This window comes from Lepidochelys kempii, chromosome 4 (genome assembly GCF_965140285.1).
Source record: "Lepidochelys kempii isolate rLepKem1 chromosome 4, rLepKem1.hap1, whole genome shotgun sequence".
NCBI lineage: Eukaryota > Metazoa > Chordata > Testudines > Cheloniidae > Lepidochelys > Lepidochelys kempii.
Genome location: NC_136383.1, coordinates 32,799,167 through 32,943,345, shown reverse-complemented (window position 1 = coordinate 32,943,345; position 144,179 = coordinate 32,799,167). Strand labels below are relative to the sequence as shown.

Below are 144,179 nucleotides of genomic sequence, written 5' to 3'. Positions count from 1 at the left end.
GATCTGGAGCTTTACAGGATCTACGAGGCCTGCACCGACAGGTTGGTGGGTTATTATTGTAATAATACCTATTTTATTAATTCCAAGACAGAGGCTTAAAGCAAAGAAAGCAATTTGTGTGGGAGGTGTGTGATCTAGTGGATTCAGCATTGGCCCTGTGACCTGCATATGATTCCAATACTGACTGACCAAAAGTGAGAGTCATTTAAATCTCTGGAGTTTAAATAGAGAGAATATGAAACTCCACCATATGCTTATCTAGAAAACCCTGGGGGGAGCCTCTCCTCCAGACAGGTTTGTCACATTGTACAAGAAAATGTTTTTGACTGGGAGTGGCTTCTTCAGTCCTTACAACCATCATAATAGTGAAATATTTTGTTTGAATTTCTATAAAAGTTAAAAAATAAATAAAAAATAGGCAAATTTAATGAGTTATATGCATGGAATAACTTGCCCTGCTCTAATTATAAGATTTGGGCCATGTGTTGTCCTTTTATTGTTATTCCCCTTTTAGCTTCATACACTAAGGACTGGTTCTTAAAGCAAACCGGAAATGCTGGTTGCAGTGATCCAGAACTGGATAGTCCTGCACTGTTACAGTGTGCACACATTTTGGGATCTTCTTTAGTCTTCTATCTACTGAGATAAGTTATCATGCCCAGTGTATCAGACTATTTCTTTTAATGGTATGCAAGTGAAGTGTTCCACAGAGCCCTTTGTGCCAGGTAGGATGAGAGTCTGTCTAGACTCAGGAGGGAGGAGGAAAAGAAAGTAAAGAGCAAAAGGAGACAACAATTACCATAAACATTGTTTTTAATTCAACCACTATAGGCGCTGTGCACATGCGTCAGCTAGTCCCATAATCTTGTTGCTGTAAACATCATTCTTTGTCCTAGCCACTCCCTATGGTATCTCATGGTTATCCCCACTCATCGCACTGTGTCTAAAGTTAGCTGGCAAGCTCCTTGGTGTAGGCACTCTGGCCCCACTCCTAGGCAGACTCATGGTGTGCCTGCTAGAGGCCAGGGGTGGAATTTTAAATATGGCATAAAAAACACCCTCCTTCCCTCAGTTCGTGGCTCACCGAGGATTGGGCTGGTTCCTGGCATGGTAATTTATACTCAACTGAGTACGGACCAAAGAGACCATTCTGGCAGCCAAAGTAACCAGGCCATCAACATGCTCTGACCAAGTCCCCTTCACTCAAGGAATGTCCCCTACACTGGATGGGAAGCAAAGTGTGTGTTTAGATAGTTTAGGAGCTATTCTGGTGGCCTTATGCCACCTGGAGATTCAGTCAGAAAGGAGGAATCCTCCACCAATGGGTTAAGCCAACATTACAGCTACTTCGTGCTACAGGAACAGCACAAAGGGCGATCTGTCTCCTTGTCTCTCTATTAACTTTCTAAAGTGCCCTACATACTGAAAATAATAAATATGAGGCTTTTCAACCCACCAAAACATGGTATGTTTTTATCAGCAACACATGCTACAGCCATTCTAACCACGGATATGATATGTTGACACAGATATAATAACTTGCAGTAGGAGTGCAAATCTGCCTAGCCCTCCCGCAGGTATCCTACAAGCTTTTCACAGCCAGATTTGCAGTCACTGGACACATATGGCAGGTGCAGGAGGATTTAGGATTGCTCCTGCATCCCTGCTGCTGCACAGAGATTTGCTGGCTTTACTTCAGGCATTTAACAATCACTACATGCTCTTTCTGGACTGGAAAAGGATAGCTGTTGGATCTTAAGCAATAAGTGTGATGCTCATTGGATCTGACTTCAATGGGAGCTGTTTGTGCCCAGAATTTTGAAAATCTGCTATTTTGGTGTCTAAAATTAGGTTTTTAAATCCAAATGTAGACACCCTTTTTTGCCAATGTTGTTCATTTTACACTGATCTCAGATTATTTATAGGTGTGTGTGTGTGTATACATTATATCAACTGAAATGGTATGTTATCATACAACTGCTGTATATGATGGACAAAATATTTTGTTCAAGTTAAAAATATTTTTTTTGCAATGGAATGATGAACTTTAAAAAATTGGATATTTGCATTCTGGTTTCCCACAACAGAGTAGAACAAGATTTCCCATAAATCACAATTTTACATAAACTGATTGAATATATCTTTTAAACTAGTCAGAACTGATGCAATATGCCATAAAAGGAATGAAGAAAAAAATTAAAGCGTTCTGAATACATTTATGTTTATCCAATAGACCAGAGGTGGGCAAACTACAGCCCGCGGGCCACATCCTGCCACATCCGCGGGACCGTCCTGCCTGGCCGCTGAGCTCCCGGCCAGGGAGGCTAGCCCCTGGCCCCTTCCCTGCTGTACCCCCTCCTCCCGCAGCTACATGGGCAGCTTTCTAATAAGCCTGTCCTGATGCTCTGAGCGGCGTGGTAAGGGGGCGGGGGGGAGGGTTGGATAAGGGGCAGGGGTCCCGGGGAGCAGTCAGGGGACAGGGGGCAGTCAGATGGGGTAGAGGTTCAGTGAGGGGGGTGGTCAGGAGACAGGGAGCGGGAGGGGTTGGACAGGGGTTGCGGGCCTGGGGGGCCTGGGGGTCCCAGGGAATGGGGCGGGGGAGGGAGCAGTCAGGGCACAAGGAGTGGAGGGGGTGGCTGGATGGGTCGGGGGTCCTGAGGGGCCTGTCAGGGGGTGGGGGTGTGGATAGGGGTTGGGGCAGTCAAGGGATAGGAAGTGGGAGGGGGTAGATAGGGCACAGGGGCCAGGCTGTTTGCGGAGGCACAGCCCTCCCTACCCGGCCCTCCATATCGTTTCGCAACTCCGATATGGCCTTTGGGCCAAAAAAAGTTTGCCCACACCTGCAGTAGTCTAATAGCTCTGAATGTGAAATTCAGACAGCCTAGTAAATATTACATATTACCATCTCACTTTATTTGGAGCATCACATATTGGGGGTTTTTTTTAAAAAAAAAATCAAGAATAAAATGGATCCAAAGCATATTTTCAGTTTACTTAGGATAGTGATTTTTCTTTTTAAACACAATGAAACAAACAAATACAATGAGCATTTTGCTCAAACAGTTAGAAGTCTGGATCAGTAGATTTAGTTTCCAAATTAACATGAGAGATGCAAATTAACATTTGAGATAGACTGATTCTGAGCTCAGCATCATTATGAGAGAATTCCAGTATAGAATTATCACAGTTTTTCTTCATGAGTTATCACAATGAAATTTACCCAAGAACCTGCAGTCTCAGCTGGAGAGAATGTGGGCAGATTGACCTCCCTCCAAATATTTTCTGCCTTACGATCCAAATTTTTTGCCCACCCATACACAGTATCTTAGAAAAAAACCTTCAACATTCTGCTTGATTAGGGCCACATTTTTGTATTATGGGAGATACCCATCAAAACCTTTAGGACACCAGAGAATGACACTTATTCAAAATATTGCAGCTGCAACTAAAACTTGCATTACAATATTATGGCTTGCAAAATAATTTCCTGCATAGATGGCATACCTAAATAAATGGCAAGAAATCATCAATTTGTAACAGTCAGGATATTAAACAAACCTAGCTAGAATCAGACAGTTGCAGGATTACTTCAAGGACAGCTGGTGGGCTCTAGCATACCTATTACTCACTGCTTGAGAAAACAGTGGGCAAATAACTTAGGCCATGAACTAAATCATCTTCACAATTCAACCCCAACCTTCACAGGACCCACGCATAGATGAAAATGATATTCCATGCACTAAGTAGGTAGCTTTCCTCAACTAACACTACCCACTCTTTATCAACTGATAATTAACAACTTTACAGTGATGGTAAGTCGGTACCACTTCGCCTAGCTATTCCAAATGTGTTCTGAGCTGTATAGTAACATTAACAATTCCGTACTTTAAATCTACAGAACTACTTGAGTAGAATAGTCATGTGAATAACTACCTGCCCATACCTATTTACGTATCCACCTATATTTCCAGTTGTAGACTTGATCTTGTCCCCATCGACCTGTAACTACTCCTCAGGTGCAGCTTTTTTCTTTGACATTTGCAGATCAGATTATTCTGAAATTTAACAACTTTCTACACCCCCAAAATGGATCAGTTACAAACAGCTGGATTTTGGACAATATCCAAAATCTGAACTGCACTGCAGTGGGAAGAAAGTGGCTATGGGACTAACTTAGGACTCAAGAGATTTGGATTCAGTTCCTGTTCCAGAGATCTTAGACAAATCACTTAATTGGTTTGCCTTTATTATCTATAAAATTGGGATGTAAGGATAATAAATTCAGCAGTTTGTGAGGCACTCTGATAATACAGTGATGGGAGACATAGAAGTACCCAGACAGTTCTTATTGGTCTGATTGGTCACATACATCACATGGTATATTTTCTGTTCGAATATAGGATTAGTATATCTCTAATAGGGACTGATCCTGCAAACACATAAGAATGGGGGTATTTTACTCACTTGAACATTCTTCAAGTAAGATCACAGTGAAATTCTGGCCCCACTGGTCAATGAGAGCATTTTGCCATTTACTTCAGTGGGACCAACACTTTACCCCAACTGTTTGAAGGATGATGTCCATAGTCAGGAGGAGAATTTGAGGAAATCAGTGGAGCTTTGAGACAGAGGCTAAGGAAGAATTTTAAGAAAGTGTCCAGCTTTTTACTGTCTCTCCCACACAGTCCCTCCTTAGAAAAGCTAGGCTGCTGTGATTTATTGACTGAATAAGGAGTTTAGATTTTATCATTTACAAAGAGTAATTGAAAATGCACATAGATCACAGAAAACACCACATTTGTCAATTCTATATATATATATATATATATATATATATTACATATATATATTACAGTCAATATTAAGTGGACAATTTTATTTACTTTACTGATGAATTTACTCTAACCATCCTCCTACATCATGTTATGTTTAATGAAAGAGCAAAAGTGCAGAGAAAGGCAAAGCAAAAGAAGGAGGAGCTAGAAGGTCTTTCATTCCTTTCTTCTCTAACTGTGGAGAAGAAATTACACAGCCCATTAACAGTCACTGATTTCCTCCCTTCCTTATACTCCCAAGCTAACCTTTTACAAAAGGAAGATAACTCCTTCAGTCTTTGCATACCTGCTCTGCTGTTAAAGTGGTGATCTAACCACACTTGTTGCAATCTTCTTCCTAATTTGGCAAATGATTAATTGCCAGTAAGAATGATGATAATGCTGTCTTTTCAGGAGATTATGTTATCACTGCCATATTTTTACACATTTTGTACTGCCGAAGTCATGTGTGGTTCAACTCTCTTAAGTATACAGCTAATGAGTGTTCCCCCTCCCCCAATACCCTACTTACTGTACGAGTGGCCTTTCCAAACTCACTGAGGCCACTATGACTGGCTATCCAGCAAAGCATGTGGTTCTTTTAACATTACACATTTTAGCAGTTATTTTCTGAGACTAGACTATCACGAAACTCCTTACAATTGAGGCCCATTACTCTCCAGTTTGCTCAGCCTTCCCAATGCTACTTTTCTTTGATATGCAGTGTCTATAAAGCAGACGCACATGCCAAAGCTGTAAGTATGGCTGAATATCCAGTGCAGTGGAACCACCAGGTGGTAATGCCATTGTTCATGGGCAGGAACATCTGTATTATCAGTGCACAGCAAGCTAAGCTATATCCAGTGACAGACGTTAGCCAGGTAGCTTAATGCTCTGTTGGAAGACACTCAGGCACTATGCTGATGGCATAAAGTATAAGAACATATAAAACAGAGTAAAATCCATGTGTCCCAGGGTGGCTGCCATCTAGCAGCATGTGGAACTGCAAAGTTATACCTGATGGGCAGTCTCGGTCACTGTACTGCCCTCTGAGGATGCAACTCAGGTGGAGATCCATGATGATGCAGGCATCATTCAAGTGGGATCATACATGCATCTGCAGAGAACTACTTTGGTGCACAGCATGTAGCAGACAATGCGGAGGGACCCGCAGGTCACTGAAGAACAGCAAGCACAGCAGTATACCTTGTCCACCTTCTTGAATCCTATCGAAAAGTTCTTTTATTGCCCTAGCAGAGAGGACCTTGATCGCTACAAGACATCCTAACAACATAGACTGGATCACTAGAAGCCAGCACGACATGGAGAAGGAGACATTATTATTCCTCATCAGATGGAATGCTCATCCTTAACAACTAATTGCTATCACTAGCTTCAGATGGAACATACAAACCAGCTGGCAAAGGACTTGGACTTACTTCTCTTCCACTGGAGCAGAACCTGGGGCTTTCCACTGGGGCCATGGCAGGTGAGCATCTCCACTAAACTCTAGTACTGTGAGGGTGCTCTTCCTGGCTGATCATGTGGAAGGATGATATTTCCTATGTCCTTTTCTACCATATGCACCAGCATGCCGGGTTTAGTCCATGAGGTTATTTAAGAGATACCATATACGGATGAAAATACAATTCAAAATAATTGATTAAATTTTGCTGCAGCTAATAGAAAAAGCAAAACTTTTTTCTTTGTTACTTTAAACACAGTCTATAGTCTACTGAGGACCATTGTGGTAGCCAGCGTGACCACAGTTGGTTGCATCACACTAGGCATGCAATGCAACTTTGAATATAATGAGCAATTGAAGGAAGGCCAGATCTCTGCGAGATTATGATATTCCATACACAGTCAAACCACTTAATGCTCAGGATTTGGTGCTGACGGTGCATATGGAATGCCTCTAGTTGATCCAAGTCTGCCTGTAAGAGGGTCCAGGTTATTATGATCCTTGTTACAAGACTCAGTTTTAAGCGGTCCCAAATGCATGGCTTGAATACTTTCCATGTTAAATATTTAGAATTGTTATTCCACATACCATTTTTATATAAAAATTTAGTTTATGAGATATTTTAAAATATATAGCGTATGATAACTCTATTGTAAAAGTAAAAAGAGCATTTTAGTAATAGTGTTGTTGAATATTGGAATGTAAATCTCTCAGCTTCTTGTCTTATGAAGTAAGTCTTTTTCAATGTTAAGTATTTTCTACAAAACTGAGGACAAATTCCAGTGTAATCTTTATACAAAGTTATTTTAGATGTCTAATGCCTGTAAAATTATAGCTGTGCTTTGTCCTGAAGTTGAGGGTCTTTCAACATTTCCATTATAAACCCAGTTTTTCATGGGTTTATAACAACCATAAAAATTTGATTCAGTATGAATCTTGGTGTAAAAACTTCAGTCTAAAATATATTTATAAACTGTGCCGATAGATACGAGTATATTTTCAGCTGGGATGAGGCTCAGCCTCTGGTTTGTGGGTTCAAGGGAGGGTTAACTGATGAGCAGCCACCCTTATGAGGGCTTCATGCTGCTCTCAGGCAAAGGAATATGGTAAATTGTTGCATGGCCAGATCTGATCCTAGAGCTCTACTGAATCCCATGTGTCTCTGGCAAGAGCCAAGGGACAGGCTGGATTGTTATTTTAGCCAACTGTGCATGTGTGCTACTGCTTGCAGCTCACAGCTGCTGAATTAGGCAGTGGGCAGAGGGAATAGGCAGACAAATGGGCAGGTATCTTTACAGTAAAGGGTACAAGCTGCAGCAACTGGATTCAAATTTCAAACACTCAAAATTCAGGTGTAGTCAGATTCAGGATTTTGGTTTAGGCACATCTCTGCTTTTACTGCTCCCAGACTCAGCAAATCAATCAAATAGCCCTTTCCAGCATAGCAGCCTTTAACTTGATTGCCATTAGGCATTGATGAAGGCTGCCACTCTCTCTGCAAGTTCACTGGATGAGACAGAGCCTGAAATCTAGAGAGCTGGTTTCAGACAAATTCAAGTTTCTGGTCTCTTCTGATGCCTGTGAAACACAGTACAAGTTGCCTGCCAGAGCTTTTGTATTGCAAGAAGTTACCATCACCATTGTGCTTAGGTTCTATACAAGCATATACAAACAGTCTGTCTGTCACTTACAGTCTAATTTAAGAGAAAAGAGGCAACAAATAAGTCCAGTAGGAGAAAAGGAGGCAAGACAGGCACCGCATGACAGGCTGCACAACTTGAACAGTCAAACCATATTAAAACAGACAACAATCTTTGTTGCCAGAAAACTGCTCATTTCTATTTAATTTATGACACTTTTTTTTGTTCTTTTTTTAGACCCCCCCCCACACCTATTTCTGTATTTTTAAGAACCCATTTCTATTATTTTCATGGGTTTTGTTTGGGGGAGGGGGAAAGGGCTTTGATGGGGAGAGAAACACTGATCAAAATTCTTTTCTATGTGCCAAATGCAAGTCACTAGCAAGATATTGTTTCCATTGTTTTCGGGGCCATGCCCTTGTCAGCAACATTTCCCCAAGCAAATCAGATGTGATGCTATTCTTCCCCCCCTGCTGTGCCTGTTGGGAGGCTTCCATACACTGTGGTGTACTGGGGACATTGCCATTTGGCTCGTGTCCTACTCTTTGTGACTTGCAAAGGCATTTTAATAAAATGTACAGACTCTCTACCACTCACATCTGACATTTGGATCTCCACCTTGTTCATAACAATAGACAGGCACCTACCAAGTCAGGAATTCTTAATCCCCTTCCAGAATTTGGGATTCTGTCAAACAAGTTATCAAAGGGATGAGGGGATCAATATTTTGACAACTCAGTACAGATTTTGGGACTAGAGGCAGATCCAAACCAAACCCAGATGATGGGTGGCTTGGGAATTGTCTAAAGTCAGTCAAAGAACCAAGTCTGATTGTTCTTTAAAAAGCTCACTTGTACTTAGCACCAGACTGTAACCTGATGATTAATGCATTGGTTTCCTCCATTTTCTTTTGGGTTTTTCCCCTTTGTGCCATTGCTCTTTTAAATTCCTTATTTGTTATGTTATTTGTATCGCTTACTTAATGTCATTTCTCATGTTGCAGTGAGAGATAAATGGACAAGACCTCTGTAGCATCACCTAAATTTCATATTAATTATTAGTTTTAAAAATAGATGAACTGATAGTCTACATTACTGATATTTGTACAATGTTTTTAAAATTATAATTCCTTCACACTGAATGTTATGATGATACATTGCGAGATAGTGTCAGTTAACCTTCTCAGGTGATCTTGGGACTGAAGGATCCATATGTTTAAAGGATATGTTTTAATCACATATTGTAATTGTTAATATGCATTCATATTCACATTTTGTCTATATTACAGTATTGTTAAAATCTAGTAATAAAGGGTTTCTGAAGCCACAAATATCTAATAAATCAAAGACCTAGAATTATAAGATACACTTACAAAGACTCTATAGGGTGTTCTTATCAGATAGAGTAAAACATTAGCATAACAGAAAAGGAGTACTTGTGGCACCTTAGAGACTAACGGTAACACCTAGAGACCTCACCAGGTATCAGAGTGTCAACATTCTATGCATTAGATAAATAGTAAGAAACTGTAAGCTCTCTGGGGCAGGGACTATCTATAAGACAAAGGATAAAGGGTATTTAGTCCATATAGGGAGTATTTTAAAGGGTTCATAAAGAGGATGCCAAATATTGAATTGTTTGAAAATTCTGTAATCATATTTACAGGTTGAAATGTAACAGACCCGTTTTCAGTAGGAAAATAATGCAGACTTTACAGAGCATCTACATACATATGTACATGTATCTGTATATTTATATGATTAATCATAGCAGTCTAATGTGTCTAATCATAAGGCTAAATTCTCCATTCTGATTCAGTACTTATTCTGAGCACAGAACTTACTGATGTCAGTGGATGTTGCACACATGATACAAGAACAAAATACATAACAGAGGTCTGCTGTGTGGATTAGAGAGAAGAATTTTAACCATAATCTTTCATGAGTGAGGTGTGGAGGGTTTTTTTTCCATTTTTAAAAATAGCATAATAAAATATAAAATATTGGGGGTGGAAGGCAAGAGGAAATACATATTCAGACAGGGCTGGATTGTGCAACTCTCACCACACACTGACTTACTCAAGCAAGTAGTCCCATTGTCTCACACAAATAAGTGCTACTCACTGGGAGTAACAGTTTCACAATAGTGCCCATAATGCTGAACTTCCGACTTAAAACTCATGAACTCAAGGAACATCAGTTAGGAAACTTCATACATTATTTTTTGTATAGAAATGGGTAAACATGCAATTCTATACAGCACATTCTCCATTGACTTCAATGGGAGTTTTGCCCAAGTAAGGACAAAAGTTTGGGTCCTGTGTATGCTGCTATGCTAAAGGACGATAGGGTGAAGTAAGGGTACGGACTGAGTCTTAAGCAGGGCTAGAGTCATGCTGGAATGTTCTGGAGCACCATTCTGGCACTCCTTTTGGGAGCTAAAATGGCATTCTGGTATTATCACTCACCTGAAGTACCCCAGAAGTGTGTTCTGGCACTTCTTTATTTAGGGCTGGCACACTGTTCTTAAGTTATATTCAAAAAAGTGAAGAATTGATTCTGAGACCCCTGACTTTATGAAGAGGCAGTAGCTTTTCCATAGTTAAAGGTTGTCACTGCCTTTCAATTATAAAAGGAAACCATGATCACTCTAAAATCCTTAGATCGTATCTTTAGGCCTAGTCTGTTCAGAACAAGTCTAATCAATATAGTGCTTTAAATGATTTTGGGAACTAGTAGACTGTTTACACTAGGGTTCCCAATCTCAATACAGGAGTCACTGGGTGAAATTCTATGGCCTTTGATTTGCAGGAGGTCAGACTAGATGATCTAATTATCCCTTCTGGCCTTAAATGCCATTAATCTAATTGTGCTAACACCAATTCAAGTGAAGTGACGTTAACATCCTATGGGGATGACAAAATAAAAGAGAAGAAAAAGGGAGAGGATGATTGAAAAGAGGAGAAAAAATTAAATTGAAGAAAGAGAGAGATGAGAACAAATGAGAATATGAGAAATGGTAAATAAGATTTTCACATATAGATACCATGAAGATAGCGGTCTTAAAAATATTGAAAATATACAATTTTATGGTATCTGCCTTGGAGGCTGCTATATGTAGGTATGCCAGCTCCAAGTCTAATAACCTGGAGCATATGCAGCTTTTCGTTGCAACTCTTGAGAGCCTTACTTTACTTAAATTTTTTTTTTAAGTTAACTCATTTCAGCCCATGGGAGCTTGAGCTGAGTGAGGAATAAGTAAAAAGTGAGTCAGGAGCTCAGGCCTTGGCCTATAGTGAACAGGTAGCATGATTGCCTTGTTTATACCATTTTTCAGTTCATTAATTGGTAGAATAAGTCTTTCAGTAGCCAATTGTCATTTACCATATGTTTGTGCACAGTTTACTACAATGGGGCTCAGACCCAGTTGTCTCTAGGAGCTGCTGCTATATAAGTGCTTAAAAATAAATATAGGGAAAGCAGTAGCCTTCATAATCAGTGTCTAAGAGTAAGATATTCTTACTTAAGAGCAATGGGCGACATAAGTATGGCTTTATAACACTATCCATTTGGCTATATGCTGGGTAGTGCAATGGGGTAGAGTTAAGATTGTTTGGGGTATCTTAATTGTGCATTTCCACACTCTATTAACTGAAACATACATTTAAGTGGAGGGTTTTGTTTGGTTTTGGGGGGGATTGTTTTGTTTTTTGGTCAGGGTGCGGGGGTTTTGAGTGGGGAGTGGAGTTGGATTTTATTTTAAGTAAAAACTTCAGTATTTTAATATTTCCCTTAAATTGTCAGTGTATCAATAACTTTAGCTTAAAAATAGTCTGGGAATTGGTTCAGTGCTGTTGTGGTTTAACAATATATCAGAAATGTTCATTTGTTATGGACTGTAACATCAGTTGTCCTTCATTTTATACAGGCCATGTACCTACCACAAAACCTCAAAATAAATAGAGCATGAAAAATATTTCATGCTTTGACAGGCTTTTGCATAAAGCACGTCTATTCATTCTAAAGCTCAATTTTGTTCTAAGGATTAAAAGGTGGCGGGTTATCAAAAGCACCTAAATTAGGTGTCGAACTCCTACTGAAAGCTTTAGGGAGGTGGGTACCTAACTCCCTGAGGTACTTTTGAAAGATCTCTCCCAAAATGTTTAACAGTGTCCATTTAGCCTCTGTATAATTTTAAAATAAAAATATAACTACTTTTAATAATTTACAGGAATTTTTCTTACTGTAAATTATTATATTTATTTATATTATTGTATATTTCTTGCTGTAAATTATATTTACCTAATTATTTACAGTAAATAAGCTTGGGTACTATCTCTGAGAAGTGTTGATCCTTATCTAAGTAAGAAGAAGAGGTTTGAAATAGTTTGGTTTGAAGGTCCACACACACACACCCCTTCTATAACTGGTATGTAATTTAGTTTACCTATGCCACTGTGTTACATTAAGGGCAGATACACCACTCTATAAAATAATGCCAAGAATAAACCAAACTAAGATGAAGGTTGAAAGTAACAAGAGATTAAACTGCAAAGTCAGGCCAAAACTTCCCTTCTAAATTGCAGTAAGATTGCTGGGTGATGAAACTTCTGCAAACAAAGAGATTTTCCAGTAAAGCTACAGTAATTTAATTAGAAAAATATTCCCAGTACTCATGGCCATGAAATCTTTTTGGCTAAAAGACTGAATGTAAGAACAACAGGAAAGTGATTACTGATATGTTTGATTTGTAGCCAGATTAAAAAAGGTACTGCATTGCATTTTGGTATAAGGTGCATCATGCAGCACCCATTTTATAATAAAATCCGGACCCCTACACTAACATAATTGTAAACCATTATTCTCAGTCAGAGCACAAACACATTTTAAACAGATGTATTCAACCTCTAGTTTATTACATGCCAATCTGTTTATCATTAAAATGAAAAATCAATATGTCCGATTCATATATAAACAGAGGTTGACTGTTCTAGCAGTCATTGAGGATGACATAATTATAGAATAATGATTTACTAAGTACAAATCACATTTCCTGTGAACAGTGGCAATATAAACTTTTCATAACACCACACTACAGTGCCACTTGTAGCCAAAAACTTAAGTCCACGAATGCAAACGAACACCTACACCGCTGAACAGAGTACTAAACAATCATTGTTAAATATACTTTTCATGTTTGGGTATGGCTCAATGTTCAGCTAACGAAAGAACATGCAACTTTATATGTTCCTGGGCAGCATCCAGGTTTTTATTTAAAACAGGAATGCTGCAAATAATAACTTCAAAAAAATGTTACATGGTTTCTCTTCTGGACCATTAATTTTTCAGTCAAATTGAACTATCATTTAAGTGGATCCTGATGCTAAAACTTGGATTCCACATTAAAAGCTTGAAACTGAAGAATATAGAATAATTTGTTATGCTGAGCTATTCATCCCAAGATGTCAAGAGAAAATAAGCCAGTCTCAAAATAAAATTAGCCTACCTTCTGTGATGACATCAAATTAATAATACAAAGAAATAAATGTGTGTTTGCCAAGAAACAAAACCATTAGCATTTCAATACTAAATAACTGTCTTCTAATTCATGTTTAATTTAAATACATACTTACAAAATGACCTGGGACTGCTGTCCAGCAGGAATGTAGCACCCCTAAGAGCTAACTATAAGGACTGCACAAGAAAGCCAAGATTTTCAAAATCAATTAGCAATTTTAGGTGTCCAACTTCAAACACCACAAAGAGGCCTGATTTCCAAAGACTGAGAACTCTTCAATTTCCAAAAACCAAGCCCCTTTCAAGATGTCTCAAGTTGTGCACCTAAAATTACGAGCAGTTTCTGAAGATCTTGGTGGACACATCCACAATTTGGCAATCATAAGAGAATTTCACTTCTGAGGAAAGGATATTTTCTTATTTTCTGATGTTGAAATCACCCTGCTAATCTCCTGCTTTCATCTCTCAACTCACAAAAAGCCTCAGAACCACAGCTACAATGCACCATCTCTGAAGTCTTAATTAGTACCTTGTGGATTTGCTTTGCATTGTGTGAGGTAAAGTTCAGAACAATGTCACTGGGCCATGTCCTCCTCATTTACTCCAGTGAAACCTCACTAAAGCCAACGACACCCACATAATAAAGAGAGGTTATTCAATGTTTATTAGCAGTAATAAATTTTCAGAACAGCAGTAGAGTTTCTTAATAGAAAATAAATGCAAAAAAAAAAAAAAAAAAAGACAGAATCAGGATGCTGAAAGCCTCCTGGATACACTTGCTGGTATCGCCGGTGGTTTTTGAGTAACCCAAGAGAAGCAGGGACAGAAGGATGGTGAAGAAATTTGGCAGCATATGATCTCCAGAAGAAAGGGGAGCATCCATGTACCAGCAATGCAGATACAGGTAAGCAACTGTTTTCATGTTCTCTTCACAGGTACTAATGCGGAGAGTGGATTAGATGATACATCTGAGGGAAGGGAACAGAAGGAGACTCTGCCAATGGGAAGGCATGTGATGCACTGTCCTAGGGATGGGGGTTCCACGACCACCACTCCCAAGAGAAGGAGGGGGGTGGTGGTGGTTGGGGACTCCCTCCTCAGGGGGACTGAGTCATCTATCTGCCGCCCAGACCGGCAAGTCTGCTGCTTGCCAGGAGCTAGGATTCACGATGTGACAGAGAGACTGCTGAGACTCATCAAGCCCTTGAATCGCTACCCCTTCCTGCTTCTCCACGTGGGCACCAATGATACTGCCAAGAATGACCCTGAGCGGACCACTGCAAACTACGTGGCTCTGGGAAGAAAGATAAAGGAGTTTGAGGCGCAAGTGGTGTTCTCATCCATTGTCCCCGTGGAAGGAAAAGGCCCGGGTAGAGACAGTTGAATCATGGAAGTCAATGAATGGCTACGCAGGTGGTGTCGGAGAGAAGGCTTTGGATTCTCTGACCATGGGATGGTGTTCCAAGAAGGAGGAGTGCTAGGCAGAGATGGGCTCCACCTAACAAAGAGAGGGAAGAGCATCTTCGCAAGCACGCTGGCTAACCTAGTGAGGAGGGCTTTAAACTAGCTTCACCAGGGGAAGGAGACCAAAGCCCTGAGGTAAGTGGGGAAGTGGGATACTGGGAGGAAGCACGAGCTGGAGACTGTGAGAGGGGAGGGCTCCTCCCTCATACTGAGAAAGAGGGACGATCAGCGAGTTATCTTAAGTGCCGATACACAAATGCAAGAAGCCTGGGAAACAAGCAGGGAGAACTGAAAGTCCTGGCACAGTCAAGGAATTATGATGTGTTTGGAATAACAGAGACTTGGTGGGATAACTCACATGACTGGAATACTGTCATGGATGGATATAAACTGTTCAGGAAGGACAGGCAGGACAGAAAAGGTGGGGGGAGTTGCATTGTATGTAAGAGAGCAGTATGACTGCTCAGAGCTCCGGTATGAGCCTGCAGAAAAACCTGAGAGTCTCTGGATTAAGTTTATAAATGTGAGCAACAAGGGTGATGTCATGGTGGGAGTCTGCTATAGACCACCGGATCAGGGGGATGAGGTGGACGAGGCTTTCTTCTGGCAACTCACGGAAGTTACTAGATCGCACGCCCTGGCTCTCATGGGAGACTTCGATCACCCCGATATCTGCTGGGAGAGCAATACAGTGGTGCACAAACAATCCAGGAAGTTTTTGGAAAGTGTAGGGGACAATTTCTTGGTGCAAGTGCTGGAGGAACCAACTAGGGTCAGAGCTCTTCTTGACCTGCTGCTCACAAACTGGGAAGAATTAGTCGGGGAAGCAAAAGTGGATGGGAACCTGGGAGGCAGTGACCATGAGATGATCTAGTTCAGGATCCTGACACAAGGAAGAAAGGAGAGCAGCAGAATACGGACCCTGGACTTCAGAAAAGCAGACTTTGACTCCCTCAGGGAACGGATGGGCAGGATCCCCTGGGAGAACAACACAAGGGGGAAAGGAGTCCAGGAGAGCTGGCTGTATTTTAAAGAATCCTTATTGAGGTTACAGGGACAAACCATCCCGATGCATAGAAAGAATAGTAAATATGGCAGGTGACCAGCTTGGCTGAACAGTGAAATCCTTCTTGATCTTAAACACAAAAAAGAAGCTTACAAGAAGTGGAAGATTGGACAAATGACCAGGGAAGAGGATAAAAATATTTCTCAGGCATGCAGAAGTGAAATCAGGAAGGCCAAATCACACCTGGAGTTGCAACTAGCAAGAGATGTTAAGAGTAACAAGAAGGGTTTCTTCAGGTATGTTAGCAACAAGAAGAAAGTCAAGGAAAGTGTGTGCCCCTTACTGAATGAGGGAGGCAACCTAGTGACAGAGGATGTGGAAAAAGCTAATGTACTCAATGCTTTTTTTGCCTCTGTCTTCACGAGCAAGGTCAGCTCCCAGACTACTGCACTGGGCAGCAGAGCACAGGGAAGAGGTGACCAGCCCTCTGTGGAGAAAGAAGTGGTTCGGGACTATTTAGAAAAGCTGGACAAGCACGAGTCCATGGGGCCGATGCGCTGCATCCGAGAGTGCTAAAGGAGTTGGCAGATGTGATTGCAGAACCATTGGCCATTATCTTTGAAAACTCATGGTGATCGGGGGAGGTCCCGGACAACTGGAAAAAGGCTAATGTAATGCCCATCTTTAAAAAAGGGAAGAAGGAGGATCCTGGGACCTACAAGCCAGTCAGCCTCACCTCAGTCCCTGGAAAAAAATCATGGAGCAGGTCCTCAAGGAATCAATTCTGAAGCACTTAGAGGAGAGGAAAGTGATCAGGAACAGTCAGCATGGATTCACCAAGGGCAAGTCATGCCTGACTAATCTAATTGCCTTCTGTGACGAGATAACTGGCTCTGTGGATGAGGGGAAAGCAGTGGATGTGTTGTTCCTTGACTTTAGCAAAGCTTTTGACATGGTATCCCACAGTATTCTTGCCACAAGTTAAAGTAGTATGGGCTGTATGAATGGACTATAAGGTGGATAGAAAGCTGGCTAGACCATCGGGCTCCACGGGTAGTGATCAATGACTCCATGTCTAGTTGGTAGCCGGTATCAAGCAGAGTGCACCGAGGATCAGTCCTGGGGCCGGTTTTGTTCAATATCTTCATTAGTGATCTGGAGGATGGCATGGACTGCACCATCAGCATGTTTGCAGGTTACACTAAACTGGGAGGAGTGGTAGATATGCTGGAGGGTAGGGATAGGATACAGAGGGACCTAGACAAATTAGAGGATTGGGCCAAAAGAAATCTGATGAGGTTCAACAAGGACAAGTGCAGAGTCCTGCACTTAGGAAGGAAGAATCCCATGCACTGCTACAGACTAGGGACCGAATGACTAGGCAGCAGTTCTCCAGAAAAGGACCTAGGGGTTACTGTGGACATGAAGCTGGATATGAGTCAACAGTTGCTAAGAAGGCCAATGTCATTTTGAGCTGTAGAAGTAGGAGCATTGCCAGCAGATCGAGGGACGTGATCTTTCTCCTCTATTCAACATTGGTGAGGCCTCATCTGGAGTACTGTGTCCAGTTTTGGGCCCCACACTACAAGAAGGATGTGAAAAAATTGAAAAGCATCCAGTGGAGAGCAACAAAAATTATTAGGGGACTGGAACACATGACTTATGAGGAGAGGCTGAGGGAACTGGGATTGTTTAGTTTGCAGAAGAGAAGAATGAGGGGGGATTTGATAGCTGCTTTCAACTACCTGAAGGGGGGTTCCAAGGAGGATGGACCTAGACTATTCTCAGTGGTAGCAGTTGACAGAACAAGAAGTAATGGTCTCAAGTTGCAGTGGGGAGGTTTAGGTTGGATGTTAGGAAAAACTTTTTCACGAGGAGGGTGGTGAAGCACTGGAATGCGTTACCTAGGGAGGTGGTGGAATCTCCTTCCTTAGAAGTTTTTAAGGTCAGGCTTGACAAAGCCCTGACAGGGATGATTTAGTTGGGGATTGGTCCTGCTTTGAGCAGGGGGTTGGACTAGATGACCTCCTGAGGCCCCTTCCAACCCTGATATTCTATGATTCTAAGAGACCACTGATATTATTTTAAAGGCAATATATCAGGAACCATTCAGGATAAAGACGAACAGTATACATGTTGGAAGCCTGGAAATCCCTGTTTCTAATGGGAAATCCCTCTTGAGAATCCCAGTACAATAGTTCTTTCTAGTCTTGGTCAGGTCATCTGTAAAACCAGGAGACGTGCGGGAGGGAATCACATAATTCTGATTACCCTCTTGCTTTCCTCTCTCTCAATTACTTCAAATTCAGTCTGTCTGATTGTAGTGACCTTCATATAAAAACTTTAGAATCAATGCTGTATTCTACCAAAAGTTTGTAATTCTACCTGGCAAATAGTATAGAGCATTAATCTCTAATTTTAGCAATTCATACTGAGAATATTGGCTGTTAAAAATCATGCAGGAATGGAAAGAGAATGTAGAATGAAGAAGAAAGCAAGATAGTGATCATAATCATCTGATTTTCATGTATAGGTGGCATAATTTATTCATCCCTCACCTCCATGTTTTTGATGTTATTGAAGCCAATAGGAGCTATGAGCACTTAGCATCTTTGAAAAAAATCACATCACTTATTGAGGTGCCAAAATATGGATTTAAATTGCCAAAAGTTAGGCACCTACATCTGAAAATTTTGGTTATAATTTCTATTTTGCACAGCATTTCATGTGGAAGACTAAAAGATAGACTTATTGCTACTTTTCATTCCTTCCTGTCATGTCACAGGTTACACATAGAACTGGAGAAGAATATATTTCAATATCTGCATAACAGGTGATCTTAACAAACCTACCTCAAAGATGCAGCAGCCCTCATATACCCAATTGATATTCTAGCCCACACTTTAAACAAGAAGATTTTCAACCATATGTGTTAAATTAGCACAATCAGTTTCTTTTATTCCAGCAAGAATATGCAGACATGCTTTAGCCTCAAAAACATTTGTAAAATACTTAAAATTGAATCAAAAGTATACCTCTAATAAATATTAGAGAGCAATTATTTAAAATTCCTAGTTAAAGGGAAGATTTTTTTAAAAAATCTGAATGCTATCCTGGTACTATAACTTAAAATTCAATTATATACTAAAATTGAGAGTTACATTGCATAGAAACAATATTTCTTCACATTAGTGCAAAAACTAAAATGCTTTAGCCTCGAAGGGAGAAGAGATTTGGGAGGAACTTAACTGAGGTATTTAAGAGAAGGGTATAATATGAATTTATGAGGATGACATACCACATTAAATTTCCAGTTCCTCACTTCTGTCATAAACATAGGCCCTGATCCACCACCACTTTGTATGCTGTGTAGTCATTTACACCTGTGCAAATGCTATTAAATCAGAATGGTAGCATTTTGCAGCCACTTTGCACTCAGTTTTTACAATTTTAGGGCCCCTTATGATAAAGGTACAAAAAGATTATTCAGCTGTACTCTACTTTGTTATTTTCATGGTGGATACTGAAGAGTTTTTTGTTTTGTTTTTTAAATAAATCCACATTGTAAACTCAGGTCTGTCTTCCCTTGAAGGCCCTGTAGCAACTGGAGATCTATGAAATGATCACATTACAAGAGACTGACAGCTGAGCAGTGGAGACCTTATTTTCAGTTGCTTATGACTTTGCCACACTTTTACCATTCAGACTACGATTTTCAATGCCATATGCCCAGCTCAGGTTAAATTTTTCTGGAAAGCTTCAGCTGAAATGATTGAACTATTTCTCAGAATGAGGTAAGGGTAACACTTTTTTTGCCCATGCTAAAAAATTGTTTTAACTATTTCATTGAGACGCTCTGGTGCCTCCATGCTTTGGAACAGAGACTTGAACCCTGGTATTGGGTCACCCGGGCATCAGGGATGTGCCTTTTTTAGTCCCTGTGAAAATTCACCTAAACTTCACCTAGATATAAGCCTCAAAAGGACTTTGAAGGGATCTCACTTTAAGAAAGAGAATCATTATGAGCAGAAACGGAGCATGGAAAAACCTACAGCCCCAGATTATAGTCTTTCAAAAAGTTATTAGCATGTTAAAAAAAGAGAGTTATAATTGAAATTATTTCTCAGCCCTAACTATGGGACACATTAACAAGTACCCAAAAACCTAAAGGACTAGAATAAGTCCTTCATAGCCATTCTAGCCTATTAGACAATTAAGTAATTAGAGTCAAAAAAGAAAATCCTGCATTAAGTATCTGATAGACTAGGAGTGCCCTTTCAAAACATAGTAGGTCATTTTTAAGGCAGAATATCGTCAAGCCCATCTGAATTATATTTTAATGCCAGAAGTAATTGCATTTCATGATGGGATTTTTTTTTCTAAACTTTGTTTTGTTCTAAAAAAACACAACAAAATGTGCGGCCTGATCCTGCAACATTCCATTGGAGCAAAGGCGGGTGAGAGATGTGAAGACTGAGCAAATATATATCTTTTTCACTGTAGTTCAAAAGCCTCTGTACTGTATTTCCATCAAAAAGCAAATGGCTGTGCTATGTAAATCCCTAATCATTCATACATGGACATAAAACTCAGTTCTTGTAATCAGAGTTGTGTTAAGCTGGTTTTAAATTTTCACTGACATAGAGCGGTAACTTTGTGAATGCGGATAAAGCATGATATCAGCTATTTTAACACAGGCTTGAGTAGTTACTTCATAACTTGACAATCCACTGGTCACAAAAGTCTAAATTCACAAGGGGCATGTAGGCACATGAGTCCAACTGAGGGGTAACTGAGAGACCCACCTCAGACCTTTCCTGTTGAAGCTGTTCCACTTTTTATTAAATGCTTCAATATTCATTGGGCCAGAGAGAGTGCAAGATTGACTGTATAGGTCAGTGGCTAGGGACTCCTCTAGGAGGTGCAAGACGTGGGTTCAAGTTTTGTTGGCAAAGGAAGAATTTGAATCCTGGTCTCATACTTCCTGCAGTAGTGCTCTCACCACCACGCTATTGGATAAAAGAGCAGAAACTCTTCCTCCTTGCTTTAGCTGTTTGCGAGAGGGTTCCTGGTTGTGAATCCCAAGTGGAAAGAGGTGCTTCTCTCTGCCAAGTTAGGGGCCTAACTACCTTTGAGGGATGGGACCTAACCCCACTCCTTTCCTTGGCATTTCCAGCTGGCTACCATAGGCAGCTCCCTACTCAGCATACCAGCTTCTGTAAATTCTTCTTTTAGGTGCCTAACTCACCTCATGCATTGTATAGGAAGCCTGGGAGCCTAATTCAGGGTGGTGAATTCTACTGGGTAGCTAGGTGCTTAAAGGTTAGGCAATACATCACTCAAGCCTACCTTGTGTATCTAGCCCAAATATATATGGCCCCTTGTGATATATCAGAGTACAATCAGAGCTCTGTAACTTGTGGTGCCCTTTACAACACTTTTCTGCTGTAACTTCCAACCTGAACTGCTCACAGACTTCTGTATGTAAATTACTCACAACTTTGTGTGAGCTGCAGCCAGCGAGCTACACCTTGGCTCTTACAAGCCTTGAAGACTACCACAGGGTGACTTCACCACACTCCCAGTCCCATATTTTTCCCAGAAATGTATGTCCAGTACTGCCCAGCCTTCTCCCAGGCAGTATGAATATATTAAATCACTTATTCCTTTAAGGGGATAATATTCACACAACTCCAAATGGAGTTAGACGACTTGAACACACTGGAGTAGATAAAACAATAAAACAACTTTAAAAATCTCTCTTCGTGACTAATAAATGAGAATTAGTAATGAGGCATAAAAGTCAGAAATGGTTATGAGAAAAATAAAGGTAAAATGTTTACTGGTGCCTAACTTAAACTACATTAAATTCAAAGCAAAATTTTCTCACCACATGCTCTCAGCAGTCTTACTGACCAAACTCTTTAGGCCAGGACTCCTCCCCCAGAGTCCAGCAGTTGCTTCCTTTCTCTCTTCGGGTGCAGTAAATGCAATGGGGAGAGAGAGAGGGTGCCTTGGAGTGTTTCTCCCTCCTTTTATAGTTTCAGTCCCCCTTTCGAAAAACATTTCCAGCTGAGACCCAAGAGACAAAGGGCACGTCCTCACTGGCCAAGTTAGAGCGCTGCCGTGGCATAGCACTGGGAGAGAGCTCCCCCAGCACTCTAAAAAACCCACCTCCACGAGGGGAATAGCTCCCAGCACTGTGTGCACTGTCTACACTGACACTTTACCGCCCTGAACTTTCAGCGCTCAGGGGGGTGTTTTTTCAGCCCCGTAAAGTGCCAGTGTAGACAAGCCCAAAGAGTCTATGTGAAAGGACGTTCCCTGCGGGTTTTTTTCACCTGTTTGAACTTCCTTTATCTTCCCTTCCTGCTTGATGACTCTGTTTACTGCTTAAATGCAAATTAAGCAGAGCACACATTCCTTCCTTTGTTTAGGACAAACCTGACTTCTGCCTGGGCAAGACTGCTGGATTTGGAACATGTATTAACAACATCATAGAGGGGAATCTTATAACTTCACATACAACATTAACATACATATGATTACCAGGACAATACTTCAATACTCCATGATTTACCAGGACAATACTTCCCAGCAAAGTATGAGTTTTCAAATGATACCTGAAAAGCCATGCTCTGTACAAATATTACTACAATAGTATGTACGGTGTGAATACAGGGGTCTAGTCCATCGATATATTCCTATCCTACATCCCTATATTTCTTCTGCTGTGAGACAAAGAAGAAAGAAAAAGAAAGTAAAATGGGGTTTGTGAGAATATTCGCTCTCAGGAACCAGAAAGAGGAAAAACAACCATAGTCAGCAATACTTACCAGCTAGCAGAGAGAGACATAGCCACCAGTTGCAAAATAGCCACTTTAGCTCTCTGCCAAATGTGAAAGGCCAGGCTCCCTTACCCCAAAAGGTATGTTGGGAAAACATGTTTCTTTAAGAGGGAAACATCAGGAGGAGGTGGTCAGTAGCCTCAACACAGTCTGGGGCGGGGAGAGGCTGTGTTTCTGTGTGTTGTCACTATGACACACAGTGAGAAAAGCCACAAAAGCATTAGAAGGGGGAAGGAAATAGGGTCACACCCAATGTAAAATGGGTTCAGATATTACACTGATGAGTGCAGTATAAAAGCTGATTCTGTAGACAAATAGATACATTCTCCACTGTAGCCCAGAGAAAACTCTGTTTTGTCAGGGATGTATGGCTCAGGGATGGGTGAGTGGAGAAACAACAATTGCTTTAATTGGCATGGTAGTCTCACAAGCTGTTGTCAATAAGGAGTTAATTCTGCTCTGAGTGGCACAAACTCCCACCCAGAGAAAGAGTATAAAATTAGCATGATTAATGGCAGTATAGTTCTTTGGGAATTTCACTTCTCAGAAAGAAATGAGTAATGGAAAGCAATGTAGAAGAGAATCTTGAAGCTTTCATTCCCCCATGATCCTTGGAGGTATCAAACCCTGCCTTCTCCATGATTTCCATGAGAATCCCCATGATTTCCTGCCTTCTCCATGATTTCCCCTAGTTGAAGCATGCACTGAGAACTCCAAGAGTAGAACCTCTGCCTTAAGTTTGACCTTAGGCCTGTATCTCTTCTGCCCATGGAAATTAAGGCCATCTCAACATCCATTCCTAGTACAGCGTGTTTGTGTTTTAAGTTTATCTCATTTTGGCAAGTGTTTCCCCCCTCCCCCCCTTTTTCTAACCTATTAATTGTTTCAACTTGATACTGTGTTTTACTATACCACATTCAATTTCTAAATGCTTTCTAATAGATAGTCCAAGCAAGTCAAAAATACTGCTTTATTAGATTGCCACCATGTCATTGAGCGCTGTTTTATCTATCATATTACATTAAACCTGTCATAAGTATGAACAGCAGATCACATCATAAATTCAGTCACAATAAATATTTTCTAAAAACATTTAGTATTTTCTCTGATGCATGATGCCAAAACTGATTCATGTAAAAGTAGCAAAATGTGCAAAGCAGTATTCAACTGGTGAAGTAAATTTACCATTAGGGTTCCAAGTAAAACACACTTTTTAAAAACGCTGTATAATAGAAAGCCAGCTCTTTGACATGGTATATTATAGCAAGTAAGAGAGCTTGGCTAAGCTCCCAGACAAAAAACAAACTATTGGATGCTATTGAATTTGCCCTCAAATGAGTGCTCTCCCAAATTGTCACTCAATGTTTTAACCTTTTCAAAGTACCTTTAAAAGAGCTGGGCAAGGGAGGGGGAAATTACAGCACTGACACTCCCATCTTCTCAGTTCAGTGTCATCGGTTTTAAAAATAATCTACGTAACTTGGTCCAAATTCTGCTCACGTCAGTCAAACAAGTCCCATAGAATTTAACAGAATACTCACAGTAAGGCAAGCAGAATTCAATCTGTTAGCCTGTTGATATCAATAAGATGCACAAGATATGTCCTTTGGACCCAGATCCACAAAGAGACAGAAGCATTGTGATGGTGAGCAGTTGCAGCACCTAACTTTTTAAGTGCCAAGAAAATCACAGGAACAACACTGCAATCACCAAAGCCTGAGTTAGCAGAGAGGCTGTTGTACAATGCATGGGAGAGACAGGCTCCTCAATCCACAAAGCCAGCATGCCAGGTGAGGAGCCATTAAAGGTAGCCAATGGGAGACACCAACCAAAGGTGTGTGTACTAAGCCCTGCCCCACTCACAGAGCTAGGAGCGTAAGCCTGAGGGGCAGAGAAGCACTTATCTCTGCTTGCAATCCACAAACTGGGGGAAGATAAAAGATAGAGGAGTACTTGTGTCACCTTAAAGACTAAAGAAGAGGAGTACTTGTGGCACCTTAGAGACTAACCAATTTATTTGAAAAAAGAAAAGTGAGCTCTAGCTCACGAAAGCTTATGCTCAAATAAATTGGTTAGTCTCTAAGGTGCCACAAGTACTCCTTTTCTTTTTGTGAATACAGACTAACACGGCTGTTACTCTGAAATTTATTTGAGCATAAGCTTTCGTGAGCTACAGCTCACTTTTCGGATGCATTCAGTGGAAAATACAGTGGGGAGATTTATATACACAGAGAACATGAAACAATGGGTGTTACCATACACACTGTAACGAGAGTGATCACTTAAGGTGAGCTATTACCAGTAGGAGAGCGGGGGAGGCGGGTGGATCTTTTGTAGTGGTAATCAAGGTGGGCCATTTCCAGCAGTTGACAAGAACATCTGAGGAATAGTGCGGGAGTGGAAAGGGGGAATAAACATGGGGAAATAGTTTTACTTTGTGTAATGACCCATCCACTCCCAGTCTCTATTCAAGCCTAAGTTAATTGTATCCAGTTTGCAAATTAATTTCAGTTCAGCAGTCTCTCGTTGGAGTCTGTTTTTGAAGTTTTTTTGTTGAAGAATTGCCACTTTAGGTCTGTAATCAAGTGACCAGAGAGATTGAAGTGTTCTCCGACTGGTTTTTGAATGTTATAATTCTTGACATCTGATTTGTGTCCATTTATTCTTTTACATAGAGACTGTCCAGTTTGACCAATGTACATGGCAGAGGGGCATTGCTGGCACATGATCACATTGGTAGATGTGCAGGTGAAAGGACCTCTGATATTGTGGCTGATGTGATTAGGCTCTATGATGGTGTCCCCTGAATAGATATGTGGGCACAGTTGGCAACAGGCTTTGTTGCAAGGATAGGTTCCTGGATTAGTGGTTCTGTTGTGTTGTGTGTGGTTGCTGGTGAGTATTTGCTTCAGGTTGCAGGGCTGTCTGTAAGCAAGGACTGGCCTGTCTCCCAAGATCTGTGAGAGTGGTGGGTCATACTTCAGGATAGGTTGTAGATCCTTGATGATGTGTTGGAGAGGTTTTAGTTGGGGGCTGCAGGTGATGGCTAGTGGCGTTCTGTTACTTTCTTTGTTGGGCCTGTCCTGTATTAGGTGACTGCTGGGTACTCTTCTGGCTCTGTCAATCTGTGTCTTCACTTCAGCAGGTGGGTATTGTAGTTGTAAGAATGCTTGATAGAGATCTTGTAGGTATTTGTCTCTGTCTGAGGGGTTGGAGCAAATGCGGTTGTATCGCAGAGCTTGGCTGTAGACGACGGATCGTGTGGTGTGGTCTGGGTGAAAGCTGGAGGCATGTAGGTAGGAATAGCGGTCAGTAGGTTTCCGGTATAGGGTGGTGTTTATGTGACCATCCAATGAAGTGAGCTGTAGCTCACGAAAGCTAATAAATTTGTTAGTCTCTAAGGTGCCACAAGTACTCCTTTTCTTGTTGCAAATACAGACTAACACGGCTGCTACTCTGAAACCTTAGAGACTAACCATTTTTTGGGAGCATAAGCTTTTGTGGGCTAAAACCCACTTCATCCAATGCATTCTGTGGAAAATACAGTAGGAAGATAGATAGATAGATAGATACAGAGAACATGAAAAAATGGGTGTTGATAAGATAGACATTCAGCCACCCTAACTTGCATGTGGGGCCCAATTTGGTAGGTGTGCTCAGAAGCCACCTAACTCACAAAACAGCTAGAGGAGGAGGATAACCTTTAGCCTAGTGATTAGGATACTTGCCCATGGTGTAAAACTTCTCCACTTCAAGTTCCTCCTCCTCCTCAGGGAGAAGAAGGGATTTTAACAGGGATCTGCCACCTCTCAGATGAGTACCCTGAGCACTGGGATAATCTGAAGTGGGTTTCCCTCAATCTCTCCTATTAAAGTTGTTCTATTTTAATTAAATAATTGAATATTAACTGGGCCAGGGAAAGTAGTAGAATGACTTTATAGGTTAACTGGGGCACTAACCTGACAGGTGGCTGACACTTGCTCAAGTCTTCTCTCCTGCTCAGGAGGATGGGGGATTTGAACTAGGAGTGGTGACTGGCATCCTGAGTGAGTACTCTATCCACTGGACTAAAATTACAGGGGTGTGCATCCTCTTTCCCCACCCACCTCTTAGCTGTTGTGTGTGAATTTGCCTGAGGGTCCAATTGGTGGCCCTTGAGCACACCTACCAAATCAGTCCCCCACATGCAACTCTAAGGCAGTCAAATGCCTATCTTCCCCAATTTTTGAATCACTCTCAAGCTTAGGCAAGAGATGGGAATCCAGCTGCCTACAATGAGGCTGCAGCATGCACGCCCAGAAGCAAAAACTTAGGCACCTACAAGGTTAGGTAGAAGCTGAGTGGGAGTTTTCTGGCTCCCAGTGGTGCCCAAAAACAGGACTTAGGGGCCTAAGTAGCTTTGTGGATCACACCCTTTGTAATTATGAGTGACTACCATGAAGGCATTGTTGGGAAAACTCTTATTCTGACTCATTGCCCTACTGAGAATCTTGCCAAATGAACTTGATTCCCAGGGAATGTAAACCTGTATTTTGTCTATGTTGTTCTTCTATGTTTGTACAGCCCTGAGCACAGTGGAATCCTAGAGTTCTAGATGCTTTGGTAGTACAAATAAGAATTCCAATAATAATAAATAATTAATAAAATTAGCAGTTGGTCCTTTATGGTTACAATAGATGGTGAGATTTTATTAGTTAAATCACTTCTCTGAATCAAGAGAATGTATCCAAGATGTTAGAAGTGGGTCATTGACTCCTTTCCAATCAATTGAGTACTTTAGGAATCTCATACACAGTAAAGGACTTGTTTTCATAGTGACAAGTGTCCAGAATTAAACAGCCATTCCATTTTTAAGCTAGTAGATATCTTCACCCTTCAATTCAACCCATTCTTAAGACACCAGGAGCCTTGCTTTTCTGCAGACAGGCTCCTTTCACTCTTTCCCATTCAGACCATTTATAATCCTTCCCTGAGCATGGGTATGGGACAGTTGTCCTGAGGTTAACCCCTTGTTCACAGAAAGCCAGGTAAGTGCTCTTCCATCTGGTCAGAAATAAGATTTCCAGAAATCAGTTGTTTATCCAATATCTCTTATGGTCTGTTTTCAGAGTAGCAGCCGTGTTAGTCTGTATTCGCAAAAAGAAAAAGAGTACTTGTGGCACCTTAGAGACTAACCAATTTATTTGAGCATAAGCTTTCGTGAGCTACAGCTTAATTCATCAGATGCTTATGGTCTGGAGAGTAGGTACATTATTTACCACACTAAATCATGAACAGGAAAGAATTGTCCTTAAAACTATATTTTGAATTTTAACTTCTAATTCCCCCCTTTTATATTCCTCACATGTGTTGTGTTTCCATATCTATGGACAGAGTTCACAATGTTCATCAATTATTTTAAAAAATATGGATTGAGACATATAATTTATCAAGATATTTTAAAGGATTAGGGGATTTTATGAACATTAATAACATTTCCATCTATGTGATCTAATACAAAAAAAAACACAAGGGAAACAACCTCATGCAGCAGTGAGTAAGCTAATCAACTGCAATGGTTGGAAAGGAATTAAAAAGGGGGGGGCTGGGGCAAGAAAAGTTCATGAGATTCTCCTCAAATGTTTCCTTCAACGGGGTTGCGTATCCCCCCCACACACACCCATGAGTGGGAAGTGCTGCCCTGGAATTCACAGTCTACTGAATGCACAGGATTTCAAGAGATCCACCAGAGACACAAAGCTCATCTGCATGCAAGCTCTGTACTTCTGCACTGACTCCCCAACCCCAGCACCTTGGGAACATGGATTCAATGGAGACTCTTCACACCTGCTAACATTCTTAGCATCCCATCTCCTCACCACAGGAGGGTTTCCCCCCAAAATTAAAGAAGCTTTAGGCATGAACTTTTCTACAGATTCTCCATAAGGATGGTAGGGGAATAGTTAGTGTCTGTTGATAACAAAAAGCTCCCACTGTATTTTAGAGTAATGGTTCAAAAGGCAGCTTTGTTATTGCAGATCACTGGAAACTACTGTAGAATATTTCATATAGACTCACATTGGGATTGGTTTTTTGGAGTGAGGAAAAAGTATCTCCCATTTAATTAGTGTATTCTTTATAGAGGACTCTATTTTCCCCACATTTGCATGAATTCAACTCCCCTTTCTATGGGAGTTGCACTCATGAAACCGAGTGGAGAACTGAGCCAAGAGATAGAAAAAATTTTGACTTCATATTCCCCTACCCTGAATCATTGTTCACAACAGCCATGAACTAGTGGCAACTTTATGATCTTCAGAATTCAGATGGTCTAAGACAGAGGTGGGCAAACTACACCCCACGGGACCGTCCTGCCCGGCCCCTGAGCTCCCGGCCAGGGAGGCTTGTTCCCGGCCCCTCTCCTGCTATGCCCCCTCCCCCGCAGCCTCAGCTCGCAGCACCACCAGTGCTCTGGCCCGCCGCTCCTGCTGGGCAGCGCGGTGGCATGGCTGTGAGTTGGACAGGGGGTGAGGTCCCAGGAGGCAGTTAGGAATGGGGGTCCCAGGAGGGGGCAGTCAAGAGACAAGGAGAAGGGAGCCTTGGATGGGTCAGGGGTTCTCAGGAGGGCGGGAAGTGGGAGGGGGCATATATGGGGTGGGGAGAGAGATTTGCCACCACAAGGCGTGCTGTGAAGGCAGTAGCTAAAACTTGTTACCCAGACAGATATACCCTTCCCAATGACAGCAGCAGCAGAGAGTAGGTCAGCAAAGACATAGAAAAAACTAACAGGCCCAAAATACTTCACAACAAATACACAATGCTCTTAGTTAATTGCATTTTGGGAAAGGACAATTTTTGGAGAGAAGGCCTCTTCTTCCTCATAGCAAACAAACATATCTCAGTCTGTTCTTTGAGGGTTGTGGAAATTTTGTTTGTACTTTTTGGTCTGAAAAGTCACCAAAAGTAGGTATAAGGGAGAAGCACCCACAGACATCAAAAAATCAAAACACAGTTGTTTCTGGGTCATTCTAGTATAAAACTCTTTCTTCCCCCTTTCCTTCAGGAAATGTTCAGAGAATCACAGCTTGTGTTTGGGCTTGGGAATCTTACACCAAATATTTTTGTGTCTGGTAAAATGGATTTGCACAAAAAAGGCAAGCAAGATACAGGAGAAGCAGTTAATTGACAGAAGCTCCCTGAAGAGTGTGAGCACAAATACTGCAAGTACTCATAGCATGAGGAATGATTCCACACACACCCATGACAGATAGAAGGTGTGACCTGCATGTTTTCCACACATGAGTGATAGACAAGGCTGTAAGCTGCATCTCTCTAGCATTAGCCGCACTGTTTTGCTATTCCTGTTTGAAAACATATCCCTTTCAGCCCACAGTTGTAGCACTCGCTATCATTTTGATAACCATTTATCAAGAGACTAGAAAGAGAGAACACCTCCAGGTTCTGAACACTTAGCAAAAGGGGATCAAAGTAATATGAAACAGGAAAATCAGAAGGGCTCTTTGGTGCCTGTCCTAGGGCTTCTGTGCTAATCTTTCACTTCCAAAAATCTGGGTTCAACTACTATGAGATAATAAGGGGTGGTTTCATCCTTTTTGCCATTTGGCCACAGCACCACACTACTCTGGAGGACCAGGAATTAAAGTACTGCAAAGAATTAGATGGGTAGAGAGAAGAGATGTTGCTGACCAGATTGTGTTTGAAATGGGATATAAAACAACCTATCCTGGACCAGGATGTAGGCAGTCAGACCTAGTGGGGGGTCAGACCTAGTGATAAGAACAGGAGTCAGAGTCAGGAATCAAGCCAAGGATCAGAGCCAGAGTCAGTAGCCAGGCATGGAGCAAAGAAACAGGTATCTGGAACAAGGCAGGAGGGCTGGAACAGGACAGGAAGGCAGGCACCATGAGTCAGGCAAACAGGCATAGTCCAATATAGCAGCCAGCCAGGGATTCACTTAACTGCTCATAAAACTTCCTGAGGCACCTTCTGTCTTAAATAGTGAGTCTGAGCCAATCAGAGAAGCTAGAGGTCTCCTCCAATCCGGAAATTCTGGGCCATGCCTCTGGTGAGCTAGGGTCCACCAGGCAAACCTCTTTATTGGTACCAGCAAGCTGCCAGGTGGTGTCTGCAGGCTGCAGACTCTCACACAACCTAGGGCTGGAAAACTTGAGATAATTAACTACAGTGATGCAAAGAGGGCTGAAGAATACTGCAGGTTCATCAGTGCTTTAGAGAGAAGTACCACTCTTTTAAAAACAGAGTGTTGGAGAACTGGAAGTCAATACAGAGTATAATGCAGATGAGGTGTGATCAGACAATTCAGATAAGTCACAGCCATGAGTCTGTCTGGGGTTTGGCTCTGCAGAAATGTGTAAAATACATTCATAGGGAAAGACAGTTATGGACAGCAAGGAAATTACCCAGCCTGTTTACAATGAAGGCATGAACTGATGACTCAGCATTGGTAAGAGAGGCCTGGCAAAGTTTCTAAGATGCTAAAAAGCTGAACAAGGGATGTTGAAATGCGAGAAAAAGCAAGATTACCACTCAGATTCTGCACAGCCATAACTAACAAGAGAATGGAGAAACTCAAACTGCAAAAGGTAGTGTCTGTGTAGTTAGTGGGTCTTTCAGGCCCACTAACTACACAGGCTCATGAGAGGTAGGTACCAACCCAGTTTTTCTCCATATTCGGCTGAACTGCCATGCTGACACCATAATAAACACTCCTCTCTCAGAATCAAAGGATCTGAGAATAGTTTGCTATACAGTTAAAAGAGAGCGATTAGATGATGGTTATTTATCCACACTACCAAGATGAAAAACAATACTCATAAAAGGAAGATCCAGGTTTTTGTGTGTGTTTTAATCTACCAAGTGAGACAAAGGAATTTTGTTTCCCTTTAGTCAAAAGTGATGCTGTCATTTTTCAATTTTGTCTCCTTCAGTGTACTGAAACTGATGTAAAAGAGATATAATTTGCATTCTCGTTGCTGGCTTTGATAATAGATTTTCCATGTTGATTTTTCTGTACGAATTTTCCTTTTTATCTCTGTTCAAACTGTATATATCTAATTTTGATTATATTCAGACAAAGCTGTCAGTTGAAGTGGCGGGTTTGAATTTCTGATACAGTGTAACATGCAGCTGCCCCCTGTTCTTTCTCCCCTCCCCCTCCTTATTTACAATTTGACAAATAATGTGTTTGTTTGAAATGTTTAAATGTACATTTGCACTCATGTATTCCGAAATCCAGAGAGAGAGCAGAGCGCTTGCAATCATCAGAGATTCCATTACAGAGAAAGAAAGAAAGAAAGAAAGAAAGAAAGAAAGAAAGAAAGAAAGAAAGAAAGAAAGAAAGAAAGAAAGAAAGAAAGAAAGAAAGAAAGAAAGAAAGAAAGAAAGAAAGAAAGAAAGAAAAGCTTTATTTTCACTAGGTTAAAACATGTTTTCATATTCACTGTCCTTTGCAGAAATTCTGGCTTGTTTTTATTTTATTAGAAGTGTCACAAGATCTAAAGGTATCAGAAGGTTAGTGATATACACACCACAAATCAGACTGATCGATAAACAGGCCTACTAGTGGAGAGGGAAAATTTAATATGAAATTGCACATATAGTAATGGGAGCAAGAGACAAAAGAGTTTCTGAATAATTTAAAAAGTTCAGAATAAGCAAACTCTTGCTGTCAAAGTGTTTTTTTTTCCCCCAAGCAGTTGATGTGGTAATTAAGAATTTGGTGAGAGCCCGGTCAGGTTACCTCGTTCCTGAGATCAGAGCCCCATCAGAAATTCTTTCAAGTGTCCTTCTGCGTCGCCAAAGATGACAATAGCAAATCAATAAGTGCTTGAAATGAAAGGGGTTGTTGGCCAGCCCCCGAGGCTACAGATTTTCACACCGCCAGCCTGTTTCTGAACTTCTAGCATTCCTTGGCACTGTCTCTCATAAGAAGAGAGACCTTATTCCTATTCTCATGCGAAGGTAAGTGCTCAGTTAGCATATCTATTACATTATGGTCTCCACATGCTTTGCTTTGCTTCCCTGCTCCTGGCTCTGACTTGGGCTTTCTTTCTAGGAAGGTGAAAGTCTAACGCAGTCTCTGCTAAGGACATTCTGCTTAAAGAGCTGCTGCTGTACTTTCGCCTGTGAAAACTACAGATAGGTCGCTCTGGATATTAGAAATACTAGAACAAACTGGGCAATATTTGCACTTCCTCTTCTTTTCTTCTTTTTTTTTCCCCAAGAATTAATAGAAGGGGGTAAGAGCTCAAAGCACAGAAAAATAAATACAGGAATCATTGTGTGAAGCTTAGATTACTTTGTGTTAACAGAGATTGCTCTGCACTGATTCACACTGTCATCCTTACCCCTAATGTGCCCTGATTTAACAATCTTTCTAACGACCAACATCCTCGGGACGTTTTAATTAGGTAATTCATTAGTGAGTCAATACAGACATTTATATATTCTTTTAGCTCAAGTGGTTAAGCACTAATTTCGCAATGATTATAAACCACTGGAATATGCAAGGCACAGTCATTTTAATTTATATGCAAATCAATTGGTCCATTTGAAATGCTTATTTTTTTTAAACAATTATTGTATTGTAGCATCGGGATCAACGGCCTGAATGAACAATTTGGACACAAGATCTGGATAGGAAAGAAAATTTCGAGCCGCCAACAAATCAATAATGTTTGAGGCTGTCAAACACAGCTAGCCATTGGTATTTACATACTCGCTTGTTGTCAGATGGGCGGTGGGGGGGGGGGGGGGGCGGAAGACGCTGGGAGGGGGCGATTGCTTGCGAGAGTTGAGATCATAATCCAAGAGAGAGGAAAGTGGATGGTAGTGAATAGCCCTATCACCACGCTGTCTCAAATAATAATACTGTACCTCTCTCAAGCCCCGCACTGGTGGGGATTGGCGCAGGGCACAGAACGTTTGCCTTGGGTGTTGTTCTCTATTTGATCATGGGTTGGGTTGGGTTGGATTTTCCTGTCCGTGGGAGAAGCTCTATCAGTTTGACAGTATCAAAGCATCTTAATTCCAGTTTTGGTTTGTCCAACAGCTGACTTCAAGAATTAAAAAATACTACCACTAGCAATCCTCGAACACTTTTTAACCGACATGCCCTCACTACTCGCTATGCCAGGTGCCTGGAAGTGGATCCTATTAATAATAACGTTTTAAAACGGCTTTTCTGCATGTTGGAAGATGAATACGTTTAGGCGTTTTCAAATCATTGCAAAGGGAAAATGTATGTCTGTGGGACTGTTGTGAGGCTAGAGGCGTTATCGATCCGGAATTATGGAGTAATCCGAGCCAAAGGTGTTTATGTCAAACTGTGCCAGTCTTGAAATGCAGAATTAGGATCATGTCAGACTCCTGCTGCAAAACTGCAGTAGCCCAAGTATTCAGAACTGGTCCCGCGGATGGTGAAATGTTGCTTATAGCTACCGTTCCTTTGTTTGTTTCTTTAAATTGTTGACATTGTCTGAGGCAAATTGGAATACAAATACAATCACCAAGGCCTTTACCTAGTCCAGAATTCTAATAATACATTTACTGGCTTGGCAGAAAGGGGGGAAAAATGGAAATCCATGTATTAAGTCAGCTCCACAGTTTCCAGACACCCTGGAACCCCTATTCCACAGCAGCATGTCTAATGTATTCCCTGGTGATTCTGGGCATTAATTAGTTGTTTAATAGGAGTATGACTAAAAATGTAAAAGAAGGATTAGGAGCGTGAAACGTATGTCCAGCTCCTTCCACACACTCGAGGAGGGAATGAAAATCACCCTGTATCTTATGTTTCTCTAGGAGCCATTTGCATTTCCCACCAGCTGCTCACTTCAGCTGTACCGATTCTGGGCCAGTAAAAGTGCCCAGCTCATCTCCTGATCCTGCTGCAGCCCCGACATGGGGGCAGCAACAGCACACGGCCGGGCGAGAGCCCAGACAGAAACGGGACAGCTTCAGCAAGCGGCTGCTGCTTTAAAACCTCTGAATCGGGAAAGTGGGGGGACTTGCGCACGCACAGCTGCGTATGTCTCTCTGCACAGAGTTCTCTCGCGCATTCTTCGGAGGCTTCAAAGCAAACCCAGTCACAACCCTGGGTATTTATTTACCTTCGTTATTATCTCCAGTGCCTATATGAATTAAGACACACAAATGCGCATTTATTTCACCGACAAAAGCGACTGAAGATTGTGAGGACCGATCCGAGTATTTTTCATCGACCGCACAATTTTAGGTGAACTCTGAAGGATTTTCCTCTCTTCTGTTTCTTCTTCAGATTTGTTGAAAAAAATTGTCTTAACTTAGCATACCAGTCCCATGGACAGAAATCCAGAGTGCCAAGAACAGTTTTTTGTTTTTTGTTTTTTTTTAAAGAAAACTCATACGCATGCATTTTGATTTCTTTCAAGTAAATCAATTTGTTTGCGGGCGTGTTTAAATGGACAACACTTAGTGTTTAAATAGATTTTCTACTCACGTCATCAATTCTTGATGATGTTTGAATGCAGTTCAGTTTCCTTCATAGCTAAAGAGGATAACACTTTCCATACAATTACTTTGTCAGCTCTTAGCCATTTTCAGAGTAATTTGCTTTCATCCTCAAAAATTACTACCACATTTACTACTAACTAAAACTAATTCAAAACATAAAATACTTCAAGACAAACATATTATATGCCTCATCAGAAGTAATGAAAAAAATAGGTATATTTTTCAAGTAGAGCAGCTATATACCCGAAGTCACTAAAAAAATTTCAGCAGGAAAGTAAATCATTTGTTTGGTTTAAATATATACTTTTCGCGTGGTGCTTTTTTACAATACAGAACATTTAATAAAATCGAATTTCAGTGGATGGTAATACAAATTCAATTTAATGGTTTGGATATTATATTGTTTCCTTAAACGATGTATTAGGAATATCAAAGATTAGCGGGAGAATTCAAATAACGTCGGTTGTTTCTCATAAATTTATCTGTGTGTGTGCAAAAAACCTAGGGCTTTAAAAAATATCGCACACGATGTTTGTTTGTAATCACCTTTCACACCTAGTAGTAAATATGTCCGAATTTATAGCACTCTACTAGCGAGCCTATAAAAATAAATCGCGATAAAGTTTACAAATACCTATGTTCTTTCCTAACGATAAACAAAACATAATATTTAAATGGTCAGGCAGTAGTTCGTGCCCTATATCTATAGCTTCCTACAGGAGCACACATTTTCAGAAGCAAATGTAAATATATAGATAAGCCCAATATTGCGGGGGTAATGCCCTTCTTGCAGAACCCTTAACCTCGTCATTTTAAAAAATGAGTTATCAGCGACCCTATGTGAACTTGGGTCCATCTACAGCAAAGGAAATTCTAGACTTAAATAAGCTTCTGAGTCTTGTACATCGCAGTCCCTTCATTGAAACTGGCCAGTGCCTCCCCTTCCCAGCTGCACACTGGGATCTGCAGTGTATTTTTCAGTCTGGACCGAGTTGACTTTGAACTAGTGAAGCAGTGCTGAGCGGGAGCAAAGTGACCTGGCCCTTTGCACAGACTTCACCAGCGCTGCGTTTATCGCCCCGTCTCTCTCTTTCTGGAGCAGGCACACGCAGACCACTCTGCCTCTCTCACCTCGGTTCTCGTCTTTACCTCTATCTATTCTTCTTCCTTTGCTTGTTTCTTCTTCCCCTTTTCTGGTTTTTCTTTTCTTTTTCCCACTCCCCCAAACACAGACACACACAGACACACACACTCGTTCAGGTTTTTTTTTTTTTATCAGAATTTCTATTGCTCTTCATCCTTTCCTGCCTCATCATTCCGATTTTCGCGCGCGTGTGTGTGTAACATACTCATGCTAATATACCATAGAGGTAATGTAGATCCTACTCTTAATTGCCCTGCCTTCACTCTGGTTTCTTATTCGGTGTCTGCCTCTGTTCTGCTGCCTGAGTCTATTTTATTATCTCCCTTCTTCCCCGCTTCTCTTGTCTATGTGTCCCTCTGCCTGGCTCTTTCTTTGCAGATTTTACGCCCCCCCCCCCTTTCCCCGCGCCGCTCGCCTCTGTCTATCGCTGTCTCTGCCTCCCCTTCCCCAGCAAATCCACTGCCCCCTGCACTCCCCCTCTGCTCTGCTCCTCGCTGGAGTTAGTTTGGTGGAATCTCTGCTGACGTCACGTCGCTCCCAATGCAGAGAGGGGGCGAGAGAGAGGGAGCCGGAGAGTAAAAGAAAGAGCGAGTCAGACACAGGAAGATCTCCGATCCCACAGCGAATACACTAGCCCCCCGCTTCCCCCCCTCCCAGCCCCAACCACCTCCACGGAACCCTGCGCTCTTGTTTGGATCCTTTATTACTTCTGCCCCTGAGTTGCTGGCGCTGCAGTCAAGCCAGCCCCCAGGATTTGCTAAATCTCGAGGAGGAGAAGAAAGAATAACGGGGTGGAAAGCTCAACGAGTAGCCGGTAAGTGGAGGCCCATCCTTCCCCGGGATGTGAGATAATGCGAGTCTGAGAATTGGTTCCACTTTGCAGGGATCTTCCCGCTAGGTGATTTGTGTGACTCTCTGATGTCTCTTTTCGCTAGCGAGGGCCGTTCCAAACAGACGTGAGTCGAGCCGTTCTGGGGACTTTACACTGTTTTTCAGTCCTGGCAATAATGATCTATGGGGGCAGTTCAATGGCAATCGAGAAGATCGTGAGTTGTCTCGGAAAACGGTGCATCTCCCTGAACCCTCCTCTACCTACTTCACGTTAATACGTCTGGAGGGATTGGCGTTCGAGAGATAAAAGGAGTCAAGTCACTGAGGGTGGGGTTTGTTTTTTTTTTTTTTTTTAAGGCTTCTAATGTTTTGCCTAAGAAAAAAATCCAGCTATTAAATGAGGCCTTGAGAATACTACCTGGGAGACAGGCCCTTTTGCAGAAGAGAGTTTTATTATTTAGGTCAGCTCGGATTGGTCACAATTTTAAAATTGTGTCTTTCTAAAAATGCTTTAAAGTTAGTGCGATTTGTTAATTTATTTTACTGTTAATTGTATTATTAATTGTACGTTATTTGTGGAGGGAAAATATTGTCTCGATTACATTCCTTACAGTGCTTTTTTTCCTCTCCCCCTCCAAAATAAAAGGAAAATGGTGTGGATCGCTTCCTCTCTAACTATGCGTACCTTAATTTCTTTCCTAAAGGCAGCATTACAGAACATAATTTTTTAAATTAAGGACATCATTTACTGTAGGGAAACTTAAATTAAGTTAGGGAAAGAAGTCACCTAAAGCTTTAAGATTTTTACCTAGTTTCAGACAATTGCATATCTGGGAAGTAAAAGAGTGTTATGCACAAAGGAATTGCATATGCTTTACATGAGAAAGTGTAATGTGTGTGCCGATAAATGAATAGCCTTACGTGTAGCCTCCAAGAAATATTAATACAATAGAATTAATCTAAATCGTTGTCCTGTGTTCACTAGATTGTAACTAGCAAGGCTTGTTTGTATTTTCAGTATAAGGAAACATCCTTTATTTACTCAAGTAACCCTTACTCACGAGAGCAGTCACTGGGACTAACTACGGATTACTCGGATGAATAAAGATTACAGCATTAGGCCTTAAATTAAGCACCGATTTCGTTTATGAACCACCTACAATAACACCTACCATATTACAAAAACTACTAACTCCAAATTATGACCGGTGGTTCTGTGATACTAAAATGTTTTGCAAGATATTTGCCAGGGCCTCGGATTAATTTGTTTCTAAAATGACATCAATGTGTACAACTCACCTGATACTGCTTATTACTAGGTCAGCTATAGTTTATGTGCTTGGAGCAGAGTATTAATTAACTGAATTTCCTCAGCAATCCAAGAAAAAGAAAATACTTCAACAGTCTATGAGTTTGCTATTTGTTTTCATTTATAAAAATAATTAAATAGTTTGAAAGTGACAAAGTGGACAGGAGAAATTAAAACAAAAAACAAAGGGGAGAGCAACCCCCTTACTAAATGATTCGGCATTGTCATTTCTGTAGTCAACAGAAAATTGCCTCTTCTTTTATGCCCATTCCCCTGTTGAGATGTTTTTATAAAAATTAAAAGAGAGAAAATAAAGATCAGTGGTGTAATTGGGATCTGAGCGGCTGAAACCAGGAGAGTAATAATCCTGTCTAACAAGATATATTCATCCCAGGACAGCAGCATTTGAGGGGAGAGAAAAACTTCCCATTCGGGGGAAAAAAAAGTTGTGCATCTCAATTTGTTAGATAAATTAGCCGTCAAGGAAAGCGAAGAGGCAAGGCAAGTGAATTTGTCATGCAAGGCTTGTCTTGACAGAGCCGGTTTAAGGACTATCAGAGAGGAATTAAGGTTTTCTTAATTGCCTTCCCCAAAAATTTAGCCACAGCTCATATAGTAGGCCCAGTTATAGGAAGGAGCATTTAATACAGATCAGAGTTCTTCCTAAGTCCTTCTTTGGCTTTGAATATCAATTCCGATGTCGTAATACGACTCAGAAATGTCCTGAGAAACATACCTTGACCTTTTTTTTTTTTTTTTTTTTTTTTAATTCTCACTTCCTAGGAGAAAATCCGTGTTATTTACAGAGCTGCAGACTGCATTGGAAAATGTGACTGTTGGTTGGTTCAGCCATACTCATGTCGATTATTAATTATCAGTATTATTAATTATTATTTTGTTATTTTATTATTATTTATTTCATCAAAAATGTTTGTAAACTCCAGTCTGCGGCATTTTAGGCACTAGCTAATACTGCATCCAGTTCAGACACTAAAAAAAGAAAGAAGAAGAAGAAACGAAAGAAAAGATTACCGAAATGATGATGACATGCAAATTTCCCCAGAAATTATCATAAGTAAACATTTGAAGCCTGGACTAATAAAATCCCATCTGTGTTACTTCATATCGAGTTAGCAGAGAGCTGTGATAATGAATTTTGTAATATCTCACGAACAGACATCTCAATCAGGCACTAATCCTGTGATTTTACTGCAGAATCACTAAATCTGGCGCAGTCAAACTGCTGCTCTTTGGCACAGGGATAGCGAAGGCGCACCTCCTGCCGCGACCAGCGAGGGCTCCCAGGCTGGCGATCCTAAACTGTCACAGACCGGGTTCCCACTGCCTGGCCAGCTAGATTAGAAAGAGGACGCTCCGGGCTCGCATTGTCAGGTTTCCCCAGAACAGGGAAGCAGCACGTGTAATCAGCGGCGTTATCCTTAATGAATACAAACGATGTTCTCCCTAGGATACACTTCTGCAATCCGCTTGTGCTACTATTTTATCTGCTCTGAACTACAACTATTCCATTGGTGCGTGGTTTACTATTTGAACCTCGCTGGACAGACAGCAGAGCACAATGGGGTACGAGGCTTTCCTAGACCAAAGGGGGTCGTGGTAGCCTTTAGAAGGTAATACAGAAAAAGATACAATGAAATGAAATCGAACCTAGTTCAGGGTTGTATTACCCCCTAGTAACCTTAACGTGATTTTAAAGTCGATGATTACTTAAAAGTGCGAAGTGTAGGAAGCCCCTTTTGTACTAATTATAGGAAAGCTAAATCTACTGCATCAAATGTAATGACAGTCTCATTTAAACTCAGCTTGTACAAAAGACAAATGACATGTATTCTATCATCTGAGAAAATTATGAATCCATAAACAACAGGATTAAAATGTGCTAAGGACAAGTTTGGTTGCAAAGTTTTAAAATATTAGCTAAGTGCCTACAAAAGTCCGTTCGCCATTCACAAATAAACAATGCGATTCTTCAAAGGGAGTAAAGGCAGAAATGTTTGATCGCCTTGATCACTGTGATCATTATTACTGCCTTTTAATACCAGCGTGTCCCTTTCTGAGCGACAAGTAGGTGAACTTGATTCTGATTTTTTTTAAATGTATTTTGTAAAAATCGTTACGAAAATATGTTAGCAACGTGCTGCACACTGACTACTACAGCACGTCTCCTTTGACGTTTAATTTTTCTTAAGTAAGCATTTTTAAAATAAAATCCAATACATTTGATGTTTTACAGATAACGGGTGATGGAGTCCAACTGTCGTAAGCTAGTATCGGCTTGTGTTCAATTAGGTAAGACAAATATTTCCGATCGATTCATATGAAATTCTTTATGTGTGGAGAAGAGTAGTTTATTCGAATGTAAGTGGCTGTGTATTATCCGTGAGAGAGAGAGAGAGAGAGATGCACTTATATTTTTATAATCACATATTACATTTACAAATACTGATGTGCCGATTGATCAAATACTATTTTCTCTCTACGCAGAGAGCTGATACTTTAATGGTCAACAAAATTGAAGATCAATATTTTCTAGACTTTTAAATTATTTGAACTGCGGTGAAATTCACGCGGACTGTAATGTTCACAATGATGGTGATTTGGCAGAGTTCTACGTTTGACAGCCTCTCCTCTCTGTCTGTCTCTCTCTCTCGTCCTCTCTCTAGTAGGGGTGCAACCTTCTACAGTTGAATGTCTTTTCTCCAAAGACTCTGATATTAAAAAGGGGGAATTCAGTGACCCACCAGAGAGCAGGAAAGAGGCAACCAGCAGCAAGCTCTTCGGGAGGCAGCATCCCAGCGCCAATGGTAAGCGAGAGCCCCCCAGGCCGCCTCCCTTCGGTCCCACTCACCTTATCACTGGTGAGTGAGAGAAAGGGGAGAGAGAGTCCAACGTGTTGGATGCTTAATTGTTCCCTCTTTATTTATTCCTCTTTTTTTTTAACTAAAAGGGCTTGTCTCAGGTGTGCAGTGCCCTGTCCTGGTTGGATTCTGGCGCAAAGTGTGTTGGTTGTTATTTGGATAGGGGACTTGCAGAGGAAGTTTCCCAAACTCCTTTCTCATCCTCCACTCTCTCTCTCTAGCTCTTGTTTGGGAAGGTAGGCCGGTCCTGAGCTAAAACGCGGTCCAACAGCGACCTCTGCTGCTGTACATCTGCGCCACTGCACAGAGAAGCAACAAACGGGGGAAACTGGACAATGCTGCCCACTTGCCAAAAGTTAACTGGGTCCAGGTTTTTTGCTGTGGGGAGTGCAACCCAATTAAAAATGGATATTCTTGGCGAGGTATTTTCCCCGTGCAAACAGCGGCGTGCAATAACGTGTTGTGAATAACAACTTTCAGGGCCAGCTTGTGTGCTTTTTTTTTCTTTTTTCTTTTGCTAAGGCAACACTTCCCACGGAGTTCAAAACGGGGAGGGAAGAGGGGTTGCCTGAGTAAGGAGTGCAGCAGGATCTGTCGAGTGGACTGTCTGGATGTATCCGCATCCTTTTGATGCGACCCTTTCATACGCTTTCATTGCACATTTTTGCTGTGCTTTAAAATGTTCTCTTTGTGCACCTAATCGGAAGTGTCTTCGTCAGTATTTTTTTAAATTAAAGTTCACAATAAAAATTTTTGCTAAAAGTTCAAAATAAGAATAATTTTGGTAACTATCTGCGCTAAACATCGGAAATGTCTTTTTTCTTAAAAATAAATAAATAAAGAGACACAGGAAACCACTGATAGGAGGATCTCTCCACCCCCTTTTTGATTCAAGATTTAGTGGCTCTAATATGTGAATACAAAATGTAATAAAGAAAAACATCAATGCAAACATATTACAAAGAAGAAAACAAGCTCTCTAGTTCACGTTCCTATTTAATTCAAGAGAAGCATAATTTTGTTTAAATAAAATATATTAAAGTGAATAAATAGTACAGGAAACTGGACTGCACTGATAATGTAAGTATTCCTGGTCTTGTGGTTAAACACTTACTTGTAAGAATATAGTATTAACCCAATTTGGCTAAATAGCTTAATATTTCTCAGATAACATCAAGTGATTTGCAATTGTTCATTCCCCCCTTCCCCGTTTGGAAGTTTTAATCACTGTTTGACAGCTCCTTATAAAAATAAATGATTAGACCAAAGAATGGTTAAAAATAAAGCTTAGAAACAATTCCAAACCCTAAAGTATTATGACCCAATAACTTGTCATCCCGAAAAAATACATCATATTAAATTGTGCACAAATAAGGTTTATCAATGTTTTGCACTTTTTAATCCACAAGTAATAGCTGTTAAATAATGTAGAGAGGAAAGATGACATTGGTTTATATATGGTTTGAGAATAACAAAGGCCTTTTTACCCTTCACCTTTTTTTCCCCAATGAACAGGTGGTTTTAATCAAAGACTACAGCAGGAGCTAATGGGAAAGTGGGGACCTTTCTGCTATAATAAATTTATGAGTCCTTACAAGCCAGTTTTATTCTTCTAAGTATTTATAAAAGTAATATCCACATATGCTCTATGACATGGTAGTTTTTACTTCCCTTGCTGAGAAACAAATGGTTATTTTCTTAACCATTAATTATGAGTCCGGATTATTGTATTACATGTAAAATTTCCTGCCTAGTGCAATATCGATAAGTCCATTTTTTACCCTTCAGACTGAAGGGGAAATTGCTATCCAAACATATTTAATACCATTAATTAAAATATACCTCTGTGTTGAAGTAATGCTGAATACCTTGAGTTTGTTGGCAATTTTTTGGATTTTTTAAATGGTAATATTTCATGGAATTTGTTCTATATAGAGCTATGTATAAATGCAGACCGTTTTGTTGAAACCTAATGAATAATTATAACTCCCGGAATGTCCTCAGTTGTTAGGATGATTTATTTGAAAATAATACAAGCAGTATATTTCCTTATTTACTTACATTATTTTGTTTTCTTTTTCTGTTTTAAATCTTTTAATCCACCTTGGTTTTGTATCGCGTAGTTAGAAGGAAATGAAACGATTTAATCTTTTATGTCATTTACTTCTGACAAATCTTTCCCCTTCTGTCAAGGCTTTTAAGTTGCTGTGTTAGGAAGTCAGGTATCAGAGACACAAAACAATTATTCTTTGGGAGCATATCCTGCCATAGTTCCTTTTGTCAAATTACAGTTGGGGGTCACTGTGACTTTGGAGAAAAAAAGATATGTAAGAGGGGGAAATCAGAGGAAGAGAGCCTGCAAAATACAAAGGATTGTTGAGTTTCTGCAAGTGCTGAACATTTTCATAGCTCAGCAGAAAATAAAGGCTTTATTGGAATAAATGGGAATGTACACAGTCATATTAATATCTACATGAACATATTCTTGCTACAAATAATTTCAAATGCAAATTTACTAATCTTATATTTAGCCATAAAATGGAATTTAGGAAAAGTATTTCTTAGTGACAAACCACATAAAACTACTTAAACTGTGTAGTGGGGGAGCGGGTCAGGAGGGACTCACATTTTATAAGTACTGTTTATTATTATTTCATTTTAATTTCTGTGCAGTGCCCTGGCCTTTTTGATAGGGCATGCTGAGTATATGCAATTATTATATATCTTTTTGTAAATTCCACATTAGAAATCATGTTATGTAATTAATAACCCAGTCATGGAATAGCAGGCTCATAATATATAATGCTGAAATAACATATTGCCTTATTCCATCGCTCTCAACATCGCAAATTGATTATTTCAACTTGTTAAACTAATTATTTGCGGCTGAATATTCAATAATTTAACATCACTTTTAGAAAAGCCCCCACTCATTCAGCTTTATGTACGTATTCCCCTGCAAAGTTAGGTACACCACTGTTTAAAGAAGATATTTATCACTTATTTTTACAAAAGTTAAAAGCTAACTCTGCAAGTTTGGTAACCCTCTGTGGCCCCTCCACTCATAGTCTAGTTTCTTATAAGAATCCAATATCAACAGTTACCCTAGTGTACGTGTGTAAGTGGATAGATAGATAGATAGATAGATAGATAGATAGATAGATAGATAGATAGATAGATAGATAGATAGATAGATAGATAGATAGATAGATAGATAGATAGATAGATAGATAGATATTCAACGGGCCTAACTGAAAATCTCTGTATCCTATCAGTTCAGCGAGATACAAATTTCCCTGGCACCGCCAGTGCAGATATGGTGGAAAAGCCACATGAGTCCACCAAAATGTCACCGTAGCTAAGTATGCATGGCAGGAAGTACAATGTGCTGCTTGAACAGTGTCAGTACCAAAATGTAATTTAGGATGGCAACCGTGTCCAAAAAGGGGTAGAGAAACCATTGGCACTTGGCTTCCTAACAGCAGCCTGGCCAGTTGGAGGAAATCAGAGAAAATAACCTTGAGAAGAAAGAAAGAGGGAAACCTGAAGAAGAAAGGCCCGAGTAAGATAAGAGAAAAGAAACTGGCCTGGGAAAGAAAGAGATTCCTAAGAGAGCAAAGAAGGGCCTAGGACTAAGAGAGAGACTGGGAGCTGAACAGCAAAGGTGGGAGCCTTGGAAGGAAGAGAAACGCGGTTTCCCGTTTCTAAATCAGCAACACACTCTGGTCATACACTACGTTTCAGTGTTTCCGCAATTGATTGGGACTGATTCTCTCTCCAGGGGCAATGCGATTATAGCAGTTACTATCCCAAATTTAAGTTTCCCTTCAAATATTCTCTGCAAAATGAAAATTAAAAGTTACTTATTGTTCCTTTGATTTTTTTTTCCGTCCTCGTCTCACAATAATAGATGCAGCAGTTGTTAGACTGACCCCAGGGAAAACTAAATGTATAACGAAAGCTTATTCGTGAGGAGGAATATACTAATGGAACAATCTGATGTCTTCTTAATCCTATGTAAAAAGCTTTGTCGTCTTCCTAATATTGACTGAATGGGTAATTAATGGCTCTCCATCTAGGAGAATACCCGGTAATCCAAGATAGGCGAAAGACAACAAGCCAAAGGTAAAAGACAACAGGACTAGCTGGAGACTCTACATAAGAACCACTTTATCCATTTAGGAGAGTATTACGTCTAGAAACAATGATCTTATAGTAGATGAAGGCAAAAGTGGGAAAATAAATACCTGCAGTATCTCTTGCAAACACAGCAGTATCCAGTTAAGCAGGTCATCTGAGCTCCTGTTTCAAGATCTCGCTCTCTCTTTCCCTCTCTCTTTCTCTCATTCAGAGATCAATTTAAATCTGTGCAGAATTTGTAGGGTTCTGGGTACTGGCCCGTTGAAGTTGGACTATCGTCTCCCCCCCCCCCCCCCGTCCGCCTAACGGTTACAAATGATCAGGAAACATAAGATTTACCATAATGGATCAGACCAGTGGTCTTGATATATATTCCGGTATCCTGTCCTCACAGTGGCCCGCACTAGCTGTTTCAGTGGAAAGTGCAAGAAACCCTACAAAAGGAAATCTGCCCACAATCAAAGGAGTTGGGTTTTTGTTTTGCTTCTTTGTTTGTTTTCTCCCTTCTGAAATCCCTATTCCACAGAGGCTGTGAGGATCTGGAATCTAAAGAGAACCAATGATTCTACCGGAATTAAAAAATAAAACAACTTCTGACATTTTAATTTCAACCTTTAGCAGTAATGTATTACTTGGGTTACTACAATTAGGTTGGGGTTTTTTTGTCAGCTGACAGCTTTTAAAATACTATTTCGCTAGGGAAATAAAAACTTCATCTCAGATTAAAGGTGGGTATTTTTGGATTTATCTGATTTATGGTCACCATGACAACTAATGCCGAATGTTAGCTACCCTCATGGCTGGCGGGGGCGGGCGAGGGGGAGAGGACAGGGGGAGAAGCAATGGAGGAGTTTTAATCACAGTATTGTAAATAAGTGACTGCAGCCTTCCCTTCTGACTATACCTGAATATGTCTCTATTCCTACTTCTCCCCACTCCAACCCTCCACTACACACATGTTCAGGTAGAAATGGGCCTAAAATAGCCCGTTAGGTTCCCGGAGATGCTTCATAACTGAGACCATTCTATTCAAATTCTTTAGGACGGTTCTATATTTAAAAAAATCTCTCGTGATTCTTAACATAATCCAGATTTTTACAAGGGGAGGGGACCCATTTGATCTATTATCTAGAACCCAGATAGGAGAAGGAAGAGTTCGAGCCAGTTAGAGCCACTAGAGCAAAGGAACCCAAAGGGAGTCCAGGGTTTGTCAAAAGAATCTTGACAGAGCTGAGGTTTTTTCTTCCATCAGCGCCTAATATTCTAACAACCAAGGGATTCTGCAAACTATAAATCGCCTAATCCTTCAACTCAGAATTTCAAATGCGCAACAGTCACTAAAACTGTGTGCTGTGCAGTAGATAGAAAGCATGGTTCTGCAGTCACTTACATGTGTAATTATTCTTGACATACTAATAGAAACAGGAAAGAGCTGACAATAAAGACGTCAAAGCCGGGTGGGGTGGGGTGGGCGCTTGTTCTTTGATTAATTAAGAAGTTGGACCAGAATGTGGGAAGGGAGAGAGCCACTAAAGAGACAAACATACAGAGTTTCCAATTTATAAACTTTTAAAAATGCCTATTAAAAACGAGTGTGGTTGGCCACGCATCCTCATATTCTTCCATTGTTGAAGTCCATAGCAGAGTCGCAGTTGAGAACTGACAGTTTCGTTTCATTCTAAGCTAAAGAACAATCCCTAGGACTCTGTTGCAGGGCGTTCTCAAACGGGTTTGAACAGTAAAATCTAACAACTGTGGAACTAAATAAGACTATAATGCATAATCGGTTGCTTAATACAGTGACAAAACAGTATGGCTCTATGTCAGACCCAAAAAAACCGCCAAACCATTTGTCTGGAAGAGGGGAAAAGAAACCGAATTCAATCTCTTATCTGAGAACATTAAATCCCCTTTCTGACTACGAGTTATACAGTGCATTTGCGGATGTGGAGTCTTGTGTACGAATTTGACCAACGTTAAGCTTTATGACAGAGGCAAAAAGTCATAATGATTTATGACCAAACAAGTAAGAATTCGACATAGCATCCCATTACAGAGGAACCCACAAAGTGCATAATAAGTGCCTTGCAGTTTCCAAACCATACATATGTCTTTTCGTTAAATCCCAGGATCCCAGGAAAGGTTTGCATGTCTCAACTAAAAAGCCCCATCTTCAAAAATATAAATGAAGAATAGCTCTTCACCCTTAACACACACACACTTTGCCCATACTCCACATTTAAAGGTGGAAGCCCTAGATAAAAATAGAAGCCTTGCAATCTTTTTCCTCCAACCCCTCTCCCAGTGTCGCTTCTGTTCTTTAACCAGAGAGAGATTTATTCCTTTACAAATCGTTTAAAGGTAATAAGGGTCTCGTACTTCTCTAATTTTCCCCGTTATTTTCAACATAATATTGAAATACAGATTTAGAAAATAACAATTGTTATATTAGCCTTGTCCACCCACCCACATCCCGGGCTTCCTTTAAAATGCTGCTCAGAGAGAACTTACTTTGCTGAAGTTCTGAACCTACAAATCTAATGCGCAGGAATGTCCCAACCTTGCGTTTAAAATAATGACACTGGGAGGCATTGGTTTCGCCCTATTGGAGTCCTTTCATTAACGAGGGCTTCGGGGATTTATGAGTACAGGACCACAGTAGTACAGCGAGGTTAAGAAGAAACTGAAATATGATTAGTAAACAAATTGTGCAGAAAGGAGCTGGATTCATATTGACTTACTTATAGGTCATCTGCTGCCGGTGCAAAGGGAGGAAATATTTACTTTGCACATATACTTTATGATCTTGGGGGAATTAGCGGAAATTCAATAAGAAAACGGCTAGAATCATTTTAAAACCCCCTATTTAAAAGACTTAAGCAAATTAGAGTCTTATCAGATTAAAATCCACTACAAATGTAAGAGCATTGTCTCCATCGAAACGCTGTGGGGTCTGAGGAAAGAGATTCTTTGCCAAATCTCAGGGATAAAACACGTCATTTAAACACCAGATAATGAGCAGAATGTAAATTAATTTAACCTTCTTTACCAACAGGCTGTTAAAGTAATATGTATAATTTAGCGATAAGTAAGGCTGCAAAATATAATACTGAGAGAAAGAGCATCCACTAATAAGAAGGACCTGTCAAAAAATGAATAAAGGAAAGGGAAGCTTGGAAGTTATGCTGGCTTAAGAAAGTTCACATCTGTGGGAAACTCCCAGACATCTAGAATTGTGAAGAGTAATTATAAGTATAGGAACAATCTTATCGCACATACATCTGCAGTGTCTGGATTAGTTCGTGTCATTACGCAGAACTCTTCCAATCAATGGGGGTGCTACTTAAAACCCCATGCTATGGCCCACTCCCGAGTCTATTGCAAATATTTGGGATAAGGTGTTTTCTTGCAACTGGGTTCAAAGGAGACAAACGGATATGTTCAAATATATTTGCCTCTTGCTTTATCTGCGGGACAAGCCCATTTTCTGACTGAAGAACTTTCCAGTCATGTGGCCAACATGGAAGGACACACAATCTCCACAATGTGAGATTTGCTGAAGAACTCCCCATATTTCTATCTCACACCAACAACTACTGCAGTAATATAGCAGGACATGTAAACAAAATCAGAATGTAGGACGGAGATTAGCTCTTGGTTTGTGCTCTGAGACGCAGCCTATGGTAGAGTTTTATACTGCCGCCCATCACCCTAATATCTCGGCGTTAGCGGTGTCTGATTCATCGTAGTCACATTGTTGCTCTAGATTTCTCCGTTCTCTTTCCTTTAGATAATTTTGCTTTTACTTAGTAATTTGTTCATGACGGGGGGGGGGGGGGAATGGTCTCTAAAAATAAAAGGAATTTAGAAAATGTCCTTATGATCGGTTGTTTGAAATCTCCTTGAAATAATGGATGGATATATATTGCACAAAAATGAGATTTTCGTGGTTTTATTTTCTTTGAAATTATCACAAGAAAATAAACAAGATAGTAAACGAAAAGTGAGAAATTTAAAGGTTTACAAATACAGTGTAAGGATCAGCTAGAGAGAATCTCGTTTATTGCTTTCCAATAAAATTTAAAAGATTGCTATAATTCGAAAACTACCCATTTTTCGGCAAAAAAATCCGTTAGTCAAACTGGTATAACGCTGTATAATGTATTATCTATTTGATTTATTAATGGGCATTTACACTTGCGTGGTATTTTTAGTGTTGTCGTTTCTATCCAAGAAATCTGTAAAACGAGACTATAGTACTAAACACTTGCTAGGATCATGCTTAAAAGAATGATTTCTCTTTGACAAGCTAGGTTTTGTTTGTTTGTAAATCGGATTTATAAGGCGCCAGTTGTCTTGTTCGCAATTATAGAAAAGCTGTTTAAGACGAGGGTAATATCCATGCCAGCTGGGGTTGAAATTTTAAGATTAGTTCGGTTTTATTTGTTTCCTCTTCTTTCCCTCAGCAGCCTGCTTTTCAGTGTAGAAAATTGTGAAGCCAGCAAAGTATGTTGTTTCCGCATATCACTGGGGAACGGCAATAAATGTTATTTATAACAATGTGTGGGTCTATACAGACATACCCCCCGACACACACATATGCCTTCACCCGCGTTTGGAATCACCTCCTTTATATACCCAATCTCTTGCAATTTAGGCACGGCAGGTTGCACAAGCCTCTGGTCCCGCAGAGTGAATTACTTAGCCCAGCCCTGCTTCTCTGATAGGTCGCGGTTATGATAGTCGGCCTTCCGCCTAGCGCTTCCTGATTGGTCCGGAGCGACATCATTCCTGCCCCGAGCAGCGGGTCCCGGGCGGGGGAGGGAAGGGGTCGGGTGACATCACTGCCCGGGGAAGGCCTCCTCTGGTTTTAAGATGTTGGGCAAACAGGGAAGTGGCTGAGCTGATCGGGTCCCTTGCTCGCCTGGGTGCTGCGCCTAGATGTGTGCACAAGAGAGAGTGGCTGAGCTGGGGAGGGCTGCTGCTGCCTTGGATATAATATCATCTACCTGCCCCTGTCACTCTGACACTTACTGACACTGCCATCGCCTTAGCTTGTCGGTCAGGAGACTTGGTTCCTATGGTTATTCATTATTATTAGGAATATTATTATTATAGGGTCGAATTTACCTTCTTTTTAATCGTTTTTTTTTTCGTGCTGCCTTCACGCCACAAAGAAAACCCCCTGTGCCTGTGTGTGTGTTTTCCTTGAGACTTTAGCTAAGGCTGGCTGGACTTGCACATTAGACTTCTTAGGACTCTTTCAGTTGAAAGGGTAACAAGTTGCTTCTTGAACGCTGGCCGCTGCTGCTGCTTTTCTGTCTCCCACTGGACCAGGGAGCCATACGGGGAGTTGAGCCCGCACCTTCTGCAACGCTGCGCCTTGGAGCGGGGGTGCAGTGTCTATATATCTCTATATACATCGCTATACATATATACATAGAGACACACACAGAGAGAGAAATATTTGGCTTTCTTTTGCCGATGAACTTCATGAAAGATCCCTTAAGCCTGGAGCGCCTGGGAGCCGGGAATAAACTGTGCTCCACTTCACCTTCCTCCTCCTCCTCTTCATCCTCTTGCCATCATCACCAGTCGCCGCTGGCCATGGCTTCAGCTGTAGCGCCGGGGCAGCCTCGCTCTTCCCTGGACTCCTCCAAACACCGGCTGGAGGTGCACACCATCTCGGACACCTCCAGCCCCGAGGCCGCAGGTAAGACAGAGTCCATCCCGGGGTGAGGCTACACCCACACCCCCCCCCCTTACAAAGCCCCCTGGTAACTTCTGCATCACCCTGTGTCGCAGCTCAGTCTCGCTGCCGACCACCCCGCAACCCCCACCCGCAGTCTCTTCCTATGTTCTCTTGAGTGAAGGAAGGTGAATTGGAACCGCAACTGAGGTTCCTCTGAGTGCCTCTCCCGGCAGCAGAGCCCGGCTGATTGCCTTCGGTCTGTGTGTTCATTGGGAGCATAGGGAAAACCCTTCCCCCGTATAATGAATTGCTTCTGCAGGGACTCTCCGGCGGGTTTGCATTGGGATTCACTGCGGCTCCCATTTGGCTATGGAGTGCCCCAGCATCCAGCTGCGGAGAAAGGGAGAGAGACCCCTCGGCGCCCTTCAACCAGGGAGTTGTGGGGCAAGAGGGTCCACAAGGCGAGAGCAAAGATATTCAACCGGGACAATTATGTAGTCAGATCCTCAGTGAACCTTAATGCGCGAGATACAACACATGCAGCGACTATCATTTACTTTGGTATTTGGAAGTGTATTTGAATCAAGGTCTGTTGATTACCTCCAAGAAATACTATGTGTGTGTTTATTATAAATACATATGTACGGACAAGGTAACGATATTTATCTGGATACATAACTATGTACATACAGATAAATATTCTATCTACACCTTCTAGCTGTATTTGTATCGTCTGTACGTAGTCTCTCTCTCTGTTATCTATAAGAAATGGATAAATACATCGATCTGTACGGTAGAGAGAGCGTGTGTGTGGTGTGTGTGTGTGGGGGGGGTGCATACACATACAGAGCTGTAAATATAAGGTTAACAAAATCCAATCAAACGAGCCTTCTCTCTGTAGGGGGAATACTTGCCTTTTCTCGTAGCATTAAGGAGCAGCCTTTTGAACGCGGGGTGCCCTTATTTTACAGAGAAAGAGAAAGGCCAGCAGAGTAAAAACGAGGATGCCGGGGTTGAGGATCCCTCCAAGAAAAAGAGGCAACGACGGCAGAGGACTCATTTCACCAGCCAGCAGCTGCAAGAGCTGGAGGCCACTTTCCAGAGGAATCGCTACCCGGACATGTCCACCCGAGAAGAGATCGCCGTCTGGACCAACCTCACTGAAGCCAGAGTCAGGGTAGGTACAGACGCCGAAAGCCCGATGCTGCCTGGTGGGGGAAGTGTTGGACCGAATGCAGCTGCTTTCGATTTCAGTTTGCGTTCAAAACTTCAGAGCCTTTGCACAAAAGCATCAGGGAGCAAGACATTTATGTCAAAGCGAGACAGATTAGGATCTCCCTTCTTGGAATATGGTGCATCGCACGTTCCGCCCTTACTGTGCAATGTGCTCTCTTCCTTTTGATCGAAATGCGAATGAAAACATTAGCCAAGAAAGCAACTTGAAACAGGCTTCAACCTGTGCTGCCTCTAATGAGAAAAAGATACAACATACACAAGGGCTTTTATTTCCTCATAGGCATTCAGGGCATGCCCTTCCTTGCATTTTCTCTTTCTTTTGGTTTCATAACTACCCTAGCGCTTCCCCCACCCTTTCCCCCTCAGATTTATGGTACTATCACAGTGCTAAAAGTTATCAAGATTATGGGCCAAATCCTGATCCTATGCAGTCCCATTACTGTGAGGCCCTCGCTCAAAAATAGACCCCCAAAATGAATCCGGAGATCCTTGCTATTTTCAGATATAACCCATGGTTCATTTATTGCTCTACTTGTACAAGGATACTATTAAAAATACAGTTAATAGAAAAACATGTTTTATTTGTGGGAAAAGACTTTTTAGTCTTAAATGCTTTAGAATTAGAGTAGACCTGTAAAATAAATTAATAAAGACCTCTGTTTTAAATTAGGAACTAGCTTAATCTACAGAAATTTAGAAGTAAAAATATATTTTAATTAAAAATAGGCCAGCTGTAGACTTCAGACTAAAAGGAATAGTAGAAATATACAGTGAGTAATTAAGAAGTATAAAAAAGGGAGAGGGAAAAATCAGGCTTGTTGATTAATTCAAGCAGAATGTAATTGCAAACTGAATCTGTCTGGTGTCAACCCCATTGCACTGTCATTTTAAAAAGTAGTCTTCTTCATTTAGGCTGTTTGTTGTTGAAAACAGTCACTTTGCATTCTTTGTCTGTCGTTAGTAGACTGGTGGGTAAAATATCGGATTATAAAATGTTAAGGTAATTTTAGCAACCATTTCACACTGTATATTTTTATTCATGAGCTGCAATATAACTGACGGATGTTTTGTGAAGATAGCTGGAGAAACATTTGCTGCTTTAGGTTGACAATATTTTGTGAATGTGAGTGGGGCATGATATTGGTTTATAGCTGTGTGTCAAGCTGTGTCAAGGATTAATTGTACAGTTAGAGATTTGTAATGTAAAACATCGTTTGTGTAAACAAAGAGGAGCCGGGGAAGGCCTCTAGTACGCAAAATAACTCTGCAGGAGGCTGGCTGACAAATCAGACACCAAGATGTGGATTGGAAAGATTTGCAGAAAGGCACACGTTTTCGCCATTGTCTGGAGGGAGGGACCTTCGATCTCACTTAGCACGTTGTGAAAAGGCAAACTTTGCCAAAAAGCAGGAGAACACGTTTGTTTATAAGTGTTTGGGGGTTCTTGAAGATTAGCATATGGGGAGCTTGCAGTTTAAACAAGCTGCTGAGTCAAGATTTATTAGTATTTCCCCTCTATCTGTAATAGGAAATATTTTTTTTTTCTCCCCTGGCAAAACTCTGCAGGTTTTCTACGCGTTTTGCATTCGATTTGCAGTTTGTTTTGTTCGGTTTTTTTTTTTCACTTAATGTCTCCCATGTGTAAAATGACAGGGAGCAAATATAAACGCGCTGTCTTTTGTAGCGCGAATGTGTGTTTCGGAATCACGAAAGAAAAACTCATTTGCAAAATGCGTGCTCTAAAACAAATATTTTATGTGATGATCTGCAGCTGATACAGTCTGAATGTGATAGAACAAAAAATCGCTAACGTGTACACTGCGGTTCCCGGAGAGTTTCTTTGGCGATTTTGCAAACTTCCGGGAGTTGTAGATTTGAATAACCATTTTAAATACAAACGTCTGTTAATAGTGAAAAATGCAATCCCGTTTTACACTGGTCAATTCTCTTGCCAGAAGAACGCGTGATATCTTTTGTATTACCGGCACCGTTAGCGAAGTGCTGTGATTTTAGTTTTTGCATAACTAAACCGCGCCTGACCTTTTCCATTTTATTTATTTATTTATTTATTTATTTTAAAGGTTTGGTTCAAGAACCGCAGAGCCAAATGGAGAAAGAGAGAAAGAAACCAGCAGGCTGAGCTTTGCAAAAATGGCTTTGGTCCACAATTTAACGGTCTAATGCAGCCCTACGATGATATGTACCCCGGCTATTCTTACAACAACTGGGCAGCCAAAGGCCTGACCTCTGCCTCCCTTTCCACCAAAAGCTTTCCTTTCTTCAACTCTATGAATGTCAACCCTCTGTCTTCTCAGAGCATGTTCTCCCCTCCAAATTCCATCTCCTCCATGAGTATGTCTTCAAGCATGGTGCCCTCTGCAGTCACTGGGGTCCCTGGTTCCAGCCTCAACAGCCTGAATAACTTGAACAACTTGAGCAATCCCTCTCTGAATTCTGCAGTGCCAACGCCAGCCTGTCCTTATGCTCCTCCAACACCTCCTTATGTTTATAGGGACACATGTAACTCTAGCTTGGCTAGTCTGAGACTTAAAGCCAAGCAGCACTCCAGCTTTGGATACGCCAGTGTTCAGAACCCAGCTTCCAACCTGAGCGCATGCCAATACGCTGTGGACAGACCCGTGTGAGATATTAAAGTATAAAATACTGAATGGGAATCCCTCCCCCTTCCCACAAAGACTGAGAATTATACTAGAAAGTAATGGGCACTATAGAGAAAGAGAAGGAAAGAAAGAAAAGGAGAGAGAAAACAGAGAGAAAATGAAACCACTGAAATAAGATAGTCCCTTTGTTTTCAAAGGACCTCCTGCAGATTCTGACATCTTTCACTAAGAGTATTTCCAACAGTTACAAGAACATATATATATATATATTTACACACACACACACACACACACATATATATATATATATGGACAAATGTTTGACTGGATATGATATGACATTTTAATGTTACTATAAGCTTGTTATTTTTTAAGTTTAGCATCGTTAACATAAAAATGACTGAAAGGATGTATATATATGGAAATGTCAAATTAATTTTATAAAAGCAGTTGTTAGTAATATCACAACAGTGTTTTTAAAGGTTAGGCTTTAAAATAAAGCATGTTACACAGAAGCGATTAGGATTTTTCGCTTGCGAGCAAGGGAATGTATATACTAAATGCGACACTGTATGTTTCTAACATATTATTATTAAAACGTGTGAATATCAGTTTTAGAATAGTATCTCTGGTGGATGCAATGATGTTTCTGAAATTGCAATGTAAAACATGCCCTGTGTATAACATTTCGTACAATATTATTGTTTTACTTTTCAGCAAACATGAAAAATGTGTTTTATTTCATGGGAGTAAAATATACAGCATACAGTTTTGTCTGGATTTTTTTTTTTTTTAATGAATTAACTGCGTAGCGGTAACTACTTCACACTGATCAACTGATAGATGACACCCTTCTTTGGTCCCTTCTTTGGAAACACGGTGCAGTAATTTTTACTGTAATACATATAAATTACAGTTTTACCCCAACAAAAAATCTTTACACTGAAGTTACATGCTAAATAAACTCTGGCCTTGGGACGATTGATTCTGCAAAGTAGACAGGATTCCACTATTCCCATGAATAGCTCAGCAGAAAATGGATCATTTGAGATTGCTGGACTCAAGCATTTCCAACGAAAAACAAAGTCGCTGCGTCCATGTAGGGAGTGAACGGCTCCCGCTGTGAAGGAAACTTTTATTAAATACCAAAAGAAAGTTTGACAACAAACACCCCCTAGTCAAACGCGACAGCCCCCTTTTTTCTTAAGTAGAGAGATCTTTCATGTAATATTACATTTCTATTCCCAAATTCCTTTTCAGACATTAGCAGAAGCAAAGACCACTCCAAATAACCGCAACCTCTGAGAGCCCAAGAGGTTGAGAGGTTAGCGTGAAGTTTCCTGAGCCTTGTACTGCAATATGTAGTTGAGAGAAAAGGTCGTGCTCTCTGTGTTTTGTTTTAAATAATATTGACCCATTAATTCTAAACCTGCTTGTTCGTGAAATTATACAGGATTATAGTTTGCCATCTCCAGGACAATGAAGTAAATCAAGATGAATTACAGTTTGAACCTCCCGTCTGATGACATGTGAAGGAGGAATGAATGTCTTGTGGGGAACGGGGAGCGGGAAGAATGGAGATTGAGAGAGACCCTTTTTGGATGGGGCTTTTGTTTTTTTTTAAAAAATCAAGAATTAATTAAAATATAAAACGCTGAACAAACTGCAAAAAGTTCGTCGGCTTGCTGTGTAGGGGGGGTAAACAAGCTAGCTGGGACTTAAGAGGGGGAAGCCCTGGAGTGCCTGTCCCTGGAGAAGCTGAACCTGTGTGTGTGCGTTTCTTTGCGGCTGGGTGTGTTTTGGCTGCTGTAACTTTACCTATAGGCCGAGCAGACACTGCGCCTTTGTTCTGCACGGAATCGCTGCCACTTAACAAGAGATCGCAGATAATGCCCCGGCTTTATGATCGGCGCTCGCTGCACATTAACTTTTCTGTCTTTATTTTTGGAGGAGTCGCGGCCAGACCTGCCGGCAGGGATCACGCGGTGGAGGGAGAGCAAACAAAAAGCCCTTTGGACAACGGGTCACCTTCCCCTTGTATTCCTTGGCGGTGGGTGAGAGGCAGGAGCAGCCAGACGGATTTGTTCAGTCTGCAGCGTCCTGACAGTTCAACGGGCCTGGGGAGGAGTTGGTTTAGCCTCCATAGTCACCAGTGGCTGCGGGAAGAAGCCAGGGGAATGGGATTCTGCTTAGAGTGACCCCCACCCCCAAGCAGGATAAGGGCGCATAGTGTGTCTTGGGCGGGGGGAAGAGCAGGGCCACTTCTAGCTGTGTTAATTAATTAAGCCGGGTCAATTGGATCCCCGGGCGAAGGTTCCTAAAATGGGAGGCTGGGGTGGGCAGGGGTCCGTTTCCCCACCATCGTGGGGCTGGCCAGTGCAGCTCCCGGGACAGAGCCGGGGGAGCAGATGGCGCCTCTTTGGAGCCCAGAGGCAGACGGGCCGCTCCGGACCCCAACTTTCCCCCTTTCTTCCCCAGGCCAAACCGGTTCCAATCGATTTGCTGCGCCATGTCAACACCTAAATCCTGGTGAGTGCGAGGGGGAGTTGTTGGGTTTTTCCCCCACCAGCGTCATGATTTCGGGGCTAGTGGCGTGTTAAAGTGCTAGAAACCCAAGCCTTTTAAACTGGTGGGTCGCACTGCAGCTCATAGTTTCCTCTGTAAATGCTAAAACATGGCGAATTCAGAGCCATCCTTATCTGCCTTTACTTTCTTCCACACTCGCTCCATGGGACAGTCGCATGTTATTAGAAATCCCCGAAAAGAATGCTGAAATATTTACCCTCTCTCTGTCTCCTTCCTACCACTGTTTTCCTTCGGCGGCTGTAGTTATTACCATTATTCCTTTGCTTTTTAAAAAATCAAACACAAAGTATTGGATCTGAGCTTTCACTGTGCTACCTAAATTGTTAAAACGATGAAAAATCAGCGTGCCCACTCACACAGGACATAAATCACCCCGAGTGTATTCTGAATTTCTCCTCCTCCCCCTCTCAGTTGAAACCTGGAGGCTCATCATTTCTCTGCGCCACTTGACCAAAAGATACAATGTTTTGATTAGGTCGTAAATCAAAATGTTTTTTTGGGGCTTTCCTTCTCCTTGTTAGCGATCAACGTTTGAACATGAAAAATAATAATAATGGCGAGAAGTGGGGGGGGGGGGGGGACCCAGAGTCTTAACATTCCAGTTCTTAACCAAAGATAATAAAGTACCTATCTGATATGCGGCTGCTCTTTTGAGGACTCTAAACTGTAGCGCTAATGGCTGACCCAAAGCACTCTGAGTGTGAACAAACAATGCTGTCTGGGTCCCAATCCACATCTCAATCCACAATGGGATGGGAGTCCTAATCCCTCCCCCACCTCCCGCAAAAGCAGGGATTCACTCTGCAGTCTACCCAGCCCTTCACTCCACTTCTCGTGTGCGGATTAGGACGGGGAGAAGTGTGGCCTGTAATCAGATCTGGTGTTTTGAAACATTTATGAATATAGACTGGCTATTGATTGACTTCAGAAATGGCAAGGCGCATAAATCTAAACACACAACGTAAGTAAAGTCACTGAGTGGGAATATACCTGAATAAAAGCGAAAGATTTCGAGTATTTCTCTGTGGTTATGGGTTTAGATGTTGTGAAACTTTGCCCTACGCGTTTGGCGATAATAGTTGAACTGAACCCAACCCCAAAACGTGAATGAAATTCAAAATGCAATTTCATGCCACAGCGGGTTAGCTGGAGGCACTTTTTATGAAGGTACCTTCTTTAAAAAAATATTTTTAAACCAAGAAAAATAATGAATCAATCCATTTTTATCCAAAATCTCTTTAAGAAACAGCCACAGCTTTATTTTCCTTTGTTTTATGATTACAGGATCTCTCTCCTCCCTCCGCCCCCCATTTCTACCTTTGTAACTCAGTGGATAAAATATGCCTCTATTTTACTTTTGCATACATAATTTACATTCTTCTTTTATTCAGGGTATGCTGTGCATTTTATTTAACTATTGATTTTGGATCGCTCAAAGGGTTAAATAAAATAAGAAAGAAGCAAAGCCACACAATTGAATCCAACTGTGGTTATTTATTCATCATAAGAAACAAATAAACACGCGGTAATACCACTAAAAGTGTCTCAGGGGAGAAATTACTCTTTTGAAAATAGGTGACGTTTGAGATTAAATTTACTCAGCATAGGAATGTCTAAGAGAAGCTTTGCAGTTTTATACAGGGGAATATGAAATGGGTACGTTACGGTGTTTAAAATGTGGACAGCAATGTTGCTTTATTATATATATATACTTTTTCATATACTAACCCCAAATTTTCCTTAAATAAATGGAAGAGGAAAACAATAAAGTTGTTAGGTTTTAGTAATGGAGAATATAAACTCCAAATTGCTTTAAAGTATATTAATTGTAGTAATGTGGTGTATATAATTTGCGTGTATAATTCAAAGCAATTACTCGTGTGTGTGTATGTGTGTGTGTGTTTCAGGCAAACTGGCAAAAGCAAAAACATTCAAACAGAAACTGTCCTTAATCCTCTCCACTGTGCTTTTTTAGGCATCGCTTCGGTTCTCTAGTGTGCAGGCTGATTTTACATATCACATTCTCAATAATACCTAAGCATTTTAAGGACACATAATTTACCTTGCTAAATGCCTACTTTGGTACGCATATTATGCATGTGTTGGTCTGAATATTACGCATCCAATAGACCGTAACAGTCAATAATCCATAAACGACGAAGGATTTACGCCTTCAGAGCTCCATAAAATGCTGGACTAATTGATTGCTAAACCTTAGTTTTCTAAATCAAAACATTTTGAATGAATTTCTTCAAATATCTCCAACCGCCACTCTCTTTCATTTGTTTATTTGTTTCACACCCCTAACATTTCATAGCGGCAAGGTCATTTTTTTAACGAAGAAAAGGACTTCTTTAGGACTGAGATTTTGTATCATATGAACCAAGTTCCACCCCAGATAACTGTGGATACTTAGCAGAGTCGCAAACCCTTGAATACCAGCCAACTGATGACACAATCACAGCAATACTTCCAGTCTGTGTGGCTCACTAAACTTGCATTTTCAATGTGGAATATGTATTGCCTGGAGTACTTCTGTTATGTAGGAAATCGCCTTTGCGCGACTGGTAAATCATTCTGCGAATAGGATCCTCATTACACCAAAAAGAAGCAGCAACTTTGAGTTTTGAATTTTCATTTTTTAAATTATTCTTATTTCCAGCTCTGCCCCTAAACCGATCTGTTCTTGTGGACTCTGGAGTGGGAGAACTTTCGCGCGCGGTGTCAAAATAAAAATGCCCGGGTAGCTTGATCGCTTTCTCACTCAGGGTGTCCTAGCTTGTGTGCAAATGCGAAGAGTTTGTACAAGTCACTTGACTATTGTAGACATTTGACAAAATATGAGAACTATTGACGGGTTTATATCATTAAGTCACTAACAAAGACTGGGTTAAGCGTTTGGAGGGGGCCTACCCTGAGGAACAAAGCAATCTTATGTAAATAAAGCTGCGATCTTATTTATTGAAATCACATTTGGAGGGAGGGAAAGGTGATCTGTGAGCTAATTGAGACGTGTTACCTACCGGGAATAAATTACGTGCATTTACAAAATAACATGATCTAAAACCACAGTAGGAGAGGGCAGCTGAGGGGCTTTATCAGATACGAGTCCTGTTTATCTGCGCCTTTACAAAATAAACGCCCTGAACTGTCTGAGCTGAATTTGGCTACAGCCGGAGCTGGCTTTGCTGTTCGGTGTCTGTTCTGGTGCAATGTCGATTTTCTTCATATAGCAGAGCTGGCCGAGGTGTAAGGCGTGCAGATTGGATTACGGACATTTCTGACCCCGATCCCAAGGAGAGAGAAAAGAAACGCCACATGCTGTGCCTTAAAGTACACAACAGCTCAGCCAGTTTACCTGACAGCCCTGGAGTAGAACCCGGCGCAGTTCCATCACAAGGGTAGCACCAAACGGACTTTCGCCTCAACCTTATGACCGAGCCGCGCCCTTCCCACCCGCGAGACCTAATGGCGCATTTAAAATGCACAGGGACATAGCTCGGTGCAACATATGGACTATTAGCGTGTGTGGGCGCGCGCATAGATAGCACGCTGGAAATATATGGGCCAAGTTCTGCGGTCAATTACAGCAGTGTAAATCCGGCGTGACTCCAGCGCAGTGAAGACGGAAGTCAATGGAGTTACTCCAGATTTACATTGACGTAACTGAGATCAAAATTATGCACAATATTATATCTAGAATATGTTGGGTATACGACACCTTATATAGATCATGTATTCTTTAAAATAGAACTAAAATATATTATAGACAGAGCTAGAAATATATATTATATATGCATATCCATATTGGAAAAAAAAGTACGATAACTTCCTCTGTAATTGCACAGAGATGTTTTCTCTCCATCTTATATTGTTTAGCTCTTGCAAAGAGCTATGCACAACGAACACCCGTAGAATACACTCATAAAATCCAGTTGCTGTGTTGTACTCTATGGTTGCTGTCCTGGCACTCATTGCCGGCGCATTGCTTTCCTCGGCATCTTCCACTGCTCTGCAGGGAAACAGAGAGAACCCCTACCCCCCGCCCCCATAACACTCTTGGAGCCCTCTTCATTCCTCCCCACAGATTCCAAAGGAAGGAACCTGCAACAGCCCAGGGTGGTGAACAAATAAACAATGTAGGGGGATGACAGCCAGCAAGTAACCCGTGCGGGTTTTTTCCGCACGGTCTGTTTAGATCTGGCCTTTTATAAACTTTTGTATTATTGTCTGGCGATCATAAAATTGCGCGGAAAAGCTGCCTCGAATAAAAAGGCTTAGACGGATAAAAATTAGTCCTACCTACATTTAATCACTTCCCGAGCCGTGTGTTTGTGTCGAATGCAAAGTCTCACACACAGATTCCCCAAACCAAACCCTGTTGAACATTAACAGACTGCAGCTATATTGCGGTGTAAAATGTAACATATAAAAATGAAACATCTATCAGATTCTTGTAAAACGTCCTGTAAAGTGAATCTATAAATCTTGGTATGCACTTAATCCTTTAGACTTGACTTCCTCTGTTTCTACAAAATATTTGCGCTCCCCTCCCGAAAAACAAGAACCCCTGCTGCTATTAAATGACAATGGGAGGTCATTTTCTCCAAATACCACAATAACTTTGTTTTCCCCAAGGTGGGCTTTAAAATAATCTCACTCCAAGGAGGTGAGCGGCTTCCATTCAGCTCCAAAGCAAAACATAACAGATCGTGATAGAAAAATTACTTCGATGGAAGGTTTCCCCTCCTAGGCAGTGGTGCTGGAAGGAACTAGGGGTACTGGGGATGCAGCCGTACCCTCCAGCTTGCAGTAGTAATAACAAACACCAAATACATGGCACCCCCATAATAAACAATTGTTCCAACACCCCTGCCCCGGGAGATATAATGTACAAACTGGGAATATTTAGGCAGGAGAAGGGTGAAGTATATGGATTCCCGGAGCACACGGGCAGGCAGGAGAGACTGGAAGAGAAAGGAAATGCTGCCTACGTAGGGTGCCATCTGAAGAATAATACGAGTCCACTCTGCCTTGACGTGCAGGTGGGCCAGACTGGAGCCAGGGGTTTCTTGCTTCTCTGGTGCGTGCGCGGAAAATGCATGCAAAGCTCACTCGCAACTGTCTCTCTCAATGCCGGGGGCCCCTTCCTACCGCCGCCCTGAGAACATGCTGTCAAATGTGCGCGGGGCGGTAAGACGCCAAAGGCCTTTCTTTCGGCGAGCCCCGCATCAGCTCGTGGCGGGGCTGATCGCCGCCCCGGCGGCAGGGACAGGGCGCGAGAGGCGCAGGAGCCGGCTGCCCAAAAGGTCAGCGGGCTGCAGAGGACAGGGCGCTACTTCAAAGGGGCGTCGGGAAGCTGCGCCGGGCTCCGTGCCGGCCGCTCGCACATGGCCTGGCCATCGCTGGGTAATTGCTGCGTTTCCCCTTCGGAGCCCAGGGTCCGGTTCGGGCGGCCTGACTGACAGCTACCCGCAGCCGGATCCTCCCACCACCAGGAGTGACCAGCAAGGGAAGGGGAGCCCGGCTGTCGCTGCTCCTTGTCCCACGTGAAAGCGGACCCCGCGCCCAAGTTCTGCGGTAAGGGAACGGGCACCTTCCCTGGGATGCAGCGTTTCCAGCAGAGGTGCGCTCAGGCTGCTGGAAAAGCAAGGTCCTGCCTTTCACGGGGAGGGTGCAGTAGGAGCGTGTGTCCTTATTTATCACCTACAGGTCCATGCTTGACCACTGGGCTGCTGAGCCCCACGCAGGGGGAGCAGCCCCCGCGCCCAGGGCTTTGGAGCAATCTGCTGGCTGCCTCTCTTTCTGTATAAACACAACACCTAGGTATGGCCCATTTGCTGCACCCGCGGTTGGTTATTAGGGGGGTCAGTAAGCCAGGCCGCAGGCTGATAACCACACATAAGTCATTAGCAGACACGCAAGTTAAGTCATCAGAAGCAAAAAATGCCCCTGTGTGATCCACACTCTTTCCTAAGAGGCAGCGTCTCTCCATAGCTACGGAAGAAGCAAGGCTCCTGTTATAAGATTTTATTTTGACCATCTCCCTTGTTGTTTTTTTTTAAAAAAGCAACCAGACCCTTTCAAGCTTCTTATATCCCATGCTGCCATGACATAGACACATGACACCAACACTTGAGTAAATCAGAAAACTGCCTGAGGATTTAAGGGGTGAAATACTGTCGCCATTACAGTCTATGACAATACTCCCATTGATTTCAGTGAGGTGAAGATTTCGTTCCTAGAGTCCAACATTTTAAAGTGTTCTGTCCTTTAAAAAAAGAAATCATTCCAGTGTTTTTGCCTCCCTCTTATTCTTCTGAGACTTGTCTACTCACCCTTGCTAAAGTCCAGCACTGCTGCTGGTTGCATCACTTTTGGGTTCCCTAGTGTATACTGGCCACTATTTTAAGCACTGATTGGAATCAACAAGGGACCAAGAAATTTGGTGGCCCCCTCTGTGCTAGAACTCCCAGTCTTGCTAAGGCTGATGGAGCTGGATCATTGTTAGTAAAGGGGGGAAATCATTGCAAAATGTGCCTGCTATAGACCAGGCTTTTGACTCCATGAGCAGTGTAGCTATGTTTTTGGGTTTTGCCTTCCCGCCCCCCCCCCCAGTTTTAATAGATACCTGAAGAGATATTTACATGTGCTCAAAGTCATATAGAACTCAGCATGTCTCATTCATACAAATATGATATGTATTATTTTATATAGATTTTAAAAATCCTATTCAAACAATTGCACTATTTGACATCCTCATCTATCTATCTATTCATCCACAAGAATCAATAGTGTGAATATTTTAAATCCAGGATCAAATGAACAAGTGCATGGACTCGTGTGTAAACGCAAAGAAATAAAACTGTTTACAAATAGGTTCTGACTGAGCAAAGTTCTTGTCATGTGCATAACTTTAAGTACATGAGTAGTCACATTGACTTAAATGTTGCTAGTAGAATGCTTAAAGTTACATATATGCTTGAGGGCTTCACTGGACTGGGGCCATATATAAAGCAAGTTAATATAAAAGGTCACATATATGCAAACAGATATATTCCTATGCTATGAATATTCACATGTGTTTATAAGAAAATAATTACAATGTATATTTCAAACCCCTCATCAGTCCTGTGTTGTATGTGTGTGTATATTTATTATATAAACATATCTCCCTACCCCCATTAAGGGCCCAGTTTCACCTCTACAAGGCAATACTCATGTGGAAGCCAGGAAACACCATAAAGAGTCTCTTGTAGAGTTTCTTCTGTTTTTCAATCAGAGAGGGGTGCTCCCTCCTATGCTCCATGGAAGAAAGCAAGGGTCTGATCCTCAAACCCAGCAAATGTTGGAAATCCACCAGGGGCACAGGGTTATCCATGCAGATGCCCTGAGCCACTGTATCAAAGTTGCATTCCCAGCAGCTCTCCACTACTTACTGACATTGAGACATCATTGGTAACCCTCTAGCAGGGCACCTGGTGGCTTACTCCTGGACTTCTTTTAATGTGGTGCTCCCCAACATAGGGACAGAAGAGGTGGGACATGAAAGGTAATACAGCAACAGGTTGCTAGAAGACTTTATGGTCACTGGAGAACTAGTGGAATTATGACATCATGACCTCCAAAGGGACTAAAAGATGAACATATAGGGTTTGTTCTACACTGGAGTTGTTTACACTAGTGCAGCCAACTACACCCATGCAACTTTCCTCCCTTCCCCCAGTACTGACATGCTCTTTGAAGAGAAAGGACTTTTATATAAAGGGTTTGGGGTTTTGTTTTTATTAATGTCTTTTTAACTCCCGTGTCTAATGTCCAATGTCTAATGAATACTTCAGAGACAGTAAATCTCACAGATACAATGCTGTTGCCCCTTTGATTAATCTGAGAGAGCTCACAACACACATCTCTAAAGATCCCCAAGGAGTTTTCTAGAAAACCGGTCTTGGCATTTCTAAGGTAAAAAATAAGCAGACTGTTCCGGCCCTTTTTCCTTTTTTATTTTATTTTTTAAATGATTCAGGTCTTCTTCATATAGCGTAACAAAGCAAGTAAAGACATAAGTGCACACACCCATTCTTTCTAAAGTACTTTGTAGGACACTTTTAAGGCTACACTCTTATCACAGAAGACAAGGTTTCCATGACTTGACTTTGTTTTTAATTCCCTGCCTGATCGTTGACATTTTAGGATTTTTGCATGTAGGTAGGAGGATTCGATGTTAAGAAAGGAACCAGTTTCTTTTCCAGTACTGAGAGCTACTGAGACAAAACCTATGCCACATTGAAGGCTATGACTTGGATCCTTGCACTGGATGCTTGTTTGGAGTCAATGAAACCCTGCAAGGATGCAAGGGTTTGTGCTAGCAGATCTGATTGCAAGATCAGACCCTAGGAGCGCAGGAACTCTCACCATTAGGCCTGGTAGTCTCTCTTCCATGAGTCTGTTTTTTTTGGGGTGGGGAACAATCAAAAAGTAGCATTCCTCCCACTGCCTCTGCTGAGTCTGAAGGCAGAAATGTACCTCTTCTGCCTATCTTCTTGCTCTGCTGTTTCTGTGGGACTGGACTCTCTGGTACCAGAATTGTAGTTTAACTTACTTTACTGCAAATTAGAATATATTTTGATTAAAATAATGTGGCCTCTGGCTTTTGGCAATATCTATCATACATTCATGACTTTAGCCTTCCCCCATCTCCTGACCAGAATAGGACTTTTCATAGCATTTACCATGACAAATCTCCAGTCCTAATTACCAGCCCTTGAATACATTTGCTTCATAGCTTACATCCAGTTGGCACAAAAATCACACCCAATATGTAACTTTAGTATTCCCTCCCCTGACAGAAATTCCTACTACAAGCCTCATTCGTCTAAGAGAAATCTTTAATAATCACACTAGAAAGATAAAAATAAAGCACATGAAACAATAGTGCTCTAATATGAGTAATATTAACTGAATAGTTGGAATCAGATTAATTAAGTACTGTGTTACAAATAGGAAAAGGTTATATAGAGATAAAACACACACTATGGATTTTACTCACACCAAAATTCAGTCAAGCTTTATTCTTTTTGGTCTATTTTGATGTTACCAGGCTCCCCCATTCTATTCATGTACTTGTGATTGGGCCAAGAGGTCAGAGACTTTAGGTTGGAGTTACTGGGTTACTGGCAACAAATCTGACAAATATTCTTGGTGTGATGCAATTAGGGATGATAGAACCATGCTTGCATGTCAGTAACTATCACCCAATAAGTAGAGGCAAGAGAAGGTAAGAGAGGGTTTTCATAGCAGGAGGCCTTTTTAAATTCACACAGGCCGTGCAGCTGAGGGGCAGGCCCACCCTTCCCTTCAACCTATATACAGGAACAGTGATTACTGAAAATGACTGTTGTTAGCTAGGGCATACCATATTAATATTGTATTATTCCCAGTTTGCAGTAAATTACATTAACCAAATTATGTTATGTCTTTCCCACAATTCTGTCCACTTTTCTCCTTTATGTCGAGAGAGAGAGAGATGTCCCACAATACGCTGCAAAGCTAAATGTACCATTTGACATTAACGAATATAAAACCTGTCCAAAGAAATATATATTTGTTGTATATCCTAGTACAGGTATCTTCCCAGGCAACTGGTTTGAAATGTAGTATCCCAAACAGAGATAAGGAAAGGTACAGAACAATTTAAGGAACTGGTGAGTTGGATCTTAAATGATGAATAAAGTGCTTTCTAACTTATAACCGTGCTATAAATATAAGTAGTTCCAAGAACACTTTCTGTGTAAAGTGAACATGCTGCAAGATAGGAATTGCTTCCTGAAAAAGGTTATGTTCACACTATACTACATTGTCTTAGACAATAAAATTGGCTATATTTGATCTCTTAAGCATGTTTTGTAACAAACCACAAGTGTAGCCAATCAATTGACTATGCGGTTAGCAACGCTGTCAATGAATGAATAAATGATCTTTTAAGTAAAAGAGAAAATAGCGTTTCTCTCCTAAGCCTTTCTTATCTGTCGTATTGACTCAGTGGCAGCTGAGGGCACTCAGCGTCTCATAGGGTTGGGCACATCACTAGTAGCACAGGTTCAGCTGTCTCCTTTTAGCTGAATCAGGATGTGTGGAATCTTCATATTCTGTTTCTTCCCTTTTGCATAATAAAAGGCTTCTAATATAATGATGAAGCTTAGTTTTAGCAACACCGTTATTAGTCACATCACAGATCACATAACATGGGCCAGATCCCACATTCTTTGCTCACTCCAACTCCTGCTGATGTCAGTGGCAGTTTTGAGCATGCCAATAATGCAGCCTAGGCCCCAAATGTGTATTTGATATCCTACATTATTATAGGACCAGCTTATCCCCATGTTTTTTCTGTAGATGGGATGAAAAGAGCAGAAACATGCTCATTTGTGCCCTGATTCAGCAAGACACGTAAGCATATTTAACTTCAACTTGAAGTCAGTGCAGTTTAAGCACATGCTCAATTACTTTGCTGAATCAGGGCTTTGGCTCAAATTCTGTGGTTGGAGGAAGGGGGCCTCACTAAAAAGGTTCATCTCCCACCCTCAGTTTCACAGCAGCTGATAGGTGTGGTCTTTGTAAGTACAGAACTCCGCAGTTTGTAGAGGGGAGCCTGGCTGGGCAGGGAAGGAGAATGGCGAGCAAGAGAGGTGAAGCCCTGCTATACCTGCAAAGATGTCCCCATCTCACACAATGCTATCTGTTATCTACTCTCACTGAGGGCCCTCAGCTGCATTGGGACCAGTGTGTTTCTACTGGATGGAGGATAGAGAAAGTAGGATTTGAGGAGCCTGTGCCATTCGGCTCAGCTTTGTCAGGGCTCTTTGTGCACAGCTGCAGGGGGAGCTCAGAGGTGAGAAGGGAAGGGTCTGCAGAGTAGATCCATGATTATGCTGATTCACTGATCATGTCCATCTGCAGAAGGGGCTTGTGATGAGGTTTACACACACACACCTACCTGGAAGGGTTACTGTACTGCTGTGACCCCAATCAGCCCTGCCTGCTGCTCCTGGAGTGGGTGGCATGCTAAAAGCAAGGGTCTAAATGGGAAGATCCCACTCAGTGGACTCCTGCTTAGAGAAGAGTAAAGATCAGTAGCCATTATGTGATGAGAGCTGTTGGGCTGGGACTTAGCAGTAGTCCTGACTGACTCTCCCTGACAGATAAGGTAGGCCTCAATGTGAAACTACTTGGAAGTAACTGGGGACCTACTGAAGATTCTCACCCTAGGCCCTAGCAGTGGGGTCTCTCACCTGAAGGGTCAGGAGAGAGACAGAGAGCTGAGCCCAGACAGTGGATGGATAAATAACCATAAAGGGGCTAAGAACTAAGTCCAGCTCTGACAAAAAATTCTTTGTTTGGGCTGTGACTTTGGACTTTGCTACCCTAGAAGAGGATTGAAGTTTTGAAGTGATCCATCTGGAGGGTGGTGACCTGCTTACAGGGCTGTAGGAGAACGACTTGAGCATAGGTGACTGCAGCAATAACTATTGAGTACCTCTGCTACTCTGTGATCTGGCAGGGGGAGGGGAAAAGGGAGGGGAGGGAAGGGGAGTACTTCCTACAGGGATTAGAAGTATCCTTTACATCCAGCTTAGCTACTTCAGCTTGTTTTGTGGAGGAACGCTTGCTGAATAGTATGACAGCTTGCCCAAAGTGTGATCATGTAATGAACGACCCATTTCATGTAGTAAGTTCTGTCCCAGCTACACAAGTTGTTGTAGGAAGCATAACTCTGAAGTCCATTGCTTTGGTGCAAATACCATTTTTAGTATTTATGCTTTAATGATAGTGGTCATATGGATAGTTTATCATAGGGCTAAACTTCCCTTTTCTTAAAAAAAATTCCAAGTTAAGTAAATATGCAAAATTCTAACATAGAGACAATTATAGCGAGAACTATAATGGAAAGTGCATCTTGATCATTATTGCCATGGTAGAATTGTATTACCAACAGTTACACATTTGTATCCATCCTGGTATCCAGCTAGCTTAATCCTTTATTATTACTATTCATCTTAGTAGCTACATGCTTATAAGTGTTTGTGTGCGTATACACATACATGAAAATGGCTCTGGAATGGGGACAGAGAATGGGGACTGTCACCGTACAAGTTTTACCATTGACTTCAATGGATGCAGGATTAGGACCTAAGTGCATTCTGGCAAGGCCGATTGTGACGCCTGTTGTAGGAGACAGGAAGCTAACTCTGTGTATGCACAACTCCCACGGAAGCCAATGGGAATTGCGTATAAATTATATGGTGGGGGTTGGGGTGTAGTAGAATTTGCCCACAAGACAGTAATTATCAAATGAAGCAAGTCTGATAATATGCTTGCTTGTTTGAATGGATCCCAATCATCATCAACGCAGGGGCTTTCTAAAGGGATAAAAAAGAGTCTGGTTTATCTATCCGGAGACAACCTCTTTGACTACTGTAAACCTAGACTACAACCAAATAAGTGAAAATTGTATAAAATCACTAACAGCAGTAATTGATATAATGGGAAAACAAGATTGCAGCATCAGGTACTCTCAGATGAGTAGCCGTCTAAGGGCTGTACTAATCGAGCCCAACCCTTCTTGGGTTTAAAGTGAGATGTCTAATCCTGGCTCTGGAAGCCTGCTGGAGCAAATCATTGATGCCTACAGATTACTAGCCATTTCTTGAGTGAATTCCTATATATCCAGAGGCATTTTTGTAGCTGCTGGGCATCTTAGATTCCACCCCCTGGACTTTCGGGAGAGCTCGTGGGGGCTAGAGAAATGTAGTTTCTTTTCCCCCTTCTGATTGCTCTGAGGAGATCTACTTTTGATGGGCTCATCATTTTTCTGACATGGAATCATCAGTGAGGAGCACTATCATAGGGTGTGTTGTCTCTTTTTGGCTCTCCAAATTGTCAATCTTACACAGAGTCCTTCTCCCGCACCCCCCTGAAATAAGGAGAGTGTGTGAATGCATCATTCCCAAGGGACCTAGGGATGGAGTCTGTGATTACTTCGGTTGCTAGATTGGAATGGTTCATCTTCCATACTTCTGAAATCGGCTACTAAGTTAGGTGCCAAGACAGTTGAGTGTACAGGGACTCTAGACCAGGATGCAGAAGTCCTGAGTTCAGATCCTAGATCAGCCACAGATGTCCTGTGTGAACTAGGGCAAGTCAACTAATCTCTCTTCTCTTCCCCATCTGTAGAATTCAGATAACTTTCTTTCCCCAGAGAGGTGTGGGAGGTAATGATGGTGAGGTATTCATATGATCCTCACTACTGTAGTATTTAAGTATCTGGATGGACAGACAAACATCTGCATCCTTTTTTTCTGTCTTTAGGCACCCAAGTTTGAAAACATTGCCATAGTGCACATGTTCAGCATGTTTGCTTTTTCAGCATGCATAAACTTTGCTGTTTCAAACTCAAATTTCTTCACAAAGGCTAAGCATACGGTCCTCATTGAGGACTATAAACGTGAAATGTTAAATCAAAGCCAGCTTTTAAATATGGGGGTAAAAGCATCTGAAAAATTCCTTAACAGCTGAAAACTTGTTTGATGTCCAGAAAATTTTAACTAACTACCCAACAACCATGAAATATCTCTTCCAAGAGAATAATGAAACTGCTAAGTAACTGTAGATGGTCATTTTATTCTAAATGCCTATCTCAACCACAACTACAGCATAATTACTGAGACACTCTAATACACAGAGACAGATTTATGTTAATTAATTCATCTCACTCATTATCTAAAACACTGAGTATGAGTATAGCATAATTCTCCTTGAAATGCTAGATTTATTCAGACAAGTGTGTGCTGATTGCATTACATGTAAGTAGCAGAGTGAAGCAGGCCAGTTGGCCCAAATAAATGTAAATAGGGTAACTCGTAGTTTAAAGAAAGTAATGCCATGTGTGACTTATACTTCATCCCTTTGTCAAATGATATTGGCCAGGTTAGAAATTTTCATTAACATTTTAGTTTCCACAGGAAAACCATCACAGTAACGTAGAGGACGTTCTTAAGAAACTGCCACATTGGCAGAGGTGCCAACTTTTCACTTTCCGAGTGGGTGGTCTGCTGCAAAATTCCCCAAAGGCTAAGGATCCAGAGCTGGCTTGGGCATCCCTTTAAACTGAAGTGTTTCAAAGATTTTAAGATGTTTCCAATAAATATAGGTTCATATTTAACTATCACAGTTTAGTGGGTTTTTTCCATAAAAAAATCTTAAGGGACAATCAGCACATTCCATATTCAACAACCACATAATCATCCCCCCCCTCCCGACCCTACTGCAACATAGCAGAGTCTCCTTGGATTCCAATCCCTTCTCCTCTCATTTGCTTTGCTTTTATGTGGAAATTGCCAGAGGCCAGACTTTGCCATCATTACTCACAATGAACAGAACCTATCTCCATGATCAGTGCCATTGATTTCTTTGGGACTACTTGCATAGCAAAGGTGCTACCCAATATGAGTAAGGATGACTGAATCAGGTCCTAGGTTAACTTTAAACACAGTAGTAAAAATATTAAGGGTTCTATTCTGCTTATTCTGTGTACACAGGTTCCTGATCAATATCAGTGGGAGTTCAGAGGGAACTAATGATCTCCATATCAATGGGACATGTCAGTGTAACATGAAAAATGTATTCCTTTGGTGTGATTTTTTTTATATAACATTCAGAGTCCTATGGAAAGAAAGGGGTGCCAAACATTTAAGTCCCACAACAAAAGCATGTTCTACGTTCTGTTTACACATAAATTCTGGGGAGGTACACTGCTGAACAGAATTATGGGGTTGAGCATGGCAGATCTATGTACATCTAACTTATTCATGTGCATACCTAGTCATCATAGTTAGCCAATCATAATGATCCGTGGTCTTCCATGTTGGAAAAACTATGGAAAGCTGTAGATCTCTGCTTCAGAGCAGAAACGTCAAGTCTGTATTGAGTTCCTCAGTTGTTCTCACAGAATGGCCTGGGGATTCAGCCCCTCAAGCCCATAGAACCTAGGGAGGTGCTAGAAGACAGAGCCATCTGGGCTTACCTCCTTGAAAGAGAATCCCCCAAATGCTGGCTGCCTTCACAGTGCTTTCTGGGTAGGGTGTCTGTATTGCTGAGGAAGGAGGCGAATGAGTCATTGCAAACTGTGTTTGCAATAACTTATGCTCTTTGCCCTGTGGCCTTCAGGTTTGTATATGTAGAATGTGCTCAAGAGCCTCTTCCCTCATTCTCAAACTGCAAATTGGGAGTCCTTTTTTGAGACTTGCCTTCAAAAATCCTTTGTTCAAAATCTTCATCAGGGATGGTGCTGGTAATGCAGCACCAGAGTTGTTTTTACAACTCCTGAGCTGGAGTGGAGGAGCTCTTGAGCTGCAGTGGTGCTCCATGGTGGGAAAATAAGATTCTACTCTCTTGACCCCCTGTGCAAGGCCTTTTTATTTTTTTTTTATTATTAGTGTGGTAATTGTGCCTAAAGGGCCCAATAGAGGCTGGTTCCCCATTGTGCTAAGCAATCTACAAACACAAGGTCAGAGAGCTCTACCTGGAATAGTTCATAGCCTAAACAGGCAATACTGATTGTTGGAGGGGAAACAGAGGCAGTGAGAGAGAAAGTGACTTGCCCAAGATCACACTGAAAATCAGTGGCAGAACTAGGTCTAGACCTCAGTTCTCTAATCTGCTGGTATTTGTAAAGGGCTCTAGGATCTGGTCTTTAGAAACGTGTATGCTACTAGCTGCATAAAGCATAACTATTACGAAGTCCATGTTTTTGCACTCCGAAAGGGATGATTGATTAACATAATCTTGAATATAACAAGGAATAAAGAACTAACTTTTTGAAAGTTTGTGTGTGTATATAGAGTAACATTTTGTCACAGCTGCTACATTTGAAAGAGGAAAAACCTGAGAGAACCATTAACTCTATGGCACATCAGCAATCTGAGATATCTTTGTCCTCTGCTAAATGATTAGCTCAAAGCAATGCCTATTCTTGCATTTCTATCCCAAGCAAATCCGACAGACAAACACTCTAATAGCTATTATAAAATAAAGAATCCTTCATACATAACAATTTTACAACAGTGGAAAATCAGACTCATCTTTATTACCCACAAGGACAATGTTTATTTTTCATTCATTTTTTAAAATGTTTTTATGGCAACATTTATCAAACAATTGAAAGTAGCAATGGAAGAGAGCATAAATCACAGGAGAAAGGGAGTCCAGATACCTGAATTCTATTTTTGCTCTTCCACTTATTTGCTTTATGATCTTAGGTATGAGGTTTAACAGCTCTGGGCCTCAGCTTACCCATATGTAAAATGGCTCTAATTCTTAACTCTCAGAGGAATGGACTCCCCTTCCCCCCCCCACCATAGAAACCATACTGGGAGGGGCTCATGGGAAGGAATCTCCTTGTGATGACCTTACCATGTGGTTCTACTGTGGGGCTTTTCCCCATCTAGGATGCAGAATTAGACTCTGGGTTCCTACAAACCTGGAGAATGCCAAGGGATCCATAAAAAAGCACAGGATCATCCACCTGGGGACCTTGTCCTCCACAGATGTGTGGTCCCTGCAGGGCCCTTGCCCTTGACAGCACAGTTAGATTGGAACTGCATTCCCAGGGCCTCTCCCCGATCGTGGCTGCCCACAGGTAATCTGTAAAAATCCGTTCCTAAGTGTCTTGAATTGCACACCCAAAATTAGTGGAAACTTTTGACCTTAATCTCTTTCTGCCTCAGTTTTCCATCTTATAATGAGGCTACTACCCCCTCCCTTGACAGGGGTATTGAGAAAATCAATTTAGTCTTTGTGAAATACTCTGATATGGTAGTGATGAACACTGCAGTGTGCAGTAAAGGAGGTCTAAGGCTATGCACTGAACAGCAAGGATAATAAGCAGTTATTCAATATTTTGCTTTAAGTGAGCACCATCCATTGTGGGCACTGAATGAGGCAGGGGTCCTGTAGGGAAAAAAATAGTAATTAAAGACTGTATCCTAATGCATATGCACAAGGGGGCTGAATTAAGATTGCACAGGCAACTTTAATTCTGGAATTTCCTAACTTTGTGTGTTTTGACTTTGTAACAATGTTCTTGTAACACTTTTTTTTTTTTAGTGTAATACATATGGGTGTTGAGAGCTTTGATGATGATTTATGAAGTGCCAACAGTGTGGTTGGCACCTCATAGGAAAATATAGTTGCTGACCAAAGACGTTGATATTTTAGTTCAGACCTAGACTTGGTCAAAATAAATTTCATTTTTCTTAAATTTTTGTATTGAAATTTTCATTCCCCAGGTTTTGGAAACAAAGGATTTGTTTGTTCGGCATTTTTATGTGATTTAAAACATTCCTAAACCAAAATCTCCCAGTTCTTATGTTTTCTCCCTTCTTATCTCCCCCACCCCCTGCCGTGCTTTCCCCATTTCTCCTTATTCATTCTCTTTCCCACCAATTTTGCCACTGAAAAGAGGAGGGAAACCTCCCAAAATCTTGGGGAAAAAAAACCAATTTTTTCCCTAAGTTCTTCAAAAAAAAAAAAAATCTCTGAAAACGTTGAAAAACATTTCACATTTTTTATTAAAAAGCCACTTTTTAATATAAAACTTTTTTTGACCAGCTCTTGTTCCGTTTCAAACATGAGTACTACAAGTTGTATCAAACAGAGCTGTAGGTCAAGCAAGAATATAGTGACGGTTATTTAAAAAAAAAAGGCTTTGTAGAGGTAGTGTGATTGAAGTAGCAGAGGTAGGTTGCTTGATCCATGAGAAGGGACATGATAACCCCACTTAGTTGAACTGTTTCTGGATATCCATAATATCCAGGTGAGCAGGAGAGATGTGCACATCAGATGTAACTAAGATTCAGATGAGATGGACTTCCAGATACATGGGGTTTTATAATAGAACATGTTTCAAATGAACACATTCAAGAAGGCACAAGTGTGTTAGCTTGGGCACTTGACTTATTTTTAAACACTTGTCTAGTCAGCCTGCCAAGTTTTCAGACATGAGCTCAAGCAAAATTCTTAAGCCCTGTACTTTATAACTGCAAAATGTCTGTCTTTCTTGGGAAACCTATTACTTAGACCTTGCCCACACACAACAGTAGTATTGCTTTAACGATGCTATTAAAGTGGTACAACCTCTCTAATGTGAATGCAGTTGTATTAGGATAGTTAATTCATCTATTGGAAGAGGAATAACTTGTATTGTTATAAGAAAAGGAGTACTTGTGGCACCTTAGAGACTAACAAATTTATTTGAGCATAAGCTTTTGTGAGCTACAGCTCACTTCATCAGATGCATTCAGTGGAAAATTCAGTGGGAAGATTTATATACATAGAGAACATGAAACAATGGGTGTTACCATACACGCTGTAACCAGAGTGATCACTTAAGGTGAGCTATTACCAGCAGGAGAGCGAGGGTGGGGGAGGGACCTTAGAGCAACTGAAACAAGGATTCTGTTAGCTTTTGTATAATCTCTAGGATGCAGGAGACATTTCTAAAAGCTCTAGCTGACATGTTTTAACAAGATGGGGGGTAAAACTGTCCTGTAAGCTTTTTGGGTCAGGGACTGTCTTTTTGGTCTGTTGTACAACACATAGCAAGATCTATGTGGCATCCAGGTATATGATGGGGGATCCTACCCATTCAAGTCAAGGGGATTCTTTCCATTGACTTCAGCGTGCTTTGGGTCAAGCCCATAGATAATACAGGAATTGATGCCACAAAAATTCTAAAATAGAAAGATGTACATGAGACAGGCTGGTACAGCAAGTGCAGTTGAAAGTGACCTGAAGAGGAAAGAGTGGGGTTGCACAGAGAGCACCTGAAAGAGTTTTTATATTTACAAAAAAAAATCTCCCTTACTAGTTGGTGTTCTTCATCTTGCTGGCTGTATTTCTTGGAGCAACCCAGAGATATGGATAGGGAGCTGTCTCAGCACTTAACTGAAGGGGAAAATGTTTTGAATTTGTAAACAGCCCGATTCAGCAAGGTAATTAAGTATGTGCTTAACTATAAGCACGCAAATAATTCCATTGAAATCAATAGCCCTACTCGTGTATTTTAAGTTACGCTTGTACTTCATTATCTTGCTCAAATGGAGGCTCCAAAGAGCTTTTCTTCCAACTATTTGTTCAGCAAAAGAATTACGCAGGTGTTAAAACTTTATGTGGTCTGAATAAAAATTACATCCCCTCTCAACTTACTAGGTTTCAGTTCCTTGGTCTCTGTTGTCACAAACCTACTACTGTAATTCTCCAGCCTCCATAGTCATCCAGGAAAAATTGGGTAGCCAGTACCTCAACTTCATATATAAAATACAAACAATCTCAGGCCTTCTTCGTATACAACAGGCAGCAGAGGACACAAATCCATTCCCTCCCCTTTTGCAGGTTACCTTTAAGAACAGAGTGGATGCCTTAAATCTGCATTTCCTTGGGTTTGCCACACTTTTAAAATTCTTCCATAGTAGCAAAGAAAATACATTCACTCCAATCTTTAACAGAGTTAACCACTGCACTGCTGTGCTTTTCTTCTTTCCTTTCAGATGATTATATTTCAGTCTACGGCCACCTGTGATTAATGGCATCAAGTCCCAAGACACTGACCCACAGCTATGGACCTGTGAAGTATAATTTCCTGGATCTGACACAGTATATTGAAGGAGCCCAGAAACAAGAAATGGCCATTCATACAATGAGCGTAATACCTTCTGAGGGGTAACAGGCATTTTGTGCCAGTCCATCCTGTGGAGATGTAATAGCAAAAAGTTCAATAACATTAAAAAGCTCTGATTTCTGTTCAGAGTATGGAGGCAACAACAAAAACAAAATCTGCTATGATTGCTACCACCAATTATAAGTTAGCTCTTCTATAATACCACATACTCTGACAAGATTATGATGTTCATATGTGTATAAAACATTAACACTTTTCTGGGCTCTGATCCTGCAAGCTGTTTCACATATGGGGCCACACGGAGTCTCACTGACGTCAGTGGGGCTCTGTGCGAATATAAGGATCTGCCTGTATGAATTAGATTGCAGGGCTGGGGCCTCGCAGCCTTCTCCAAACCCCATTGAAGTAAATGGAAAGACTCCCTTTGACTTCAGTGGGCTTTGGCTGAGGCCTCTAATGAGCATATGAAATGTTAATGTTCAGATAACCTGACAATTTCAGTTCTTTAAGGCCTGGTTCACAATAATATTATTTGTAAGGCGTTAGCGCATAGAGTCCTAGGTCTGGATCAGGACCCCACTATACCAGGTACTGTACACAGAATAAAATAGCGCTGAATGTCTCTTTAAATAAAAGTTTCCATGTACTGTTTTGAACCATAATAGTTTTAAAAGCCACATTTCTTTTTTAATTTTGAAAAGTAAATAAGCAACCCTTCTTTTGAGGTGAGACCTTGTGTCAAGGGGCAGTCTCAAATGAATGTTTACTGTTGAGTCATAAACTCTTACCATTAAATAGAGAGTTTATAATGAAAATGTTGACAGACCCTGAGCTCTGGTATCACTTCTAAGAATCCTGCTTGATGGATCTTGGAATTTATTTCCATTTACAACCCAAACAAAAAAACCCAAACAAATAAAGGGTGTGTGTATATGCATCTGTGCACTTGTGTACATAAATCTGTGTTTTAAATAAAGATGAAACTTCCTGTCAAGTTTCAGCAGGGTGACTTTTTGCAGCAGAATTGCTGGAAAAGTGGGAGTTTCTAAGGGAAATGAGGACACGCCTATGAACTGCATAAGTCTTAACAGGCCAGGAACCTACACAATAGTTTTTATATTTTGTGAATTCCTTTTCTGTTTATAAGCAATTGTTTTAAAAGTTCTGAAATCTTTCAAACTAATGCTGCATTCTCACTGAGATATTCCCTGTGTGCTGTTTGTCTTCAGAAATGTCTTCTGATGTTTGACCCCATCGGTCCTTGCTAAGTGTTGAGCTAAAACTGATTAATATTTCAAAATAAATTGCTCCCTCTAGTGAGATCACAACAGTACTGATGTCTGGCAGCCATGACTAAATTGCTTGTGTTTTGCTATAAGAGCTGATTATATATTTTACTTGTTATGGACACAATCCTGCACACCTTATTCAGACAAAACTCACAGTGATCTCAATAAGAGTTTTGCTCAAGCAAGGAGTGCATAATAGGGCTTTATACATTTAAGATTATGCTATTTACAAAGGTTTATTCCTCTCACCTCATCTCAATACATTAGGGCTAGTTTGAAACACCACTAAAACCTTCCCTTAAATAACATGTCAATTAACTAGTGGACCTTTGAAGAACCACACTAGCTAACACCCTGCTAAAGGCTTTGCTATGGATAAACTTCATAGTAGATACAAACAGCACAGTCATTAATATCCACTTCATTTCTTTTATCATAGAATCATAGAATATCAGGGTTGGAAGGGACCTCAGGAGGTCATCTAGTCCAACCTCCTGCTCAAAGCAGGACCGATCCCCGACTAAATCATCCCTGAGAGAAAAGTATCACAGAGAAAAGGTTTTTTTTAAAAAAAAAACAATTAGTTAGAATCTGGTCATATTTAACAAAACATATAGTTTGCGCTTCACATGACTTTCCCCTCAATCTTTTTTATGTAGAAAACTAATCTAGAATAATTATTTAAAAAATGCCAGAGCAAGACATTAAATTAACCAGACCTACAACAACAACAAAAATCAATTCTGTTGGGGTTTTTATTCCATGCTCACCATTGTGATACAAGAGTGCCTTCGGAATTAGGACACTTAACAAGGCAACTAATGTCTATTATAACTTTAATAGTGTGTTGCCCTTTTGATTGGACAGCACTAATCTGGAAATGCTCAGCAGCAGCTCTTCAATGCAAGATGGGGGTGCTAGGCCTTTTGTCTGCCAATTCTTGTAAATGAATAATTAGCAGCATTATCATCGAGTTCGGCATACGGTCAGTTATGGATGACATATAATCCCCTTCTCAGAATTGTTGCATCATGCAACCCTAACATAAGAGGCTATCTGGAGAGGGGCCCCCTGAGTGGGTGTCCTTTGCTAAGAGAACATGCAGATAACTCACAGAACTCCAGACTGTAAGGTGCAGGGCTCCACCCGGGAAGGAGGACAGTAATCACAAACTCAGTGGCAGTGATAACACCTCCCACTCCCTGAAGCCGTCACCTTCAGCCCCCAACTAAAACCCCTCCAACGCATTATTAAGGATCTACAACCTATCCTAAAGGATGACCCAACACTCTCACAAGTCTTGGGAGACAGGCCAGTCCTTGCCTACAGACAGCCCCGCAACCTGAAGCAAATACTCACCAACAACCACATACCACACAACAGAACCACTAACCCAGGAACTTATCCTTGCAACAAAGCCCGTTGCCAATTGTGCCCACATATCTATTCAGGGGACACCATCACAGGGCCTAATAACATCAGCCACACTATCAGAGGCTCGTTCACCTGCACATCCACCAATGTGATCTATGCCATCATGTGCCAGCAATGCCCCTCTGCCATGTACATTGGTCAAACTGGACAGTCTCTACGTAAAAGAATAAATGGACACAAATCAGATGTCAAGAATTATAACATTCATAAACCAGTCGGAGAACACTTCAATCTCTCTGGTCACGCAATCACAGACATGAAGGTCGCTATCTTAAAACAAAAAAACTTCAAATCCAGACTCCAGCGAGAAACTGCTGAATTGGAATTCATTTGCAAATTGGATACTATTAATTTAGGCTTAAATAGAGACTGGGAGTGGCTAAGTCATTATGCAAGGTAGCCTGTTTCCTCTTGTTTTTTCCTACCCCCCCCCCCCCCCAGATGTTCTGGTTTAACTTGGATTTAAACCTGGAGAATGGTCAGTTTAGATGAGCTATTACCAGCAGGAGAGTGAGTTTGTGTGTGTATGGGGGTGGGGGGGGATGTGAGAAAACCTTGATCTATGCAGGAAATAGCCCGACTTGATTATGTAAAGAGTTGTCACTTTGGATGGGCTAGCACCAGCAGGAGAGTGAATTTGTGTGGGGGGGTGGAGGGTGAGAAAACCTGGATTTGTGCTGGAAATGGCCCACCTGTTGATCACTTTAGATAAGCTATTACCAGCAGGACAGTGGGGTGGGAGGAGGTATTGTTTCATGATTTCTGTGTGTATATAAAGTCTGCTGCAGTTTCCACGGTAAACATCTGATGAAGTGAGCTGTAGCTCACGAAAGCTCATGCTCAAATAAATTGGTTAGTCTCTAAGGTGCCACAAGTCCTCCTTTTCTTTTTGCGAATACAGACTAACACGGCTGTTCCTCTGAAACCTCCCTTTTAATAGATCAGCTGCTCCATGACTCTGGGTTCAGCAGGCTCTCCTTGCTTTCTAATTTAGGGCTTGAATGTGCACCATTTCAGTGAATGCTGAGCACAATCAAACCCTGAGACTTCTTCTCCCTGGCTAAAGCTGGGCTTTGACCTTCTGTTTTTTCTCCTTGATTTCACTTCCTCTCTGTGGTGCCAGCCAGCCAGACCATTCTCAGCATTCAGGGGGAGGAGGGCACGGCTTCATGAAGCTATTTAGTTATTGTTCTGCTTAGCACTTTAAGGCCTGAATCCCATTTTTCCAAAAGTGACCTAAGAATCAGGTGTGGACCATGGAAAAGGAAGTCTGCCCCTCTGAGGGAGAGAGGACCAGGAGAAGGGGATGTGGAGAGGCAGCAATAAAGAGCACAATAAGGGAAGTGGACTTAGGGAGATACCAAGAAAGGAGAGGGGGAAGGCAGGGAGGAGCCAGGAGACCTAAGGAGATGAAAGGAGTTGGGGGGAAATGGATCCAGGAGGTGGGAAAGACAAGAGAGGACATTTGGAACAAGAAATAATTCTACTTACATGTGTTTCTGGCAGGATAAACCTGTCTGTTTTATTTTCTCAACCTAAAAAAAGAATAGCTCACCAAGAGCAACTCATTTGATTTTGCTAAGGAAAGGTCTCCCTCCTCTGTCACTCTTCACACCAGATGTCTATCAGTGTGATAACAGTTGTGAAGCCCCACCTCCAAAGACAATATGTGAAGAGCTGAAAACCAAAACTACCACCCTGTATTTTATCTGGGTACCATTTAAGGTTAGTGAGCATCATTGTAACTGTCTTTCTGCATATGCGTCAAATGAGAGTGCTAAACAAGCTCTGCTCACCCTTTAATGTCTTACACAACATATTCAGGATTCAATTATCATGTTATGTCCACCTTACTGCAGCTGGGCTAAAGCTGACACCAGAAACTGTTGCTTCTTCCCTCCCCCCAGTTATTACCGTCATCTCTATGGATGTTAGGAGAAGGATAGTGCAACATAAAGGGGTTTCCCCAAATGGACTGTGATCTGCTAGTGTGCCTCAAAGCTCCATTTAAACACTAATTGTAAAATTAAAATGGTATCATTGGAGTTTAAGTTATGTGTCTGGATCCCACATCAGCTTATGCATGTGCTTAACATTGCTTAGGTGAGTAGTCCTTTTAAGGTAAATCATGTGTGTGTTTGCAGGATAGAGGCCATGATTAGCAATGGGCTGAATTGCCTGCCTACCTGATTGGGTGCTGCAGGCAAAGTAGACACTCCTCTGCCTATCTTCTCTGTGTTTTTGGATCACACGGAGGGTTAGGTGAGGATATCTGCAGTAAGGAAGCAGTATGCATGCTAGAGGCAGAAACATAGGCCTCTAGGGAACTTTTATTGTGAAAATTTAGTTGTTCGAGTGCGGTTAGGCACCTACAGGTTTTGGTGGCAGCCAAGCAGGAGTTTTGTGGCTCACAGTGAAGCCTAAAACTGGGACTTAAGTGCCCAACTACCTTTGTGGATATGGGCCTCAGATGCTGTTTATAAAACCCACAAAACATTTTTTTATTCAAACATTTCAAGAAATATTAATACATAAACACAGGCAGTGCTAGCAAAGCCAAGTATAATTAACTGTAATGACTTCTACCTGTCACTAGAGGCTGCTCTTAATACACAATGATGAAACATTAATAGGAGACAGTTCATTCTGCTTTTTTCACCACAAATATAGATTACTTACAATTTACTGAACATATTCTGATAAGAAGTTAGCAAAGTTAATTTGTATTTCCAAGGTGTACTTATGTGGTTATCTCTACTTATTTCCATTCCTCAAATCAGGTGCTATATACAGATCCATTCAGTCTGTCTGTTGTAACTCTTAAAAACTCCGATGGGACTATCAGTATCATAGGAAGGGATCCCATGTTCCGGACTAAAATCCACACTTTTCTATAAGGCTCAAAATAAAATGGATTATAATGTTCAAAATGCTGTGTAAGTAGTGGCTTCTATGTTTTAGCAGTAGTTGGATGATATTTCCTCTAATTTACGGTGGACAACACATATCTACAATCTATAAAAATACACTGCATTAAGTTACTGGAAACTTAAATATACCAGTAAAATAATTCAATTATTTTGTCGTCATCTTCTTCCATGCCACCTCCTGTGCTTGGAATCCTTTCCAAAATCTATTCAGTCCTCCACTCTAACATTTTGCAAGGAACGCCAGAGGATCACTTCTGTAACGTTGACAAGAAAAGGTGTGTTTATTTTTCAACTGTGACTATTTGAGGTGGTTGCTGTGTATCTCTTTCTCCTGGTAATCTGATTTTTTTGAGTTAACTGGCCTTTCCTCTTGTTGTAGTGTTAGCTTATGTTAGATGTTTCATTTTTATTTTACTTCAATCCCACTGCAAAGTCATGTTGTTGTCTCTGTGTTTCATCCCTGTGTCTATGGGGAGCCACAAAGGCATAGCCTCAGCTCCCTGCACTAAGTCTGGCTTTCCCCTGCGCCTACAGCCTCCAGAGGGACCCCCTCTGCTGCCTTCTTTTGTGTGCAGCCAGCAGTTTTTTTCAGTTTCCCACAGCTCACCGCGCACCTCCCTCTTGAGCCTACTGTCACCATCACTTGTTTGACTTAAAATAAAATGAGTTAACAGTTTTAAGCATAGTCCTGCACCTCTTGCAATTTACACCAGAACAAATGACTAATCTTGGTGTCTTCAAGAAAAGGACACTCACACAATATGCAACCACCTTCAGCTTCTGGGTCTTGTGCTCCCCTGCCCATCCAAGCCTACTGAGAACATACAACTCACATGTTTCAGAGTCCTGGGGCATTACAGATGGGGTGAGACCTGCCCACTGACAGAACATAACCTCTTTCTATCCTGGGAGGCTGCTTCACTGGGCTCGACGGTTCCCTGAGTACAGTGTGAGAGCAGCTGCGAGCATGAAATACAAGAGAGGAACTCTGCAGACAGACTGACCTCTCACCTTGCTTTGGGTGATGCTCATCCTGGAGGAAACTATTTTGATGACTAGCCCTCCAGCCAATGACAATCAAAGTCCTCTGTGCAAGTGGTAAAGTGGCTTCTAGTCCATGGGGGGGGGGGGGGGTTCCCTGGCTGCAGGTGACAGTAATATACATAGTTGTAACATGCCTTCCAAATTGACTTATAACTCCTCACAAGTAGAGCTGTGTGAATTTTTTTTCCAAACAAACCTTTTTTTTGGGGGGGGGGGGGGGGGGGAGGATGATGACAAAAAAAGAAGATTCAGCAACACCAACATATTTTGAGAATTTGTGTTGATTTTTGCCAAATGATTTCAGTCAAAAACACTTCAGAAAAAATCAACGCATTTCATTTCAAGACACTTGCAAAAGTTTCACACTTTTTTATGCTGAAGGGCTTTTTGTTCAAAAATTTCCTTTACTTTTATTTGAAAACTTTAAAAAAGTAAAAATGCTCAAAATTAAAATGCAACCTTTTGTTTGACCCAGAATGACTATTTTTGATTTTTTGATTCACTAAACATTTTTTTTAATTGTTTTCAGTTTGAGCTGAAACTTTGCTTTTTGGGGGGGCAGTTGCCAGCAAACAGAAAAGCTGTCATTCACCCAGCTCTGCTTATGCGTGTTAAGGAGAATTCTGCTGTGCGCTATAAATCCTGTTGTGGGGATGTGATCACCTTTCTCACAGCCCTGAGACCAGTGGACCTTCTATTGTCTGTCCTGAGCTTGAGATTGTCCCAAGTGTTATGCAGACCTATTGCAATACCAGCTAGCCATAAACTGCTGTCAGGGGAATCTCTGTGTCTGGCATCCCTCTGTAAAAAAATGCGTGGTCAATGAAGAAGGGGAAGGTGATGTAGGGCAGTTTTCTGGGGGGAGAAGCATTATCAGCAGCAGTTTGTAGGTGCTACCTGTACACAGGATTGCTGCCCTTTTGGATATTTCATGGTGGGCATATTTTGCAAGCCACCCCACCTCCCCTGCAACTTTTGGGCTAGAAACTAGAACTTCCGTGATGGTTACAGCCTCTTGTGTTTTTCTTTCTTTGTTTTTAAAATTGGGTAAATTTCAGACACTTTTTTTTAAAAATATAAATTAAGCTGCAGTAACCCAGGGAGATTTATCTCCAGACCAGCTCCCACAAAGGCTCAGACACATCAACAGCAATGTGCTCTTGTGGCTGCTTCGGTGCTATTTTTTTGGGGGGGGAATGTTTTTACACTTGTATCATATTTTTCTATACCAATTTTTTTACCTCTTGGGACAGTTTCTTATCTTATGTGTGTGGATGTAAACCTGGAGTAACTCCAGTGGAGAATGTAAAGTGGGGCCCCGTTACAATGTTTCCCAATTAAAATATAACCTTAGCTTGGTTAGTGTTTTCATAACCCAAAATATACAAGGGCTTTAAAGCCAAGACATAAACTTAGGGTGAGATCTTGATCCCTGTATTCTTAACAGGAGTTTTGCCATTGATTTCAGTAGGGGTAGATTTAATCCTTAGTACCTCTTTCCAATATATCTAGTACAACCTGTTGATATCTGTACCAATCACTGGTTACCTTCTCCCATTTCACCTGGATGCCAGTGAGCTGTTACTGTACTGTTAGAAGACACAATACTCTAGGATAGAGGCAATTGCCAGTAAAGTTTTCATTCATGACCTATTTTACCATTGGGATCCTCTAATGGTGCGGTTTTTAACTGCTTTATAGTCCACTTCTCCATTGCTGCTTCTGTTGTTTCAGCAACTGACTCAAGAATACTTACACAGCTGCAACATCTAGGGCACTGCAGAGATGCTTTTCATTTCTTGTTCTCTTCTTCAGAGTAATATTTCCAATTGGCCCTTTAATAGGAGCAGCAAGAGAAAGCATCTTCATTTGCCTATAATTTCTGCAGCCTTCTGGGCCTGAAGTGTTCTCATTCTGTGAGCACTTGCATCTGTGTTTAATATGAAAATTTCTCAGGCCAGAGTAAGGCGACATTGAAACAGTCCCAAGTGCCTGTTCTAACTCTGTAAATGCCAAAGTACACTGTGGTGATTACTCCAGGCATTTCTCTTACTCACTGTATGCAATAGTTTTTGTTCTATTGGCAACCCTGAAAATGAACCTGGTGTAATAGGAACAGCAGAGTCCTAAAGAGCTGCATAGAGCTAAAAAGCCAGCCAGTTCTGCACTCCTTCACTTTATCAGTGGAAATTCCTTCCTCGCTGATCCATATGACCAAGGGAAAATTATCTCTTTTTAAAACAGCTCACATTTCTTTGGATTCAGTTTCAAAATTGTCATTCTTAACCTTATCGCAGACCATTTATAAAATGCACCAGTTCCTGACCAAAAGATTTAGCATGTACCAGATTTGTTATCCATGTATGACGAAGAGTCTGAAAGAGGTGCATGCCACAGAGTACATTCTCCATGAGCCGTTTAAAGGTTCCAAGAGGACTGCATAATCTAAAGGACATTACTTGAAATTGCCAGAGCCTTTATCCTGCTGTAAAAGCAACTTTCTTCCTGTTTTTTTGGATCTATTTCCGCCTTTGCAGAGCCAATTCAGATCAACATACCCTATTAGAGCACCAAATGTATCTGTTTCTGACAAAGGACAGAAATCCTCTGTGACTGTAACAGAGTTGCTGGCCCTTTAAATGAAATTTGGCTCAGCACTCCTCGTCCAGTCCAGGTGTGCCCTAGTTTGGTGTAATGAGCAGGGTTGGTCCGCCCTTGAGCATTATAAATGAGAGTTGAGAAAGGGCAGTTCAGAACTCAAGTCGTCACAGAGAGCCTAGAGGGAGTGTTCAGAAAGGGCGAGCCCCCCAGCACTGACAATAAAGAGAGCTCAAAGAAAGAGCAGAGCTGAACTGAGAGCTTCAGGGAAAGGTCCCACTGAAGAACAGGGTGGTGAGAGGTCCTGGCTGAGCTCTGGAGCCACAACAGGCTGGTGAAAGCAGAAGCTAGGAAGGCAGTCAGAGAGTCACCTACAAAGTTCTCCAGGCTGGAGAGCTAAGCATGGCCAGAGACCAGTGGAGAGGGAGATGCCCTCAAGCTCAGAGAGCCAGCAGGTCAGAGAAGGCTGAAGGCTGGGGAATGGATAGGGCTGAGCCCTCTGATGTCGCTAGGCAATAACGAGAACCATATCTGGGAAGGAAATAAGGCAAAGAAACACTCCAGCAAGAGGAGCTGGCTTAGGCATGGTGAGAGATGCCAGAGCTATAACTGGGAGTTGAGCTGGGGCATGGTGAGAGACGGTGGAGCCATGCTTGGGGATGGATGGTTGGGGACGAATGTACTGTTTGGACTGCTCTGAGGGGGATTTGGGGTAATAAATTAAAACCACAAAAAGGCTATTTATGTACTCTGAAGGGTGCAGTGAGTTTATCTGAGGAATCGAGAAGGAAACTGAGGCAAGGTGCCACTTGTTGGGCTGCCCTGAGGCCATGACGGAGGGCTCCCAGTGACCATTTAATTTTCTATCGTCCACACAGAATCGTTATCCATCATCCTTTTTCCCAAACAGAAAGTATGGCTGATGCGAAAGGTTCAATTACCTCTTACAGACTAGTAATGAAATGGCAGGAAAACTCTTCCCTATCAGAAAATGAGAGTCAGTGAGGTACTTGCCTGAAAAATGTGCTTCTCCTCGTGTCTGCTTGCTGTATCTACTAACGCAATGAAACACTTTATCTTGGTTGATTGAGGGAATAAATTCAACCGGAAACTCTTGTCAAACCTTTCTACTGCTGCTTGTATCAGTGTCCAACATTGCACTGGATCAAATCTACTTAGAACTTTAGAAACTCCACTCCCCCACCCCCCTTCCTACTAGGTGAGCTGCCTCATATTTTCTCATTGTTTAATTAATTAGAACATAAAAATCTGTATTTTTCAGACAGACTTGAAGCTAATAGAGCTGAACCATCTTGTAAAACTAATTCTCTTCTCTTTTTGATAGATGTGAATGTAACCCATTGCTCAGTGTATGAAATGGGTTTCCTTCTGTGGCTGATCCACAGATATGGATCTGTTGCAATTCTCAGCTTGAGAGGTTGGCCCTTTCTCATGCTTTTCATGGTAGCAGTCTCTGGTTCAGTTACAGATGAGACCTCACTTATATGATAGCTGACACACCAGGGATTGAACTGAGGACCTCCAGAGCTAAAAGAACAAGGTGAAGCTAAAATGCTCCGCTCTTAAGATGAGCGCTATAATAGATCTCTCTCTCCTTTGGCTCAGCTACAGAGGGGAATACACAATACATATTAGCCAGTTAGGATCAAAAACATTTGGCTAAAAATAGGCAGTGTGACTGTGTGTGTGTGGGGACGACAGCCTGTGCCATTGAGTATTACTACGTATTCTATATTGCAGCGTGCTAACGTTAAATCAGCCCACAGGAGAAGAGCCACCATATTTATTTGCTTTATTCACCATATTGATTTGCTTTATTCAATCATAAAAATATTTAAAGGTACAGACATAAGATGATAAGACAAGGAGTCCATTATAAATATGAATTTTTTTCATATGGGGGGGAGTGAAAGTTTTCTTTCATGTTCTGTGCATATTTTGGTTCTGTACAATTGCCTCACTTTCATTGCTGGGCAAAGGCAAGAGCACTGAGTAAGTAAATGGCTCTTTGCTATGTTCCCATCACAATTGGAAGCATATAACAGCAGTGGGTTGTAACCATTGTAGGTTAAAATCCTTAAATGTTTATTTGTGGAATGCTGGCTGACACTTTCCTTTCACATAGCAATTGACTAACAATCACTAGAATTTTCTGACCTCAGTGGACGCTACCTGCACAGCCTAGGGTGAATTTGGCCTGAAACATGAATAAGGGGTCAATAGAGCATGAGAAAGCATCAGTTCTGCTTCTCAAATCTCTGAAAGTGAAGAAACTGCTTATTCTTTAACAGCTGGATCCAGATTCACAGTTGTTCTGCACCCCCTTTTGCACCAGCTAAGGTGGAACAAATGGGCTGGAGGGGTGTCATAAGGCAGGAGTAGCCCCACAGGGGCCCCCTGTTCCTAGGGTATTTCTCTATTCCTGGTGCACAGCCAGATCTGCACCATCTCTTCAGCAGCTTCACACACCCTCCCTTCTGCTGGCGGCTTTCCAGGGTGAAAGGAGGTGTGCTTTTACTCCCCCTTGATTCTGCCCTCCTTCAGTGGCCCATTGAAATAGTGGATAAGTTTGGCCAACTTTCAGGCCTACTCAGTAGCCTGCACTGGGAGACAAACTGGCCTCCAGTTGTTCCTGGATAGAGGAGGCCCAGTCTGTTTCCCCCATGTTCCTGGGCCGGTCCTAGCTCCAGCACAGGGATGGATTTGCCCCTCCTCGGGCTGCACTTCTCAAAGTGATTGCCAAATCTGAAATTCTTTAGAAGCAGTGGTTGATGTTTTTCAAAAAGGCAGTGGTGGCCAGTCTTTTATTTCCTAGTTAAGAGTGAGCGTTTCATAGTTGTTCTTGTTTGTTTGTTTGTTTGTTTGTTGCTCTTCTTATGGAAAGAGAGGTAACAGGTACCCATTTCCTTGTCTAAAACTTATAGTGACTTCTATCCTAGGTGCTGTTACTTTGGCAGGATTTAGAGAGAAAAATAAAAATTACAGAATCCCAAATAATAAACTTAAACAGTAAGCTGGTAATATTGATCCCTTGAATACCAATAGTTAAACTTTTAAAGAATCAATTGAGAAACAAAATTAACTGACAAAGAGTCCTGTGGCACATTAAGCCACAGGACTCTTTGCCGCTTTTACAGATCCAGATTAATATGGCTACCCCTCTGAAAATTAACTGACATTTCTTTAGTACTAAGAATGCAAAGCTAAACCCACATGATGTCTTTTTTACAAGTATAAACATAGAAAATGATTTTAAAACAAGTTCAAATTATTACTTAATCCCCTTGGAATAGACCACCTGTAAAATACACTTGGAAAGGTATCCCTGAGTGTTTTAAATGGGTTTCTTTCTACATAAACAAAGGGGTGCATTTTTCAAAGCAGGAGGTGGGAGGTACAAACAGGAGTCCAATCCTGGAATTGCTTATAACATGAGTAACTTTCCTCTTACAAGTAGTCTTATTTATCTTACATGAGTAAAGTTATTCAGGTGCATAAGTGTTTGTAGGATTCAGAGACAGCATTTGTAAATGGATTCCCAAATGTTCATGTAAGAAACAATAAGTGCATAAAATTAAGACAATATCTTTTTAATTCTTCGCAACTTTGAAGTAAAACATTAAGTTGTTAGCCATGCTTCTATCTCTCCCTTGTTTTGTTTTAGCCATTCAATATTGTTCTTTACTGTTTCGAGAGCCTGTTTCCTGGGTGCTTCTCCTGCTCCAGCATTAGGGTATTTTTCAAAGAAATTTTCCATCTTGAAAAGAGAAAACAAAATGAATTCACAGGCAGCAAGTACTTCTGTTGTATTTAACATCAAGTAATTTTTATAAGGCCCAATTCTATGCTCTTGAAATCATGGAAAGTTTTATTTGAGAAAGGACTTCAGGATTGGACTGGTAGTACTTGAATAATAATTTTATAGCATCCAAAAACTGTGCTAGGCATCTTAGAGAATAAAAGGACAAGTTTCCTGCCGAGGAAGATCTTACAACTTAGTGGCTTAAAATGACTATAGGCATCATCTCCATACCTGCCAAAGCTGAAGGTCAGTGTTGAACGTTTGGGTTATTGATACTATTCGACCAAGATTTCTATCATTGATAGTGTACCTGAAAAAAATAAATAGTATTTGATATAAAAATAAGATTGCTTTTTTGGAGTGTTTGTTCCTTTATTGTTAATACACTCTTTTAGTTCTTAATCTTTTAGCGTCATGAAATAAATGTTGCCCCAAATTTCTAGATGTTACCAGAAATATCTGAAAAAACATATATGATTTTTGTACTATTCTGTAGTTTAGCTATACCTGGCAAGGTTTCTGATGTAAACATATTCAAAGAACGGTGTCTTCTGCCCGGAATCGAGCCAACCCTTGAGAGAAATTTCCATTACAACACCCTCACATGTCTCTATCCCTTTGTGGAGCTACAATTGTGTATGGCCAGAGGACCTCTGTAAATTGACAGGCTTATTGTGATTCTATGCCCTCATGTGAGTTTCAATTAGATTCCCTTTCTAATGTCCTACTCTATTAGTAGGAGTGAAAGAGCACCTCAGGAATCAGTGTGAATAGACAGGAGCAAAGCTGGAAGCTGATTTCATTGTTAGTACAAGAGGGAATAAGAAAAGTACAAGACCCCCCTCATTGTAGATTGCTGTGAATAAAGAGAATATTCTGTATTAGGCCAGATTGGGGATTGACTGCTGCAGATTCCATAGAACACTACTCCCATAACTGGAACTTGCTACAGTTTTCTCCTAGCATTGGCTGCTAGTGATCATTTGGGGATAGAAATATACCTTGTGGAATAAGTCTTAACTGCTTTTATTTACATCTTTTTATTCCTCAAGTTGATATTACAATTCTTTACCACACAGATATACGGTTCAAAAAGCCCAAACCATAATACAGCACACCTCTAGGAAACTGTCGTGTATGTTCTCTCTCCTTTTCCCCGAAAAATACTTGTTTTTTTATGAGTAAATATTAAAGCAAAAAGCTTCCTGACTGATTCTTCTGGTGCTGTCACAACTTAGTGTGGGAGAGATCACAATTCACTAAAGGTGATAATCAATATGCCTGCAGAAAACCAGAATGGACAGTGTCTATGTGGGTGAAATGACTGGAAATTCTTTTTTTTTTTTTTTTGCGCGGGGGGTCGGGGGGAAGATGCAAAATCTACTTAGGGCACTGGGCTACAATGCATTTTTTTCTGTAGGTGTTGCACCAGCCTATTGGTTGTCCTAGCAGGTGCAGCCCTTTCACACCACTTGCATGGGAGTTAGTCACTGAATCCGTGGAATTATTGCTCGCCTCTGCAACAGTTTATGATGAGCTGGTGTGATAACTCCCTCTGAAGTTTGTTTAGTTATTCCACTGGTAGCCTAAATGGTATGGAGGGCCTTATACAGCCTTTAGTGTGCAAGGATCTGAGTATTGTGAAAGCAGTGGCAGATGAGGGTGTTCAGTGTCTCACAGGACCAAACGTTACTGGCCGGATTCTCAGAAAAACTGGTCTCCATAAACCAATGGGATTCTTCACATGCTTAAAGTCAGGCAGGTTTTTAAGTAACTTACTGAACTAGGGCCTTAAATGTGCTTCCTACGTTATGCAGTGTTTAAAAGATCTGACAGCTAGTTACTTTGTCCAAAAGAGAGAGAGGTAACTAACAATCAAACCAACTCCTGCATTGTGCTACTCAGCTCTCAGCAAGTTTTGATTCAGACTGGAAATTTAGTGTAGGATTTTCAGGTTGGCAGTAACTCTTCTTTTTCACCACAGGCTGCAGTAATATTTAAAACATTTTCAGCTCTCTGTCCAAAGGAGTTGCTTCTTAGAGCCATTTGCTTCCACAGAAATGGGTAAATCCAAAGAGATCTGCAAGTTTTGTTTCACATTAAGAGAAATGGATTGATGTGTTCCTGCACTTAATGGTGATTGTGTGGCGAGACTTAAGTAAGGTGAGAGAAGGAAATAAAGAGCAGGAGACTTAGAATTAAGTGTAAAACGTTTGAAGGATGTTAACGTACCTGCTGACTAGGTATTCCCAGTTGAGACGTATCCAGTCCCAAGCCATGGTTTTGCCATAGCTGTTATAGGAGATGTATTTCAGGACTGTGAACACATCCTGACTTTTAATAAGACTGGTGTTGTAAATATATTTTAGATACCTAGGAGAAACCAGAGGGGGAAACAATTAAACAGACTTTAAAACCTTCTATTAAAGATTGTGAAAAGTGAGTTGTAAAGAAACTATTCAGGCTACTGAGACCAACCTACCATCTGCAGAAATATTTATATTTTCCTATGGAAAATCTAACACTAGAGACTTATTTTTCCTAGACCATTTTAAGGATGAAATAGACTGGTCTAAAATGTGATTACCTATTAAGGATAAGATTTTTTTCAAAAGCGACAGGCATGTAGACATCGCCCGTGTTTTAAAATTTTTTTTCTTCAAGGTGCCAGGGCTCAAGCAAAAACAATGCATCTTCCACATATCGTGACCTTGCATGCACCATATGTGCAAGCTTATGCCTGGCACGCTACTCACAGAAGAGGTGCTGGAGCTGAGCCCCAGCACAAAGTAAGTTCTGGGCATCTCACTGAAAATCAACTGGGCTTAGGGCCTAGATCATCAAAGATATTCAGGCATCTAGTTCCCATTGATTTCCTATTTCACTTGAAAATTTTACCCTAAATCTATCCGTTTTCTATCCCAGTGAGTGAGCTCAAAGTCCATTAGTCTAATAGGATGAAATCTTGGGAACTACAGAAGGTTTATAATGCAGTAGGTCAGGGGAGTGACCAATAGGTCCATAAAATGGGTGGACTCACTGTCTCACAGACACACATTTAAGGACAATATTAGGAAGCTACTCCTAGCTACAATGTACAGCAGCAGCTGCAAAGAGGTTCCTCTTCAGATACTGTAACTTGGGGCTGAGGGTTCTGTTCTTCAGCTCCATAAACAAGTAGCTGAGTGCACAGCCAGCTTTCTCAGTGGTGTGTTCTTTTTTTCCTTTATTTCATTAAAAAGGTTGATTCTGGGAAGGGCCAAATTCCACCTGTGAGTTACCTACAGTGTGGATTTGTTGTTTGTTGTTTTTGCTCTGCAGATTTGGATTTGTCTGAATAACCCATGTTTTAGTCATAGACGTGATGACTGTGTAGGGGTTAGTTATGAAATAACCTTAAATGATGATGTGCACCTGTGAAGTGATACACAATGCTAACCTCGGTCACCATATATCTGTATTACCATTACCCTCGTCCCCACTCTTCTAGTTCTTCCTATTGTTAGTTATGCTCATTTGTTTAATCTTGTCTTCAATTGTAAACTCTTCGGGGCAGGGACTGTCATTTTATGTGCTAGCACAATGGTGCCCAGATCCCAACTGGGACCTTGGAGGATACTGTCCTGATAGTAGCACTAACAATTAGGGTAGTTCTATGTTTGCAAGAGATGAAGGGCTATAAAAACCATCACCTGAGCATATTCTTTCAAACAACAATGACTTTGCCTAGTTACTGGCAGTATAATCTCAGGGAGGACTACTCAAGAGTGACAGCATTTGACAATCTGCTGTGTTCTATATCATACTTTATATATGACAAAAATGGTAATGCACGTGAGTGGGTGGGTAGATGGGAGAAGGAAAATAAGTCTTTCAGCGTATTTTCAGCAACCTGTCCAAAAGGGTGATGTCCTTCACTGATGCCAGACCATAGAGCAACTTTTCTTTTTCTTGAGCTAATGAAGTACTTTGGTATTTCTGAAACATATAGTTCCATGATGTCTCATTGCCGGAGTTCTGCATCCCATAGCGATATACCAAGAGCCGGAGATTTACAGGTGGACTAAAAAACATAAAGCAATATATTATGGTTGCCACCTTTTTTTGAGTTGCACTATTATACCATACACAGTACTCTTAACTGAATGCAAAAACTATGAATATTCACCTTGAGCCATCTAACCAGGAATAAAATAAGCTAGATGCATTGTTCAAAGCATCTGGTTCGTCCATTCTGCATGCAAATCCTAAAACTTCTGCACGAAGAAGCCTTTTAAAAAAAAACAGAGAGAGGAGATTTTCCAAGTGTTCAACAATCTGAGTCTATATATAATAATGTATACAATAAATTCTTAACCTCATCACATGGCTTCCAGTTTCATCATCGTTCCAACCCAGCTTATTTGCAATGGGTTTAACCAAACTGCGAAAGTATGCCTGAAATAAAGAGGTTTTCTGATTACCCTTATGGGTTTCATGATGTAACAAGGTTTTCATATTCATAGTTTGCCTTTTTAAAAATACCAGTAATAACAACAAAAACCCCTTAACCATACTCTGGAAAAAAAACTTTCAACAAAGTCACCATGTCATGAAAGGTTCAGAGTAGCAGCCATGTTAGTCTGTATTCACAAAAAATGTCATGAAAGGATGTGAACATCATACTGCACCTTTGCTTTGTACTGCTATGATGTGCTGACACAACATGAAGATGTCCCATCATCCTCAAACCTTGTGTACACTATGATAATATAACAACTAGTGTAAACTAGTACACTCTCTGCTCAGCTTGATTCCCTGACATAATGCTGACTACAATTTGTGCTGACCATTGAAGTATGTTCCACCCCAGGTCAGCTATCTTGATTGCTGACAACCTCACTGAGACACAGTTACCTTGCATGGTGTAGGTCAGGCATCAGAAGTTTTGCTATCTTGAACAATCTTGCTTGTAATACACAAGACAGCCGTGGCACAAAAACAACTGTACGGTGAACAATCAAATAGGTGGCAACCATAACTGGGAACACTCCCATTTTATTTCCAGTATATAGTCCCAGACTGTATTTTATAATTCATGGGCCTATATAAATCAGCTCACAAAATATATGTTGAGACTATAATAAATAATACACATCTTTTAATGTTGAAATTATACATAAAACAGTTTCAGCAACTTTGAAAATCACTCAGCTTTCAATATTATCATTATTATAGCTCTGAACTGTAAGATTAATAGATTATAAACACGACTTTCATTGATTGCATCACCTTAAACTTGGGGTAGAGCTCTGTATCATCTCTAAGCATGTCTCTGAGGTAAGATACAGCTGATATAACTCTATGCCAAGGTAAATAGTCCTCTTCATTTTGTAGATATTTTGTTAGATTCAGTGGAACAGCATAATTCAAAAGTTCAGCCCTGAGGAAGGAAGAGAAACAATTGACACAACTTTACAAATCCTGCCTCGTTTGTAACTGGAACACACACAGAAGTCTAGTGTAGCGTGTGTTAATTGTAACCATGTTCCATGGCTGCATCATTCTTGTGAGGAGGAGCTCTTTTCAGAAGGAATTCGTTGTATACAATTTGAAAACTTGCTTGCCTATTTTGGAAACAGTCTAATATTTTTGAGGACGACAATGTATCGATCCTATTGTACAATCTGTAGGAAGCAGAAGGACTTGCCTCAGGAGCATGTGCCTCTCTAGAAGCAAATCTGTTCAAATCCCAATTTCAGAAGAGTCAAGTTAGAAATCAGCCTTCTACTTTTTTCAGTGTCTGTTTGCCTTAGATTTAATTTCTTCTTCCCTCTCCATCTAATCACTGTCCCTTTTCTCTCTGTCCTCCAAATCACTCATCATTTCTTCCTCAATTGTATACTACACCCAGTCTACCTCTTCTCTAATAGGAAGAGAGAAGGACAGAGTGGGCCCCCAAACAAGCAGCGTCCTCTTTTCCAGTTTTTGCAAACATGGTTGGGAGGAGAAGTTTTCTTGTCTCCCCCATTCCCCCCACTGCCATGAGATAGGGCTGATTAGGGATTCTGGAGAGCCAACAAACTGTCTCCTCTGGGAGGGAACAGGGGCAACATCTTCCTTTCCTCTCCCCAGACAGTAGGAGGTGGGGGCTGGTGGCTTTCTTATTCCTTTCCTCTATGGGAATGTGCTATATTATGGAACAGGCACTCATGAGGATTCAACTTACTGTCTGGTCTAAAAATAGACTAGGCAGAGCAAGCACACCACCATTCAGCACAGTGCTCTTGGGAGAGCAGCAATAAGTAAAACTGGGCAAATAGCTGATCGTTCAGTTCATTGGCGGAGGGGGAATCAGACAAAAATTCATTTCCAATCAACCAGATTGATGCTTCAGATTTTTTTTTTCAATCAAAACAATTTGGCAAATTCAACCCAAATTCACAGAATGTTTGTTCACCTGAATCTTTATTTTTTTTCCCACTGGAAAAAGTTTAATAATTTTGCTCCGCTTTAGTGATAACCTGATTGACTTCACAGCCTATTCTGGAGAATACTCTCTTCCCTCCCCATTACATGGTGGAACGGTCCAGGTCTGTATAAAAGTTGGCTTCTGTACACCTGCTTTTAATGTAGACTCTCGACACTTACCACCCCACTTAGTGTATTGGAGATTTTGTGCTATGATGGGACAGCTGAAAATAACACACTTTTAATTGTGTTGCAGTCATGGAAATGTTGTAAATTTAATTGGTGAATATGTCCCAGTGGGACTGTGGATACGTGGCTCATCTAAGGATTGGTTTTCTCTTTTAGTTTTGAAACCTGTATATTACATCAGTGACTAAAAGTATTTGGCTACAGGTTTATCAACTCATAGTAAAATGCAGAAAATCTGCCTATACTATTCGGAGTATCTGTTAATAGAGGAGGTTGTTTCAAATCAGTAAGCAATTACAATAATATCTAGCGTTAACGTTGTGCTTTTCATCAGTAAATCTCAAATCACTTTGAAAAGGGTTAGTATCATTATCTCCATATTGCAGCTGGAGACACTGAGACATCGAGTGGTTAAAGTGACTTGCCCAAGGTCAATCAGCAGGCCAGTGGCAGATCCAGGAATACAAACTGGCTTGCAAATCTTTTTATGACCCAGAAATAAACATTGAGGATCTAAACATGGGGAAATAATTTTAATGTTGGGTGAAGAATCCAATGAATTCAGTGGGACTGCTTTTGTAACTGTTCACCAGTGGGAGTAATGGATTCATACTCTGGCTGTGAGTTTGTATTTTCACAAAACAATGGGTAGCTAGTGGTCTGATCACATGACTGAGAGCCAGAAAGCCATACATTCCAATACCGCCAATTCACTGTTTGGTCTTTGGCAAATCACTTAACACTTGTGTATCTCAGTTTCCTTATCTGCAAAATGGGGATGTTAATCCTTACCCATTTTAAAGGGTTGTTGTGAAAATTAACTAGTATTTGTAATGCAGAATATTAGTGACATAGAATATTTGTTAATGTGAGTCCCACAGAAGGGACAAACTAGCTCTAAATATTTAGCTAGTATGTTTAATAATCATGGAATCTTGTATGTTGTGGGGTTTTTTTTATTGTACATGGTATTGAACATAAAGGGTTTGATTTTAAATGAAGAGGTGTACAATTCATGCACACACTTGCTGTGATTGTGTGTGTAATTCAGTCATGTGGGAACAAATGATCATAATTAATCCTTTGCATGCACAACTTCAATAATTACAAGTAAATTGGATGCAAAATTGTGTATATATTTTGCTTATGCAATTGCATTCTTAACGGGTTTAGTAACCAGGCCCAAACCATCTTTATTTTCCTGACTTTTTATGGAACTCTTATCAACAGTCCTTCCAGTTCTCACAGTGTTTATCTCTTTTATACACAGCTACTCAACTGCACTCCCACAAGAGCCCTTCACTTCATCCTAAGGCAAAAGGAATTGTCTGTATTGTGTGATAACAGCAATTAAAGTGCTAAAGAGATTATTATAGCACCGTGCTCTTTAAAAGGGCTCCGATAATAAACTTGGGAAAAAGTTATGGAACATACACAGGAGGCACTTTCCAAAGAAAGTTCTGAAGGATTATTATGATTAGATGTCATGTACAAGAGCAGAGCAGCTCTGAAGGAGCTCTCATTACCATTCTAGGGCAATCAACATTGTGTAGTTACCTGCTTTTATTCACCAAACAAACCTTGAAAAGGTACACACAGTTGTGTGACCAACAAAGAAGTTATGTCTCATTAACTGTCCTAATGTCTCAAGATTCAGAAGGAAATCTGTTGGATTTGGGGATATCTATTGAGACATATACACAGAGGGACAGACCTCTGTGACTCTCTTTAGACACTTGGTTTCTTCTGGGAATGCTTCATCTGGAACATTTCTGTCATGGCCTTGCCATCCACACCAGGCTCAAAAAACCAAGAGTTCTTCAGGCAGAGATAGGAAATAAAATCCTTCTCCCATTGAAGTGAATGGCAAAACTCCCATTAACTTCAGTGATTTAGGATCACACCCTAATATTGGACAGGTAAGGCCAACTCTAACTGATACCAATAAGAGTTGTACCCACATTTGAATTTTCTCCTTATGGAGGAAAATGTAAGAGAAGAAAAGGCTGCTGAAGACAAACCAAGACTTGATTCTTCCTGGAGTTACAATAAAATAATAGTTTAAAAATTCTCATTACCACCATCCAAACCAAGAGAATGCCAATATAATAACCATGGGAAGACATGAAAGCTATTTTGAAATGTCTATAATGTGCTAGTTTCATTATAAAACCTACCTTGCCAAAGAAAACACATCATCCACAAGCCCGGCACGATCAGCAGAAGAGAAATACTGCACGAGGGGAGGAAGAAAAAGAAGCAAAAAGACGTTTATATTTTGTAGAAGAAACAGTAATTGTCAATAGATCCCAGAAACCAACCAGCTTGTAACCAAATCCAGTTAATTTAATCAGACTCACCTTTTGGTTGTTAAGCAGATTATTGGCTATGTTGTTCCAAGTTTGTGTTTCATAATTTACACGATAAAATCCAATGTGGTCTGGATTTATTTTCAGTAAAGAATTAGGGTTGCTGGGTGTTATAGTAATTCCGGTGGCTGTAAACAAATAGTAATGAAATTTTACATGCATATAAATACATGGCTGGGGGGGACTCATTGGAAATATATTCACGCCAAAAGTCATATTTGATTTTTAACCCATATCCACAAAGGACTCAAAGCTTAATTCTAGGTTGGTTGCTCTAAAATGGCAGAGAGTAAAGATATTGATGCTACCTGTTAGCTTAGAATAAGAAATAACTGTGGTAACAGTGTGAAATCTGTATGCAAATGTTCATTATTAAAAATGGAGACTACTGATTTTAGAATAAGCATAAAGAAAATTAAGTGTTTATTGCAAAAAGAATAATCACAAAAATTATTCCTATTAATATTTATTCCAAAAGCCTCTATCAGTTCTCAGTGTTTGTATTAATCTGATTTTATATTTTACCTATTTATCCTCTAAATGTTTTTCCATTTTAGGTCTATGCATCTCTTTTTTAATTCCCCTTCCTTGATTCAGGTCCTATAGCTACAAATTAATTAAACTATAAAATAAACCAAGCCCTTACTCAAGTCTTGAGGTTCATGGAAACTCAGAGTGAAGCCTGACCCTTGAGGATGATGTTCCATTCTCAAAAGTTAAACTGCTCCCACTGTGGTCAGCAGTTTTGAAAGTTCACTTAGTGCCTATTCCAGTGTCTGAAGTCAGAAGCCTTTTACTCCAATGCGTATTGACTCAGTAAATAGTATTTTTCACTTTGGATGAGCAGTGCAAGGTATTTCAAGTGACTGTTCTAATTCATTGGGACAACTCTCAGTCTCCAGTGTTGCGTTGGAGAGAGTGGTGAGAGAAAATTCTTTCATGCAGTTTTCCGTTATGCATCATAACATAATGGGTAGGCTTACTTGCATTCAGAGTCTAGGATGAAAATTAAGTTAAACACAAACTTTAAAGTAATTTAAAAAACCAAAACAAACTCAACTGCGAGAGGGGAGACAGGTGCTAAATACAAAAAGAGAACAGAAGAGCTGGTAATATATTTCTGAATTTTGAAATTTTGTTGAGCAGTAGAAACTTTTCAAATTTTGAAATGTAGAATTTTGGGGAAAAAACCTAAAACTTTCATGGACATCTCCTGGGTTTTTTTGAGCAGAAAATAGCTTCAGCCAATTCCAAATATAACACAGTACTGCAGCTCCATCCACTGAAACTAAGCGACTCTAGACTTTATCACTGCAAGAGATGTATTTAGCACCATCCAGATCCAGCTTCTCCCTTAGGCTGAGATTCAGGAAAGTACATACTTAAGTCCCATTGCTGTCAGTGGGACAGCAGGCTTATAGCTAAGCAGTGTGTAGGTGCTTTTCTGAGTAGGGGTGGATTTAAGCATGTCTTAAATATTTGAATATGCAGTCCTCGCACACACACACACGCAATCATTAAAATTAAACTGAAATCCTTGTTTTAATGTGCCCCAAATTCCTCTAAACCAAATGACCAATTTTATATTAGGCTGTGTCATATTGTTTGAATAAATAAGAATAGATTTTAATTATTGGACGTAATTAGCATAATCCTGTTTATGGGAGGGGCTTATTCTCTTTCTAGGGAAGGATCTTAACTCCTTTATTCCCAAGCAGTATGTTTCAAGCACTGAAGAGCATAAAAGTTAATTGTTATTTTTAGTTCTTACTAAGGATATTTTTAAAGCTTTGCATGATTGTCACATTGAACCTACTGTTATTCAGAAATGAAACATTACTGAAGTTTACCTGCAGATTCTGATTTATTGTAGAATGTAACATCTGTTTCGTTCCCAGCATACCATTTCACTGGGATATTCCATGTGTAACTGAAATTATTTTAAATGAAAAAATAAACAACTTTTGAAAGAGAACCTAAAATAACACATTTAAAATATTTTATCTATTATTATGATGATTAATAAATAATACATTTATTGTAGCACCTATAGGATCCAGTTTTATTGTGCTAGGGACTGCATAAACTTACTTCTTCATAGTCAATTTCTAAATATGTACATACCTGTGTATCTAGATATAGATATCCACTAATATATGACTAATTACCACAGATAACAAATTTTTGTTTTTTTTACCAATAGCTTGATTATTTAAATATATTATAAACTGCTTTAGGGTATCTTTCTGGCAAAAGCAATTTATAAAAATCTTGGATACAGGCAAGCTAATATAGATACTTGGTTATTTTTATTGAGCAAACCCTGCATAATTAGGACAATATTCTATTTCTAAGTTAAAATAAAAGGTTTGAAGTATCTGATAGCATTCCTCTTTTAGATATGGAGAATAGAAGTAGTTTAGTCCCTAAAACTATGAAATATGCATAATTGCTGCCAGGCCTCTGGCAGACTGAGCACAGGACTGGAAGCTATGGATTACTGAGTTTTAGTCCAAAATCTGGCATTGACTATGTGTGGTATTAAGCAAGTAACTTATGTCTTGATTTAGCAAGGTATTTAGTCACATGCCTAACTTTAGCCATAAGAGTAGTTCCATTGATCAAACCATTTTTCTGAAATCCATGGAAGGATTCACATGCTTAAATACCTTTCTGAATGAGGGCCTTAATGTCTCTGTGCCTCAGTTTCTCCATCTATAAAATGGGAATGATATTTACCCAATATCAGAGGGGAGTTGTGTGGACTAGCTAATTTCTGTACCATTCTATACTGTAAATGTGTTTGTTATAATTATACACAGTTGGAAATAGAGTCTTGTCAAGTAGTATTTCTGTATCATATCATGCTAATCTAGTAGATCACAAGGCATTTAGTTTCATGAAGTATGATTATATGCAGATGGGTGACCTTAGCATTAATGTAGAGGTTTACATGTTCAAAGTTTTGTACAGACATTAACTAATTAACCTTCACAACACCCCTGTGTGGTAAGTTGCTAAGTATACTCTACCGGTTTTACAGATAAGAAAACAGAAGGTGATTCTTTGACAACTATACAACGAATCTGTGTCTGAGGCAGAATTAGAACTCAGGACCTCTTGATTGTTTCAATCCTGTGTTTCTTCTTTTAGATCACATTGATTCCTCCCTCCCTCACTGGGCACCAGATTGTGATATACCTTTACCCACATTAAGTAGTATCTTACTCTTTGATAAGTCTCATTGAAATCAATGGAGCAGTTGGGAAGTAAGGTACTATATAAAGTAAGGGTATCAATATCCAGCCCAGAGATGTTTTTCTATCATCTTAGATACCATGTGGATAAACACCATACAAAAATTTGTGTCATTCTTCTGACTTTACTGCATTAGAACCCAGGATCAAAGGAATGATAGCTTCATTCTGGCAAGTAAGAAAATGAAGGAAGTCATGTCTCTTTGCTACCTACCAGGAGAAAGGTCAGCTCTTGTGTTACATTTTTAAATACAAAATATTTTAACAGATTTATACATATTTAACTTTTATTAGCTGTCTTTTGGAGAATTATTGCCGTGGAGTCTAAAAGGGTTATTGCTTGGCCAAAAGCCTGGCTGTTGCATTTCTCCAGGAGAAAGCTGATAAAAGAGTTCCTAATACTTGTTTTGTAAATGCACTTAGTGGAGTGATTTTCCTTCAGTGTTTTAATATGTTCCTGAGATCATGTACATAAATACTTCTCTTGGGCATTAAGTACAATATCCATATCCTGTTAAGTATGTGTATTGAGGATGTGTTCCTGACATTCTATATTGCAGCCATATACTTGCCTAGCAGCACTATTTAAAGAACATGAGTTCTTGAAGTTGTATTTCTCTTTTGAGTGTTAATATCCAGAACAGGACTTTCTCAGGACTTTCTCAGGACCTTCTGTTTTCTTATCTGTAAAACCGGTAGAGTAATACTTAGCAACTTACCACACAGGGGTGTTGTGAAGGTTAATTAGTTAATGTCTGTACAAAACTTTGAACATGTAAACCTCTACATTAATGCTAAGGTCACCCATCTGCATATAATCATACTTCATGAAACTAAATGCCTTGTGATCTACTAGATTAGCATGATATGATACAGAAATACTACTTGACAAGACTCTATTTCCAACTGTGTATAATTATAACAAACACATTTACAGTATAGAATGGTACAGAAATTAGCTAGTCCACACAACACCCCTCTGATATTGGGTAAATATCATTCCCATTTTATAGATGGAGAAACTGAGGCACAGAGACATTAAGGCCCTCATTCAGAAAGGTATTTAAGCATGTGAATCCTTCCATGGATTTCAGAAAAATGGTTTGATCAATGGAACTACTCTTATGGCTAAAGTTAGGCATGTGACTAAATACCTTGCTAAATCAAGACATAAGTTACTTGCTCCCAGCTAGGGAGACCACCCCTGCAGGCTTCAGAGAATAAAATTTTATTAGACACTGTTTCACAGCTTAGTCACAAACCCAAACCTGGAGCTGAGCTGTCACAGTTCCACTGAGGGGCACAAGGCCCCAGTGGTCTCTCCCACGTCAGCACTGGCTGAGGGAGGGAGTAAAGTTTTACAGTGCACTTGGATCCTTTGCAAGGGATGAAACCTATTCCAATGAAGATAATATTAGGACTTTATAATAATAATAATTAATTATATATAATAGTGTATTTTATCGCTAAGCACTTAATTAAACTTTACTTATCTAGAACTAATTTCCCCCACTACTGAGATGCAGCTGTTTCTGGAATGACTGGAGCAGTGCACAATGTACATGACTGATTAGGGCAGGACTCACGTTGGGATTTACATTAAAAGCATGATGAACACCAAGAACCTGGTGCTCTAATTCCTTTGATTATGAGGAAAGCTGGGCTTCTGGATTTGCCCACTTCTGAGCATAATGCAATGAGCCAACTTTGTGAACAGTAAGGAGCTGTTAATCTTCCATATGGCACAGAGGGAGAATTTGCAATAATGAATTTGTTTTTGGTTCAAGTCTGCACATTCTCCCCCCCCTCCCGCCCCAAATTCAAATCCAGACCAGGGCACTAGTGACCAGAAGTGGTTTTTCTGGCTGATGGCTCTTTGATCTGTGTGAAATTAGTTGTTGTCCAACGTCAAACCCCACAAAACCACCACCACAGTTGACACTGGTTGGCAGTCTTGTTGGCAGTCTCGAGCAGAAAAGACAAGAATTGTATCAACATGGGGACAGAACTACTCTTTTGCCTTTACAGATGGTGCTCTGTGGGTTATTGCTGAGGCACACTTGCTGGGCAGCCTGGGGAAGGCTGCATTCTTCTGTCCATGGCTGTACCTGTTTTGGTGGATAAAGTCTCCAGGGCTATAAATGCAGCATTTTCAACCATCATGAAATTCACTCAGAAATATTGAAAAAAGAAAAAATATCCATATGGAACTGAAACTGCTGTGTGATCTCCATTATGCCCCGTCCTCCATACCATTTATCCTCCCTTCCTTTTCTTCCTTTTGGATTTAGACATTTGGTGTTGTACACTGAGAGACAAAGAGCTGATGCAGTAGTTGTCCTGGGTGTGGGGAGGTATTATATAGCATCTTGTTAAGTTTTCTTGTAATTTTACTGGTTGTTGCGTTTCCCCCAAGACCTCTTCCACTTGGTCTCCCAAGAACTCAGTTCACCTCCAGTCTTGTCACTCAGGTTCCTTTATTTGGCATAAGGCAAAGTTACGTGGAGTTGATTAGACTCAAGCAAAGGGGGTGGGTGGAGTGTACCACGTATCCAAAGTTACACAGCATACCTGTTCCTTTAGACATTACATTTACTATACATTGCATTACATGTTTTGGGAGGTAACTGTACACTGAAGGTAGGGAGAACTGGTTGGTGGGTGTGGGTGTGGGTGTGTGTGTAAGAGAGTGAATGAATCCACATGAACATATCTATCTACAGCATCTCTCTTTCTGCTGTTCGTCTACATGACAGGCATATACAGTAAAACCTTACCCTAGTGCAGAGGTCGGTTCAGAAGTATTTGCTGAGGGGTCCAACAGAAAACGTTTCTGTGTGACCTTCAAATTAGCGTCCACACTCAATACAGGGTATCCCATCTGCCTGGTCCAGGTGTCCATCACTTCCTTCACTGGCTTACCACTTGTCTAAGAATAACAGCAGATGGTCTCACTAAGAAAGCTAAATCAGACTGAAGAGGGAATAAAACTCTCATCCTGACTGGATGGGAGACCAGAAAGGGAACAGGTTTCCCTCATTAATGTTAGGGCTTTGTTCCTAACAATTCATCAAATAAGACGGTAAGATTAGCTCAAAAATATTTGTTAAACTCTTTCATGGTGCATGTAACAAAAGAAAACTAATGAGCTGTCAACAGAGACATTTTAAATACTCTTGAAGAAAATAGGGTTAAACTAGGTCAGGGTTCAGACAGTAGGAGGGGCAAAGAATATTCCCTGCCCTTGTGGCTTGCTCCTCTCTGTGCACTTCAAGCTCAAATGATTTTCCTCCTCTGCTGCCTTCTGAGGAGGGAGTAGAACACAGGAAGGACTAACTGAAACTCTAGCACTATTGGCGAATCTCCTCTACAGCAGAATTCCCAAACTGTGGTCTGCAAGCCAGTCCTTCCAGGTGCTCTGAAGAGAGCTGAGTTGCTGGCTCTGTCCCCCATCCTCCAGACAATTTCAGATAGGTGCTGGTGGAAGGAAGGAGGAGCCAGCACTAGGGACTGCTGTTAAAATGATGGAGCTGCCCCCTCCTTTCCTCTTTACCCACAAACTCAAGTGCAGCTGCGTCTCCGACTGGGGCCATGGGACTTTACCAGTGCCCCTCCAACCCACCATGTGCTGGATGGAAAGGAGCCAGGTTTAAGGTGTTGTTCTCCAGGGCTAGAAGGTTCTGTGAGCAGCAGAGAGGGAGAAGAGAACAAGGAGAGAGCCAGACTGGGCAGACGAGAGCCTGGGACTAGAGGGAGGGCAGGAGGAGACACTAATGCAGAAGTTGGGCATAATGGCTATCAGGAACCTGGGTGAGGGAGGGGGAGAGGAAGGCATGTGGTGTCTGAGTAAGGAGCTGGGAACTTGGAGAGGCAGAAAACAGGTGGGCCTCAGGAGGCAACTGGGGAGCAGGATAGGAAGAAAGCACCAAAACCTGGGGACAAGGACGGAACCAAGATTTGGTGGGAAATAAGGGAGCAGAAGGGATCCAGGGTAGTTAAACTGGCAGTCATACTAAGTGTTTAGATCAGTGGTTCTCAACCAGGGGTATACGTGCCCTTGGGAGTATGCAGAGGTCTTCCAGGGGGTATATCAACTCATATTTGTGTAGTTTTACAACAGGCTACATAAAAAGCACGAGCGAAATCAGTACAAACTAACATACTGACAATGACTTGTTTATACTGCTCTATAAACTACACTGAAACGTAAGTAGAATATTTATATTCCAATTAATATAATATATTATATTATAAATTATATTACATATAATTATATGGTAAAAATGAGGAAGTGAGCAATTTTTCAGTAATAGTCTGCTGTGTTACGTTTGTATTTTTATGTTTGATTTTGTAAGCAAGCCGTTTTAAGTGAGATGAAAGTTGGGGGTACACAAGACAATCAGACTCCTGAAAGGGGTACAGTAGTCTGGAAAGGTTGAGACCCACTGGCTTAAATACTGTTGTGATGAGCGCTGTAGAAAACACTACTATAGAAAGAATCATGTTAGGGGAGTGTGTGTGCATTTAAAGGAGACTGATGTGGGCAGATAGGTTGGAAGGGTTGCAATTTCTTGTGTATGTGCGTAAAGAATTGTTTTGCTCGATCAGTTTCCCCTCACTTGCTCCCAGTTCCAACCCACACCCAAGCAATTTTCCCATGCAAAAAATGAGTATTGTATTTACTAGAGGGATGAGATTTGGAGTTTGCTGTGCTGGGGGAGGCTGCCTGGGATATGATCTCTCTACTAACAAGATTCACAATATGAAAAAGTTTGGGAAACTTGGGAAACCCTGCTCTGTAGGATGAGTACAGAAACCTTTAATAGCAAGGGTATTAATTGTTACAGACCATACCTGTGCCAGGGATTCCCAGAAATCATCTGTCTTTGCATTCCGGAAATGGTATTTCTTTAGGTAGTCCTAGAAAAAGAGAGAAGAAAGTGTTTTAAATAGTTGCATGTCCTTCCTCACCTGTCAAAACAATGCACATATTGTAATGTTATCTGTAGAACTAATGTGCAGAATTCCTTCCTAAGAGTGGTGTTGTTCCTAACCAGCAAATACTTTGAGATATATGTACATTTGTTTATTTCATTGCTTTCTGCACAGATGGAAAGTAGAAACACTTTCCAAATGCAGGGTCCACAGGTTGTTCTAAAAAGGAGATCTCGGAGATATCTACTCCTCCCTGTATAAATGCAGGGTGGGAGCAGTTGTTCCCACTCTTCTGCCTTTGGGAAAGCCAGAAACATTGAGAAATGATTGCACACTGAATTATAAGTGTCCAAAATATTAGTCCATATGACTTACAAACACCATTTACCAGAGAAAATTTGGAGGGCATGAAAGATCTTAATGTCAGCCAGGATGAAGTGTGATTTAATTTCTACACGGTCCAAAGAGAACCAACCTCTTCTTCCTTCTGGAAGCTAATTTTGGGTCCATTGTTTTTATCAAAGTTTTATTAATTTATATGTCTCAATTTAAAAACAAACCGAATCAGCAAAAACACAGCTGCTCACTGATGAGACATTTGAAAGGGTGGAATAAAGTTTCCCCATCATCCCTGTCGTGTGTGTCTGCAATAAATCAAATGGAACCATATTAATCCAAAAGCATTTCGTACTTCCCAAAGGACAGGCCTATTCTTTAGGCGGGGAGTCAATATTTTCCAACATGATACATTAATGTGCAATATATTAATCCTTGGAGAGGGCCCTAGACTTTTTCTTTGTTTACTTGAGTGGACAAAATGTAGTTTGTTGTAAATTTCTGTCTTATTAAATAGGTCACAAAAAGAGTTATTTTAGGGGTGTCTAAAAGTGGAAATCAAAGTTGAACTATGATAATTTGGACAACTGCATTCTGTGATCGAAATGTTAAAGGTTTAACTGATAACTAATAATTTGCTATTTAATGATTTGCTGTTATGCTTAAATATTGAATGCTAGAATATGCTATCCCCCAGTTCAGTGCTACTCTGAGACTGAGACACATCAAGTAGTACGTGGTATTTTCTTTCCTAGCCTGCCTACAGAATGTTAGGTAGGTGGTGCTGTTTGTTTCAATCTCAGCCACAGCTGTTCCTGTGCTTTTATAGGGAAGTGGGTAAACAGGAAGTATTTATCACGGCAGCTTGTGCCTATAATGTAGAGTGTGATTGAATATTCCTGTCTATGTAGGACTGTCCTTACGGATTGTATGGAAATGTTTTTGCTGTGGTTTCAATATAATCAGTCAGCTGGCCAGCCAGGATGTTCTCCCAGCCCCTTCGTATCTTAGCCCTGTCAATTCTAGCTTGGGAGCAGTGACGAGAGCACTAGTGTAAACGGGGCTCAAGCATCTGGCATCAGGCATGACCATATTCTGAAGATTCACTTTGAGGACTAGCTCAATTGTGAGAGATTTCTTGAAAAATGCCAGTGTAGCAGCTCAGAGATCTTTGGGGGAAGAGGAGGAGGTAGGTTGTTTGTGTGTGTGGGATAAGAACATATTTAATAACCCAGGAAACAAAGGCATCATGATTAATTATTTAAAGATTTCAGAGAACAGCAGTTATGCTCTCTATTTTTGGAGAGGACCCCAAGTTCTCCAGTTTTCTGTTTTGTGTGTATGGTAGTTGTCATATATCCTAACAATGTATCCTAGCCTCTTGGTAGGGTTAAAGTGAAAGAGGGCTGTGGGGTTATTTATTTATTTATTTATTTATTTTTCCAGGGCAAATTAGCACCATGCATCTGGATTGACAGATGTGGAGTCACTCTGTTTTCAGGCTCTGGCTTCCCTAATTGCTCTGAAAGAGGAGTTTGTAATGGCCTTCAACTTTTTGCAGGTGCCAAGTGAATCAAGATTTGTAAAGCCTTCAGACAGATTTTTGTAAACGGCATAGCACAACTGGGTGGTCTGGAGGTACTTGGTGTTAGGAAGATGCAGGAATGCTTTGGTAGCTGGGTGATTAGGTTCTAGTTATTACAGATAAGAGCATGGGGATAGAGTATTAAGGAGGAATCAGGAGGGTATTGTTAGATATCATGTGCCTAGGGCAGGGGTTCTCAAACTGGGGGTCAGAACCCCTTGGGGTCGCGTGGTTATTATATGGGGGGGTTGGGAGCTGTCAGCCTCCACCCCAAACCCCTCTTCGCATCCAGCATTTATAATGGGGTTAAATATATAAAAAATGTTTTTAATTTATAAAGGGTGGGGGGCGGGGTCATATTGAGAGGCTTACTGTTTGAAAGGAACAGGAGTACTTATGGCACCTTAAAGACAAACAAATTTATTTGAGCATAACCTTTCGTGGGCTACAGCCCACTTCATCAGATGTTGTAGCCCACGAAAGGTTATGCTCAAATACATTTGTTAGTCTCTAAGGTGCCACAAGTACTCCTGTTCTTTTTGTGGATACAAACTAACACAGCTGCTACTCTGAAACCTGTCATTATGCAAAGTATTTGAAAGGGGTCACCAGTACAAAAGTTTGAGAACCACTGGCCTAGAGTCATCACTGGCTGGTCTTCAAACACACATACAACCCTGCAGTTCAAATTCCAATTCATTGTGAGTATGAATTTCCACTTAACATTGCTACCTAGTCCCACTGCAAAAGGTTCCATAACTTCTATATCATTACCAAGCTGTACCACCATGCTGGAAATTTGTTTAACCTAGCTTTTATTGTCTACACAGCTTTTTCAGATGCAGTTGAAGGAGTTAGTGTATCTACAGCCTGAAAAAATTAAAATTTATATTAATTGGAGTAAATGTTAGTATATAAATGTTAGGAATAAATGTTTTAGTACAGAAATAGTTATCTAAAATTCTAATGAAAACATCAAAAGTGAACATATCACATTCATTTTTCTGAGTAAAATCTTTCCCTTTGCCACATATGGTTTATTTTTGTTTCTGGCATGTTTTACTGTAGTTCATACCTGACATCCTTTTTGAAAATTTGCTGATGTAATCCAATCTTGAAGCATTCTGAGAATTGATGCTCCCTACATACAAAAAGAAAGGGAATAAGGTCATTTCACACCTTTTTAAAACTAGATTCTCATTACTTTAAAAGACTTCACTAGAGTTTATATTTCATTGAGCAAAAATAGAAGTACTCTATAGGGATAAAAATTTAGTTCCTTATTTCTGCAGAGCATTCTCTCTCACTCTCTCACACACACACTCCTGCCATGATTTCAGATCCTGTTGTGAGACTTTGAATAAGAAATTAGAAGCCTTTAAAATGCTGAAAATCTGCAGTTTTAGATTGTACATTGGCTCAACTCAAGGCTTAAATTATGCTGGAATGATGACCTGGCATAAAAATACCAGCCTCTGAAGCAGATTGACAGGCTCTGTGACACTTACTCCAAAGAAAAGATCTTGGTGGGCAGGAGGAGACAAAGTGAGATAGGGGCCTTGGAAAAGGAAGAGGGTGGGGGAAGACACCAAGGTAGAAGAGAGAAATAAAAATGGACAGAGGAAATAACAGACAGGTGGAAGAGAGAGAATGGGACAGCCACAAAAAGAAGGAAAGGAAAATAAACAAGACCCAGCATACCACTTAAAGGTTAGTAAATTTTATTTCCCTGGCAGAGAAAAAGGATAGCTGAAAAAATATTTTGAACTTTAAAAAAACAACTCACTCTCCCATGAGATTAGCACTTATATCAGTCCTCAGTAAGCCTTGACTCCATTCTTTATATTACTAGGGATGACAATTTGGACACACCCGTGTCACTGGAGTGGTCGTTAACATTGAGTAGACTTATGCAATCGTTAGGACTTGTCTATATTAAGACTTAGCGCACAGCAACCCAGGGTATGAATATACAGTGCACTAGCCTGCTGCATGCTGAATGGCCATGTGGACCGTGCTACCATGCACTAAAAGTTCCATAGCATGCTTTGATGTAGAGCAGTGGTTTCAAACAGCAATAGACAAGTCCTTAATTTGGAGACTTTCTTTTGCAATTTATTGTTGCAGTTCTCAATCTGGCCGGCAGATGACTCTTTTCCAATACAAAAATAGCTTTATTTGTTATATAAATTGGAGAGGTTGATAAGCATCAGAACTGATTACTTATACAGACTACAAGGTCACTTTTATAAACCATGTAGAACAGTGTTTCTGATCCTCATAACCCTCCTGACTGCCTTTTGCAATCCCCTTGAGGTTGTGACAATGGAGAACAACACCACAAGTTATATAAACCTAGTTGTTTGCATAACTTTTCTCTCATTTGGGCCAGCTCTTCAATTTACACTAAATGGAATAGCTCAGATGAAGTAAATAAAGAGACGCTGATTTATACCAGCTGAGTAGCTGACCCTTTTTTATTTTTTTGTAAACATACATGCTATCAGCATATTTTTATAATTGCTAGCCTATGCCAGAGATATTGTGCGGTTGCACATGTGTAAATTGGGAAGTTTTGGTACCTATAGTTCTTTAGCCACAGGGTTCAGAAATGCTGAGACTCTCAAGCTCTTTCTGAAGTAGTCTTATTTAAAATATTTCCTCTGAAATTTTTTTTATCAATATTAGAGCTAAAAATATTATGGAAAATTCAGCTGTTATCTGAAGACAATGTATTAGACTGTTAAACTGTGAGAGAGATGAAGTGTGATAATTCAAGTGCAAATCTCAAAACAACTTTAACTGTGGAGTCACTAATACCAGCTCTATTATATGGTCAAACTGTCTTTTACCTAACTAGAGACAAGTGGGCGAGTTAATACCTTTTATTGGACCAACTTCTGTTGGTGAGAGAGACGAGCTTTTGAGCTTCCACAGAGCTATTCTTCAGGAGCCAGGGATATAATTTATCTTGAATCTGAGTATCCTCACTTTGTAGATTTAACTTGGATGATTCTTATTGTCTGTAGGTAAATCTCTGATGATAAGATTAACTAGTTGGCTTCCTTTCAGGTAACACTCAAAATAATTAAGAAAACCTCTTATGAGAGTGTGTGACAGTTGACAACACACCATTTGGAACTCGGTGTCAATTTAATCAGAACACATAAAGAAGAACACATGAAGAAGAACTTTGTGGAAGCTCAAGAGCTTTTGTCTCTCACCACAGGCGCTGGCTTTTGTTTTTGCCAGTGGGTGCTCCTCTCCACCCCTTTTCCCCCCCAAGCAAGTGGGGGTGGGTCCTTGGGGTGGAGTGGGGGGGCAGGGCCATGGTCCTGGCACCAGGGCCCACAAAAGATTAATCTAGCCCTGCGGGTGTTCCCTGGTTTTTTTCGGTAGATACTTGAGCACACACAGAGTTAGCACCGATGTCTCTCACCAACAGAAGTTGGTCCAGTAAAAGATATTACTTCACCCACCTTGTCTCTCTGATACCCTGCAACTGACACAGCTACATCCACACTGCATTTTACCTAATTTGACTTTTCTACCTATGTTGTGCCCTATCAATCAGATACTGACCAGGTATGTAATTACAGAGTGTGCTGTGATGACTCCATAGACCCTAAAAAATTCATTGCATCTTTAGATTGTATAAGCATTTATACGTGTTCTGATTAAGTTGACATTAAGTTCCAAATTGCGCATTAATTGTCAACTGTCATACAATTTCATAAGAGGTTTTCTTAGTTTTAATATTGAAAATATATCCCTGTCTCACTGTTCCCAAACATGGCAGATTTCAGAGTAGCAGCCGTGTTAGTCTGTATTCGCAAAAAGAAAAGGAGTACTAGTGGCACCTTAGAGACTAACCAATTTATTTGAGCATAAGCTTTCGTGAGCATCCGATGAAGTGAGCTGTAGCTCATGAAAGCTCATGCTCAAATAAATTGGTTAGTCTCTAAGGTGCCACTAGTACTCCTTTTCTTTTTCCAAAATAGTGGTTTATCTTAAAACATTCAATTTTGTGGCAACTATGTAGGCACAAAGGGGAGGATGGATTAAAGATGGGAGTTTTCTATTCAGTTTCTTATACAGCACAGTACCATCTGGTACCTTTAAAAGCTGTAGAAAACAAGAATGTGTCTCTTACTCACTGCATTGGTGAAACTTAAATCAGCTTTAGGTCCAGAGTGTCTGATTTTACTCTACATATATTGGCTATTGTTGGTTTGATTGAGACCTTCAGGGTTGCAGGAATGCAATTTACCTAATGGTTTATGGTTTGGCTACTGGACATTTATGATGCAATAAATACTGATTTATATTGTTGGGTACAGGCACTAACAATTGGAAAAAAAACTATAAAAAGTAGCCTACTTGGGTGTAGGGCTAGCTAATAAAAAGAGATACCTAACACTCAAGAGGATTTTGTTCTAGACATAGCTGAGGCTAAAATCTGTGACAGATACATTTTTGCTGAGCATAATAATGAAAGTCTTGAGGCAAGGAATAGGCTGGCTGTAACATTAGCAGACGCTATGTTAGAATTTCTGCATACAGGGTTCTGAAGGAAAGATACAAAATCACAGTCTATAGTTTGTTCACTAAGGATTTAATGAATTCAACTCAAAATCTTAAGTCTACTAAATTTTGAGTGAAATCAGATTTTCAAATGCAATTAATTATTGGGAATCTCTGAATTCTTTAAGTAACTTCTCTCTTGGAGTGCAGTGTGCAACGGAGAATTTGAATGATTAGAGGAATCCTTATCTATAGCATAAAATAGGAAAGAGCGGTAGAGTCATACAAGAAGTTGTTAACCTAAACGAATTCAGTATACTAAAAACAGTAAATCTTTTGCAGTAAGAAGCCACTGGGTCAAATTCTTGCCTCGCTCCTACAAGTGTTCCCACTAAAAGCAGTGGCCCCGTCCAAAAAGGTCCCCACTGTCATTAACAGTGTTTCAGCAACATTAGGTACCCTTGCTTAGAGGAGAAGTGCTCTCCTACAGACCTTGGGAGACAAGCCAGTCCTCGCTTACAGACAGCCCCCCCAACCTGAAGCAAATACTCCCCAGCAACTACACACCATACAACAGAAACACTAACCCAGGAACCAATCCCTGCAACAAAGCCCGTTGCCAATTGTGTCCACATATCTATTCAAGGGACACCATCATAGGACCTAATCACATCAGCCACACCATCAGGGGCTCGTTCACCTGCACATCTATCACTGTGATATATGCACCATGTGCCATATGCCCCTCTGCCATGTACATTGGCCAAACTGGACAGTCTCTATGCAAAAGAATAAATGGACACAAATCAGACATCAAGAATTGTAACATTCAAAAACCAGTAGGAGAGCACTTCAATCTCCCTGGACACTCAATAACAGACTTAGAGGTGGCCATTCTTCAACAAAAAAACTTCAAAAACAGACTTCAACGAGAAACTACAGAACTGGAATTAATTTGCAAACTTGACACCATCAAATTAGGCTCGAATAAAGATTGGGAGGGGCGGGGTCACTACAAAAAATAATTTCCCTTCTGTTGATACTCACACCTTTTGGTCAACTGTTGGGAATGGGCCACATCCACCATGATTGAATTGGCCTCGTTAGCACTGACTCCCCACTTGGTATGGCAACTCCCATCTTTTCATGTGCTGTATATTTATATCTGCCTACTGTATTTTTCACTTCATGCATCTGATGAAGTGGGTTATAGCCCATGAAAGCTTATGGCCAAATACATTTGTTAGTCTCTAAGGTGCCACAAGGACTCCTCCTTGTTTTTGCTGATACAGACTAACACGGCTGCTACTCTGAAACCTGTCACAGTGTTAATAAGGGTGGGGAACTTTTCAGAAAAAGGCTAGTGCAGACACAGGCTGATTGTTTGTGATCCCCATTGTCTTTTGTCTCCTCCTCAAACCCCCTTTATTATAGTTAAGATTATAATGCGAGGCCTCTCCTACCTTGCTGTATGATATGCCATCAAATACAGATGTTATTTCAGCTGGAGATGACACATTGACCACAATAGGGTGAGAAGACAACAAGGAGTCATCCTTCAGCACAGGCAGCACGTCGTCAATTAACACCTGATCAAGCTGGTAAACAGAAACAAAACCAGGAATATAATTCTTACTCAAAGAACAAATAGTTTATAACTTTAAATGGAAGCTTCCAATCTGCCTTTGGTATATGGAATGTGGATGGAGGAGGCATGCAGACTGAAATTTCACCTCCTCTGCAGAACGACTTGTGCATTAGCACTGTATTTCTAAGATGGGGACCTCTTTCCTCTGCTATGATAAATTACCTCCTGCAGAATCCTGTTTGAACATGTGTATCTTACAACACAAAAGGTCAGCAAGGCAAAAAAGGGAGACTGTTACCAATTTCAGTTTTGAGACACAGCACAGATGGCTGTATAGAGGTCAGGTTGAGGAGTACGTAGGGTTTCTTCAGGAACTGTCCCTGTTTTTTGTTTTTTTTCTTCCTTTGTCAGATCCAGTAACCTGTCATCCATATTCGCTTAATTCCTGATTAATAGATGAATGAGACTAAAGTTCTGTATAACTTTGTTATACCATTCACTAGTATACAGCTCTATGCCTTAGTTAAATACTGTGTCTAGATTTAAAAAGGGGCTACATAACTTCATGATCAATAATAACATGTAGTTATGTATGTTAAAGTAAAAGTAATGGAATTTCATACTTCAGGTTGTAAAGAGATTAATCCAGGATGAGGAAGGATTTCCCCCTTCCCTCCCCCCGCAATGTACAGCACAGGATTGCACAAATGAAAGAGTGAATAATGTTTTTTTGGCTTTGCTTTGGAGTATCAGATATGCTCTGGTCACTGCTAAAGTAAATGTGCCAGTGATCGGTATTTTGCTGAAAAGGATTTAATGTAATAAAAATCTAACAAACTAAAGCCCTCCCCTCTTCCCCCGCCCTATATATAAATAAAAGTAGGAATGCATATGATAGCTAGAGTCTCATATTAATTTGGTATATACGGGCCATGGCATCTGTTTTTGACGGACAACAAAATCACCTAATTCATACAAGCAGTTATTAATCCTCAGTGTGTAAAATAAGCACCTGCTTTCCTTTTCTTGTGTAATGCTGACAGACCCTGCTCATTGGTGGGCAAGTTCAAACGTGGGACCTCTGGAGCTTAGTTGGCTTTTGGCTCATGCACTATCTGTTACCTAAGGCTGTACAGCAAACTCATTAATATCTCTCTGTCTCTGTCTCTCTCGTGGTCTCAGTGCTACTAGAGGGGACAGAACACCACACCCAGGAGGTGTGTGAGTTACACTTGCACAATTGTAAAGCGAACTAATTAGTTCAGCTTCACTGTTAGCAATGTTGGGAACTTTAGGATAGACAGGCCACCTGCAGTCACTACTGTTTTAAGCATTTTTTTTATTAGACTTGCTCTGAGTATGGTTCTATGTCATAGTGCTTAAAACAATTGCAGGAGCTGGATCTGGAGAACTGATTTCCCCCCATTAACCAAAGCTGTAGAAAAAGGTTTGGATCTGAATAAATTCACCCTAAACCCCCTCTTGCCAATCCACCAGACTTCAAAGGGATTCACATTCCAGGTTGCATTGTGGTTGTGTAACCACACACACACACACACATACTCTTCAGCTCTTCTGAATCAATAAAAGGAGATGCTCCATCTTTCAGGAGTAGGACTTTTATAGCCACTTTGCAAAATTGCCATGACCAGGCTCAGAATCTACTTATGATTCTTTACTGTGATAATAAGCTAATATTTTACTCATTCATCAAAACATTCCTCTCCTCAGGTGAGCAGAACTTTGCAAGTCTTATAGACTAGTTTCAGACCAAAACCTAGTTAGCAGGACAATTTAGAAACCCAGCAAGTCCTTTCACAGTCCAGTCAGTAGAGGCCTGTGGTATACAATCACACAAGTCAATTTGTTCAGGTATCTCCTTTCTCTACATAGCTGCGTGCCACAATAATTAAGTGTATGTGTATCCACTACGTGTCCTTGTTTTCAGTGTCTGTGACATGACTCTTCTTTTCATTCTATTTCAAAATAAAAAATATAGTGTAGAAATAATTACCATTTGCCAATCAGTTTCTGCAACATTTACTCCCAGGAACTCAAAGTAACTGGCAAATCCTTCATTTAGCCACAAGTCGTCCCACCAGTCCATGGTCACAATGTTTCCAAACCACTATAATTGTAAGCATTAAATATGAAGTGTTAGCCACCGTGATAATTGTATATTATAGTTTTGCAAATCTTCATGCAGTATCTTCATTTGTTTACATTTCTTCCTGTTGCCAGGAGGAAGAATTTGTCGTAAAGCTAGGTTTTTAATGGGAATTCAGATGATGACTCACATTACTCATTTGTATTATGAAATTACATATTACAGCGGTGATTTGGTACTGATTCATATACCACTGGAAGTATTTTTAGTTTCTTCCTCTTGATTTGATTTACCTTTATGGGGACCAAATTTTCAAGCAGCTTCCAGAGTTTAGTTGGATCCATTTGCAAACTTAGATCACATATCTGCACATGTAAATGATGTGGGTGGGTGGATGTGAGAGAGATGTGGTTTCAGGCAGATTTTTCAGAGGCTGGCTGAAAACCTGGTCCTAAGCATCTAATTTTCTGAGAAGAGTCCATTTGCAATAATTCCAGTACTGTAAAACTAACAATAGAATTGCCTTTGTGCACTTATTTTAAAGTAAGGTTTAAACATACTTAGAAGACCTGGAACCAAATGTATGGCTGATTATTTTCATAAACAAGGTATGGATACTGTGCACTTCTAGTGCTTTAAAAACATTAAACATTTAATAAAATCTACCTGGTGAACGAGCTCATGGGCAATCACAGCTGCTACTCTCTGTTTGTTGGATGAAGCAGATTCTTTGGGATCATAAAGTAGGTTTGTTTCTCTGTAAGTGATCAGACCCCAGTTTTCCATAGCACCAGTCCCAAAATCTGGAATAGCTATTTTATCTATATTGAAAGAAAGAGAGCTGGGTAAACATTGTATTCTCTAAGATTCTTAAGTGATATTTCCTTTTTGGGTAGGAAGACATCCATCTGCTTATTCACAATGTAAGATAACAGCTTGTTTTGTTGTTCACCATTTGACAGTCTTCTATATTACATACTGCAATGACAGAGTGAACCCCAGGATCTCTGTTCCTATGTGTAAGATGCTCAGTGATACCATGGGGCAGATCCTCAACTGAATGTAAATTGTCATAGCTCCATTGACTTTAATGTAGCTCTGACAGTTTACATTAGTCAAAGATCTGTCCCCAGATAAAATGCTGTTCAAACTTATGGAAATAAACTTGTGATCCAACACTAAAATTTGGCTCCAGAAATTATTAGTATTTTCTAGGGATATGCTGTAGGCAATAAAGCATCCAAAACTGTCTGTAACATAATGAGGAATGTCATTATTTGTCACTCTCTGGAATAACAAATATTTATTGACTTATTAACTGAAGTTAATCCCCCATATGGTGATTTGCTTCTCATTGCAATCTGTGGAATCACTTCTTCATGATCCATAATCAGTACAAGTTAAAATGAGAATTATTGACTCTCAGATGACAGAACAAGAAGCAGTGGTCTCAAGTTGCAGTGAGGGCGGTCTCGTTTGGATATTAGGAAAAACTATTTCACTAGGAGGGTGGTGAAGCACTGGAATGGGTTACCTCGGGAGGTGGTGGAATCTCCATCCTTAGATGCTTTTAAGGCCCGGCTTGACAAAGCCCTGGCTGAGATGATTTAGTTGGGGTTGGTCCCACTTTGAGCAGGGGGTTGGACTAGATGACCTTCTGAGGTCTCTTCGAACCCTAATCTTTCATGATTCTATGATTGGCCATGCATTCTGTTCTGTGAGGGTAAGGGTAAAATAGAAATTGATTCAAAATTGGACAGAAAACCTTACACACATCTCTAATTGCAAATTGCAGGTATTTATTCTAGCCAGCTCGGTCACTGGTCAGAGCTGTCAACCTGGCAAGGTCTGCGGGACACTTTATACAGTCTGTCAAAAGATCCAAAATGAGGAACACAAGAAAAATTAGTGATGCCAGAAGCTTTGATGTGATAGTAAATTAATTTATTTAAAATAATCATTTTGTTAAAACCCTCTTTGATTCATTCATTTCTAATTTAATCAATTTATAATAATGAATGGACAATATCATAAAGATAAGAAGGAAAGATGGAATTTTGGTTTTTAACTGGAGAGTTGAGATGTTTGTCTCCTACAACTTGGCGCTTTGAGGAGCACAATATAAAATCTATAAGCTGGTCTACTTTACAAATATTGTTAATTCAGGAGACAGAGTTTGACTTTGAAATGTAGATGGAACCTTATCAGTGTCCTTTAACTTGGCATCAGACATGTTACAGAAATATGCACTTGGTTATATATCGTTAAGATTCAGTCTAAATGGATCCACAAATTGGAGCCAGCTTGTAAACAGGTAAAGAGACAACTGTGTTGTAGCTAGGTCTCCTGACTTAGGGTATATCTATACTACCTGCTGGATCGGCTGGCAGCGATCGATCCCGTAAGGGTCAATTTATCGCATCTAGTCTAGACACTGCGGTGAGTAGATCAAAGTACGTCAACTTCTGCTACGGTATTCACGTAGCTGAAGTTGCGTAACTTTGATCCCTCCCCCAGTGTAGACCAGGCCTTAGTTGTAATTTGTACTGTAAATGGACATTTATAGTGACTCAGTTGATATGTAGCGGTGAGGAGAAGAGGAAGGTCAAAACCTTCAGAGAATTTAGCATGTCATGTTGCTTTACATGGGTAATCCATTAGAGAATGCATAGCATGATTTTTTTTTTTTAAAAAAAATTCCTCTGGCTACCTTAACTTTTTTTTTTTTAATTTCCATCCTTTTCAGTTAAGTTTATAAACCTTAATAAACTGTACCTTTGGATTTTATAGCAGAGGCTGCTTCTATAGCTTTTTCACAACTCTAATTATATCCCCAATTAGTTCTAATTTCACAAATCAGATCCAGATTTCAAACACCCAAATTTAGGGATGCTCAGATCCAACGTTTTGCTTTGGGACCTTAAAATATAGGGGCTACAGGCAAAATTTGGTTCCCTAGCAAGGTTGGTTTTGGTTGAATCTGGGCTCTTCATTCAACCCATCTACAGAAAATAAATTATAGTCATGGGTCCAAACTCTGCCCTGGTGGAAATGGGTGCACCCAGATTGGAGCAAGTCACATGACTTGCATCATTTGTGTCACCGGTGACTCTGGTCGAGAAGTGTCCTTGGGAGCTGAACCAGTTTATCTCAAGCTGCATCTGGCTGTTTCTCTGTTGATGTCACCAACGTTTCTTGTTTAAAATTGGACAGTCTAAAATAGCGGTGTTAGGGCCCGTGTTTGGATTCAAGCTGCCAGAATGAAGGGAGGAGAATGTCCTAATTGGGTCTGAGCCTCCCCTCTTGACATATGAGAGCATCTTGAACTATAAAGTCTTAATCTCAGCAGATTCTGGCATAGCTAACAGCAACATTTCTATATTCTCACTCTCCCATGAAACAACGATGACTCAGAGCAGAAAACAAAACGGTGATAGTAAATTAAGAGAATGAAGAATAAAATGGTAACAATCACCTAATTTTGGAAGAGAATACTTCATATCAAAATACCGTTCAAAGTAGTCAAATACAACTTTAGTAACATTTGCTGCATAATCTGCTGTGTGTAATTGCTTTGGCTGTGCATATATCCGGAGCTGTAAAACAAAGCAGAGAAATACAATTAGAGCAGATCCCAGTTGGACAAAACAAATCAAATTATATTTAGCACTGAGGAATCATTTAGCAAAGACAAGGATAATATGGCTGACTTTTCTTCTCTGGAAGATTAAACCTAACAATAAAACCCTTGTCTAAACCACTTATATGAGGAGGTTTATGAAATGTCAACTTTATATATAGATTAAATCCATGTGTAACCCCCCCCAAAATCTGTGCACTATTCATTCTTGAAACATTATGAGCTTATTTTCTTCATTCCTCCCAGCCACTCTCACTCTATCATTTCCTTTTTTTGTCCAATCTTAGATTACAAGATCTTTGGGTGGGAACTCTGCCTTTACTTGTTTTGTAAGGTACCATTCGCATCTATGGTGTTATACTGTATAAGTAAAAAGTAACACTAAGGAACAAACCTAGCCTATATTTTGCTAAACCATATTTCTGTCTGCTCCTCTGCTTTCAACAAATTCTATCTGGACTTTTGACCACAGCTTAAATTAATTAGGATTTGACCTTTGACCTCATTTCCCTGTAATTAGTGGAAGCCATCACATCACATTTGAATAGATTTAGAAAACTTATTTGTTGGAAGATCAGCTATGCTTTTCAGTTTTTTAAAGGGATAGCTTCCCCAAATTAACACTCTTAAGCTTTGCCGCTGTTACTGATAGACACCCCCTAAGAAAGAATAGGCATGCATGCTCTCCTAAGACTAGTGCATGAGACGGGAAGTACTGCAACTCACTATCAACAAAACAGCGCAACTGACCCTATAAACATTCAAAGAAGATCAGCTGGAAAAAGGGTGGTTTTTTCCCTCTGGTCTTTTGATATCTTTAGAGTTTCCTTGTAACAAGAATGGGTACATAATTGTATTCCACAACTCTCTGCTATAGAAGTGCACTGTACAGGGAAGAGGAGGTAGGGAACGCCTTCCCCACACAGATGTACCAGTGCAGGATTGAAACCTAGTATTCCAGGGCATTGGATCAAGGAGCTGGCACATTCTGGGCCCAGGAGGGTATGGTCAAATGGTTATACTTCTGGAGCCAGCAGAGAAGGAGACCAAGACAGACTGACAGATGCAGAGGGAGCTGATAGACATACACTCTCTGCTGTGGTCGCTTTATTGTTCTGGCAGCAAAAGCTTTGCACTTGGGGATGGAGAGAGTGGGAGGGAGGAGAGTACAGAGTCCACTGAAGATTTAAAGGGACAGGACATCACACAGTCGTTGGTCTCTCTATATATGCATGTTTCATTTAGTGGATAGATATTGTTCCTTTTTGAAGTAATAGTAAAGTGTGCTCTGTTTCCTTCACCTTCCTCCCCAGCTCTGGTTACCCCTAGCTCTCCTGTTCTGCACTGACACTTTCTTTGTCATGATTAGAAGAATATCAGGGTTGGAAGGGACCTCAGGAGGTCATCTAGTCCAACCCCCTGCTCAAAGCAGGACCAATCCCCAATTTTTGCCCCAGATCCCTAAATGGCCCCCTCAAGGATTAAACTCACAACCCTGGGTTTAGCAGGCCAATGCTCAAACCACAGAGCTATCCCTCTTCTCCCCCGCCCCCCCATGGTTCAGGTAAGTGTAGGAAACTGCTTTTAGTAGACTAAACTCTGTCTGACTGTTGACATTAATATTATAAAAATAGAATGGCAGTGTAGTAAGGTAGGCATAGGCATGCGTGATAGCTGCTAAGCCATCTGCAAAGTATCATGCTTAGAGCTTGGCTTGCAAGAGTGATATTTGAATAGAAAATTCCAAAGCTGGTATGATGAGGATAGGCTCTTGGCTTTATGCGTGTTCTGTGATATTTCGTACTTGGATTTGTTTATTATAACCTGCAAACTACAGACCAGTCAATTAACTGAGCAGTATGGTTGGATATTAAGGTGTATGCATGCACATTTTAAATCTAGAATTACATTTTGTAATGAAGAGGAGAAAAGTGATATGTTAAGTGCTGATTTTTCATGCCCCCACCATCTGTGATCAGGAACTGCCGCTGCCACATGGTAATTAATTTTGTATTACTGTTTAGCAATGGAATATCCCTCAGGCTTAAGAGACCAGGGACTTTTTCCTTCAAAAATGTACAATTAGAGCTGGATGGGCATTTTTTGGTGAAACAGTTTTCTTCAGAAAATGCAAATTTGTCAAAATCAAAACTTTTCTGAGAAAAGTATTTGTGCTGACAAAGCTTTCGTCTGGAAGGTTTCTTGGGTCCAGGATGGAATTTATGGTCAAAACTAAAAGAGAGAGAACCCAGAATAAGCAATAGTCCAGTGGTGAGGACACTCACCTTGGAGGTGGAAAAACCTAGCTTCAAATTCCTGCTCTGAATCAGGCAGGGATTTGAACCTGGATCTTCCATATACCAGGGGGGTGCCCTGACCACTGGGCTTATTAGTTATTCTGGTGTCTGCCCCTCTCTCTTTTGCACTGTCACACACATACCATAAATTCCATCCTGGATCCAAGAAACCTTCCAGTTGAAAGTTAGTCAAAAATTATAGGTGTCCACAAAAACATTCACTTTCAATGAGTCTGAATCTTCTGATGGAAAAAATATTCCTTTGAAAAAAATCCTGACCACATTTAGGCTTTGAACTGGACAAAGGAGTTGGCCTGCGGTGAGGAGCCGTGGTTGTCAGCTGACAGGCTTCAGTACAATGAAATTAAGCTTTCTCCAGGAAAAAGTGGTGAGGAATACAACTGAAAGGAAAAAAAACAGCTTCTAAAATTTAATTGGGTTTTCATCAAGACCAGGGGATTTCCATGAGGGTTGGTTTGCAATTACTGTCTGTAACTTCCCCTTCAGTGATCTCTTTACTCAATTTAGTGTGCTTCATTCCCCCCCACCCCCAACTGGAATAGTTATACTGGTGAAAGGCCTAGGGTGGGCAAAATGATATTGGTAAAAAGGTGCATTACATTTGTGTAATTTATTCTGCTTCCAGAACTGAAATAAGCTATTCTGGTATTGGCACTTTTTTTTACCGGTATAATTGCATCCACACTAAGGGGGTGCTGCTGCTTTAACTACATCTAAGCAGCAAAACTTTCTAGTGTAGCCAAAACCTTTAGGCATTCTTATTGACTAACATAAATAAAATGTGTAAGAACTATAGCCCAAACTAGATGGGGATTCTTCATGCAAACTCTGTGCTGGTATTAACATCCCCTCCCCTAATATACACACTTTAAAGTGCTATATAAGAGTGAGGTATGTATTTATTTATAACTTGTAGATATTCACTTTTATTCACAAAAGCTACAATTGTACTATATCTTTTCTGCCTTTAATATTCCCTTTTGAAACAACCAAGGTCAATCCCTAACTCACAGTCTAGAGTGTGGTAGCTGAACTTAGAATGGGACGGCTTTTGTGTATACAAAAGAATGACTTCGTGTGCAGTTGCAGCATTCCATTTCTTTTTCCCTGAATACATTTTGCAAAAGACCCATGCAAATTCTGATCGTGTACATGATTAAGCTCTAGGGTGTATGTGTCTAGGCTAGATAAACATAATCCTGACACTGAAAACAAGTGGAGCAGCCTATCTGAGAACCACAGTAGCACCTTGGTCGAAAGGTTTGGAGGCCCCTTGCTGATTATCACAGTTTATGACTTAGATTTGCAACTAAACAAACAAACACAAATTTAAAAAAAAAAACAAGGATACTGCTTCACATCGCAAAATGTACTCTGGTCACGTATTTAGACAAACATAGTGCAGTTTTAATTTGTGATCCAACACTGCATGCGCAAAGATGGACAAATACATAACGTTTTAGAGCAAGGAGACCTCAGCACAGCACTGTGCTATTAGATCTTTGCTAAGCAGTGGGGTGAGACCTCTGGGATTTTTGTGAAAACCCTAAAATGTAGGAAGGATTGATTTGCAGATTGGGACACTGAGGCAAAGTACTGACTTACCCACAGAAGGTCACACTGTGAGTCAATGGCAGTGTTGGGAATATAATCCAGAAATCTGGATTCCCAGTCATTACACAATATTTTCTCTTGAACAGTAATAAATTAGCCTGAGCAAATTGTTAAAACATCCTTCCTGCAAAGTGTGTTCTCTGATTCTTAGAAGAGAAGGGAACTAACAACAGCACCCCACTAGAAGAATTTTTCTGTCTCACATTGAAAAACTTAGACAAATAACTAGTTAACGGGGGTTGAACATTCCAGATTAAGTTCAGGCTCAATAAGGAGGTTGAGTGAAAGGCTAACTCATGGCTAGGATTTCACCTTCAGATTCAACAACTCTGGTAAAATCTTGTGAACTCTACCCACAAGTTTTCGAATAGTAAAAATCTCATGAGACTAGCCGTTCTTGTAAGATTTTGGCTGAATCCAAATCAAAACTGGAAAACAGACTTCTTACTCTTTTGGATACAATCTGGAACCAAAATTGTAGGAGCCAGTTCAGATTTGTGGATTCAAATCCAAACATACTCAGCTCAGAGGACTGAAGTTCCAGCCCTTCAGGGCAGGGACTGTCTCTTTTTAACATGCATCATTCTTACTCTGGTTGGGGGCATGACTGTAATATAATTAATAACTGTACACTATGCTTTTTTATATAACAAAGCATTGCTATGACTCAAGTTTTTCAACGTTGTTGATTAATAAGCAAGAGAGACATGAGGTCCACATAGATTCACAGCTTTTAAGGCCAGAAGGGACTATTTTGATCATGCAGTTTGACTTCCTGCAGAACACAGGCCATAAGAATGGGAAGATTAAGCAATACAATATGAAAAGCTGATTTATGTTTTTTAAAACTTGCATCTGGAATGTGTTCAGAATGAAAATTGGACTTACAGGAATTCCACTGGCAGACTTTCTTTCTACCCAATCAAACTGGTGCACAGCAAAGCACACCAAATAAGTGCTCATTGGGACAGATTTCTGAAAAGTTGTCCTGTTCCAGCCATCAAGCAGTTGAACCGTTTGCTGAAGAAGGAGAAAAATAATTCTTACCTTGTGAAACTGCAAACATGTGCATAAAAGAGTAAAATATTCATATATAAACTAGAGCTATAGGAATGACGAATTGTGTCTCTGGCTTTACACAGCTCATGGAATGGGAACATGCAAAGTGATTTTTTTCTTAAAGGTGGAATGCATATGATGGGGCTTTGTTTTTATGCACTAAGAATGAGTTTTCTTATTTCTAGCTGTTTGCATTAAGAAATCAAACCGTGCATGTCTTTGCTTATATACTCTTGTTTGGATGAGTTTTTCAATATGCTTGAGCCCTGGTTAATGTGTTTTCTAGCTAGCCTTCTTGAAATGGCTTCATAAAACCAAAATGTTGGAGAAATTAAAGAACGGGTCAAACTATGCCCTCCTTTAAACCTGTGCAATGTTCCTGAAGCTAGTGAGGTAGTACAGATGTAACTGAGGGCAGAATTTAGTCCACTGAATCCAGTCCAATTTCTTTCAGTAGTAATTAGTGCTGTAAACCTTGCTGGGTTTGCTTTGCAAGGGGTTGTTCAAACACCTTTTTGTTTTTAGAGCTGGCCAGATTTTTGGTTTGTTAATCCATTGCAAGCCTGTCCTGATTTTAGCAAATGTACTTGGTATTCTTAAATATTTGCTGAATAGTGTGGACAAATTACTTCAACTGTTTGTTATTTGTTACTGGTCATGTGGTATATACATCCCTGGTTGGATGCCTCTCTATAAAAGTAAAATAGCCAATGACAAATAATAGATACTATACCTATAAGTACAGTGGTTCTCAACTGTGGTCCACCGCTTGTTCAGGGAAAGCCCTTGGTGTGCCAGGACGGTTTGTTTACCTGCTGCGTCCGCAGGTTCGGCGGATCATGGCTCCCTCTGGCCGCGGTTCACTGCTCCAGGCCAATGGGGGCTGCAGGAAGGACGGTCAGCACATCCCTCGGCCTGCACTGCTTCCCGCAGCCCCTATTGGCCTGGAGTGGCGAACTGCGGCCAATGGGAGCTGCGATCAGCCGAACCTGCAGACGCGGCAGGTAAACAAACTGGCCCAGTGCGCCAGGGGCTTTCCCTGAACAAGTGGTGGACCACAGTTGAGAACCACTGCTACAGTAGAAATATAATAAACTTCTGAGATTTTTGTGAATAGCAGCCTTTACATGAATAATAGATGTTTTGATAGCATAAGCAAGAGTGAAACAAATTAAAGTAAATTATTTATATAGTCACAAATCTGTTTTTTCCCATTATTCAAGCAGCTCTGTTCTGATATCTCCAGTCCCCAATATCCCTTTGAATTTTTAAGACTGAATACACCCATAATCTCAAAGAAACATTCAAATGAAATCACCGTTTCCCTGTTCTTTCAAAAGTAAATTTCACAGATTCAGTGCAAAATAATTGATCAGTCAAATCCTTTTGTAGAACCTTCCATTCAGTCTTTTATGCTTTGAACACTTTTCCAAAATATGTTAACTGTGCTTCTACTTTCAACTTACTCAAATTGCTCCTAGAAACTCCATCAGCATTTCCTACAAAAATGGAGTAGTCCATAAAAAACATCAGTAAGTTTCTAAGCCATGTCTACACTCAGAAAAAAAGGTGTATTTTTAGCATATAAAAACACAAGAGCTACCATACTGGGTAAGCCATGGTCCATTTTGCCCAGTTGCCCGTGTCTGCTGGTAGTCCATACCAGAGCTTCAGGGAGAGTGTACAGAACAGGGCAGTTAAGGGTGGATCACTCCATATCTTCCACTCATGGCTTCTGGTAGTCAGAAGTTTAGGGTCACCCTGAAGCATGAGGTTGTGTCCCTGTCCATTCTGGTTAATAGCCATTGATGGACCTATCCTCCATGAATTTATCTAGTTCTTTTCTGAACCCAGTTATACTTTTGGCCATCAAAACATCCTATGGCAATGGAATTCCACAAGTTAGTTGTGTGTGCATGAAAAAATACTTCCTCTTGTTTGTATAAAATCTGCCACCTATTAATTTTATGGGGTGACCCCTGGTTCTTGTATTGTAGGAAAGAGTAAATAACATTCTCTATTCACTTTTCTACATCATTCATGATTTTATATGCAGCTATCATATCCCCACTTCGTTGTCTCCTTTCTCAGATCAACAATCCTAATCTTTTTAGTCTCTCCTCACATAGAAGTAGTCCAAACCCTTGCTCATCTTTGTTTCCCTTCTCTGAACCTTTTCCAGTTCCACTATATCCTTTCTGAGATAGGGCTACCAGAACCGGACACAGTATTCAAAGTGTGGGTTCATCATGGATTATATAGTGGCATTATAATATTTTCTGTCTTAATTTCTATCCCTTTCCTAATAGTTCCTAACATTCTGTTAGCCTTTTTGACTGCTGCTGCACACTGAGTAGAAGTTTTCTGAGAACTATCCACTGTGACTCCAAGATTTTTCTTGAGTGATAATAGCTAATTTAGAACCCATCATTAAATATGTGCATTACTTTGTACTTATCAACACTGAATTTCATCTGCCATTTTGTTGCCCAGTCACCATTTCTGTGAGATCCCTCTGTAGCTCTTTGTCAGCTCTGTGTAAGCTCGAAAGCTTTCTCTCTCTCACCAACAGCAGTTGGTCCAATAAAAGATATTACCCTTCCCACCTTGTGTCTTGAATATCCTGGAACCAACATGGCTACAACACCACTGTGTATAATTTATATATGTCCAGTAGGGGAGGCAAGTCTACAATATCTGTGCATGTGGAAGCTCAGGGATAGGCAGCTAACGAGAAAATGGTGATTCTCTCCTGCATTGGGATTGGCATTGCTGTGTTATGTTCTACTGTTAAAGCCTTGGTGGCCAGTAATACACAACTAGGAATGATAACTAAACAACCAGTCCTATTTTATATAAATCTTATTTAACCTAAAGCTGTATAACTTCTGAAATGACAAATGATCTGTTAACACACCAGGGTGTTTAGATTTGAATTACTCTTATGTTTGTTTTACAGAATCATTATACTTATGTAGTACGTTTGTGAAATACATACCTCTACTGGCATGTTTGCAAGTGCTTTGTATGGTTCTTTATGGATGATAGATATGGTGTAAGTTGCCTTTTTGTTTGGCTCATCAAAGCAAGGAAACGACTTCCGTGCATCTGTTGGCTCATGATCAGTAGCTGCTATGCTCCTTTAAAATAAACAAAAAAATTGTTGCATTGTCCTAAGCCTTCATGGTAGCCATTCTTTGTTATTTCAATGTATTTCCATGCATAATCGTTTGTTAAGACTGCAAACTGTAGTAGAACTAGCAAGTTTTATTGTCAGTGGTCTTTTTATGAAGATACAACTTAAATATTTATAACCCTCAAATATTCTAAGGCTCCTAGAAGTCACAACCAGTACTTGTTTTTTAACAAAAAACAAGTAAAACTGCTAATCACAAATGGAGGACGTGCTTAATATTTTTTAAGAGCAGGAAAAGTAAAACACAAGTAGTTCCTCCCATAGTAAGGGGAAATCCTGCTCAATGTGAGTAATCCCATTGACTTCATATTAGTAAACATTAGTAATGTCATCAACTAAAAGGAAACTCAGGCCCTAATCTAGCGATGAGCTCTGAATGAATGGACTGCTCTGCCTATAGGAAGCTTCACTGATTGGGGCTTCCTGGAACTCAATACAGGTTCGGGACCTGAGCTACTCCTGGAAAGACATCTTCAAAAGCTTCTGAGTGATTGCTTAATCACACCCCCGCAAAACGGTGAAGCTGCCTGCACAGCACTTTCTTGTTATAGGCATTTATCACTTGGAGGTTACCCTGTACACCTGCCTGCCAATGCTGCTAAACTTTACTGACTCCGCTGATGAGTTGTGTACTGACATGAAATGTTTGAAATTGGGTAGAACATCTAATGACAAATCAGTGCCACAGTGTGTTTGCGTGTTTTAGCTTGGAAGTGAAGTAGGCTTTCTTACATAGACATGACTAAGGGAATTGTTGCAAATTGGGATCATTTAGAAAACATTGCCAAGGCTTGTATGAAACATCCTCCTACATGAAATCAAGTTTTCTCCTGTAAGTATGCTGTTCAGGGATGGAGCATGCTCTTTGTTCTGATTGGTGGGGGAATGCATCTCTGATATCTCTTCAATTAATTTGGAATGTGGTGCATTTTCTCACAGCATTTCTACAGCTGCTCAAGCTACATTAGGGTAAGGAATGGATTTTTTGTTTGTTCTTTCCCAAAAAAGTAATCAAAAATACTCATAATAAATGATAGATCTTTACCACCATCACAAGTTCACCTGACAGCCAATTTTTCAGCGTTTCTGTTGCCTTTGGCTTTCCCCTATGATGGTTAAATACTAAAATGGTCATTAAAAACTGTAGTAGCAGCAAGGTTCATGTAGAAGTCTGAGGAGATAATACATCTCGATTTTTACTATTCATATTCATTTGGACAGTCACTTAAATGCCTTGAATTCACGGTCTTGGGGGAGGAAGTGTCATAAACATCACCTTATTTAAACCTCTCAAAATAGCTTAGACTTAATATAGTTTCTTCTGCTTTGTAAGATGTTTGATGTCCTGTTCTCCTCTTTGTAGGGTTTAGAAGATATTTAACAACCAAGTTAACTTCAATTCCCTGGGCAATGTTTTACAGTTGTTGCTTTAAAAAATTGCTGTATATTTAGACACACTTCTATCCATGTTCCTCAAGACTGATAACACAAGAAACTTTACACTGATTTATAAGGTGATATAAACCATATATCCTCATGCATTTGTGGTGGGCAGACAAACACCAGTGACTCAATGTCTCAATGCCACAATTCATGGGGATTGATTCAGAGATCTCTAGACCAGGGCATCCTCCTGTGCAAACAAGTGGTAATTAAAGAAAAAATGAAATATTGTATAACTTGGTTTTGAGATAAAAACCTTCCCTTTTTTATAAGGTGGATTGTGTCCCTGCAATTTCTGTTGATCTCCAGGTTTTTAAAACATGAACCAGAAGCGACAAAGTTGTAAATATACCAGAAATATTAAGAGATCTGTCTGACCACATGCAGCTGTTGTTCCCAAAATAAAACATTGCTACATTTAGAGTGATGATAAATTACCATTTTTTGCTAAGCATACACAGATTTTCATTAAAAAGGGAGAAATTTTTGTCTCCCTCAGTTAAGTAATGGATTTTCATCCTTTTTTTGCAAACATAGATTCATCACTTTCCCAGGGAAATTTTGGCACTTTAGCAAGGGATACACAGTCATGGCAAAATGTATTTTCTGCCTGCAGCAAATGCCTTGGCTTCCTTTTTAAATAGTTTTCCATTCTCTCCTTGAATTTTCTCTATTTCACATCTGTGCAACCAACAAAACCAGGAATACCAGCTTCCTTATCAGCTGGAGATGTGCCCAAACTAGCACCATTTGAGCCCCTTCCACACCCACACAATGCTTCACTTCAGTGGTTGAAATAAAAGGGAACTCACATTTGAACCAGATTTTAGTTATGCAAAGCCAAGACACAGCTGCCTTGCCCATCTGTATCCTCAGTAATACCAGAAGAAAAGAAACTGGAGTTATTTCACATCTCTTGATGGCAGCTGAGGACTGAAAAATCTGTCACACTCTAGTCTGATGCTTATTTGGTACTTTTATGGACCTCGTTATCCTCATACCTGAGCACCTCACAATCTGTTTGTTGTACTTATCCTCACCACAACCCTGTGAGGTTCGGAAGTGCTATTATCCCCATTTTACAGATGATGCGCAGAGAAGCTGAGTGTCATAGTGGAAGTCCATGACAAAGAAGAGCATTAAACCCTGGTTTCCCAAGTCCACAGGTTAGTCCCCAAACCACTGAATCATCCTTCCTCTAGGACCTAACATTGCCCTCTGGTGAATGAATAAAACCAGAGATGGATCCAAGGGACAGTAAAATCTGGACCAGTGCCCAGTGTATAAAGAAAAGGGCCTGCGGCAATGCTTAAGCAATCCTTTGCCCTGGCAGAAGCAGCTCTCCAGACGGCTTTTTCCACTCCACCTCCTCCTCCTCCCTGCCAGTCTTCCTCTTCTCCATCAGCAACCAGGTCCCACAGCTTCTGAGACTGTTCAAGAGGAAAGCTAATTGCCAGCTGGCTGAGTCCCCACCTCTCTCTCTCATAATATAGGCTGGGCTGGTAGCACTGCCTATTATTAATGTTGCCCAATTCTTCCCACGATAAGAGGTGTTTTCACTTGCTTCTAACATTGCCAAACTTTTATCATTTGAGCTAAAATCTTCCACAACAGGTGTCTACCTCAGGCTGAAGTTTTACTGAAAATTTCAGTCAAAATAGTTCAGTTACTTGCTTCTGAGAACAAGGTGAGGGGAAAATAAGTTGTTTGCCCATGTTAAACAATTCTGGTGCTTTTTCCTTCGTGAATCTTTAGTGCCTGCATTCTCTGGAGGAGGGATTTGAAATTTTGGTAGGGGGTGTCTGGACAAATTTTGTGTCTGGACTGTGCCAGGCCCATGAAAATCTTCCCAAATTTGGTCAAGTTTATAAACCTTTGAAATATCACACTTTGCCTATGTTCCATAGTGGTTTGTTAGAGTTTGGCCACTAAATTCACTGAAGATTTAATCTGCATTGGGCATGCTGTAGCCAAGGGCTGAGCAGAACTTTCCCTGCAATTACAGCTCTGGGCTACTGAGGCCCATGTGGAGGTTGGGTACCTGAACTTAGAGCAGGAAGCCTGTCTTTTGTGTGCTCTCAATACCCACTCAAACCCTTGACCCCACCCCCGGGCACAGTTGACATGGAAGAGGAAGCAGCCTGATTTGAATGCAGAGGGGACAAGAGTTGGACCTGAGGGGAAATCTGGAGATTATATTGGGCCAAGGAACCTTTTGTGGTGAGACTGAAACTGTAGGCTTATGGTGAGGGGAGAGGAGAAAGAAACTGGGAGTTGGGTGGGTAGACTGGGACTGGCTGGGCCGGGGTGGAGGGATTGGGACTGGCAAGCAGTGAAGCTAGTAGGAGAAAGTCAGGGTGAGGAAAGGCAGATCTGACTAGAAACCAGAATGTGGGGGAATGACTGGGGCAAGGATAAAGGGGGATATGAGTGGAGGGACACTGAGATTGAACTAGGAGCCCAGGAAGAGAGACTGGGACTGAAAGCTTATGGAGATGGAGAAAATGGAGGGAGAAAAACAGATTAGATGAGGAACCAGAAGGGAGAAATGGGGAATTGTTGGGTCAGGAGACTGGAACTGTTCATGCTATGGGGAAGACTGGGAGCGGAGGTGGAGAGACTGGGATGGGGAGTGCAGAGAGAAACTAGGACTAGCTTGGCAAGGAGACTGGGACTGAATAGGTGAAGAGAATGAGACTGGTACAAGAGGCCATGGAGAGGGGGAGAGACAGCACTGGGACAGGGACAAATTGAAGAGGACAGAACAGAAAAAATCCAGCGAGGGGGGGATAAACAAAAGACTGTGTACCCACGTGAGCACGCTTCTCTCCAGAGCCTGGAATGAAACCCAAGATCCCTAAGCCTCACCATTCCTTTGCCATCAGCAAATATCTGTGAAAGCCACTGGTAAAATGTATCTCATCCCCCTCTAGTGCTGGTCCACATAAAGGAGGACAATCTACTACTGCGATCAGTTATTCGGCCTAAGTGGCAGACATCTGTGTGGTGGATCTAAAGCTTCCAACCCTGCTGATGAACCATGTGAGTGTCAATATGATTCCACATGTTGGAATTTCTGTTCACTTGCTTTTCAATTTGCTTTTTTAAAAACTTAGGAGATTACACAGACAAAGCTACATTAAAGAAATATTATTAAGGTTGCAAAGTCAAGTACTCAAAAGTTAGGAAATGCCAGAATTAAGATTGCCTGTGCAACCTAATTCAGATGTCTTGTTCATATGCATTATGATCATCTTAAATTACATGCTCAGATACTATTTTTTCCGGAGGACCTCTGCACAAACAGATCTGGAATGAACCAGGGTTGTATAATGAAGGAGACTTGTCTGTAGGATCCCTGCCTGATTTATTGCTGATGTTGGAAGGTGTATAATGATTGAGGCAGAGAGATTGTAAGAAGAGGATGGACGGTCTTGTGGTTAAGGCATGCTGTCCTAGAGAATAGAAATGTATCCCTTCCTCTGCCACAAAGTTCCTGGTCATGCTAGGAAAATCAGTTAAACCAAACTTTTCACAGGTGTTCAATAATGGTGCTTCACTTGAAACCCTGGTATCTAATGTGCAGAAGTGCTGAGAACTCCCAGCTGCAACTGAGGTCACAGGGAGCTGTCATTAAATATATATAAAATGCAATGTAATGCTACATACACTGCAAAAAATCAGATACTGGTATCACCTCAAAGTAGTGAGTACTTTTGACCTTAATTTCTCTGTGCCTCAGTACCCCATCTGTAAAATTAGAATAGCAATATCCCTTCATTTACAGGAGTGTTGTGAAGGTAAACTCATTAATGTTTGTGAAGCCTGTGGATACAATAGTGATGAGTGCCATAGAAACACCCAGGAGGAAATTTAATAATTCCATCTCTAGAGCAGGGTTTGAATAGTGTGCAATAAATAAGGCCTAGGGCAACACCCGGAATGATGAGAAGAAGACAAAATAATGAATAACTGCTCATTAATTGAGCACCATCCCCACTGTCTACTGAATGAGGCAGTGGTTCTGTGGAAAAATAGTATGTAATGCTGTAATTAAAGACTATCCTAATGAATACAAACAAGGGCCAGAATTAAGGTTACGCAGGCATCTTTAGTTTAGGCATTTCTGAACATGTTAGTGTTTTACTTTGCAACCTTAATAATGGCCTTTTAACAGTTTTTTGTCTCCAATATCCATACACACACATACACATATCCCCTTCCCACCATTTGCTACACACACTTGCTATGAAGACAGGATGCCTCCAGCTTTCACGTTTGAGCTGCTGTTCCACCTTTCCCTCCTATTTCTGAAACTGAGGCCTGGTGGCTGACAGAAGGGTGGGATGAAAGATGAGCTTGTGGTGAAGACTCTGAACCGGGCTTTAGGAAATCTGGGTTTTGTCCCTGATTCTCAGACAGATTTCTTGTGTTACCTTGGGCAAGTCACTTTTCTCTCTCTCCCCCTCAATAAACTAGAAATAACAATGCCCTACTTTACAGGGGTGTTGTGAGACTAAATGTGTTAATGATTATGAGGCTGTTAGATGCTAGGGCCATAAGAACCTTATCTAGATTGATAACAGAGGAGCTGCATATGGTTAGTAGGGAGGGAATAGAGCTGAAGAGCCAACTGGGGGCTCAGATGCTCCCCATATGGCTCCCTCTTAGATCAAATTGCTGCTGCAACCCATTTATATAGGTATGGGGCAGGGACCCAGTTGACGTTTGCTCTTCTCTCTGCCCTTGCATCCTCCCTTGCCAGTGCCTGCCTTTGCTTTTGCTCATGGTATTGCCAGTCAGCAGCAGAGTGAAGGTGACATAACTCTTGCCTGTTGCACCCCAGGGTTCTGAATAGCAACAATGAAAACTGACTAGAGTTGTTAATTTCACTCTGCTGCTGTTCAGGAAAGCTAGGAGGTATTCCAACAGCCTGTCTGCATTTTCCAGGTTATCTTCTATGTATCAGGGCAGGAAATGTCACTTTTAAAAAATTAAGTCAGAAATGTAAAAGAAAGTGATGGTTTTAGTGCCCCTTTCCTAACACATACTCACCAGGGAAAGTTTGCCACTTAGCACTGGCTAGCAGATTTTTCAAGCCCTACCTTTGAAGTAGTGGAGATCTGAGGCAGGGAAAGGGTTAATTGAACCATGAAAAGTACATACATTTTGGTTCTTTGATTGTGGCTAAACCTTTGCAACCATTGGTCTCATTACAAGGGATGTGCTGGAGCAGAAATATGTCAAATCATAGATATCCTCCAAATTTCAAACCTGCATATGTGTAATTTAAACCAGCCGGGGAAGGAAAAGTGGAGCTCTGATTCTGACATTCCTTTTGCTTACAACATCAAAGCGGTTATGTCAAAAAAGCTACCACAATCCTAGTTAGTTAGCATTTCACTGAAAGGCTCTTACTTTGGGGAATGATAGAAAACAACATACAGAGCTGCATGTTATGTACCAGACTACACATATAAAGCAACAGATAGGACTCAGTCCCTGCATACAACTCCCAGATGTGAGTTTGCAAAGATCAGGGATAGACTATGCGCAGTAGAGTTCCAAAATGTTTTTCAGAATAAAAACTCTAACCCATATTTCCTTGTAAGCAGCCGCCCAGAGACTGCTTTGGCATTCTTAATGCTGAACCTTCCTGGGGGAACAAGGAAAATTAAAAGAAAGCCCAGAAATGTAGCAATTTGGTGACAGAGAGAAAGTGAGAAAGGGACAGAACAGGTCTGAGCAAGTAGAAATAGATGTGCAAGTCAACGTTTGAAAAAAATTGGTTTACTTGGTCACTCCATTCTCAGTGTAGGTGGTTCTATAAAATCCAACCAGGGAGCCATTCAGCCAGCCTTGGAACTTCAGGGTTAGTAGATAGGTGTCATTTTCAGTAGTAGCAGAGAGCATGTCTTTTGCCCCCATCACTACATATTCGTGTTGTTCATATTCAAAACACTCTGTCAGTGCAATCTGCTGCCCCGAGGCTTTCCAGAGCATGGGCATCTCTGTGATCTTGATCGCTCGGAGGTGAAGCCACAAGTATTTGGTAGGTTTATCCAACTTGATGGAGATGTTGACTGTCCCTGTGTAGATATCTGCATCCATCTCAGGTTTCATTTCCAGCTCGTAGTGTTCTGGGTTAATGTAAGTGGGTAGCCTGAAATTTATCCATTCTCCACTCGCATCATTTTTGGGAGGGCAGTGGTGTGGCTCTACTGTCCCAGGGGTAGTGGTTGCTGGCTGTTCTGTCCCTCTGGAAGGTTGGCAAGGCTCAGGTCTGCTTAATCCCACGCCAAGTCCCACAGCTAAACCTATTGCAGCCACTACTGCACAGATGATGGCCACATGCTTTTTCTTCATGCAATACCTCTTGGACTTCTTATCCTCAAAATCCATTCCCTGCATCTTTGCTCCCTGTCTTCTTTCAAAGCTAAACGTTAGCTGTAAAAAGGCTTATTAAGCTCCTCCGCACTGCTTGTTTTTAGTAAGCCCAGCAGATTTGGTTTGTATTTTAATGGTGTATTTATAGCCTTTCAGTCTGTTTCTCCCACCTCTCCTTCCACCATGCACTCAATTAATTAAAGATAGCACTCATCTGAACCAGAGGAAAAGTGGCTGATCCAGAGGAGTGCAGCTGTGGAGGAAGACAGAGGAAACTGACACAGAAGAACACTGTTACTACTCTACTCTCCTTATAAGCAGTTCAGCCCCACCCCCTACTCCTCTTGCTCTGCTCTGAGTTAAATATAAAACAGCACTGTGTTAATCAGCAGTTAGGAGATGATCATATGCCAAAGCTCTGTCAGCAGCTTTCAGAAAGTTCACAGATAATGGTGTAACTGCTAGGAAGCCTCAACTTTTGCTATTACCTCTTATTTTTTCCTCTTGTTATTGTTGTTTGTTTGTTTTACCAACCAAGGATTTCCTTGAACTTCCACCACAGATTTTGTGCAATAAAATTTCCAAGGTTTTTAAAAAAATCTTTGTAGTTTCTTTCAGTTGTTTTCCCTCAGTTACAGAGTCATTGTTTTACCATGTTACTCCATGTCGTTATAGGCAGAAGAATTGGCAATAAAATTATATATCTTCACTTTTGTTTCAAAATTTATACCTTTAAAATTTTTCTATTTTCACACATACAGGACCAGTTTTCCAAGAGATCTTTTAGAACTGCACATACAAACTGGTAGCCAGGGATGTATTTACTTCCTTAGCCAATGCAATTAGTGTTTTATGTTGTATGAGCCATTTGAGATACTTCCAAAAATGTGGCTTACAATATGATTTAGACACTAGAGAACTTTCATTTCCATAACCAAACATCAGGTAATGTGAATCAAATAGAACCTGCTCTTGCAAGGGCAACTTCTGAGAGTAAGGTCTACTTCTGTGAGTAAGGATTCTAGTTTCAGGCTCAATGTATAATCTATTTTCTTGATATCAAAGTAGATGAGAACTGAACATGGAAATCTCCAATTTGTTTTAAACTCATAATGGAGGAATTTAACGGGTGGAACAGAAGCATTCAGTTTTCAGCTGCTGTGACTCACCTGTTTTTCACTTGGTCCAGAGGCAGAACTTGTGTCTCCTGTGTTTACTTATTTCATCATGACAGTGTCTGTATTCAGAATAAGGTGCAACAATTTGGCTGCATGACTCCTGTTTAAATTGATGAGGAGCTGTATGGCTTAACTCTTGCTGTTGCAATGGATACACTTCAGTGTTTTTTAAAGAGAATTGGATACAGTTTCACCTGGATGGCTGGTCCTCAGACCTAAATGCAGCTGTTACATGCTCCGAAAGATATACGCACAGTGCTGTGCAAGAGGTTCTTCTGGGGTAATCTTTCCCCACCCTGTTTAGAGATGGCTCTGACCACAGCTTTACAAATCACTTTTGTCTACTCACTTTCAAATGTCACAGCCTCCACTCAGACACAATGTTGTGTGACATTCCTAGGCACAAGATCAACAAAACTGGCTGGTATTGAAGTAACTTAATATCTTGTGTCCAAATCAAAGATTTCAAATAGAAGCCAAAGAAAGAGAAGGTTTGTGTCTTGGCGAGCTCCAAGTTAACTCTTACTCAGATGTTTTCAGGCAGCTCTAAAAGAAAGAAACCAATGTAATAATCAAGTGTACAACTGGAATCTGTTTTGCATTATGTCTGGTTTTCTTTCTTTTCTTTTCTTTTTTGTCTGTTGATCAAAATTAGACATGATTTGGGAAAATCAGTGCCTTTGAATGAACTTGGTCAGAGCATAAGCTCTGGTTATAGGGGCCAACATTGCAGATCATCATGGTCTTAACACTTACAATTTACTTTCTCTTTTTGATCTGGTTTAAAGATACAAGGAGAGAGAGAGAGAGAGCAGATATAAAATAAGATGCCTTGAAACAGAGTGGCTTGTTAAACACTTATAAAGTGAAATATTAAATGTGTCTGGCTTTTTCTTTGCTTCTTTAGCCAAAAAAAGTGTTATGATTTCAGCCCACTCTGAGTGTTTTTTTATTTAAAGGTAAAAAGTGCTATCAGTTGAACCTATTGAAGATGTAGCAGAGTGGATTAGTTATTGTAATTATGAGAAGATTTGCAGATTTCTATATGGGAAGTGAAAGTATGAGTATTTATACCTTTACAGGGAAGGGCGGGAAAGCATATCTGGGTGAGATGGTTCAAAAAAAAATGATTTGTGCTAAGTCTTGAAAACAACAGCAGCAGCAAATACCATAAAAAAAAACCAAACAAGCAATGACATATTTATTAACATGACACATAGCATAGATTGTTGCTTTCTATAAAGCAAATATGGTAAAGCTGTTACCTATGCTTGAGCATTCCTTTGTCACTGATCATCTCTTTACTGAAAAGTGAGTGTCAGGTGTAGTTATGGCCCAATATGGGTGTACATTTTTTTAATGGGGGGATTTAGGGCTTCTGGGCAGGGCCATCCTTCCCATCCCAAAAATAAGCTTTGTGCCCTGTTGACATCTGAGGGGGAATCTATGGTAGAAATAGCAGGAGATGGCACCAGGAGGCAGCTAGGCTGCTGAGCTAGCCAGGGACAAAAAACAGAGACCTCTCCACCAGTCTGAGGCAGAGAGGAGTGTTACAGGATGACCTCTGGTGGCTTTGAATGAAGTAGGTCCAACTCCTCTGTGCTGGTGCTCCCATTTGACCAATGAAGGAGGCTAGGCAATACCTGGGGCTACAAAGAGACTCGGTGACCTGAGCAAGAGACATGGGGAGTCAGAGCTGCCTGGGTCATTCAGGAGAAGGGCAGGAGATGAGAGCTGCCAGAGCCAGGAGATTGATTGTGGTTCCAGGCAGAAGGCTGAAGGTAGGAGAGCAGCAAGAGGTATTTGCTAGTTGGCATCCCCAAGCCAGAGAGCTAGGGCTGAAGGCCAGTGAGCAGTAGAGGGAGATACCTGCTGGCTGTAATCTAGAAAGCCAAAGCCAAGGGCCAGAGAGAGCTGAAGTAGGGGGATCAGTGGAGGAGCTTATCTGCTGATGTTTCCAGGACTGGAGAGCTGGACCCCAACAAACTGTGAGAGGGCAAGGAGGAAGTGAGGGATGCTTCCCTGGTAAAGATGATCTCCCAGTAGAGAGGCTTTTGGGGTTCATGCAGGGAAGATCAGGATTTTAAGGACTACATGCACTGGGTGTGGATATGGACTGTGTTTGGGGACTTTGGTTATGGGCTGATTTGCAGTATGTTTTGTAATAACCTGGCTCCCAAGTGATGTATTATTCAAGCAAGAGAGCCTGTGTACAGTCTTTAGTTATCTGATTTGGGAACCGGAGGCAGGCATGCTCTGGGCAGGGGGTGCTTCCAGGAGAGGCAGCCTTATGACAAGGGGGTAGTAACAAACAATTCCTACCAAACAGTGCAGTAATTGGGTGTGGAGGACACAAAGGCACCTGTGATGCCCTCACTGCCAAAGTGAGTCAGACGGGAGGGCAGGGATACCAACACCGCCATCCCCACACCAAAAGACACAGGCCCTGTCCTCCATCTCTCCCTGGCCTAAGGGAGATGGATCTCCACAGAAATTAAGTGGGGAGGGAAGGAAGTGCCCAGGTAGCTCGCTCTCACACCCAGGTAGCTGCACCTCTACGAGTCCACCCTTGAACTCCAGGGAAGATTTGAGTACCAGACCAGTTTGGGAGGGGAAGGGGGGAAATGCATGTCAGATTTTTGTAGTATGATCAGTTTTAATTTTAGAAACCTAAAAAGGAATGAAAACTGATGAACCAATTATTTCACTCATAATCATAGAAATGTAGGACTGGAAGGGACCTTGATAGCTCATCTAGTCCTGTCCCCCGCGCTGAGGCAGAACTAACAACATCAGGCACCCACAAAATGATGCCATTTGCCAACGATCTATCCAGTGTAACAAGCAAGGGTTAGATGGAAAAGGAGCAGAGAAGGGCAACAAAAATTATTAGGGGTATGGAACAGCTTCTGTATGAGGAGAGATTAAAAACGTCTGGGACTGTTCATCTTACAAAAGAGATGACGGATGGGGGATATGAATTAATAGGCAGCAGGTTTAAAACAAGGGGAAAGAAGTTGTTGCTTCACACATTGCACAGACAACCTGTGCAACTCATTCCCAGGAAATGTTGTAAAAGCCCAGAGTAAAACTGAGTTAAAGGAATTAGATAAATTCGAGGATAGGCCCATCAATGGCTATTAACCAAGATGGTCAGGGATGCAACCCCATGATCCAAATGTCCCCAAGCCTCTGACTGCCAAATGCTGGGACTGGATGACGGTGATGGATCATTCAAAATTGCCCCGTTCTGTTCATTCCCTCTGAAGCATATGACACTGACCACTGTCAGAAGGCAGAATGCTGGGATAGACTATTGATCTGACCCAATATGGCAATCCTTATGTTCTAAGATTTATTTTTTATTTCACCTTAATTTGGGACTTAATCTACATTGGGATCTAATCTACACTGAGAAGCAGTGCAATAGCCCCAGCGCTAGTTAGCCATCCCGCCTTTCCAACTGCCCTAACGTGGTGGGGCGGAAAGTCACAATGCTCTAGTGTTGGTATTGGGTGGCATACACGTGTGAGGGCCAGGCTTGTGCTGCATACAGTCATAATGCTACTGATAAGGGCTAGCTTCTGTGCATGAATGGTAGGGCTGTTCTATCCGTATTCAGTGCTGCTCACATGATACTACAACGAACATAAACACTTCCAACTGTTTATTGATATGCAAGGATTTCAGAACAGTTGATCACATTTTGCCCACAGCTTCTAATTTTACTTAAAAATTCAAAAAGAAATGAATTGCAGTGAGTAGCTGAGCTGTAATGCTGGTTAGAGCTGGATGGAAAGGCCTGCTGAGCTTATTCAATATGAAAAGAAGTACTTCCATAAGATCCTTAATTGAAGCTGACAGTAAACAAGAGCTGTTCTGGGAAACGTCAAAGACATGGAAATAAAGTGTAAAAAAAGGAAAGCGTATAGCTAAACACAACAGACACAAACCTAGTAAGCCAAATTCATACCTTGTGTAACTCTACTGAACTCACTGGAGTCAGGCCAGGGATGTATTTGGCTTCCTGTTCCTAAAATGTAAGAGCACCAAGGAATCATAGAAGCAGCAGAGTCAATGAGCCCAATGTTCTTACTCTTTTGTTATTCTTCAGACTCCTATATGTTCTCTGTGCTATCTATATAATGAGATTTGGGGGTATCTCACAGTGAATTCAATCCTTGAACATCTATCAGGCTGAGTTTGGTCCCTAGTCTCTGAATCACTGTTAGAGAGCTTTGGTTACAAGAGGAAGACCCTAAGTAGCTGTTGTAGTGACTACTTTTTGGTAGGTTTCAGAGTAACAGCCGTGTTAGTCTGTATTCGCAAAAAGAAAAGGAGGACTTGTGGCACCTTAGAGACTAACCAATTTATTAGAGCATAAGCTTTCGTGAGCTACAGCTCACTTGCTGTAGCTCACGAAAGCTTATGCTCTAATAAATTGGTTAGTCTCTAAGGTGCCACAAGTCCTCCTTTTCTTTTTACTTTTTGGTAGACCTTTAGTTGCAGGATTCTTCTACATGTTTGTCCTTGCGGCACTCTGCAGGAAAGACTCCTTAACTTGAAAAATGTGAAACTGATTGTAGTGCTCACTGGAGACCCAAATGAATTATATTAGAAATAATTCCTCTCACCCCCATATTTCTTATGGAATTAATGATTGACCTTGACTTCATCTCAGGTTTTGAACACTCTCACATGATTGTTAATCACCTGGAAATGCTGTGGGCCTTAACAGTTATTGTTGTACAGTAAGCCCTGTTTCATTTGAAATCTTTTCTATTATCATAATTTTTAGTTTATAAATCACGCCCTCTTGAATTTGTGTGCTTTGGAAGTGCAAAGACTTTGGATTAAATTGATTTAATTAAAGACATTCAGGATTTCTTCAACAGTACTTGTGTTTCCTGAGTAAAATCTTTGGAAGTTGACCTCATCTATCTAGGGGTGGCTGTTTACTGCACTGCCTCAGGAGCATTCTCCTATTTTCTAAAGTAGGTTGACCAGCTCTGGATACAGTGCACTAGATGAGGTAAAATAGTATCCCTGCCTTCTGCTGCAATAATATCACCTCTTTTTGAATGCAGTTGTGTTTTATCTGCCACATCAGCACTGCATTTCGATTTTATTCTTCACTGAAGATGTACACTGGGATAAAGCCTGGAGGGAATTTCTGCACTAGGAAATATGTAGCTTTACCCTTTGGTAGAGGATTTCTTCATTTGATTCCTTGCTTCAGACTCCTCACTTAAAGTTTATGCACAATGAAGTGAATGCCATCTATTAGCCTATTTATGTAAACAATGCAAGTACTACTGTACTAATTTCCATTGTTTCTTGTGTTTTGCAGCTGCCTTTAGTTTGATATTAACTTTTGACTTGAAGATCTTGCTTAGAGTTCTTTCATTCAGCTCATTAATGAATAATAAAAAGCTGGGTTCAGAACC

At 40.8% G+C, this 144,179-nt stretch overlaps 2 protein-coding genes across 3 annotated transcripts; one reads left to right on the top strand and one right to left on the bottom strand.

Moving 5' to 3' along the window:
* Positions 1 to 40,814: 40,814 nt before the first annotated feature.
* Positions 40,815 to 55,142, top strand: PITX2 (paired like homeodomain 2). Of its 2 annotated transcripts, XM_078852393.1 has the most exons (4): positions 40,815 to 40,860; positions 41,238 to 41,375; positions 52,233 to 52,438; positions 54,579 to 55,142. In XM_078852393.1, exons 1-4 carry the CDS (start codon positions 40,815 to 40,817, stop codon positions 55,140 to 55,142), a joined length of 954 nt encoding a protein of 317 aa, XP_078708519.1. The 2 variants fall into 2 exon arrangements, with proteins under 2 accessions (XP_078708519.1, XP_073196152.1); XM_073340051.1 differs by lacking the exons at positions 40,815 to 40,860; positions 41,238 to 41,375 and adding an exon at positions 51,054 to 51,282.
* Positions 55,143 to 88,540: 33,398 nt separating this feature from the next.
* On the bottom strand, positions 88,541 to 137,824 carry ENPEP (glutamyl aminopeptidase). Its single transcript, XM_073340050.2, has 20 exons — positions 136,962 to 137,824; positions 129,527 to 129,668; positions 126,358 to 126,489; positions 121,373 to 121,493; positions 118,564 to 118,718; positions 117,805 to 117,918; positions 115,666 to 115,800; positions 110,754 to 110,819; positions 107,677 to 107,742; positions 105,600 to 105,751; positions 101,416 to 101,495; positions 99,557 to 99,693; positions 99,374 to 99,429; positions 95,829 to 95,979; positions 94,915 to 94,994; positions 94,726 to 94,827; positions 94,450 to 94,620; positions 92,790 to 92,930; positions 90,789 to 90,867; positions 88,541 to 90,512 (listed from the first exon to the last, which is right to left on the bottom strand). Exons 1-20 carry the CDS (start codon positions 137,576 to 137,578, stop codon positions 90,375 to 90,377), a joined length of 2,835 nt encoding a protein of 944 aa, XP_073196151.1. The 5' UTR covers positions 137,579 to 137,824; the 3' UTR covers positions 88,541 to 90,374.
* Positions 137,825 to 144,179: the final 6,355 nt, after the last annotated feature.

Excerpts from the sequence above, each read along its gene's own strand:
- PITX2 (XM_073340051.1), top strand. The coding sequence starts at position 51,054 with ATGAACTTCATGAAAGATCCCTTAAGCCTGGAGCGCCTGGGAGCCGGG. Across the intron at positions 51,283-52,232 it reads CTCCAGCCCCGAGGCCGCAG|AGAAAGAGAAAGGCCAGCAG; the intron begins GTAAGACAGAGT and ends CTTATTTTACAG. Across the intron at positions 52,439-54,578 it reads TCACTGAAGCCAGAGTCAGG|GTTTGGTTCAAGAACCGCAG; the intron begins GTAGGTACAGAC and ends TTTATTTTAAAG.
- ENPEP (XM_073340050.2), bottom strand. The coding sequence starts at position 137,578 with ATGCAGGGAATGGATTTTGAGGATAAGAAGTCCAAGAGGTATTGCATG. Across the intron at positions 129,669-136,961 it reads ACTGAGAATGGAGTGACCAA|GAGCATAGCAGCTACTGATC; the intron begins GTAAACCAATTT and ends TTTATTTTAAAG. Across the intron at positions 115,801-117,804 it reads CAGAAACTGATTGGCAAATG|CTTGATCAGGTGTTAATTGA; the intron begins GTAATTATTTCT and ends TCTGTTTACCAG.